Raw genomic sequence first — 113047 nt, forward strand, 5'->3', positions numbered from 1 at the left:
AACATTAGCAGAGATTCATTACTCAGACCATCTGGAAGTGCCAAAACTAGTAACAGCACTGCTCAGTCATTTTTTAAGGGACCAAAAGCTCTCCGCTGAACTCCACTGTTTTAATTCTTCCAGGCATTGCACAAATGCGGCCCATGGGGCATGACAGATAAAACTCTGAGGATATCCAGAAATTGGTGATAGCAGCAGGGTTTGCTTGGACACCATCTGTTGTGTATAGGACCATTGGCATGGGTAGACATCAAAACATAATCACCATATCTGTCAAGTGTCCCTTATTTGAAGGGACAGTCCCTTATTCCAGTGCCATGTCCCGCTGCTGTCCCTTATTGATGATGTCCCTTAAATTTCAAAGGAAGCAGCTCCTCTCGCTCCCTCCCTGCCGGCCAGGGAGGAGGGAGGCTCCAACTGTGTTGCTTGGCTGTGTTGCTCACCCAATAAGAAGGGGGGTGGAGCTTGCATGCCTTGTGTGTGGCTAGTTAATGCAAGCTGAGGAGGTTTTTGAATGCTGGACGCCATTTTGTTGCACGTGCTGCTGCAAACTTTGCAGTGCAAAGCCAGGCCGGGGAGCCATCTTAAGTTGAGGCTGCATAGGCCTTGTGGTGCATGTGATTCAGATTCTATTCAGTTGAACCTCTGGTTACCAAGTTGGTTGGACAGTGTTCTCGACGCTACCAGCATGAGTTTGACCAGACTGCAGGAGGACAGGAAGACTGGAGTGCCTGGAACAGGTGAGGCTGTAGGTCCCTTATTTGGGCTGCTGGTCCTTTATTTTCAAGGCTGCTGGTCCCTTATTTTCAAATCTGTAAGTTGACAGCTATGATAATCACCGAAGTTTGCTGAGCGAGCAAGACAGAGGAATGAAGAATTGTGAGAGTGAGCTCCTGCTTTATGGCATTGCATGAGCGGTTTCTGTCTAGTTAACAGTTCTGATACTGAAAGCACCACCGTTAACGGGAGGCATTTCTGCTGTGTCAAGACTTTGTCGTACATATGTCACTAGCTCTATTGTCAGTTCCTGGAACAGAATCACCCGTTCGTTTCCAACAGACGCATGGAACAATAGCTGAAATATTGGAAGATGCTGCATATTTGTCTTCCTGTGGGGGATCAGAAGAAAGAAGCCAGGGCATCTTCCAAACATAACAATCCATGGGAAATGCAAAGGCTGTATCCTATACTGCAGACTGAAGCTGGTTTCATGACAATTTCCATCAGCTGCAGCTAGGAAGTTGTCGTCCAAAGCATCTCCTCCAGTATAACTGAAGGAATGTCTCCACCTCCATCACTCAGAATGTGGTCCACCTCCGAGGGTCTTCTGCAGGTTACCTCACTCCGAGAAGCAGAATCAGGTAGAGGGCCTTCTCGGCAGCTGAACGCCCTCCCATCAGACGTCAGAGAGATAAAGAACTACACAACTTTTAGAAGACACCTGAAGGCAGCCCTGTATTGGAAAGTTATTAATGTTTGATGTTAAGTTTTTGTATGTGCTGGAAGCCGCTCAGAGTGGGTGGGGCAACCCGGCCAGATGGGCGGGGTATAAATAATAAAATTATTATTAAATCATTATTATCTGGTGGGCACCAGCTTGGGGAAGGCTGACTTAAGGTCAGTTCGTCTGCCTAGGGACATATTTTCACCACCTCATGCTGCAGCTGGTAACATTCTGCACACTGACAGGAAGAGCACATCCGCACCACCAACAACAAAGAGGCAAAGACAGCCCTGCCTGAGGGCGACGCAACTCAAGTTAGAAAAGGCACAAAATAACTACTTTGTTGTTTTTCAAGGTCTCTGTCAGGTTTCGACAGTGGATGCATGGAGAAGTATTAATGATTCATGTGGGATTTAGCCTTCTTTACAAATCCTGCATTCGGCCCAGTTCAAATCTTGTGAGAGTGACACCCTGCTCTGCTCTTGACTGCTGCGAAGTGGTTTCTGTGCACAAAGCCAAGTGCCTAAAGGATAAAAAACGAAGCAGGAACTGTTCTGTGCTTCCTTAGATTAAGGTTCAGATATATTACAGTGGTACCTCGGGTTAAGAACTCAATTCGTTCCGGAGGTCCGTTCTTAACCTGAAACTGTTCTTAACCTGAAGCACCACTTTAGCTAATGGGGCCTCCTGCTGCCGCTGCACAATTTCTGTTCTCACCCTGAAGCAAAGTTCTTAACCTGAGGTACTATTTCTGGGTTAGCAGAGTTTGTAACCTGAAGCGTCTGTAACCTGAAGCGTCTGTAACCTGAGGTACGACTGTATACCATTTCTGTCCTGCACAGCATTTGTGATTCTGTGTGTACAACCCACCTACCCACAGCTGCATTTGCATGCCAAGGCACCTGAGCCACAAAGTTCCCAGGAAAACAATAAATCACACTGACACGGAGTATTTTGGTTTATGGGTTCAAATAGGCCACAACTTTATTGGTTACAGATATGAGCAGTTTGGCTTAGGCATTGGGGTGAAGCCAGGCTATATCCAGACTCCTGCCCATCTGCAGGGAGTCTACAGAAGCGTAAACCACCCATAGGGGGTGCCCTGTAACTCACATCAGATAGTGGCACCCCGTGGGGTCCCAATAGGGGCTGTGACATGGCCCTAGCCCACGCACAGACAATATTCACACCCCAAATCCCTTTAATGGGATACCCTTACTGAGGAGGGGCAGGCGAAGGCAACAACCTCCTCTCCAACCAAACAAAGGCTTACCCAATGCCTAACCTCACAAAAGTTGTGATGATTGTTACTAGGTAGGTGAAAGCCAAATGGCTGATGCCAATTTGCCAAGAGGAAAAAAATTCTACCCGGTTCCAACAACATGGCGACCGACAATTGCCACAGCAAGGTCATATCAGAGCAAAGCATGAAAAGAGGGTAGGTGTGTAGGGTGATCTGATGGAGAGGCAAGGAAGAGGGAGCTGGCCAGCTCTGCGGTGATTAAATTACTCACGGCCACTCCCACCTTGCTGGCTGATTGGCTGGAGCTGTTGCCCAACACAGATGACGCGGCTGGCTATGATGTAGGAGGAAGGAAATAGCATACCTCCCCCCTAAGTTGGAAAACCAGGGGTCAGCAAACTTTTTCAGCAGGGGGCTGATCCACTCTCCCTCAGACCTTGAGGGACTATTTTTTTTTTTTTGGGGGGGGGGGTGAATTAATTCCTATGCCCCACAAATAACCCAGAGATGCATTTTAAATAAAAGCACACATTCTACTCATGTAAAAACACCAGTGAGGCCCCACAAATAACCCAGAGGTGCATTTTAAATAAAAGGACGCATTCTACTCATTACATGACTGATTCCCGGACTGTCCGTGGGCCAGATTGAGATGGCAATTGGGCCAGATCCGGCCCCCGGGTCTTAGTTTGCCTACCCATGTGGAAAACTATTGAGGCCTGGCTGCCTGGCTACAATGCCGCCCACCGGTAAAAAGGGGAGCAGACTTAAAAGATAGTGTCTGGGTGAGGACATTTTGTGTGTGTGTCCATTCTGTGGTCCTGTTCTGGATCTTTCCCCCAACGAGCCTGCATTTGCCTCAGAAGAAAAGATGTCCATTTTCTTCACAGGGAAAAGATCAACTGTGGGTTGCATCCAAAGTAGCACTAAGTAACACGTCTCTCTTGCACACTGGGACTTCTCCTGCCCCTAAATATGTTCCCTGGAGATTTAGGGTGGGCTGAGGGCACATGCAGGGGGAGGAAAATCCCAATGCAGAAGTGGAAATTATTGCACTGATAAGGATGCATCACCATATTCTTCGCTCTATAGGACACACCCGACCATAAGACGCACCTAGTTTTAGAGGAGGAGAACAAGAAAAAAAATATTCTCTCCCTCTCTGCTCAGCGCCTCTCCAGCAAAGCGGGAGGAGAAACGGAAGGGGCTGCTTCGCTGAAGGGGTGCTGAGCAGCTTTCCCTCTCTGTTCTGCGCATCTTCAGCACAGGGGCAGGAGAAGCGGAGCCTCTTCCATTTCTCCTCCCGCTTCGCTGAAGGGGCGTTGTGCAGAGAGGGAAAACTGTGCATCACCTCTCCAGCGAAGCGAAGCCAGGAGAGCAAGAGGGATCAGTGCTCGCCGATCCCTCTTGCTCTCCTGGCTTCAACGAAAGCTGCACAGCCTGCATTCGCTCCATAAGACGCACACACATTTCCCCTTCCTTTTTAGGAGGGGAAAAGTGCGTCTTATAGAGCGAATAATACGGTAGTTCATGGGTAGGCAAACTAAGATCCGGAGGCCGGATCTGGCCCAATTGCCTTCTAAATCCCACCCATGAACTGTCTGGTAATCAGTGTGTTTTTACTTGAGTAGAATGTGCCCTTTTATTTAAAATGCATCTCTGGGTTATTTGTGGGGCATAGGAATTCTTTCCCCCCCCCTAAATATAGTCCGCCCCCCCCACAAGGTCTGAGGAACAGTGGACCGGCCCCCTGCTGAAAAAGTTTGCTGACCCCTGGATTAGTTGGAGACTGCTTTGAGTATGTGCAACTGATGGGGCACTATGGCAGGGGAAAAGTTTAATTCCCATCTTACCTTGCACTGTGGCTGAGGCCAAATTAAGATGGGTGAGGGTTATGTGCAGTTCTCCAAATAGGACCCAGCTTTCCCAAAAGGGAAATAAAATAAAATAAAATAAAATAAAATAAAATAAAATAAAATAAAATAAAATAAAATAAAATAAAATAAAATAAAATAAAATAAAATAAAATAAGGTTTTTTGGATGTTAAAGACTAACACATTTATTATGGAATAAGCTTCCATGGACCAGAAAATAAGTATTCTGAGCATGTGCAGTTTCACAACTCTTAGCAAAACACATGCACAACCACCACCACCCCTTTCAGCATTTGTCAACCTCGGTGAACGAAAAGGAAATTCCCTGAGTGTATAAAGTTTCACATTTTAAAATCACTTCCATGGAAATAAACAGTAAGCCCTTAATGGAAGGGAGGAGACGCCTTTCATACAATTACTGGAATTGAACGATGTCTCAGTGTCCATACGAAAGTAATAATTGTTTTGTGAGAGATTTTCAAGTCTTTTTTATTCATATTTATTAATAAATATATGTAATAGTTATTACCACATTTGCAATATATTTTTTCTCCTGTGTGTTCTTATTTATTATCCCCTCCAGGATATATTGTATCCCGCCCCCCCCCCCCCCGCCCGCCCGCCCGCTGCTGGAATTTTTGGGATAAAACTTTCTGTATTACTACACATGGAAAAAAATGATTAAAGAAAGGAGAAAAATTAATTTGTTTCCATTTCCAATAAAAAGAATGAAAAACTGAATATTTGAGGATGTTAGCTTGTTCAACTTACTTTCTCAACATTCATTTGTTGTATGAGAGACAAGGCATTGAATCGACTAACATTTTCTCTTTGCAGAAATTGTAAAACAGAACTGTAATGTTCACCAGTTTTTATCTGGACTGTTGTTTTGAAGGAAACAACAAATAATTTCCTCATGCCAAAACAGCACATCCCTGTGACCTGCCAAAAAGACTGGGTTATCCAAGCTCTCTTATGTATACGTGTTTGATTTTTTGTTGTTGTATTATTATTGTTGCTTGGCTGTTTATCAGAAAGTGACTTCAGTAAGGGAATGGAACAAGTCTCCATCAGATTTTCCTTATTTTAACTGTCAAGAAAAGCTTGAGCCCAGGTCACCAGAGAAGGTAAGGTTTGACAATGCAAATGTATCAATAGTAACTAACAGGCAAAAGCAATCCATATTGCTCCCTTTTTTGAGGCTGGCTGGCATATCGAACTCATATGGTTTTCTAGTAACCAGGGAGGAGTAGGGGGTGGTTAGGGCTACCGTATGTCTGGATTTTCCCTGACATTACAGGGATTTCAAAGGCAGAACTGACGTCTGGGGGGAAATTCTGAAAGGCGGCACTTAGTCCTGGATCTTAGCCAAGTCAATCACATTTTTTTTGTGTGTATAAAAATTGCTCAATAACTTTTGGATCCACCCCCCCCCAAACTGAACAACTTTCAGGGTGTCCTGGATTTTACTTTTTGAAGTATGGCAACCCTAGGGGTTGTAGAAGCTTGTTTTATTGTGGCAGCTTTAGCAGCTGGGGGAGGGGGAAAAAACTCATGAGAAGCAGTTTTTTTGGCTTTATATCCTCAGAGCCTGTTAACTTTCACATCTGGGAGTGATGTTATTTTGGAGCAGACACTGCCTGTTCTTGTAGGACGCAACCCTATAAATCTCTTATCTGGAGCATCTGTAAATAAACCAGGCTTTTATGAAGACACAACAAAGCATTTTAAATTTCTCTGCATTGCAGGCTTTGCTTATTTTCTATTTTCCGCTTATTAAGGGCTAAAATTTGAACAATCACACCTACATTTATTAGAACACCCCAAAGTAATTTGCAGACAATTAATTAATGAACGCGGGTGGCGCTGTGGGTTAAACCACAGAGCCTAGGACTTGCCGATCAGAAGGTTGGCAGTTTGAATCCCCGCAATGGGGTCCCTGCTCCTGCCAACCTAGCAGTTTGAAAGCACACCAGTGCAAGTAGATAAATAGGTACCGCTCCGGTGGGAAGGTAAACGGTGTTTTCGTGTGCTGCTCTGGTTCTCCAGAAGCGGCTTAGTCATGCTGGCCACATGACCCGGAAGCTGTACATCGGCTCCCTCGGCCACTAAAGTGAGATGAGCACCGCAACCCCAGAGTCGGTCGCAACCCCAGAGTCGGCCCCACAACTGTGGGTGCCCAGGGTTGTGGGTGCCATGCGGCGTGACTGGCCCTGGCACCAAAATTTGTGGGTGCCCAGCCCCTTCATGGGGAATTTTGTGGGCCCCAGGGAGTTGGCCGCTATGAGTGGTCCTATCCTGTGATGTTCTTCAATGAGTTATTATATCCCCGGATAACGCTGGCGCACTTTGCCAAAGGAGGAGAAGGCAGGAGGACTCTTCAGGATGGGCCGTGAAGTATCCAAGATATGGAACGATGAAGCAGCGCTGTTTAATTTCTCAAAGAAATGGCCGTGCAGAAATTATCCGGGCGTCTAGATGAATGAGCGCAAGGGTATAAATCTGGGGACCGGCAGCACTATTAGAAATGTGAGTGAAGCACCCAGTGGGTCTTAGAGAGCCAGTGTGGTGTAGTGGTTAAGAGCAGTAGACTTGTAATCTGGTGAACCGGGTTTGCGTCTCCGCTCCTCCACATGCAGCTGCTGGGTGACCTTGGGCCAGTCACACTTCTCTGAAGTCTCTCAGCCCCACTCACCCCACAGAGTGTTTGTTGTGTAGGAGGAAGGGAAAGGAGAATGTTAGCCGCTTTGAGACTCCTTCGGGGTAGTGATAAAGCGGGATATCAAATCCAAACTCTTCTTCTTAGAGGGAAGGAAGGTGGAGATATTGGGCAAGAGTTGCAGAAGGAGGAAAAAGGAAGGGAGGGAGGAAGGAGTCAGAAGGGAAAGCCGTGAGTGGAGGGAGGAAGGCAGGCAAGCAGGCAGATGGACCGACAGAGGAGGGAACAGAGCACACCCAACCCCAGTGGCCACGGAGGAGGTCACTGGCAGAGTGTGAAAGGTGACAAAAAGCAACCTTTTAGAGTTTCTGGTCCATGGTTTCTCCCTGCTTCAGAGGCACTGATGCAGGTCCTCTATCCTAAATCTGGGGCTAACCCTGCCCTTGTAAATTATCTATTAACATGACTCAGTCTTGGATGTTGCTGATTGACCATGCATTGGAAAAAATGTGCAAACTCCAAGAGCCCAGAAATGCAATGAAAGTCCCTGAAGGGCAGGGAGAGATTGAAGTGTGTGTTAACCTTGGTGTTGAAGGAGAGCAACTAAGAATCTTTTAAGGATCACACGCAAATAGTAGTTTCTGACATTTTATTAACTGAATGCGTCAGCAGCAGAAGGAAAAAAATAAAACAGATATTCATTCATTTGAAGAAATATCTAGTAACACTAAAATTTAGACATTCGTTGTTATTAGATACCAGATGTAAGGTGAAATACTTTTTAAAAAAAATCCCTTTCTTGACTTCTTAGTTACTAAAATGATGACTGTCAAAGAATGTTGAACCACCTTCAAAAAGTGTCATTATTCCAAGATGCTAGTTTACTAACCACATTTATAAGAGGATACACCATCTATGCAAGAACGCCCTGCAGGTGAGGAATAACCCTGGGTTCAAGCCACTAAGGGCTGGCTCATACAGGCATGGTTGTCCCATGGCTGGAACATCAAATGACAATCTGCATGTCTCAATGAACTATCACCGATTAATCGCCACAGAGAGAACTTTCTTATCACCCAATATCTACTCAGTTGCAATATATTTCCATACAGAGAGCTCATATACAGTCGTACCTTGGATCCCGAACATCCTGAAACTCGGATGTTTTGGCTCCCGAACGCCGAAAAACCCAGAAGTGATTGTTCCGGTTTGCGAACATTCTTTTGGAACGCGAATGTCCGACGGGGCTTCCGCAGCTTCTGATTGGCTGCAGGAGCTTCCTTCAGCCAACCAGAAGCCATGTTTTGGTTTCTGAATGTTTTGGAAGTCGAACGGACTTCCGGAACAGATTCCATTTGACTTCCAAGGTACGACTGTAGCCACCTGAGAATCCACAAGTGATGGCTGGATCACGTAATGTCCATGCAGGTTTGAAAAAGGCCTCAGCCGACAGCGTCGTAGCACTCAAGTTACAATGACCTAACATCCAGGCCAGTGTACGGAAATGATATGTGGGTCTCAAAGAAATTTAGAATTCTCTTTTAGGGGGGAGGGGAGCAGAGGTGGAGTTACTTAGAAATAAAGAAAGGAATGGCTGTTGTTGAGGTGCATCATGACAAGCATGGCCACAATCCAAAGTTCTGTGTTTCCAGGGCTTTCCATTGTCTTTTTTGGAAGAAATATTCCTGATTCCACACTGTATATGCATAGCCTTCTCACCCTGCTTCCAAAAGAGCCTTCTCACCCTTTTCCCAAAAGAAAATCACAGCATGTCCCGAGACCCACAGCTTGGCCTTGGATGCAATGAAACAATTCTGGCTTTTCCTCAGATTTGGGCCAACGCAGCAGCCTGCTAGATTAAAATCTACAGACAAAATGACATTTCAAAGCTCTCCTTGTATGGCTTTTGAAAAGGAAGGGATGGACCCTGAGGTACCACACCCATGAGCAAGCTCCACAGAAAAGAAAATTGTAAAATAAACATCTGTCCTTCAGTGACACCGTGGGTAGGGCAAATCTGTGTGTCATCTCTCCAAGAAAGATGTGTCTAATAGAATTAAAACATGTTTATTGTGCAACTTGAGGCCCAGATGTGTTTCCAGATGACACACTGTAAGTACAGCACTGTCAGCTAATTAGATTTAAAAACTCCTTTACACCCAAAATCTGAATGCTGTGACCTATATAAAACAGAATATATTTGCATAATTTAGTCAAGGAGAGGAGGAGGTACCCAAAGGGACCGGAAGGATCTTTCTGTGGAAGATTTCCCTCCGACCCCTGGATTCTGAGACCGGACCACACATTTTCAACCATTTTTTTTATAACTCTAAAAAGAAGAAGAACATGAATCCTGTAGACCAGAGGTTCTCAACCTGTGGGTCCCCATATGTTGTTGGACTACAACTCCCATCATTCCTGAGCTCTGGCCTTGCTAGCTAGGGGTGATGGGAGTTGTAGTCCAACAACATCTGGGGACCTACAGGTTGAGAAAGGCTGCTGTAGACTTTACTGCCGTGGAATCACAGGCAACACACAACCCTGAATAAATCCATGCTTTTTCAAATGACAGGAATGGCTCCAAGAACCCAACGACTTTAATTTTGTAACACCACACAGCCGCTTCAATACATTTCATTACTCCATCAAATGCCATCCTAAATAACAAAATAACAAGAATTCACCGAGCTTTCCCTAAAGCATCTGAATATGATTATGCGACCCTGACGACAACCATTCAAAGCTTTTTCAAGCCTCAAAAGCATTGTAACGGCTCACAAAATTAGCTGCCTACTGAAGCCTGTTAAATGACAATTAATGTGCAGTCTTGAAAAAAAAAATGAGGAAATTGAACACTTCACATTGCACCGTGGCATTTATAGGCAGATGTTGTTCTGAGAAAGACGAAGGGGCTTCATTTTGCTCCTTGCCAGTCCTTTCATAAGAAGTCAGAACCACATTGGTATGAGACTGTTCCATCACCAGTAGCAGTGACTAGACAGTTCTCATTTTTTCTCCACATTAAATACGCTGCATATTATTTATTTATTTTAAAGAAACTGCCCCCCCCCCGCATGCCCATTTTCTTTGTTCCTAAGTCTTTTGGGGAATTTATTTCACCTAGGTCCATGTGCTCTTGTCACTTTTTCCTGCTACTCAATATACATGATTTAAAATAAAAATAAAAATACCTCATCATTTAAAAATGCATCAGTGGTGTTATCCACAGAGTAAAGCCCTTCTCAGTGTAAGTGGAGACAGCAGAATAAAGTTTGGGAAAGGCATGAGAAACAAGAATATCACACTTACATGCAGACCTCAAGAGGCTAAGTCTCCCAGAAGGTTTTCCTGCATGCAACTAAGCTACATTGCACCCCACTGACTTCTGCTGGATTTAAGTACTTTAGGGGGTATACGTGGAATGAGAGGAGTTGCAGTCCAGCAACATCTGAGGGGGCGCAGGTTCCTCATCCCCAGGGCTTTTTTCCCAGCCGGAACTCACCGGAACTCGATTCCGGCACCTCTCAGGTGGGTGCCATTGCCATTATAAGAGAACAAGAGAGGCTTCCCAGCACCTCATTTTCTAGAAAACTATCCCTGCTCATCCCTATTAGGGCTGGGCAATATAGCGATTTGAAGTCCAGTTCAAAGTCCATATCACGAGATCGTCTTCATAGTTTTTGACCTGGCAATACATTGCAAATCATGATGTGTACACGCTATGCAAAAAATCACAATGTGGGGAGAACCGTGAGGCCGGTCAATGCCTTTGCATACCTAGACATCGTGATAGATCAGTATATCGTGACGTTTCGCTGGTGATACATTGGCAAGTTTAAAAACAGCTCCGTCTTGATTTCAGACATTGTGATAGATCAGTTTATCACAATGTTTAGCAGGTGATGTATCACGAAGCTGAAAACCAAATACTGCCCAGCCCTATAGTTCACCTCTATATACCGTATTTTTTGCTCTATAGGGCGCACCCGACCATAGGACACACCTTGTTTTAGAGGGGGAGAACAAGAAAAAAATAATCCCCCCCCCCTCTGCTCAGCGCCCCTTCAGCGAAGCGGCAGGAGAAACGGAGCCCCTTCCATTTCTCCTCCCGCTTGGCTGAAGGGGCACTGTGCAGCTCTCCCTCTCTGCTGAAGCCAGGAGAGTCTTGCTCTCCTGGCTTCAGCAAAAGGAACCTGAAGCCTGCAGAGCGCAGAGGGAGCGCTCCCTCTGGTCTTTGGAGGCTTCGCATTGCTAACTCTGAAGCCAAGGAGCCTGCATTCACTCCATACACTCCACACACAGTTCCCCTTAATTTTTGGAGGGGAAAAAGTGCGTCCTATAGAGCAAAAAATACGGGATACGGGTAGTTCCATCGTTATTTCAAACATTGTGATAGATTGGTCTATCACGACGTTTGGCTGGCAATATACCATGATGTTGAAAAACAGATATTGCCCAGCCCTAATCCCTGTCCTATGCCTTCTATACCAAATTACTGTCAGCGCTACTGCCAATGCAGACTCCTGGGTCCATAAGCCTTAGAAAAGATGATACCTGAGTCAACTCATGAATGGGTCAGGGCTCCTGTACCCATCTCCACTATCGTGTTCTGTAGAGCCAACTTAGCTATGGCCAACTCATTCTCCAATCACTGCCTTTCCCATCAGTATATAGTCAGCCGGGTTTCTGTACCACAAGAAGAGTGAGCAGCTGCAGTACACCCAAATCTCCTTTGGCTAAAACATCTAGGACCCAGGAGACAAACCAGCTGGAAACGATTCGTTGTATTGTGTTGCGTTGCATTGCGTTGCATTGCATTGCATTGTGCATCACAGGATGTTAGTTTTAAGTGCCTGATTTTCTTCTTCTTACGAAATACAAACCTGCTACTGTCTCTAGTGCAAACTTCAGGTATACCATTCGACAATGTGCACCAAGGAGCACACAGAACTATGGTCCAAGCATTCGCTTCACTTTGTGCACATTCAAAAACAGATCCTTCTGCAAAAAGGAAAGGGAAGCTCCATGGAGAGAGAGGAGCTGAATGAAAAGATGAAGAAGCATAGCATAGCATTCAGGCTCAAAGATTCGCCATGGCTTTGCGACACCCTCCATTCAAAATAGTGATCAATACAAGCTAAATCATTGGGTCAGAGAAAGCAAGTTGTGACTAATGGCCCAATTCTGTTCATCTATACCCAGGAGCTGTGCACATCTAATTCCATGGGTCTCAATCTCAAGTAAGGGTACACTGTATTCTAGCATGTCCCATTGAAGCCAATGGAGCAGGTTAGTCACTGATTAACACCAATCAAATCAGAGCCATTGTCTATACTGCAGATTTATATCTATCTTTGTCAGAGTTAAATGTTGCACAGTCAACACATAGAATACTTTACAATCATCGCATCCTTTCCAATACTTAATTAGGTTGCTCTGTTGGCTGCACTTAAGACAAAATGACATGATAAATACAGCATTTACAAGTTCTTCTGAGCAAACAGAACGACCTCTTGGACAACCCCCAGTCATGATACAAAACCGTTGAAAATAAACCAAAACTTCCCTTGATTCCCGTCATACAAAAGAATTGCCCACTTTGTCTACACGGTAGAAGCTGAAGAGGCAACATCTATCTATCCCGACACATATCTATATGTACAAAACACATATGTAGATCTAGAGCTTGATTGATCCCCATGAAAACTTCAGCCCGTATTTCTCCGAAGGTTGGGCATCCCAGAGGTCAGAGCATGAAACTTCAGTTGGTGGGCAAGACCAGCTCCAGTGTACAAACAAAGAGCAAGCACTCACATGCTGAGATATGCCAAGGCATGAGCACATGTGAGGAAGAAATTAAAATCCGTTGCATCCTTCAAGAGTAACTGAGTTCAAAGACTGACCAAAAAAGTGTGGGTGGGTGGGTGGGACTGTCTTGTTGGCTCCTGGAGTCATCCACTCAAAATATCGTGAGGGTGGGAAGAAAGAGTCCTTGCTAATCAGCCGTACAGCTTTTCGGCTTTAAAAACAACGTTTTCCGTGTCGTAAATGCTTTTCCCGTTCGTATGTTCCCAGTTGCACTCGCTATTGTAGCTTTGACTATTGACCATTGTGGAGGCTGTGTAGGAAGGCGGGTTGTGTAGGAAGCACTCACGATTGTAGCTGAAGCTTTGACCATCGACGATCGAGGAGGCTGTGTAGGAAGCTGAGCGAAGGGCGTCTGAGTGGGAAAAGCTGTGCCCAAGCTGGATCCTGTGCTGCTTCCAGTGTCTCCTCAGAACAGACTGGACCTATTTCAGGGAAGAAGAGGATAGAGAACAGGTTGACAAAGATGGCTGCCTCAGGTGCCATATCAGAAATAAGATACGATAATCTTTATTGTCATTGTCCCATACAGAACAACGAAATTGAAAATCTACATCAGACATTCAGAAACCAACAAGCCTGCTATCCCAGCTATCCCAGCCTGGTTAGCCCCCTAAAAACTCTGATGCCCCATAATTAAATACAATATACTCTCATAGAGACTACCTTACACTGCATTTAAAACCAAAATTGCATTTGAATAGAAACTGTTTCTCAGGCGGCTAGTCCTAGTCTTTATAACCCTGTACCTTCTTCCAGAAGGCAGAAGCTGAAAGAGATCATTTCTGGGGTGCGCACTGTCCTGCACTATCTCTGCAGCTTTCTTGTGACATCTGGAAGCATAGATTTGATCCAAGGTGGGATGATTGCACCCAATTATTCTCTCTGCAGTCTTTACAACCCTGGACAACATTGTTTTTCTCCTGACCATGCAGCTCCCAAACCACACACACAGACCATAAATTAATACACTCTCCACAGTACAATGGTAAAATGCCATCAACAGGTCCTTTGAGAGATTATTTTTCTGGAGGATTCTCAGAAAATACAACCTCTGCTGTGCTCTCTTCATCAGGTCTTTGCTGGTTTCTCCCCAGGTTAGGTCATCTCTCAACTCCATTCCCAGAAATCGAAACATAGAAAATGGCACACATTTGCTTTCTTCGTCTAGTGCCAGATTAAACCCCATGGAGCCCCCTCACCCAGCAAATTATCTTCTAATATGTTGGTGGTTTGTTTTTTTTAAAAAAAGAAAAAAACAGAATTTAAATAAACCAATTTCAAGATCAAATTAATATTATTTTGATTGGCTGTCATAGGACCCATAGGCTGGTGCCTACTCTGCTTATTTGATAATCTGGCACTGTCTTCACTTTATGCTCCTAATTTCGAATAGGTTATATATTTGAATTACGCAGGGGCTCAAGGACCGGAGGCACTGATTCCATGGACTGGCTGTCCCTCCTCCTCAATTCAGGTAGGTAACCGTGTTGGTCTGACGCAGTCAAAATAAATAAAAATTTGTCCAGTAGGACCTTAAATTGGTCTCTAAGGTGCTACTGGACAATTTTTTATTTATTCCTCCTCCTCAGTGTGAACAGCAACAGACACAATGGTGGAATCCTTCCTCATGAATTGACTCAAGGGGAGCCACACAAAGAATGCTGTTGATCAAGGGAGCCGTGGACTCGAAAAGGTTGAAACCCTCTGGTTTAGTTTCTGAAATTAAGTAGGCCTGGACCTGGTGACCCCTGGGTGGGAGATTGCCTGGTGACCTCTGTACAAATGGAAACAATAAATATCCCCCAAACACGTTGACCAATGTGAGATGTTCAGCATGGTTTAAAGCACCGTAGCATCCTAAACGTTATGCATCTGCACAATCTGGCAAGAGTTTTCAATCAGCAAACGTGATTCACATTTTTGTGGTGTTGATGGAAACGCCGCTTCCTGAATAGAGCTCTGCCTGCTTTCCTACCTTGTTTAAAAATACATGGGATAAAACAGATGAAGGCACACGAGGCCTGCGTTTGTTTGTAGAAGGACTATGGAAGGATGTTCGGTTTTACAATAGTTTCCGTTTATACAATATGGGAGGCCACCTGTGCAACAGGAAGTGGAGTTTACCAGCAGCCTTGGCAAAAGGTATGCAGAACCCATCCCCTCAAAGAACCGTTGACATCGGGAGTGGAAGGTTACTGAATCTGCTTTGTCAAATACTGGACGCGATAGCAGCTAGGATACCTTATGCTCGGAAATGGAAAGATGAAGAAGTTCCCACTAAATAAGAACGGATAAGGAAAGTAAAGGGCTATGTTGAATCAGCAAAGCTAAAATAAGATAATTTAATGATGGCTGGGGTTTTTGGGAGGTGTTTGTGTGTGGGGAGAATGGAATCCCTTTTCGGATTATTTGAGGAAATATTACAATATGAAGAACCTGCGACCAGGCTTCGAGCTACGAGCAACAGAAAGAATGTGAGATTATTGTGTCATGATAATGATGAAAAAAAAAGGGAAGATGAGGTGCAGCAAAGAGGGGATAAGAATAGCATCACAGAAAATGGGTTGGGAAGTTAAAAAGAAAAAATAATTTTTATTATAATGTGTATTGGAATTTTATGTGCAATTTTTTGGAAAACTCATTAACCATAAATAAATACCCACTAAAAAAAGAGAAAGATTGAATGTCATCATGTTGTGCTATGTGTGCAGAATGATGCTAAAAAGTAATCAGCTCCCGAACAATGCCATAAGTCTGGATTTCCCCAGACATTACTGGGATTTCAAAGGTGGCGCTTCGTCCTGGTTTTAGGCAAGTTGATCGAAAAATTGTGGGGTTTTTTGGCATTTTTATTAAAAAAAAGAAAAAACCCAACAGCTTTCGGGGTGCCCTGAAATATGGCAACCCTACCCTAGTATTATAATACCATCCCCATTTAGAGTGGCCTTGTACCCCACTTCATAGAGGGCCACCATCTATTTGAAAGGCTGTCAGTCTTCTGTTTAGAGTTGCCCTCTGTTTGAAGGGTTTTCCTGTCTGAGTTGGGTTTAAAGATAAACAACCATAGTAAGGAGGAGCAGGAAGAAGAAGAAGAAGAGTTTGGATTTGATATCGCACTTTATCACTACCCGAAGGAGTCTCAAAGCGGCTAACATTCTCCTTTCCCTTCCTCCCCCACAACAAACACTCTGTGAGGTGAGTGGGGCTGAGAGACTTCACAGAAGTGTGACTGGCCCAAGGTCACCCAGCAGCTGCATGTGGAGGAGCGGAGACGCGAACCCCATTCACCAGATTACGAGTCTACTGCTCTTAACCACTACACCACAAAGGAGGGAGCCTGAAGCTGCTGTGAGAAGCAGATTCAGTTCTCACACCAGTCAACTTTCTCATGGTCTTCCTTACTATGGTGGGATGTACTGGAATTCTGTTTAAAAGATCGTTGTGATGTCTAAATTTGCCCATCATGCAAATTGCATGTGCAAATTGTACGCACAACCGTGTCCTCTTTTGGCTTCTCTTTTTATGGGGAGATGCTTCAGTTGCTATCCTGCCCCCCCCTCCCTCGGTGAGGCAGAAGCGGTGCATTGCTGCACATTCATCATACTGGAGGAAACAGAAATATCCCTGTGTTTCCACAGCCGCTTATATAAACTGGAGTTTCAATATAATTTAAGGAAGTCCATGGGAGGAAAGTTTCCCATCACTTTCCCACCCCTTCCGTTCCCTGCATCCCTTCCCAAATGGGCCCCTGACATCCCCCCCCCACTAGAAAGGGGTTTTTTGGGGTGTGTGTAAGTAGCTGCTGGTCTCAGAGGAAGGGAAACTTTCCTTCCACAAACGTCCTTAAATTAACTTAGCATTTGAGCCACATAATTCCAGGAATCCATTTATTGGTAACAGATTCTCAGTGGTATTACCACTCCTCTGTGAATCCAGTACTGAATGGTACGGAAGTGTATTTCCTTCTTCAAGAGGGATTTTCCATCTCATCCCAACATCCGTTTTCTGTAGCAAATGACTAAAGGAGACGGATAACCCTAGCTTGCACAGGAGGACCAAGTAGTTTGTGAGGTACATGAAGAAATGGCCACTGTGGGAGCTGATCAAAACCCAGCTATGTGGAAGCTGTCCCACATTTTGAGTCTTTTGTGCATAGCAGCTCACTATGTACACAGAGTGTGTTTTTTTAAAATGTATTTTTATAAAGATTTTCTTAGTTTACAAGAAGTATGTGCAATGTCTCTATTTCTCTTTTTTCCTCCCAGTAACATTTTTTACAGATCCGTTTCATTTGTTGAGACATTAGGAAGAAGAAGGGGATGGGGGGGGGAGAGATGGGTGGGGTTGGGTGGCGGTGTTTCTATTACAGTGGTACCTTGGGTTACATACGCTTCAGGTTACACACTCCGCTAACCCAGAAATAGTGCCTCAGGTTAAGAACTTTGCCTCAGGATAAGAACAGAAATCGGGCTCAGTGGCGCAGCAGCAGCAGGAGGCCCCATTAGCTAAAGTGGTGCTTCAGGTTAAGAACAGACCTTCGGAACGAATTAAGCACTTAACCCGAGGTACCACTGTATACTTAATATATGTAGGGTTTTGTGTCAGCGTTGCTTGTGTAGGTTCTGTGCTATTCACTTGTGTTCCTTTGGTGGTGAGAGAGGTTGGGGTTGGCTTAGGGTGTGGCTGTTCATTTGTGGTTGGCTGTGGTGGTCTTTGTTTTAATGTGTGAGTGGGGTGGGTGGGTGTTTTGGATCAGGTTAGCCATATTGATTTGTATGCTGTAGGTGGATTTTTGTCATTGTCTTGTTTGGCTGTGTATGTGATAAAAGGAAGTCATACTGGGCTGAAGGCATCTTCTTCTATTTGTCCCCGTGTCAGTTTCAGTTTATTGGTTACAAGTATTAGAAATCACCCCATTATCACAATAATGCCCATTTACACCACAAATAACTCACAACCCACCTCCTTTCAGCAGCCAGAAACACCATAACCAGACACTGGAGAGACCTGTCAGGAGTAAGCAGGGACCAATGGTACCAAATAGTACGGCAAACAACCATGTACACAGAGTTCACAGGGCTACAAGAAATGTTTCTCCTCAGCTTTGTGGTGGAAAATGGAAGCAAGGGCCAACGAGCATTTCACACAAATGTATCATGATATGTAGGAACCTTCATTTGTAAAAGTAAAGAAATCAGTTACTGTACCTCGCCATTAAAAAAGCAGAAAATGGTTGCCACCAACAAGCCCTGTGGAACAAAACAATAAGCTGTAAATCTAATGAGACAAATGCACTTAATAAAATTCAGATGCAAGTAAGGGTGATTCAGAAACTCAGAGGGACACATTTTCTCGCACTGGTTCTTGGCTGCTTTGAGCTCTGATTTTCTGCAACGTTGGTGCCATTCTCTTTTATTGAAGAACAGGATATTTTAATGCCACCAGAGGTGTCTGTGCGGGGAATATATTAAGTGGAAACATCTAGCAAACCAGATTGGTAGTTGGGTTCCTACTGAGGGTATTCAGTGAGCCAACATGACAGTGACGAGGGATTAAAGTTTGGAGCGATCATTCTGTGATATTATGACAGTGGAAAAAGCTGTATTGTAACTTTTGAATAAATGTGTATTAATTTTTTTTTTAAAGGGGGGGTTGCCCTTTTTTTTCTAGTGAGGCCCTCACTCTGAATATTTTTCTCTTGCCATCACCAGCCTTTGCTAACTTCATTCTAACTTGGGCTGAGTGGAGTTGCAGTCCTAAACATCTGGAGCTCAACCAATTGGCGAATGCTGGAAACACCATCAAACAGACAAATCTGGTTATCAGGAGGAAGGTCCTTAAAAAAAAAAAAGGTGCCAAAGCAGTAACTGGTAAAGAGTTGAAAAGAGCTAATTTTCAGGAACGTCAGGGCCTAAATGCAGGGTAGAGGGAAGTATGTTTTGAGGCTATGGTCCAACTATACAAACACAGCTGCTCAATTTCTTCTGCCTTGCAAAATTGTGCAAAGTGGAGGGCACTTTATTCTTAGAGGAAGGAAATGTTGAAACAACTGTCTGCTCCCCTCCCCAATCCTTGTGAATCAGCTTTGTATAAAGTAAAGGTTAAAAATGTAAAGGACCCCTGGACGGTTAAGTCCAGTCAAAGGTGACTATGGGGTTCTGGCACTTTGATGTGCTTTTGAACTGCTAGGTTGGCAGGAGCTGGGGCCGAGCAATGGGAGCTCACCCCCATTGCAGGGATTCGAACCACCAACCTTCAGATCAGCAAGCCCAAGGCTCAGTGGTTTACACCACAGTGCCACCCTATCATGAGTGCTTAAACAAAACCAAAAATTGGAATGCATCTGACAAGGCTCGCAAGGGGCATTTGGATCAGTTATTGATCATCACGAGCACATCACTCCTTTTTTATTTTCTTTTTTGACATTCCTGTACCCCCAAGTGCAAACTCCACATGCAGATTTGATACCTGATAGTGTATAAGGATATGCATCACATAGTCATAAATCTCTTCGGCAATAGGGCCCACGGGCCGCCAGGGAAACAGTACAAATTCGATGCCCAGAAGTGGCACTAAAATGAGGGTGGCTCTGACGGCCTTCATGTAGAGATTGGATTCTGCTTGGTGGGTGACCTTTAGCTTGGTGATCAGCACTCGCACAATGTTCAAGAGGAAAAAAAGATTCACCTACAAGGGAAGCAGAAGGACAGTGTTAACATGGATAAATTTTGTCATACGGTATCGACACACTTGTTTTGGGTGAGGCTCCATAACTCACTGTGAAAATCCTATTGGATTGCGGGCAATTCCATGGCAGAACAATCGCAGCATGCACAGCTCTGCCAGTTTATGGAAGCCAGGGCAGGATTGTGGCAGTAGTGGTAGGGAATTTTCCAATTTTGGGGGGCATTTCAGGGGAAATGGAAGATTATTGGCTACTTTAGTAGACACACACACAAGCTGTTGGTGGAACACAGCGAGCAGAACATCTATGTTGATGGAGATTTCTGGGTACACATAGGCCTCTGGTGGCGTAAGTATAATTCTGCCTGAGGATGATAGAATCATAGGCCTGTAGAGCTGGAAGGGACCCCAAGGGTCATCTAGTCCAACCCCCTGAAATGCAGGACTCTGAGCGAAAGCATCCATGACAGATGGCCATCCAACCTCTGCTTAAGAACCTCCATGGAAGGAGAGTCCACCACTTCCCAAGGGTGCCTCTGTTCCACTGTTGATCTTCCCCTCTTGCACCTGTGCTGACAGCCAGCCTCAAAGCAGCTGCAGAATTGCAGTCTAATAAGTATTTTTTTAAAAAATAAAAACTATTTGGCAATTAAAATTGCAGTGAATATCAAAATAAATTATTTGATGAAATATAAAAGCAGGCCATTTTGCACCCACTGTCCAGAACAATGAAACTTTTCAGCAAGTATTCTTCTTAGAGAGAATCTAGTTAGCAGAAATATAATAACTAACAACACACACACACACACACACACACACACACAAACACACGGTGCGTGTGGATCATCACTACCAAAAACCCCAAACTCAGGCAAGAAGTTGGACTGTAAACCTATGGGGAGAAGGAATATTGTCTCCATCTATCTAAACATGTTCATCTTGCCAGATTTATGTGTCCCAAGGGACAGATGAAGAAGGGCAAATTCAGCACCCGGGACTCAGGCTGCCAACCCCTGCTTTAAGGCCTACTCCCTTTTAAGTAGGAAATCATGCTGGTCCTCATGAAAGCCAAGACATAAAACCAGGATTATTAAAAAAATAAAATACAATATTTTAAAAATTCATACCAACAGAGCAGCGCAAATAGGACCATGGACGATGTACAATAGATTAGTCTCTGAACTGATCCAGCAGCTGCAAGGGAGAAGAAGAAATCAGAATTAGGGAAGAAGAAGAAGAATCTGTCTTCTCACTCAAAAGAGGCACTCTTGAGATTTGTTCCAAAGATAGAAGGCTGAATTGCGTTTTGACTTACTTGTCGTTGTAATATAGGATCCTTGCTACAGCATGGATGCAGGCCGGAATGAGCGGGAATCCTGCAAAGAGAAAATGGGATCTTCGTTACTAAGAAAAAGAAGCAGCAAGGATTCCTCTGCTGCCACAGGAATAAGGGCCGCTGGGAGGTCACCATCTCCCCTGAAGAAGGTTGTGGTCAACGGAAGTCCAGGCTGGCCCAAGCCATTGGCCAGAGAATGAGATCATCCTCATTTCCCTTCTTGTCAAAAAGACCTCAGGTTTAACTGCCAGACAGCAAAACTGAGAGGAAGCAGACGTTCGCCAGAGGAAAGACAACAGGAACAAGAGCGGCTGGGTTAGTATAGAACTTCCATCCAAACCAAGTGCACATAAAAGGGGAAATCATCCCAGTGCTATTTGCCTGGAAAAAGAGGTGCTGGAACTTGCCATGAACACCTCCCTCATCCTCTTAGAATGAACACCTGAGAGGTGCCAGAACCAAGATCCGGCTGAAAAAAAGCCCTGCATCACCCTAGCATAGCTGTCAACTTACAGATTTGAAAATAAGGGACCAGCAGCCTTGAAAATAAGGGATCAGCAGCCAAAATAAGGGATTTTCATAGCACAGGTAGGTTCAACTTCTGAGCCCTCCGAGCCAAAGGCAGAAAGCAAAGCCAGCAGCCAAACGAAGCCTCAAGTGGTGGTTCCCACAGTGCAGCAACCCGGCAAAGGGGATGCAGCAAGGTAAACCACCCTCTGCTGGGAAGCGCTGCACAAAGGCGAGTCCCCAGGCAACACGGCACAAGGCATGCAAGCTCCACCCCCCAGTCGTTCTTAGACTCCTTATTGGGTGAGCAACACAGTTGGAGCCTCCCTCCTCCCTGGCCGGCAGGGAGGGAGGGAGATCTGCTGCTTCCTTTGAAACCCGGGAAATTTAAGGGACAGCAGCGGGACACGGTGCTGGGATAAGGGAGTTTCCCACCAAATAAGGGACGGTTGACAGCTATGCACCCTAGCTCTGCATGAAAATGAATGACTTCTTAGCAACTGGGGATCGAGGATTCTGTTCACATTTAAAGGTGAGCCTACCAAATCTGAACTCTCCGAAGCCATACACAAACAGAAACACTGGAGGGAGCACCAAACTCTGTGTGGGCAAACTACCTGTCCCTATTTTGAATTCCAGCTCAACTAGGGGCTCTGGCTATAACCTGAAGACTACCTGATCTTCCGTTCCCAGATCTTTACCATGAGGATAATAGTGTATTATTCCTCAAAACAAGACAGAAGTTTGTTTGGCAGATAGGAGCACGCGCCCGAGTCAAGTGATGTCACGCCGTAATTCACCTTGATGTTCTTCCGTGCCAGCGGAATCAACATTAAAAAAATTAAAATAATCATGTACAAACTTGAACTTCCTTGAACAAAATGTCCCGAAACACCCTAAAAACAAATTTATTGTGAGACAAGATTCCGTAGATTAGTGCCCACTTGATCAGATGCAGGAAGAAGTCTAGATATGTGACCATCTGGCAAAAGCAGCCTCTATCCCATGAAAACACATCCCCCAATAAATCTGTTAATCTTTAAGGTGTCACAGGACTCTTTGTTGTTTTTGCTCCGCAGTTGCCCGTCTGGAATTCTTCAAGAGAACCGCAAAGCAATTTCTGTTTGGGAAATGAAAAGATGTTGTTTGTTCAAGCTCCAGTTTTGGCACAACCGATTCTTTTATTTAATAAACCTCACTTGATTGAATAAGCCTGTTTAAGTTACTTGGTAACTCAAATGTGATCTTAGCCTGAATATGGCCAGAAGGGTAGATTGAAAATTCAATTGCTAAGCCCATGAATTTCCCCAGATTTCACATGCAGTTAGGCAAACTTTTAAGTGCTTTGCTGGAGTGGAGCCCATGAAAGAAAAGCACGGACAAACTTTCTTCCTCAGTGTTTATGGATTTGTTTTGTTTTGTTTACCCAAAACAAAAGAAAACTAATTACAAATGGGCTGGCACCAAGTTTTGCTACCCCTGCAATGATGGAAAGGGTGAATTGTAAGCGCTGCATCAATGAAGCCTCCTTAAAGGTAAAGGTAAAGGTAAAGGGACCCCTGACGATTAGGTCTGGTTGTGGCCAACTCTGAGGTTGCGGTGCTCATCTCGCTTTATTGGCCGAGGGAGCTAGCGTACAGCTTCCGGGTCATGTGGCCAGCATGACTAAGCCACTTCTGGCGAACCAGAGCAGCGCACAGAAACGCCATTTACCTTCCTGCTGGAGCGGTACCTATTTATCTACTTGCACTTTGACGTGCTTTCAAACTGCTAGGTGGGCAGGAGCAGGGACCGAGCAACGGGAGCTCACTCTGTCGCGGGGATTCGAACCGCCAACCTTCTGATTGGCAAGTCCTAGGCTCCGTGGTTTAACCCACAGCACCACCCGCGTCCCTTGAAGCATCCTTACACAGATATAAAAACCACCTGTGAAAATGCTTTAAAAAAAATGTTTTTAAAAATACATTGAATTTCCATAGCTCACTTTCGCCATCTAGTGTCACTTTTGTATATTGCACTTTACAACACACTTAAAACCTTTTATTTGCAGCTGTGCAGCTGAGTCCCCAAATTCTGAACTAGCTATTTAGACTTAGCTTGCAGTTCCCTTCTAATCAGTAAAACGAATCTATAATGCCAATGTAAGGTGAGAGACATGTTTATAAATGAAGAATGATTTAAAATTAAACCATTTATGTTAACACTGACACCTTCTCGACGATAAATCAAACTCCGGTTGATCCCTGTGGAGTCTAATTAAAAGTGACTCATTATAATGTCTGTGTATCTGAGCCTGCCTCAATCAAAACTGTCAGGGATGTCTATGTTAAATAGTTATTAAAAGCTTTAAAATTAAAATAAGGCACATGGTTCTGAAAAACACAAAAATAGATTTTTGGAAGCTACCCACCATGCTGTGCCACGTACTTTAAAAGAGATGCTCCAAACCATTATTTATCATATTCAGATTATCTTTAGCATTTGGCCTGGGGTAGGACCTTGAGTTTGTTCCTTTGACCAAGGTGACATTTTTGTCCATGGGAAAAAGGCTCACAGCAGGATTGTATGATAATCTCAGAGGATACTCTGATACTCTTTCTGAAGGGCTGTGATGGTACATAATGGAACCCTCATCCGATTCCTCGCAGCCTCGGGCCTTAAAGGTGCAGAAAGTCATTTAAGAATGAAGACCAAAAGATCCAGCTTAGAGCAAGCCACGTTCTCACTCTGGGGCAGGAGTGAGGGTGTCAGATGGCTCTGCTCAACCTACAGATAACCCAGCCGTCACTGCTATTAAATCTCATGATCTGGAAATGGCTTCCGAAGGAGCCGTGTTTTTATTAACTCACAAACTTATAATTAAAAAATATATAGCAAGGTAGAGTACAGCATGTAAGGGTGGAATCAACAAACGATCCATAGAAACATATATAAATATCAATAAATACCGAATAGTTAAAAGGGAGAAAAGCATGTCATAAAGCAGAACTTTCCAAACCACACATTAGTGTGTTGGCTCTGTTGTAAACAAAATTTTTCCCCTTTTCCCCTTATGGGGTATCCAAAAGCCCATATAGAGTCCTTACGTAGGTTCCCTATTGGTAGGAGAAAATAACAGAGGCCAGCCAGAGAATATTGAGGAGCAAAGCAGCTAGTAAGCCTGATCTTTATTGATCTGTTGCAACAGGGTGCTCCCCTCACACTCAGGAATGGAGGAGGAACTCAGAACAAGTGTGCGCCTGCCCTTATATAGACAATTTAAATCCTCTCCCTGGAGTCAAAGACCACCCCCAGAAACATCATACCTACATCACAGAAAGGGCGGTCTACAGCGGAAATCTGAGTGCTTTGTTTACCTCCTGTCTGCCAGGTTACCTGTTTAATGGTCACTTGCTTGGATTGCCTGGGGAGCCTGGCCAGTCTTTTGTAATGATAAATACTTAGTTCCTGGGCCAGGTCACAGGCTCACACCCTATTCATATCTTAAATGTGCCCTTAAGACAGGATTTGTGAGGAAAGAGACAATGGGGAGGTTTCCCACTTTGACCTTGCAGAGAAATAATTGAGGTCAATTTGTTCAATACTTTTTTCTGTGGGGGTTTCAGACATGTGGTTTATATATTTATGTACATGTTTGCTCGGTACATTAATGAACATTTATTACATATCTAAGACCTTAAAATTCTTAACACAGCTCTACTGGGAAGGTGCATTGCATGAACACTCCCCGTGCTCCCCCTGAGGCTGGAAAGGGGTTAGTTTAACCTCCGGTATGCTAGTCAAATTGAATTGCTGTGTCGTGAAAAGCGTGTAGCCAACATGAAAAGTTTGGAAAGCTCTGTCGTAAAGGCTTGTCTAAACACCCCCCCCCCCAGCGGAAAGATGGGGGGATAGTTCCTGTTGAATCTCTCCAGAGGCAGGAAGTTCCACAGGTCAGAGTCTGACACACTAAAAGCCAGATCCCAAGTGAAGAATAACCAAACCTGCTAGAGTGCAGCAATGATGCAGTTTTGAGCAAGAGGTGTTTGCTTAGTTTGTCTGTGTGAACAGCAGATAAAAGGTGGAACACCCTGGGAGATTAAAAAGCAATGGAAGCTGTTGTGGTCCATAAGAAAAATAAAAATAAACTAAAATTCAAAGAAGGAGGGGCATAAGCAATTAGTACACTACGGGCCACTGAGTCACCGAAAGAGCTCATGTGATAGGACCAGGAGCCATCTTAAATCCAAGTTGAATTTGGCTCTTTTTGTGGATCAAGTTCCCCAGTGTTTATGCTCACAGGGATAAGGCAGTTCACATGGGTCTAATTTTTCTTTAAACAGAAAAGTCCAAAAAGCTAACTGGATTAACTTCAGAAATTTCAGCCTACAGTCTTCAATACTGTTCTCCGCATCAGGTTTTTCATCTCAATATTTTTTTATTTTTTTTTTTGCTTTCCTCTGAGAACAAAGCAGGTCAAGAGGAACTGCTGGAAAAATAGAAGTTGGTTCGACCTCCTACCATAGGAATGGCGAGACTTCTTTGAAAACAAACACTCATTCCTGTATAAACACCTCGGAGATCAGAAACAATGAATAATTACCCCTGAATGCCTTTTCACAATAGAAGACTATTTTTTCTCCACAAAAGAGGAGCTGTTTCCTGATTAGGCTAAATGTGCATTGTCTTTTTTAGCCAAGATAAAGATGGCTGCCTAAATGCCACGGCAAAGGTTTCTTTGCCAAACTAAAACAAAGGGGCAAAGAAGACTGACATTCTAAGTTGACTCTGGTTTTATTTCTTAGCTATGAGAGCAAAGCAGAAAGGCCACCAACTTCCTCTCTTTGAACACAGAGCTGGTGCGCAGATTGCCATATTTCAAAAAGTAAAAACCAGGACACCCCGAAAGTTTGACTCGCCTAAGATCCAGGACAAAGCGCCACCTTTCGGAAATTCCCCCTGGACCTCAATTCCACGTTTGAAATCCCAGCCATGTCCTGGATGAGAGACTTGTTGCCACTGTCCCTTCCTCTGCCAAACACTTCTTCCCGATCCATTACTGATATTTCTCCCATAATAATAATAATTTATTATTTATACTCCGCCCATCTGGCTGAGTTTCCCCAGCCACTCTGGGCGGCTCCCAATCAAGTGTTACAAACAGTACAGCATTAAATATTAAAAACTTCCCTGAACAGGGCTGCCTTCAGATGTCTTTTAAAGATGGGATAGCTGCATATTTCCTTCACATCTGAAGGGAGGGCGTTCCACAGGGCGGGCGCCACTACCGAGAAGGCCCTCTGTCTGGTTCCCTGTAACCTCACTTCTTGCAATGAGGGAACTGCCAGAAGGCCTTCGGCGCTGGATCTCAGTGTGTGGGCTGAACGATGGAGGTGGAGACTCTCCTTCAGGTATACTGGGCTGAGGCCGTTTAGGGCTTTAAAGGTCAGCACCAACACTTTGAATTGTGCTCGGAAACATACTGGGAGCCAATGCAGATCTCTCAGGACCGGTGTTATGTGGTCCCGGCGGCCACTCCCAGTCACCAGTCTAGCTGCCGCATTCTGGATTAATTGCAGTTTCCGGGTCACCCTCAAAGGTAGCCCCACGTAGAGCGCATTGCAGTAGTCCAAGCGGGAGATAACTAGAGCATGCAGCACTCTGGCGAGACAGTCTGCTGGCAGGTAGGGTCTCAGCCTGCGTACCAGGTGGAGCTGGTAGACAGCCGCCCTGGACACAGAATTAACCTGCGCCTCCATGGACAGCTGTGAGTCCAAAATGACTCCCAGGCTTCACACCTCTTCCAACTCCTGCTCCCATTCTCCCCCACCCACTGTGCACTCCATGCAAACCCTCTGAATTAGAGATCCCTCCTCAGAGAGAGGAATTATGTACAAGTTTACCCTTAGGGAACCTCCACTGCTTTGCTACGACACCCGCAAATTACAATGTAAAGTGACAAAACTGTTCAAAGGTGAATGGCAACAGCATTGGGACTGAGTCCCTTATGTGGTTATATAATTTGTATTTAATAAATCCCTCCCCTGGGGGATTTCCTCTGGGTTTGTTTGTTTTTTACATTGCTTTTAGGATTCGTTCCTTACTGATTTATTGTGGCCTCCAATGGACCACACATTTATTTTTATTATGACTAGCCATTTTAAAATGAGGAATATATGAGGAAAAAAGATGTCAAAATTAAACTAAAATTTGCAGGAGCCACTGAGTGGTTGTGGTGCAGGCTCTCCTAAGGTGACCTCAATTCACTTAGAGCAGAGCTTTTCCAAACTTTTTAGACAGGCATAATTTTGTGACACAGCGATTCAGTTTTGTTAGCAAACCAGAGGTTAAACTATCCCCTTTATGACTCCTGTTATGTTTGTAATTGTGTAAATCTTGTCATGTTGTGAGCCACATGAGCATAATTGCAACTATGGAAAGGCAGCATATTGCCCAGTCCCTGACAGTTAGGGAGTTGGGAGGAACTGGAACAGATGGCATTAGATGGGCCAACCAAATAGTAGATAGCAGGAGCAGCAAAAGGCCAGCCAGCCAGCCATTTGGAGGTGGCCTCGTCAGGGCCGTCTTACCAATAGAGGCTAGTGGTGCGGGGCGCCAGGGCGCCAAGTTCTGGAGGGCACCAGGCGAGCGTCCGGGGAACACGGAACGAGCGCGCTGAGTGAGCGAGGGTGCGTGCATCGCTCCCACCAAGCGTCAGCTCAGTTTCCCCCCCTTTAGCCTGTAGGCGCTGAATTCTGCGGGGTGCCAGAAGGCTAAAAGGGAAAAAACCCGAGCTGTCGCTCAGTGGGAGTGACGTACGCGCCCTCGCTCGCTTGGCACAGGCCTGCTTGCTCTGTGTGCTGCCTGCCGTGGCCACCATGGCATGAAGCAGCCAGCTGCCACGTTCAGCCTCCGCCTCTTCCCCGCCGGAGGAGCCACCCTCCAGCTGCTGCCTGCCTCCTCCAGCCCTAAAAAAAGGTCGACAACTGTGGGAAAGGGGGAAGGGGGTGGGGCGCCGGAGGGACCTTTGCACCACAGCACCGGATATGCTTACGACTACCCTGGGCCTCATGTTTGGTGGATGGGAGGGTGTTGGGCACACAATCTGTCATCTGTCTCAATCCGTGGCCTGAACCATGTGCTTCAGGACAGGCTTGCTTCAACCATGGCATTGCAAATCTCTTAAATGAAAGCACCATTACGCTTGCGCTCTCCAGCAGATATTGGCACCTCTTTGGGATTTAAGAAGAAAAAGAAGGAGGAAAATAGCATACCCCATCCGAGAAGGTAATACCACAGTAAGTGCTGCTTTTCTGCAAATACAGCCACCACAATGAGCGTGTGCAGGTAAATGCCTTCGCAGAGCATCCAGAAGTAATTGCAGATCATTAAATAAAGGTGGAAGAACTGAGCCACTTTGCATGTGATCTACAGGGAAAAAACACCACCAGAATGATGTCAAATCATTTGGAAAGTAGAAACAACCAAATAAGAATTGTTTTGGGCATTGATTTTAATGTGAAGAAAAAGATTTTAATTCTCCGAACTGCCATGTTTTGAAATAGATACATTTGTAACTTCCAAGTGTCAATGCTATAGGCCTGGGTGCTAAAATAGCTAAAATAAACTTGCAAAAGGAACGTTTCCTATTGTGTCCTGTTGCCAAGCAGCCATCTATGCTCTCCAACGATTTGAAAGGTCAGGAGGCCCCAGGAAGGATAGGGGCAGGGACGAGGTGGCAATGAGGTTGGCATGGTGGAAACGCGCTGGCATGAGCACCGGATTGATTCTGCTGGTACTTTAGCACTGCACCAACCTGGCCATTTCTAGTCTCCATCCTGGTATGCAGCAGTGACCCAGTTGGAGCGAGGTCAGGTATAATAATAATAATAATAATAATAATAATAATAATAACAATAATTTAATTTAATTTATTATTTATACCCTACCCATCTGGCTGGGTCCCCCCAGCCACTCTGGGTGGCTTCCAACAAAAGACAATAACCTATTAAACATTAAAAGCTTCCCTAAACAGGGCTGCCTTCAGATGTCTTCTAAAAGTCTGGTAGTTGTTTTTCTCTTTGACATCTGGTGGGAGGGCATTCCACAGGGCGGGCGCCACTACCAAGAAGGCCCTCTGCCTGGTTCCCTGTAACTTGGCTTCTCGCAGCAAGGGAACCACCAGAAGGCCCTCGGCACTGGACCTCAGTGTCCGGGCAGAACAACAGAATAAAAAGGTAAAGCAGAATAGCCCTTCCTTGCCCTCCATCTAATCTGTAGGTATCAAATTTGCCATCTAATTACTTCTGATGGAAAAAGACTCACTTGCAGTGCCTATCAGACTTTTGAGACTGGAAGGCTGCTACTTATGAAACAGTAAAACAACCAAAGGCCTGCCCACTTACTGGATTAGCTTTAACCAGCTGTTGGTTGTTGGCAACTCCTGTGAGAGAAATGACTGTAACGATGGAGTTGAAAACAAAAGAGAAGAAGAGATTTTTATGCAAAGTGATCCTCTGGCAACTCAGGCTCCTGAAAGGAAACATAGACAAGAGGAAATTAATGTGGATGGTCAAGAGATTTGCAACAGTAGCTGGAATACAGTAAACCAAGAAAGGAGCAAGCATTTTGCCTGTGCAAAATGTAGTACAAGCAACCAAACTAGGAAGCTTCCAGTTAACCACCGTTTCCTGTTTCATCCAAGTCGGGAAACTATGGCTACTGCACTTCACCACAAGCCATGGCATTAAAACAATTTCAGACCATGGTTTAAGTTCCTGGTTTGTTTTGATACGGATAACCATAGTTTCCTGGCTAGGCTAAAATACGAAACTATGGCTTCCTGGTTTCGTTGCTTAGGCTATGAAGGGAGGAGCAATCAAGCTGTATGGGCAGGGAAGAGATTCATTCATATTTTGGCTTACTGAGCTGAGAAATGAATGTTCAAACATGGTCGATGTAAATTACCGTTAAATGTGAATGCATCAGTAAAAATTAAAAAATGACAGTCGTCATTGCCAATAGTTGTTCAAAATAATTTTAGATGTGAGAAATGGAATGATTTATATGTCATGGAGATTTATTAGTGTTTGTTTCCATAATAATAAAACTATACAAAGTCAGGGAAGAGCAAAATATAAACAGAATCATACTTACTTAAAATAGGCGAATATGCCAAGGGAAATCAAAAGTGAAACTATTGAAAGGCTATGACCAATGATAGTGAGATAATACAAATTCAGAGCTGTCTGCAATAAAACACAGAGAAGAAGTTGAAACCACAAAGCCCATGAACTAAATAGGTACAAAGCATTCCAAGGTAACACGACTAGTACAAAATAGGATATTAGCAATAGTTCATCTCACTACTGTGACTGTCTACACCAGGGACAGGGAATCTGTGGTCTCTCAGGAGTTGTAGGATACAATTCCCATCATCCCCGACCAGACTGGCTGGTTTCCAGCAATATCCAGAGGCCACAGTTTTCCCATTCCTGGCCTACACGTTTAGAGTCCTAAAACCAGCTTCCATGGTTGGGCTATCTGAATCACCATTAGGCAGGGAAGGTTCAGTGGTGGCCTCGCGTCTTTAGATATCCCCCTCCAAGCACCTCATTTGCCTCCCTCATTTCAGGGAGGAACCCTACACATGCCTATTCAGAAGGTCCATTGAATTCTGTGCTGCTTACTCACAAATAAGAATGGTAGCTGTTATGTACTGAGTTGAATAGGATCCAAAATGCAGCTGTCTGATTGGTCCTAGAACAATAGGATTCAGAATGCAGCAGTCTGATTGGTCCTAGAACAATAGGATCCAGAATGCAGCAGTCTGATTGGTCCTAGAACAATAGGATCCAGAATGCAGCAGTCTTATTGGTCCATAGGAGCCACCCAATCCAGCTCCAGGTGGAAGTGAATCCGCAACCTGATTGGCCTACAGGAGAATCCCGGAATTAGCCAATCATGTGGGGCCCATTGTGTAAATAATGTATATAAAGCAGACATTCTGGGGGAACTTCCATTCCTCCTCACTACTATGAGCTTAATAAAGAGCATGAAATCCACTCTTGGCTCCGAGTATATTTCAGTAGCCTTAAGCCCAGTGGTGTACCGTGGTGGGAAATGACCCGGGGTGCAAATTTCTGAGAGGGTGCAACAGGTGCCCTCACAACAGGCTTCCTCATCAAGGCCGGGGCCATTGGCCAGGACTTTGGGGCTGGGCGCAGCAGAGCCTGGCTTCTCTTCATGGCTGGAGAAGGGATGCCTGCCTGCGCCCCCCCCCCCCCTGGGCCGAGAGGGAGGGAGGAAGAGCAAGGCAAGAAAGCACTGCCAGAGACATATGCATTGCCTAGAGCGCCTCACCGCAAGCACAGAAAGGTGAGCACTCCTAGCGGCACTCCTAGCTTTGTGTTTCTCTGCCTTATCTCTGCTGCCAGGTTGGGGCTAGTTTTAGAGCTAAGACTCCGTGGATTAGACACTGGCCAGCGAAGGGACTGACCGCTGCCCCACCCCGGGTGCCAGCAACCCAAGCTATGCCTCAGCTCAAGCCCGTGATAGTTTTCCATTTCGCTGAGCTTCTTGTTGATTTGCCAGGTGTTTGTTTTTTTAATGTTTTCTTCCGCTACCGCTTTCAGTAGTTTATTATGTGGTTTTGCTATATTGTTATTTTTTTTTTTTTGCTGTCAGGCACATTGAACACCGAGCTATAGGGCTAAATGATAAGCTCCTTCAGATCCAGAGATCCCTGAGGCCCCCATCCCCTCCCACCTCCACGCCAATAAAAGCTGTAACAGGAATCATGTTTAGCTTTGTTCAACTTTGCTTATTTGCAGAGCAGCTTCTTTGAAACGCGGGGGGGGGGGGGCACACTGCATTTTGAGAACAGCAGCCATTATTTCATACTGCAATCTTTTTTTAAAAAAATACTCATCTGCTGTTGCATAACTTGAGTTTACTTTATTGAGTACAGCTATGCATTAAACTTGATCCATCTCATATTGAGCCCATTACAAATGTTCTGCAAATGAACGTGCTTCTAAAGTGCTTCGATGAAATCCATGTGTACCGCAAGAGGATTTTAAAACGGCAAATGAAAGACACCTAAATAAACTGTGATTGACATACTGAACTAAAACTTTTCCATCAGTGTTTTTTTTTTTTAAAAAAAAAAAATAAGAGAGAAGGAGAAATAAATGGAAGCTGGTGCAAATGCAGATGAGATAATCTGATACTCATGGTAACTGGCGGAATATATATTTCTGAATTAATAACATCTGTATCAAACTTGGAGTGGCGTCTCTTGCATCTGTTTGCCGGCATTCACCGATTGGCAAATAGCGGTTAAGGGACTACACTGTGGTTCTCAGCATAAACCACTTAGGACATTGACTGGGAGATCCCATATCTCTTCTCGGTCCCTATAACTTTCTTTGGGAGATTCCCAGGTTCTGTGCTGGTGAGGCATTCTAGGACTAGTCCAGTTCTGCTGATGGCTGCTTCTGCCCCTCATGCCAGAAAGCAGAGCTGGCCTCCTTGATCAACACAAGTCCAAAAAATGTATTCACTTTGAAATCTGGCCTGAGTAGCTTGTGAGCCATTACGATGAACTGGAGCCCGCCTCCGGTTATTGTTGCTTGCTGGGACTTCTAAGCACAAAGGGAATCATCATCAAAGACTTTGCAGGTTGCACAAACATGGGTTAGGGCATGGGTAGGCAAACTAAGGCTCGGGGGCCGGCTCCAGACCAATCGCCTTCTAAATCCGGCCCGTGGACGGTCCAGGAATCAGCGTGTTTTTACATTAGTAGAATGTGTCCTTTTATTTAAAATGCATCTCTGGGTTATTTGTGGGGCACAGGAATTCATTCATCTCCCCCCCTATGTAGTCTGGCCCCCCACAAGGTCTGAGGGACAGTGGAGCGGCCCCCTGCTGAAAAAGTTTGTTGACCCCTGGGTTAGGGTATGTGAGGCTATGCTCAATTCTGAGGACTACAAAAGGTGCTGGCTTGTTCTAAACAGAGATTGCTGCATGCCTGCTTCTCCATCCTTAATTTTACAAGAGGTTCTCATGCAACTTTGAGATCATCAGCACTTAGCAGGTTAAATCACACACACACACACACACACACACACACACACACACACACGCCGGCTTGCAAGGAAGCCACAGGGTGATCAAGGCCTATATTAATAGACCTTGCAAAATCCATGAGACCAACTGCACTGTAACCCAATAGGAACTTCATGGGTCTCAAGCTGTCATTAAATGAAATGTGCTTCCCAAACATCAGACACCTTTTATAGTTGGCTATGCTCCATTCAACAGAACAGCTTGAAGATTAGGGTGCCGGGGCAGGGTGAGGGGAGCTTCAGTCTTAAATGCTCATTGGTAGGATTTGTCGTCTTGCTTATTCCATGGAACCAGTGGGCTGAATGGCCCAGCACTCTTTCATAATCACTGCCCCTAGGCTGTTGGTCCAGTATAGTGAATGGGGCACTGGTTTACCAAGCTCAGTAGGTAGAAGGTAAAAGTAAAGGACCCCTGGATGGTTAAGACCAGTCAAAGGCGACTATGGGGTTGCGGCGCTCATCTCGCTTTCAGGCCAAGGGAGCTGGCGTTTGTCCACAGATAGCTTTCCAGGTCATGTGGCCAGCATGACTAAACCGCTTCTGGCACAATGGAACATCATGACGGAAGCCAGAATGCATGGAAATGCCATTTACCTTCCTGCTGCAGCGGTACCTATTTATCTACTTGCACTGGTGTGCTTAGGAACTGCTAGGTTGGCAGGAGCTAGGACAGGGCAACGGGAGCTCACTCCATCGCAGGGATTCGAACTGCCGACCTTCTGATTGGCAAGCCCAAGAGGCTCATTGGTTTAGACCACAGCGCCACCTGTGTCCCTAGCTCAGTAAACCATCAGCTAGCCACCTTCCTGCCTTCCTTCCTGTGGGTGGCATCACCTGCCATCCCTAGGCTATGTATACATTACTGGCTTAAAACCAGCAAAGTTGTCCCCCCCCCCCATTGTGTTTCAAGTTGCATTTGCACGACATGGTAAGGTCCAATGTGCTTCTAAGCCACCCATTGCCTGTCCACACCAGTGGGTAGAGACTGGGTCAGGCTAGGCACCCCCCTACTAACTCCCGATTGCGAAGCTGTCATTGGCATATATGCTGTCATCTGCGTGTGTGCAATGGCTGTCTCAACCGTAAACACTTTGCCTTAACTGCACAGTGAACATGCCTTTTACGTTTTCCATTTGGATGGAAGCTGGTTTGAGGGGAAACATATCGAGAAATTTCTCAAGAAACTTCAGGATAGATACGGATTGTGGTTAATGTTGTGCATTCATGGCTTCAAAAACCAATGGTGCGTTATTTATGTATGCCACTACAGTGGCCTGTGTTTTGTTAGCCCAAAAATGAAAAACGAGCGAGATCCCAACCAAAGAAGAATGGCAACTTAAACTGATGGAATATATGCAGCTTGCAGATCTAACTAACTTATAGTGGTACCTTGGGTTAAGTACATAATTCGTTCTGGAGGTCTGTTCTTAACCTGAAACTGTTCTTAACCTGAAGCAGCACTTTAGCTAATGGGGCCTCCCGCTGCTACTGTGCCGCCAGAGCATGATTTCTGTTCTCATCCTGAAGCAAAGTTCTTAATCCAAGGTACTATTTCTGGGTTAGCGGAGTCTGTAACCTGAAGTGTCTGTAACCTGAAGCGTCTGTAACCCGAGGTACCACTGTATTTTGGTAAATAATTCATTGCTGCTGAGGTGAACCCTCACCCGCAGTAAAAATATAACAAAAAAGAGACTGCTTCAAGGATTGGTAAATTTCTGTAACGTTTCTAATGTACCTTTATCAAATAAAAACTCATGGAAACTGCTAATGTCTCCCATCCAACATGCAGCAGTTCCTTAAAAACAACAACAACAACCGTTTATGATCCTGCCCTCACTAATTTGTGAGCCCCTCTCTCTAAAGCATGCAATACTATCTGCCCAATTGGAGGGGGTAATAAAAGAGCCAGGGCTCAGCAAACTTCTTCAGCAGGGGGCTGGTCCACTGTCCCTCAAACCTTGTGGGGGGCCAGACTATATAGGGGGGGGGGGAGATGAACGAATTCCTGTGCCCCACAAATAACCCAGAGATGCATTTTAAATAAAAGGACACATTCTACTCATTTAAAAACACACTGATTCCTGGACCATCCATGGGCTGGATTTAGAAGGCAGTTGGGCCGGATCTGGCCCCTGGGTCTTAGTTTGCCTACCCATGAGTAAAACCAATAGTAACCATTTGGTAAAATACTACATGCATTTCAAACTTCCCTGAAATACAACGGCAGTGAAAAACAAAGGTTGCATATCAAAAGGCGCATGATGCCATAATAACATCAGTTCCATGTGCTTTTGAAATGGATCCCATCCCCCGATAATATTCATTTTTCAGCCTACCTGCACTTTATCATTTACTCCTAAACTACAGCGTGTGTAGTTTGTCCATGTTCTGTTGCTTTCGGGATGTACAAACCACAGCCCATTTTCTTCACAGGTCTTAAAAACTTTTTCTTGTTACGGAAAATTAAGGAGGGGAAAAACACACACATAGTCATTACTCTTGTTTCTGTATTTAACAAGTAGATGTAGAAAAATAAAAGAAGATGTCAAAATTTCAGAGAAATTGAAAAACAAACAAACCCGATCTATCTCATTATTTGACTTGGGAAATAAATGCGAATATATCACTTAAAGTTGCATTAACGCAATAACACAGCACAAAGGTTCTGTGCACTCACATTGAAATAGAGAAACATGCATAATTGCATCCTGGATTATAATCATGACACCTTTTCACATAAATGAAACACTCACTGCCCTATATTACAAATTCCCAGGTAAGATCCTCCCTCTATTGTGTGGGCAGGTAGTCCCTCCCCTACCTGGCCTGGTCTCCTTGGCAACACTTCCCCCAGGCGGGATTGGACAACTGACTAAGGTAGGCGGAGGCCTCCAGGTATCCCACCTGGGGGAAGGCAAAGCCAAGCCTGTGCTGATGGAGCCACGCCAGGTCCAGGGGCTGTGCGCGTCCATGCAAAGGTCGCCCCCCGTTTTATGCGGGGAGCAGTCATTACAAATTAAATGGCATAAATGTCCAATAACTGTTGAATTGAAGCACAAAGTTCAAATGACATTATTTAGGCACAAGATGGTCTTGTGGGACCCACTCTCACCCTTGGGCTCCAGTGCAGTTTAGGAGGCTTCAAACAAACCGCTTGGCTGTCCTAACCTTGGTTGTCTCAACCCTGGGTGAATGACAGTTCCGCCCTGGTTTGGCATTTCAGCATCAAGAGAAAAAGTGCACAATATATTCCGGCCTACAGAACTGAAATCCTTTCATGCTAAAGACAGTTCGGTAGCCAAGCAAGGCACTTTAAAAAATCTTTTTTAAAAATGCAAAGTGATGTGGGAATGCAAAGAACCAGACCTAAGACTCAAAAAATGAGAAACTGGGGGAAACTGAAATTGACCCATTTGCCCATCTGTAAGGTAAAGGTACCCCTGCCTGTACGGGCCAGTCTTGACAGACTCTGGGGTTGTGCGCCCATCTCACTCAAGAGACCAGGGGCCAGTGTTGTTCGGAGACACTTCCGGGTCACGTGGCCAGCGTGACATTGCTGCTCTGGCCAGAGCCAGAGCCAGAGCCGCACACGGAAACGCCGTTTACCTTCCCGCTGGTAAGCGGTCCCTATTTATCTACTTGCACCCGGAGGTGCTTTCGAACTGCTAGGTTGGCAGGCGCTGGGACCGAGCAGCGGGAGCGCACCCCGCCGCAGGGATTCGAACCGCCGACCTTTCGATCGGCAAGCCCTAGGCGCTGAGGCTTTAACCCACAGCGCCACCTGCGTCCCTTTGCCCATCTGTAGTTAGGTATAATTAATAATAATAATAATAATAATAATAATAATAATAATAATAATTTATTATTTATACTCCACCCATCTGGCTGGGTTTTCCCAACCACTCTGGTTGGTTCCCAATAGAATATTAAAAACACGATAAAACATCAAACTTTAAAAACTTCCCTAAACAGGGCTGCCTTCAGATGTATTCTCAAAGTCAGGCAGTTGTTTATTTCCTTGACATCTGATGGCAGGGCGTTCCACAGGACGGGCACCACTACCAAGAAGGCCCTCTGCCTGGTACAATGTGAAGGAACCAATGTTGGTCTAAGGCTGGTCTTAAATGGGCCAAAGAGTGGCTTTTAGAAAGGCATAAGAGCAGCACCACAAGCAGCATCTTCCGCGTGGTATTGGTGAGACTCGTTCACATTTTAATACATTTCCTCACTGGCAGAGATTTACCTGAGGGGTCAAAGTCCTGATAGTAATCAGGGCAGTTCTGGACGACTGTTTTCCCCAAAGCAGTATCATCCCAGCACAACCAGCCATCCCATGTCCTATTGCAATGAGGGCCTAAGCAAAAGACGAGAGAAGAAGTTATGAAGTGTTTGATCCTAAGTCACCATGAAGAATGTCCTCCTGCGGAAGGAGACTTCCTTTGTTTATGATTTATGATTATTTATGAACAAAGGAAGTCTCCTTCCGCAGGAGGACATCATAAATAATTGCCTACCATTGAATTAGATCTGATTTTGACGATAAGTGAGATTAAGGAAAATATAATTTTTTTGGAGAATTGCTAGATTTTACTTAAACGAGTGGAGATAAGATTGTAAACAAGAGGGTAATTTGCCTGAAAAATTTCTTTTTTGTAATGATGTAAGTGGGAGCGGGAGATGTGAGGGAGTCCAAAGATGCAACAAAATTATGTTACGATATAAGTAATGTTGTTTAATATGTACGTATTTGTATTTAAAAAACCTTAATAAATTTGCATTAAAAAAAAAAAAAAAGGAAGGAGACTTCCTTTGACAGAAGGACTCCTTCCGTTCCAGGAAGGTGACCTTTGGATCAAGTCCAGTGGATTTGCAATGGCTACATATCTGCTTTCGAGGTAAACAAAAAACCTTCCCCCATGACCACTACATCTGTTTCATCTGGGCTTTCAAACATCACTACCATATCCTCTTGAGTATCTATAGATTATTGGGAGCTCTTGAGGCTCTGTCACCCTACGATACGATACGATACGATACGATATGATAATCCTTATTGTCATTGTCCCATACAGAACAACGAAATTGAAAAATCTACATAAGACATCCAAAAACCAACCAGCCTGCTATCACAACCTGGTTAGCCCCCTAAAAACTCTGATACCCCATTTTTAAATACAATATACTTCCATAAAGGTAAAGGTAAAGGGACCCCTGACCATTAGGTCCAGTCGTGACAGACTCTATGGTTGCGCTGCTCCTCTCACTTTATTGACCGAGGGAGTTGGCGTACAGCTTCTGGGTCATGTGGCCAGCATGACTAAGCCGCTTCTGGCGAACCAGAGCAGTGCACAGAAACACCGTTTGCCTTCCCGCTGGAGCAGTACCTATTTATCTACTTGCACTTTGGCGTGCTTTCGAACTGCTAGGTTGGCAGGAGCAGGGACCGAACAATGGGAGCTCACCCCATCACGGGGATTCGAACCGTGACCTTCTGATTGGCACGTCCTAGGCTTTGTGGTTTAACCCACAGTGTCACCTTACATTGCATTTAAAACCAAAATCGCTTTTGGATAGAAACTGTTTCTCAGGGAGCTAGTCCTAGTCTTTATAACCCTGTACCTTCTTCCAGAAGGCAGAAGCTTGACACTAGCATTAGCTCCAAGAAGTGTTTTTTCCTGGGGGATACGTGGGGGTACGCATACCCCCTAAACATTTTGTGAATCTCATTGGGGCAGTATTTCAATATGAGTAGGATAATGAGAGTACCTCTAAACATTTTTTTAAAGAAAAAAAGCACTGGCCCCAAAATGGAAAACAAGCAAGGTCCCAACTAAAGAAAAATGGCAACTTAATTTGACAGAAAATGCACAATTCGCACACAGCATAAGAGAACAAGAAGAACATGCATTTAAAGAAGACTGGAAATCGTTGGTTGAATACATTGGGAAATAACTGTATACAGTGGGAAACGCTGGGAGCATTAAGATAAATTCAACGGCATAAACAAGTTTTGATGGGTACAATAATGGAATACTGAGTTGGTATAGTTTTTTGTAAAATATGCAGGGATTTGTGATAGGTAAAATGAACCATGGAAAGAGAAGAAGGGAAGTCATTGCTATCTTAAGGATGTAAAATGAGTATTTTGAATTGTAAAACGGAAAATTTAAATACTGTATTTTTTGCTCTATAAGACTCACTTTTTCCCTCCTAAAAAGTAAGGGGAAATGTGTGTGCGTCTTATGGAGCGAATGCAGGCTGCACAGCTATCACAGAAGCCAGAACAGCAAGAGGGATTGCTGCTTTCACTGCACAGCGATCCCTCTTGCTGTTCTGGCTTCTGAGATTCAGAATATTTTTTTTCTTGTTCTCCTCCTCCAAAAACTAGGTGCGTCTTGTGGTCTGGTGCATCTTATAGAGCGAAAAATACGGTATATACATGAAGCAGAATGCTAGAGTGAAGCTGCGTGACAAACTGGTTTGTTCTGCCAGGGCCTCCGATGCAGCTGGTCAAAATTAGGGGTGGAAGGTCTGCATGGTCCCATTTCTTTGAGGTCTCATTGATTTGCTGAGACCCACAGTCCACAATTTCAAAACCCTGATTTAATTAGGATAATTTCTAAAAATATGTAATTCCATGTACTGTGTACTGCACCTTTCAACTCCCTGAGTTTGTTTGCTTCATGTTCTTTCCCTCCTCCTCTGAACTGTTTGCGACGGATCCTTAATACAGTGGTGCCTCGCAAGATGAAATGAATCCGTTCCGCGAGTCTCTTCGTCTAGCGGTTTTTTCGTCTTCGAAGCAAGCCCATTGACGGCTTAGCGGATTAGCGCTATTAGCGGCTTAGCGGCTTTTAGCGGCTTAGCGGATCAGCTGATAAGCGGCTTAGCGGCTTAGAAAAAGGGAGGGGGGAGGGGAAAAAACCCCACAGGAACTCGCAAGACATTTTCGTCTTGCAAAGCAAGCCCATAGGGAAATTCGTTTTGCGAAGCGCCTCCAAAACGGAGGCGAGATGACTTCACAAATTTGTGGTCAGGAAAAATCCTTGCCAAATTGCAGTACTATGAGATCTCACCCACTGAATTGCTCAAACTGGATCTAAATGTGGCAAAAAGGTGTATAAATCAAAGGCTGGATGATGCGGAGCTATACCAAAATTTTGTAGCTGGTGGTGGAGCCTGTTCGCCATTAAATTTCGGCATAACCCCTATCTACCGCACTCTGTCCTACTTAACATCGCTTATGGCCGCGTCTCACCGATATGCCTTCATTAGAGCTAGGTTTAATGTCTTTCCAACAAACGTGCTGAGACATAGATTCACTAAGGGCCAAGTCCCTTCAACGTGTGCTTGTGAAATGAAAACATCTGAATCTCTATATCATGTTATGTTTATTTGCCCTTTGTACAGTTCAGCCCGTGCTAGCATACTAAACTCCATAATCCAGCCAATGGCTGACAAACCAGTAGACCTACTGCTTGCCTGGGTTCTTCAAGATGTGGATCCTTATATTACCCTAAAAAAAGGTAAAGGTACCCCTGCCCGTACGGGCCAGTCTTGACAGACTCTGGGGTTGTGCGCCCATCTCACTTAAGAGGCCAGGGGCCAGCGCTGTCCGGAGACACTTCCGGGTCACGTGGCCAGCGTGACATCGCTGCTCTGGCGAGCCAGAGCCGCACACGGAAACGCCGTTTACCTTCCCGCTGGTAAGCGGTCCCTATTTATCTACTTGCACCCAGAGGTGCTTTCGAACTGCTAGGTTAGCAGGCGCTGGGACCGAGCAGCGGGAGCGCACCCCGCTGCAGGGATTCGAACCGCCGACCTTTCGATCGGCAAGCCCTAGGCGCTGAGGCTTTAACCCACAGCGCCACCTGCATCCCCTTACCCTACAGGTTATATTACCCTACAGGTTGCTAAATTCCTAACAGCCGTCCTCTCGTACAAGAGACGGAATGGAATGTTAGCTGATTATTGATAGTTATAAGAATTTTTTATAACGACATCAGATACTGATTTTAGTGTAGTGCAATTTTTTTTAAATTTTAATCTTAATCTTAAACTTTTCCTATGAATGGCTGATATTTGTCTTTGTGAGTTGTAAACTGTGCTATACTACTTGTGGCTTGTACGAGTCCGCTGTTTTATTTGATTTGTTTTGTTGTGTTGTGTTTCATGATGGGCGTAAAGCCGAATAAACATTTTGAATTTGAAAACCCTTTCGTCTAGCGGGTTTTCCGTCTTGCGAGGCGTTCGTCTTGCGGGGCACCACTGTACCATATTTTTCCGTGTATAAGACGCCCTTATGTATTTTGGGGGACTCCAATTTTGGGGAGGGTTGCCCATAGTTGTTGAGCTTTTTTTTGGGGGGGGGGGAATGCGAAAAATCACTCACCAGAGTGACAAACACTGCCGATTGCACACGTCACGAAAGCACAGAGCGTCTGCCCGCTCGCCACCAGCATCTGGCAAGCGCACCTACAATTGCCGCAGCGGAAGCCAATCCACAGCAGCCCTCGCTGCAGCCACCAATCGCCAACCCAATGGACACAGCAGCAGCCAATCGAAAGCAGCCCTTGCCGCAGGGACCAATCACCCACCCAATCGCCGCTGGCAACCAAACGCCAGTCCCCCTTCCGCACTAGCCCCGATTTTGAACATTGTTTTACAGTAGAAAAACCTCGTCTTATACACGGAAAAGTACGGTACATAAGGCATCAAGAGTGCTTTTTAAGCGAAGGCTGGATGGCATCCTGCTTCTTGGGAGAAGGGCAATGACAGGCCTAGACAGCATCTTGAGAAGTAGAGACATAACCTTGCCAACAAAGGTCCGTATAGTTAAAGCTATGGTTTTCCCAGTAGTGATGTATGGAAGTGAGAGCTGGACCATAAAGAAGGCTGATCGCCGAAGAATTGATGCTTTTGAATTATGGTGCTGGAGGAGACTCTTGAGAGTCCCATGGACTGCAAGAAGATCAAACCTCTCCATTCTGAAGGAAATCAGCCCTGAGTGCTCACTGGAAGGACAGATTGTGAAGCTGAGGCTCCAATACTTTGGCCACCTCATGAGAAGAGAAGACTCCCTGGAGAAGACCCTGATGTTGGGAAAGATGGAGGGCACAAGGAGAAGGGGGCGACAGAGGATGAGATGGTTGGATAGTGTTTTCGAGGTTACCAGCATGAGTCTGACCAAGCTGCGGGGGGCAGTGGAGGACAGGAGTGCCTGGCGTTCTCTGGTCCATGGGGTCACGAAGAGTCGGACACGACTAAACGACTAAACAACAACAACAAAGGATGGCATCCTACCAGGAAGACTGTACGAGTCGGTTTCCTGCAGTGGTCTGAATGAGATATTATGCTTCCATGGGGATTGCCTTTGTTTTTCAGAATGTAATTTTAAGTAACAACAGATACAATGCTTTCATTCAGAATATATGGGTTTGTTCAGGTTTTGTTTTTGTTTTTTAAAAAATAACATTTCAGGTTTCTTTTTTTCTTACCTTCATTCTTTTGAGAGGGTGTTTGCATAATTTTCTGGTAACATTCAAACTGTGCTGTCATGATTTTATTCACAGTTACGCTTAATCCATAGATATCTTCGGTTGCGTTCGTATCCCCTTTTATATAGCCTTCTTTGGTTGCATTCTCGTCCGGAACCGCCGTGACAAAAATCTGAATAGAATGGGAGAAAGAAATTGCCACCGTTCTCAGGAGGGATGCAGTATTTCATCGATTAATTAGTTAGAATAAGTGGGGCGAAATATTCCAAGCGATTAAAGAGGCCTCTTCCAAGAAACCATGCGGGAGATTTTTAAAAAGAGGTTTATACGTGTACCTGTAAAAACCATTGGTCACAACTTACAAGGCTCTACCCTTCCACCATTTTTATTGCACAGCAGGCATGACTCTTTAAATGTAGTCATATGCCTGTGCCAGTTTAAAATAAGCAGGTGGTGGAAACACTTTTTGTTCATATGCAAATTTATGCAAATGAGATCTATTCATTGATCAAATTCCCACAATTAACTAAGACTTAACAAGACCGATTTTCTTGTGAGATAATGACTTTCCGCTGCAGTTTGCAACTGGGAATTCACTTTTTAAGGGACAGAAAGAATAGTAGGTTCTCTGAAATGGGGCTGTTCCACTGCCACCATAGATCTTGTGCATGCACAGAGCTTCCTCTTCCTCTCCTGCTTCATACATCCTCAAAATCAGCTCCAGAGGGTTGGGGGGGCACACAGGGGGAGGAAATAAAAATCAATCCCATTACAGTGGAACCAGGCATGTGGCGCATTAGGCACAACACATTGTTTCATTGCAGAAATGTTGAAAGCTTGCAGAAATGAATAAATTCATTGACTTGATCCACATGAGCAATGTCAGTTTTCAGATTATTATTATTATTATTATTATTATTATTATTATTTTGAGGGAGGGATATGCTATCGGAGTGAAAAGCATGAAAATCTGAGGCTTGACCTGATTTTGATGGTGTCGGTAACGTAATATGCGTGCTTTGCATATGCATATTGAAAAAGAAGAAGAAAAACACCTTTATTATACTGTATGAGTAACTTCAGGGAAAGAAAGCAACTCACCAAGCTCTGAGCTAAGAGGAACACCATCTGCATGATCCAATTTGTCTCCATCACTCAATATAGCTAGTGTAGTTGTTGCACCGTAGTTCAGAAAAAAAGTGTGGCTGAAATTAAGACAAACACATTTTTAAAAATAAAATAAAAAAGCAACCTTAAACCGAATAGACACTCATAATATTTCACCGGAAGAACAATAACCAGCCAAAGTTAAGCACTTTCATTTCCATTTTTTTTCACTGAAAGGGAGAAATTAAAATATATGGTTAATTACTCCCTTTGTAGTCAACTTAAAAGTGACAAATGGTTTAACTGTGTACTAAATATTTAGGAAGGGATGCGGGTGGTGCTGTGGGTTAAACCACAGAGCCTAGGACTTGCCGATCAGAAGGTCAGCAGTTTGACTCCCTGTGACAGGGTGAGCTCCCGTTGCTTGGTCCCTGCTCCTGCCAACCTAGCAGTTCAAAAGCATGTCAAAATGCAAGTAGATAAATAGGTACTGCTCCGGCGGGAGGGTAAACGGCGTTTCCGTGCACTGCTCTGGTTCGCCAGAAGCGGCTTATTCATGCTGGCCACATGACCTGGAAGCTGTACGCTGGCTCCCTCGGCCAATAAAGCGAGATGAGCGCCTCAACCCCAGAGTCGGCCACGACTGGACCTAACGGTCAGGGGTCCCTTTACCTATGCACAACAGACTTTTGTTTCCACAAGTGGAAATTACCCTTCTTCCCCTCCACCTTCCTATTTGCCCCTGCCATGGACTCTAGTACCAATCTGGGGGCAAGGGAAGAGCCTGCAAGATGAAAGATGGAACGGTACACAAGCCAGGATTGAAATTGTGCAATTTTTAAAAAAGCAACAACCCCAAACCCAAAGCTTTTCTCTTGGTAATGATGGGATCAGTGTTACCTAAACAATATAGATATTCATTTATGTGTGCAATCACTGCTGCAAGAATGATATTTGCCCCAAAACGGGAAGAAGAAGAAGTTCCGACAAAAGAAGAATGGTTACAGAAATTCATGGACTTTGCAGAAATGGTGAAACTTACCAGAAGGCAAGACAACAGACTTTTTATCAAGGAATGGATATCGTTTATTGGAGATTTACAAACAAATCGTAAACAAACTAAAACATTAGCAGGATTACTGTAAAAACTTGCAGTTTCTAAAACATGTATGAAATGGATAAGGAAAAGAATTGATAGTGTTTATTGGGATATGCAGAAGGGTGTAAAAAAAGAGGGTAAATTCATGGAACCGCTGAAAGAGGGGGAGGGAAGTCAAAGTTCGATATGTGAGAATTGTTTTAATTTCTTTCTTGAGATATTTATTTGTTATAAATGAAAATCATAAATAAACTTCATTTTTTAAAAAGGACCAAAATGGTGTTGAATAAGATTGCTTCCCTTTCCACATCAACTCTCACCAATCCTATTTTTCTCCTTGGCCCTGCTTACCCTTCTGAAACCATTCTTCCTGCTTCCCTTCCCAAACTCTGCATTCCATAATGGCACAAGCAAAGTCATTACACATGTTGTGCTGAGTCTAGCAGACATTGCATGGACCAGGTTCTTTGGCTTATTCTTTGTGAAGAAATATTGAATTATTTGATGATGGCCTGAGGCTGTTCTGGAAGGAGATCAGACAATTTCAGAGGACAAGTCTCTACCAACCACAATTAACCATAGTAGCTACATGCAATTTCCAGGATGTCAGTGAGTACTAACTGTGTGATGTAAAGGTGAAGGAAAACAAAACAAAACAAAACTTTTTTGAAAAACAAAAATGCCTTCGTTTTAATCAGCTTCATTTTACTTTAACTGCTCGCTCACTGGTTTCAGCAGAGACTCCACTGCATTCCAATGCCCATAACTTTGGTGTTTTCTGTTCAAACGGCTCCAAATGTGCAGAATTCTACGATTCTCTCAGGGCACCAAACTTGAAAATTTCAGATAGACTGGGCAAAAGGTCCTTGGGATTTGATATCTCGCTTTATCACTACCCTAAGGAGTCTCAAAGCGGCTAACAATCTCCTTTCCCTCCCCCCACCACAACAAACACTCTGTGAGGTGAGTGGGGCTGAGACACTTCAGAGAAATGTGACTAGCCCAAGGTCACCCAGCAGCTGCATGTGGAGGAGCGGGGACGCGAACCCGGTTCACCAGATTACGAGTCCACTGCTCTTAACCACTACACCACACTGGCTCTCCTTGTTTTAGAGGTGATGAAAAAGGACAGGACACCCGATAAACTTCCTTTTAGAGAAGACCCATCCTCTTCTCCAGATTGTACCTTTGGCGTTTTCCAGACAAAAGGCATGAAATATTCACACGTTGAACTGCTACCTCTGCACATTGTGCATGTCAATTTTCAGGAAGTTTGCATGCTCACAAATACAAGTGAAAATGAAAATGAACGGGGGAGCATTCATTTGCCCTTTGCCTTTGTTTTTTGAAATAAATGCATACCCCTACTGACTGTCAGCTGTTAGACTGAAGAAGAAACAGGAGAGGCATTTTGCCCACATGCCCAGCTTGTTTGCATCCCAAAAACATCTGGGTCACCACTGATAGAAATAGATTTTCTGGGAAAGACGGATCTCTGATCCGGAAGCCCCTATCATATGTTCTTAATTTGATCATCAAAAGGAAGAAGAAATATGCTCAACAACATTGAGCACTGCTCATCCATCCTCCATTGCTTTTGTGGCCAATGGGTGATAGCCATGCAGTGTTACCTTGTTTCTCAAACTTAATCTCTGTTCCAAAACAAAAGCGTTCCAAAACCAAGGCGCGCTTTCCCATAGAAAATGGATTAATCCATTTCAGACTTTTAATAACAATCCCCAAAACAGCAATTTAACATGAATTTTACTATCTAATGAGACCATTGATCCATAAAATGAAAGCAATAAAAAATGTTCAGTGGTACCTCGGGTTAAGAATGTAATTCGTTCTGGAGGTCCATTCTTAACCTGAAACTGTTCTTAACCTGAGATACCACTTTAGCTAATGGGGCCTCCTGCTGCCGCCGCCGGAGCCCGATTTCTGTTCTTATTCTGAAGCAAAGTTCTTAACCTGAGGTACTATTTCTGTGTTAGTGGAGTGTGTAACCTGAAGAGTATGTAACCTGAAGCGTATGTAACCTGAGGTACCACTGTAATTGACCGCCTTAGTGTTCTTTGTAGATCCCCCCCAAAATAGCTTAACAACTTTGGCCAACCCTCCCCTAAAAAAAACTAAACAACTCTTTGCAATGACAATGGGTAGATCACAGCCAGTCTTTTTATACTGTGAGTAGATCACAGTTTCTTCGGAGTTGGATGTGCCTGGTGTACAGTGGTACCTCAGGTTAAGTACTTAATTTGTTCCGGAGGTCCATTCTTAACCTGAAACTGTTCTTAACCTGAAGCACCACTTTAGCTAATGGAGCCTCCCGCTGCTGCCGCGCTGCTGGAGCACGATTTCTGTTCTCATCCTGAAGCAAAGTTCTTAACCCGGGTTACTATTTCTGGATTAGCGGAGTCTGTAACCTGAAGCGTATGTAACCTGAAGCGTCTGTAACCCAAGGTACCACTGTACTGCAGTCACACAATCAATCAGTAGCTGAACTGGGTTCCACACAGTCACACACACAAAAAAGAGCCACAAAAATGCAAAATAAGTAGGAAAAAACAGACAGACTTCAGTGTAACACTCCAAACAGAAGTGTGGCACTAAACTTGGAAGCATAAGTCTCAAAACGGAGCACGTTCAGCTTCCAAAAAAAGTTCACAAACCGGAACACTTACTTCCAGGTTTGCAGTGTTTGGATTCCAAGTTGTTTGAGAACGAAGGTGTTTGAGAACCAAGGTACCACTGTATTAAGCGAAAACCCACAGAAATCAATGGCCTTGAGTGGGTTTTATGCCAATAGCTAGATCTCGCTCCATGGCTTTGCATTGTTTAAGCAACTCTGTTTTGTACTATGGAAATTTAAATTCCTACATGCACAGCTCTGTCTAGACTCAAGCGGCATTTTCCCATACACTCCTCTCTCTCTAATCTTCAGACTTATTTTCTCCAACAGTCATGACCTACAAGATAGATTTATGACAGTAAACAAACAGTTGACTCCATGGATACTATTTTGGACAAATACAACTCTTTTAAATAGGTATGATAAAATTCTTCTCAAGCTAGGACTGGGATATGAAGCATATTTACTCAGTTCTAGGCATGTTTATTAGACATATGTGGCATTAATCTGAATGGGTTTTACTTCCAAGTAAGTGCATAGCATGATTTCACAACCTGATGTGGTGTCTTTCACAAAAACCTACATATAATGTACGTCATTTTTTTTTATTTAAAATCCTGATTTAACTTAATTGTGGTGGCATCCTCTACCAAAAAAACAAGTGTATATTGGTTAACAAAGATGTAAGAAATCTGTCAAATGCAGGCAAATGTAAGAAATCTGCCAAATGCTTAACACTTACTGAAAAAACGATCATGTAAAATGTGTGGACTCTCAGCCTAACCATGCCACCTGGATATAAATGTAATAAGAAAATGAAAAAAAAAAAAAAACTGCAAAAGCTCAATTACCCTCATTCAATTTCTTCACTGCACAGTGACACTAATGGCAAGAGGTAAGAAGGGAGTGAAGGCGTAACAAAAATATTGAGTATAAGGGAATAAAAGCATGCTTCTAGGATAGATTTGACATATGATAAATGCATTTTTGACATACGATTTCACTGAAGCATGGAAGACTCTGTGAACCAGCTTCTGTTGCTTCATTACTATTGCAAAAGCTAGGCAGACAATATGACTTTATTTTTATTTTTATATACAGTGGTACCTTGGGTTAAGTACTTAATTCGTTCCGGATGTCCGCTCTTAACCTGAAACTGCTCTTAACCTGAAGCACCACTTTAGCTAATGGGGCCTCCCACTGCCGCCATGCCGCCGGAGCACGATTTCTGTTCTGTGACAGATGGCCATCCGAGCTCTGTTTAAAAACCTCCAACATAAAGGTAAAGGACCCTTTGACTCTGCGGTTCTGGCGCTCATCTCGCTTTACTGGCCGAGGGAGCCGATGTTTGTCCGCAGACAGTTTTTCTGGGTCATGTGGCCAGCATGACTAAGCCGCTTCTGGCGAAACCAAAGCAGCGCATGGAAACGCCATTTACCTTCCCGCTGGAGCAGTACCTATTTGTCTACTTGCACTTCGTGCTTTCGAACAGCTAGGTTGGCAGGAGCAGGGACCAAGCAAAGGGAGCTCACCCCGTTGCGGGGATTCAAACTGCCGACCTTCTGATTGGCAAGCCCTAGGCTCTGTGGTTTAACCCACAGCACCACCTGTGTCCCTTTAGGTAAAAGGTAAAGGGACCCCTGACCATTAGGTCCAGTCGTGACCGACTCTGGGGTTGTGGCGCTCATCTCGCTTTATTGGCTGAGGGAGCCAGCGTACAGCTTCCGGGTCATGTGGCCAGTATGACTAAGCTGCTTCTGGTGAACCAGAGCAGCGCATGGAAACGCCGTTTACCTTCCCGCTGGAGCGGTACCTATTTATCTACTTGCACTTTGACATACTTTTGAACTGGTAGGTTGCCGGAGCAGGGACCGAGCAACGGGAGTTCACCCCGTCGTGGGGATTCAAACTGTCAACCTTCTGAACAGCAAGCCCTAGGCTCTGTGGTTTAACCCACAGCGCCACCCGTGTCCCTTTACTTTTAGATTTATTTCACACCGGTAGAATATGAACAAAGATGTGCTTTAAAACAGGTCCAGAATTCCACAAAGAAGCCCTCTACTTTCCTGCGCTGTGTGGCTCTGAACTGAGAACTGGCTTAGAACATCATGTTCCATCTCCTAGTGATGGCAAACCCATTTAAACTGGGTTAACCTTTTGCGGCAAACTATTATCAACTCAGCGCCGTGTTTTTTCCTGTTTTAAAAACATGTCCTCAATGGACATTTAAAATAACTTTCTTTCCTGAGCAACCTGGTGCCAAAAAAGAAGAAGAAAGAAAGCAACACCCTATTTCAAACAAAGCCCTGCTAGGAAAGAAATGCATTGTCATGCTTGAAAGAACACATTTTGAAAACACTTGCTCTTCCTAAAGGCAACACATGTTTATTACTGGGCAAAATAATCTGGGAAACGAAAGAAGCTCGTTTCTGAAGAGATAGCATCTCATCATCACATCATCTGACCAAAAAGTTCTCTTTGGGCATTTTACTTGTGTGCAAAGTCAAGATGCAAGCGGGGAGCGGGGAGAAGAGGACATGAGTCCAAACACAAACACCCATCTCTGCCTCCTCCATGCGTTGGGGGTCAATGCGGGGGGAGAAAGAGCAAGGGGGTGGAGCTCATCACAGTTTCCCTGCACCCATGTTGGCTTCTGCATTCAAGCAGAATGGCCGAAAACACCTGAAGACGGCAAGCCTTTCTTGCTGGTGAACCAATATTGCGGAATTTTAGCACTTCCTATCGTAGTCCCATGGACTGCAAGAAAATCAGACCTAACCATTCTGAAGGAAATCAGCCCTGGATGCTCACTGGAAGGACAGATCGTGAAGCTGAGGCTCCAATACTTTGGCCACCTCATGAGAAGAGAAGACTCCCTGGAAAAGACCCTGATGTTGGGAAAGATGGAGGGCAGAAGGAGAAGGGGGCGATGGAGGATGAGATGGTTGGACAGTGTTCTCGAACCTACCAGCATGAATTTGACCAAACTGAGGGAGGCAGTGGAAGACAGGAGTGCCTGGCATGCTCTGGTCCATGGGGTCACAAAGAGTCGGACACGACTGAACAACAACAACAATTGGTATTAACACTCCAGCTCTTGTAGATCCACCTGCTTAGAAGCAAGAATTCCCCCGAACTTGTGCCCTACTTGTTTTTATTAATTGTTAGGCAACCCTGTATTGGTAAATTTATCATCTTCCAAAGCAACTACTCTATTCTGAACTTAAAAATAGAAAGTGTAATGCTGGTGGTCAACAAAAGGGGTTTAAAGACTCTCTCAAGGCAAATCTAAAAAAATGTAGTATAAACACCAACAATTGGGAAACACTGGCCTGCGAACGCTCCAATTGGAGAACAGCCTTTACCAAAGGTGTCATGGGCTTTGAAGACGCTCGAACGCAGGACGAAGGGGAGAAACATGCTAATAGGAAGGCACACCTAGCAAATCCACACCGTGATCAACTCCTTCCCAGAAACCTGTGTCCCCACTGTGGAAGGACATGTGGATTCACAATTGGCCTCCACAGTCACTTGCGGACTCACTGTTAAAACCGTGTTTATGGAAGACAATCTTACTCAGCTACGAATGAAGAAGAAGAAGAAGAAGAATGTCTAATGCTTTACAATTTTTAATGTGTTGTAAATAGTACTATTATTGTTGTTGTCATCATTAAATTGATTTGCTTTATTGCATTTTTCAATTGCAGATGGAATTCTTTTATTGTATTTTAATTATGCACTTATGCATTTACTTATGCATTTTAGTTACGTCGTATTTTATACTTGTAAACTCCTTAGAAGCTATTTTACCATGCAAGTGCATAACCTCCAACAATTCACCGATGAAATGAGGGACGGCTTCCAACATATATAAAAACATAATAAAACAAAAAACTCCCCTATACAGGGCTGCCTTCAGATGTCTTCTAAAAGTTGCATAGTTACTTATCTCTTTGGATCAGGGGTCCAATAACCAGTGGCGTAGCGTGGGTTGTCAGCACCTGGGGCAAGGCAAGTAATTTGCGCCCCCTAACCCATGGATTTGCGCACCCTAACCCTAACCCCCAGATGTTGCGCCCGGTGCGGCCGCCCCCCCCTGCACCCCCCACGCTACGCCACTGCCAATAACTCCATACCTTTCAACATTTCCCCAATGAAAATAGGGACGTCCTAAGGAAAAGTCGGACATTCCAGGATCAACTCAGAAACCAGGATGGTTCCTGTAAATCTAGGACTGTCCCTGGAAAACAGGCACACTTGGAGGGTCTGCAAGTGTTATATACACCATTAAATTAATAAACAAGAACTCTGGAACCACCACAATTTTATTTTTTAAAAAAAGTGTCACGAGGAGGCAGAAAAAAATAAGCCTCTTTCTTAAGAGAAGACAACTTTCTAGAAAATGGAGTACACAGCACTAGCCTAGATTCTGCAAAGCTTGCTTTATGCTCGATAATCAAGCTTGCTGCATCAAAGGAAATGTGCCTTGCAAAGTGCACTTAGCAAAGCAGAAATGCGCTCGCTCTGTAGTAAAATGCTTTGCATTGATGCCAAAACCTGGACAGCCTTAATAAGAAATGAGAGAACTTCGCTAAGGTTGAAACTGATCACAACACAAGCACAGTTAAAAGCAGGACCAAGGAAAGAGGAATAAGCAAACATCCGTACAGAAAGAAATGTGATGGGTTTTTCGATTCAGACATGCATCTGCAAATATCAAAGGGGAATCAGATGTCTGTATAAAGTCAAGGGATGCTCTCTGCAAGGGCTGACATCAAAAGTGGGGAAATGCCATTCCAGCTTGACTGGAAAGGACCCTTATTCAATTCAGTGCTTTTTCTTTTTTCTTTTTTCCTCAATTAAATGCATTTTTATAAGGAATAGATATCCCTATGGGTACATCTTCATACGTAAAAAAATAAAAATAAAGATAAAGGACCACTGGACGGTTAAGTCCAGTCAAAGGCGACTATGGGGTTGCAGCGCTCATCTCGCTTTCAGGCCAAGGGAGCCGGTTTGTCCACAGACAGCTTTCCGGGTCATATGGCCAGCAGGACTAAACCACTTCTGGCGCAACGGGACACCGTAACGGAAACCAGAGCACATGGAAACAAGTTTACCTTTCCGCCGCAGCGCTACCTATTTATCTACTCACACTGGCGAGCTTTCGAACTGCTAGGTCAGCAGGAGCTGGGACAGAGCAATGGGAAGTCACTCTGTACCACGGATTTGAACCGCTGACCTTCTGATCGGCAAGCCCAAGAGGATCAGTGGTTTAGACCACAGCGCCACCTGCGTCCCTCTTCAAATGTCACTAGTTTAGGAACATAGCAATCTGCCTAATATAATGGTACCTCGTGCTAGAAACAGGATCCGTTCTGGAGGCCCGTCCGTAACGTGAAATGCCCGCAACTCGGAGCGGTGAGTATGCGCAGGCATGTGGCGTGATTTGGTGCTTCTGCGCATGCGCAAAGCGTGATTTAGCGCTTCTGTGCATGTGAGAGTGGTGAAACCCAGAAGTAACCCATTCTGGTACTTCCGGGTTGCCGCGGGATGTACCGCGAAAAGATGCAACATGAAGCGGATGCAACACGAGGTATGACCGTACAGTGGTACCTTGGTTTACGAACTTAATCAGTTCCGAAAGTCCGTTCTTAAACCAAAGCATTCTTAAACCAAGGTGTGCATTCCCATAGCAGCGGGGGACTCAATTTACAAATGGAACACACTCAACAGGAAGCGGAACATGTTCTGCTTCCAAGGCAAAGTTCACAAACCAAAACACCTACTTCTGGGTTTGCAGCAGGTGGCGCTGTGGGTTAAAGCCTCAGCGCCTAGGACTTGCCGATCGAAAGGTCGGCGGTTCGAATCCCTGCGGTGGGGTGCGCTCCCGCTGCTCGGTCCCAGCGCCTGTCAACCTAGCAGTTCGAAAGCACCTCCGGGTGCAAGTAGATAAATAGGGACCGCTTACCAGCGGGAAGGTAAACGGCGTTTCTGTGTGCGGCTCTGGCTCGCCAGAGCAGCGATGTCACGCTGGCCACGTGACCCGGAAGTGTCTCCGGACAGCGCTGGCCCCTGGCCTCTTAAGTGAGATGGGCGCACAACCCCAGAGTCTGTCAAGACTGGCCCGTACGGGCAGGGGTACCTTTACCTTTACCTTTAATCCAAGTTGTTCATAAACTACCGTATTTTTCACTCCATAAGACACACTTTTTCCCTCCTAAAAAGTAAGGGGAAATGTCAGTGCGTCTTATGGAGCGAATGTGTGGTCGACCACTGGCTCCCTTTCTGGCCCCGCCCCCTTGCCCAGGCCTCCATTGTTGAATGTTCTGCAGATGGAGGCTGTTTGTTTCCCCAGCGACATGTGACTGGCTGATGAGATTATCTGTCTGGAAACTGTAGAAATGGCTCCCTTTTCTTTCCTAAAGGAGCTGCAGAACTGTGAGTTGAACCCCATAAAAACAGGATTTTTTTCCTTTGCAAAGTAAGCTCAGCAACTTTAAGCTGACCCCCTCAAAAAACGGGGCTTTTCCCCTTTGCAAAAGAAGCTGCACAACTGTGAGCTGATTCCAAAAAAACAGGGCTTTCCCCCTTTCCTCCTCTAAAAACTAGGCGCATCTTATGGTCAGGTGCGTCTTATGGAGTGAAAAATACGGTAAGCTGTTCTTAAACCAAGGCACCACTGTACAGAGTCTGACAAAGGGTACATTTGCACTGTCTGTACAGACTTGCAGTGGCTCTCCGGGGGTTCAGCCCAGAGTCTTTTGCAGCACTGCCTGGAGTTGCCATTAGCTCTACCACTTTCCCCAACTTTGCTTGCTTGTCTGTTGTAACTAACTCTGTAATTAGAAAGCGAAAGGGCGATACATGGCTACACTCGTTTCTGTTTGAGATGTGCTCCCTCAATAATTTGATGGAAGAGCTGATCTGCTGTCTTTAGGATTTCAGAGCCAAAATGAAACTGAGTGGTACTGACTACAATGGTAGCTCAGGTTACAGACACTTCAGGTTACAGACTCCGCTGACCCAGAAATAGTACCTCTGGTTAAGAACTTTGCTTCAGGATGAGAACAGAAATCGTGTGCTGGCAGCAGTGGGAGGCCCCATTAGCTAAAGTGGTACCTCAGGTTAAGAACAGTTTCAGGTTAAGAACGGACCTCCAGAACGAATTAAGTTCTTAACCGAGGTACCACTGTACATGCTTATTAGGAACACTCTCAGGGCCCTTGAAAGTGCAAGAAATTAGATTTTCTTATTCTTAAGATAAAGAAATCATGGGTGAGCAGGGCCAGGACTCGCTAGCACCTCTCAGGTGGGCGCCATTGCCATTCTAAGAGAATGATGGGAGCATTCATGGTGAGTTTCGACACCTCTTTTTCTGGAAAAATAGCACTGCGTGTTTGAGAAACAGTGAAATATCATAAATTCCGAATTCACTGAAATTGATGGCTTTTATATGGCTTTTATATGTTATTTTTCTGCTGCGCCAGTCATATCAAAATAGTGTTCTTTGCCACCCATAATGCCAGTGATACTAATCCAATCAGATAGCAAATGGTTGAATGTGACTAAGGGAGCAGTAGAGCTCAGACTGAATTATGGAAACATACTGTCATATCTGCTGATCATGATTTAACTGCCCTGCTCTCAAATAAACCTAAGCAAGGATAAAAGCATTGTTGTGTTGTTTGGTTTGCCCTGAAAGTACTCAAGCGTAATGTGCGGTGCAATGAAATTAATGTGGTGTCCTCATAAACCATAGATTAGAGCCGCCACTCTGCAAACAAACACACCGCAAGTGGGGAAAAAGGCAGCAAATGTACTGGTTTTCCAGACTTTCACCAAATGGCCCCTGTAGACAAGAATGTTTCAAGGTTCAATCGCGGGATTCATGCCCAATGAAATAATACAAGTGACCTGATGGCTTGCACTATGTTGTGAGAGCTTATGAATCCACTACAAAAGAGTGTATGAATATGACAGGCTATTGGAGACATTTGATCTCTTAACAACTCATGGACAACTCATTTATTTATCACTTGATGCTCTAGTAAACTAGCTCTTAGTGAAAGCAGAGGCAGTTCCGGCGGGGGGGGGGAACTCCTCTCATTCCTTCCAACATTCCAGTTCTAGTTCATGCAATACAACGTTTGTATTTATTATTATAATCTCTGTACTTGTGAGATCCCCCAGTTACCGTATTTTTTGTTCCATAAGGCGCACCGGACCATAGGGCGCACCTAGTTTTTAGAGGGGGAAATCAAGAAAAAAAATCTTATTTCCCCCCAGCCCCAAAGAGCAGCGTACAGGCTGCGTACAACCTCTCCCTGCCAGAGGGGCTGCGCGCGGCTATCCCTGAAGCCTTCCGAGCGCAGCGCAAGTTCCCGCTGTGCTCCTCAGGCTTCGGGTTCCTTTTGCTGAAGTCGGGAGAGCAAGACTCTCCTGGCTTCATCAAAAGGAACCTGAAGCCTCCAGAACGCAGTGGAAACTCACGCTGTGGTCCAAAGGCTTTAGGCGGCTATCCCTGAAGCCTGGAGAGTGAGAGGGGTCGGTGCACACTGACGCTTCTCGCTTTCCAGGCTTCAGCGAAAGCAATGCGAAGCCTCCGGAGTGTGGAGGGAGCGCTCCCTCTGCGCTTCGGAGGCTTCGCGTTGCTTTCGCTGAAGCCAAGGAGCCTGCATTCGCTCCATAGGACGCACACACATTTCCCCTTAATTTTTGGAGGGAAAAAGTGCTTCCTACAGAGCGAAAAATATGGTAATAACTGGTCCACAGTGACTGAGTGAGACTGTTGGTCCATCTAGCTCAGAAAGCATTCTCTAAAGTTTCACGGCATGTCTGGTTCCCTGTAACCTTACTTCTCGCAATGAGGGAACCGCCAGAAGGCCCTCGGCACTGGTTCTCAGTGTCCGGGCACAATGATGGGGGTGGAGACACTCCTTCAGGTATACAGGACTGAGGCCGTTTAGGGCTTTAAAGGTCAGCACCAACACTTTGAATTGTGCTCGGAAACGTACTGGGAGCCAATGCAGATCTCTCAGAACCGGTGTTATGTGGTCCCGGCGGCCGCTCCCAGTCACCAGTCTAGCTGCCGCATTCTGAATTAATTGCAGTTTCCGGGTCACCTTCAAAGGTAGCCCCACATAGAGCGCGTTGCAGTAGTCCAAGCGGGAGATAACTAGAGCATGCACCACTCTGGCAAGACAGTCCGCGGGCAGGTAGGGTCTTAGCCTGCGTACCAGGTGGAGCTGGTAGACAGCCGCCCTGGACACAGAATTAACCTGTGCCTCCATGGACAGCTGTGAGTCCAAAATGACTCCAAGGCTGCGCACCTGGTCCTTCAGGGGCACAGTTATCCCATTCAGGACCAGGGAATCCCCCACACCTGCCCGCCCCCTGTCCCCCAAAAACAGTACTTCTGTCTTGTCAGGATTCAACCTCAATCTGTTAGCCACCATCCATCCTCCAACCGCCTCCAGGCACTCACACAGGACCTTCACCGCCTTCACTGGTTCTGATTTAAAGGAGAGGTAGAGCTGGATGTCATCTGCATACTGATGAACACCCAGCCCAAACCCCCTGATGATCTCTCCCAGCGGCTTCATATAGATTTTAAAAAGCATGGGAACCCTGAGGCACCCCACAAGTGAGAGCCCAGGGGTCTGAACACTCATCCCCCCCCCACCACTTTCTGGACACGGCCCAGGAGAAAGGAGCGGATCCACCGTATAACAGTGCCCCCAGCTCCCAGCCCCTCTAGATGGTCCAGAAGGATGTTATGGTCGATGGTGTCAAAGGCCGCTGAGAGATCCAGCAGAACTAGGAAACAGCTCTCACCTTTGTCCCTAGCCTGCGGGAGATCATCAACCAGCGCGACCAAGGCAGTTTCAGTCCCTTGAGGTGACTTCCATAAACATGTAAGTACAAGGAATGCAACTAGCTCCCTTTTATCTCCTGTCACTCTTCCCATGTTAAAGGAAAGCCTCTCCACTTAACTCAAAGCAACAGCAAATGTTACCAAGGATTAACAACCTTAAGTGAGGGATTAAAGGATTAAGTTACCTGCAGGTATCTGCCTTTTATTTGCGAGAGGAACTAAACAATCTGGTCATTCTCCCGGAGAAATGCCAGCTTTTCTTCATTCCTACTATCTGGTGACTGACATTGCAACATGACATGTCTGTTTGTCTCCAGAACTGCTTCTGGACCCCATTGCTACCTCCTATGCCGTGGAAGCAAATTCCATGCCATCATAACAGAACAAAGCCACAATACGAGGTTCCTGGCAGTCATGTTGCTGCCGCTGAACAGAGGTGGCACTCAGCTGAGGTGGCAGAATGGCTGGAGACGTGTGGGTTCCTTGGTGGAACCCATAGCTGTCAAGCTTCCCTTATTTGGAGGGACAGTCCCTTATTCCAGCGCCATGTCCCGCTGCTGTCCCTTATTGATGGATGTCCCTTAAATGATGTCCCTTAAATTTCATAGGAAGCAGCTCCTCTCCCTCTGTGATTCCGATTCAGAGGCTGAACCAGAGGAATCCCAGCCTGCACAGGAGTCCCCGCCCCCAGGGCCGGCTGAACTGGGGCAGGGCCTTGATTCTGAAGCGCCTGCACCTGTGCCGGATCCTCAGGAGCAGGCACCAGGTGATCCCACTCTGGCTCCAGAGGTGGTTGAGGACTCAGTGCCTGCAGGTGAGTCTCCCCCTGGGCCCAGTAACCCTTTAGCCTCTCCTGAACTGCAGAGACTCAGGGCAGAGAGGCGAAGGGAACTGGTTGCTCCCAGGAGGAGTGCTCACCTTAAGGCCAAGAGAGGTGGGTCTCCTGGGGGCCGGGACCGCCCCTAGCCTCAGAACAGATAAAGGCCAGTCGGCCCGGTCCCAGGTTGTGGGAGCAACGTCGTTGTTGAGTTCCTGTTTATGCCCGGACCCAGACCTGACTCTTCAGTGCTCCTGTCCCCGCCCGGCTTCCTGTTTCGGACCTCGCCCCGCTCCTTGTGGACTGATTCCAGGCTAGTGACCCAGGACCGGACTTTGACTACGCCTACGGTAACCTCCCCCCTGGGATCAGCACACCCTCCCTCCCTGCCGACCAGGGAGGAGGGAGGCTCCACCTGTGTTGCTTGGCTGTGTTGCTCACCCAATAAGAAGTCTAAGAACAACTGGGGGTGGAGCTTGCATGCCTTGTGCTGATCAAATCGGCTGTGTTGCCTGGGGACTCGCCTTTGCTCAGCGCTTCCCAGCGGAGAGGTGACGGTGGTTTTCCTTGAGGCTTCGTTTGGCTGCTGGCTGGGCTTTCTGCCTTTGGCTCAGAGGGGCTCAGAAGTTGAACATACCTGTGCTGGGTGGTCGGATCAGAATCAGATAGATACGTCATCGACGGCCCACTCACCCTTGCCGGCAAAAAGGTCTGTCTGGAGCGGGGGCACATGGTGGGGGGAAAGGAAAGGAGATCTTGTGGGAGGGGGGGAGGCTGTGTGTGTGTGGCTAGTTAATGCAAGCTGAGGGGTTTTTTGAATGCTGGATGCCATTTTGTTGCAAGTGCTGCTGCAAACTTTGCAGTGCAAAGCCGGGCCGGGGAGCCATCTTAAGTTGAGGCTGCATAGGCCTTGTAGTGCATGTGATTCAGATTCTATTCAGTTGAACCTCTGGTTACAAAGTTGGTTGGACAGTGTTCTCGAAGCTACCAGCATGAATTTGACCAGACTGAAGGACAGGAAGACTGGAGTGCCTGGAACAGGTGAGGCTGCAGGTCCCTTATTTTGGCTGCTGATCCCTTATTTTCAAGGCTGCTGGTCCCTTATTTTCAAATCTGTAAGTTGACAGCTATGATGGAACCAATTTGGTGTTCCTGCTTGGGCATCCACATAGCCCCGACCAAACTATTCTCATTTCCTCTTCCCAGCAAGCAGTAACAACACGACCGCTTGGAAGTTAGAACTTCACTTTGTCCCACCAGGCAAGCTGCTTCAGAGGCGTGGCCAGCATTGGCTAATGGTCAGGTAAGGTAAAGATAAGGCAAAGGACCTCTGGACGGTTAAGTCCAGTCAAAGGCGACTATGGGGTTGCGGTGCTCATCTCGCTTTTCAGGCTGAGGGAGCCGGCGTTTGTCCACAGACAGCTTTCTGGGTCATGTGGCCAGCAGGACTAAACCGCTTCTGGCGCAACAGGACACCATGATGGAAACCAGAGTGCACGGAAACACCCTTTACCTTCCCGCCACAGCGGCCCCTATCTTTCAAACTGGCGTGCTTTCGAACTGCTAGGTTGGCAGGAGCTGGGACAGAGCAATGGGAGCTCACTCCGTCGCGGGGATTCGAACCAGCCACCTTCTGATCAGCAAGCCCAAGAGTCTCAGTGGTTTAGACCAGGGATGTCCAACAGGTCTATCGCTGTTTGTTTCCCCTGCGATCTGCTGGTGATGTTCCTCTTTTTCTCCCCAAACCAATAAAAATGGGAGTTGGGAGTTGGCCACCTGTGTCCCAATCAGTCAGGGAAGATTGGAGTTGCAGTCTGACAACACCTAGCAGGCCACAGGTTCCCCATTTAAGGAAAAAGATGTTACAGAAAAAGGACATTTTGCGGCGCTAATTGCAGAATAATTACAGGACAAATGCCCAGATGGTCTCAGCTGTACTTTGGCTGCTTGCACTCTGGTGAATTATGGAGGACACTGTTTGCACTGTCTTTCTGCATTGGGTCCCATTTCTGCAACATGCAGGATCAAGCAGCCCCCAGACTGTACTAACTGCAGGTGGAAGGCTGCATATTTGAATGCTCCCAGACTACAAACGCAACAAGGAAGACTCGGTTAAAACACACCCCACGATGTGCTGCTGTTCCACAGGCCCAGTGGAAGAGTCAATTCAAACATACTTTCTTCATCCTGCAGTCTAAATTGGTACAGTCCGGGGAGGGGGGGGGAATAGCAAACTGGCCAATGAATACAGGCATGTGTGCACGGCACACAGAGTATTTTCTTCACTACACGACATTTGATGAAGAATGCCAGCATCAGTCTCTGAAAAGCAGGCACAGCGCTGGGGTGAATTTGAGCTGGGCTCAGATGCTTAAGGCGTGGTCGTGAGAAAGTCTGCTGCTACTTAGACTTGGCCCCTGAAGTCCAATTAGCATTCTTCTTAAGTACAAGCAGATTTCTACACACACACACACATCCTTTAGCGTTACTCCACCCTGTCGCTCTACCTGACAACGCAAAGTAACAACATTTCTCCTGAATATTGAAGCGCATGAAGCCGAAAATCAGCAACGGACACATATTTCATCCAAGAAATCTATGCGAGTTGCCAATCCCTCCTGAGATTTAGGCGGAGCACTCCATCTGTGGGAAAGTCGAAGCGGAGCAAACGAGACATTGGATGGGACGTTGGCGCAGCAACAATATGGATGGAATCAACTGACTGGAGACTGAGCTCAAGATCCCGCAATCTAGGAGGCTCCACATAAGGTAAAGGTAAAGGGACCCCTGACCATTAGGTCTAGTCGTGACCGACTCTGGGGCTGCGGCACTCATCTCACTTTATTGGCCGAGGGAGCCGGCGTACAGCTTCCGGGTCATGTGGCCAGCATGACTAAGCCGCTTCTGGCAAACCAGAGCAGTGCACGGAAATGCCATTTACCTTCCTACCGGAGTAGTACCTATTTATCTACTTGCACTTTGACGTGCTTTCGAACTGCTAGGTTGGCAGGAGCTGGGACCGAGCAACGGGAGCTCACCCCTTCGCGGGGATTCGAACTGCCGACCTTCTGATCAGCAAATCCTAGGCTCTGTGGTTTAACCCACAGCACCGCATGTGTTATATTCAGTGGGTGTATACATATTTTGAGCGGTGAGCCCTCAGGCACCATTTTTGGGCTGAATGCACAACCTTCCTCAGAGAACTGAGCTCAGGGGAAGTAGGTTCTTCCTCTTTCCATCTAAAGCTAGCTGCGCAGAGCGCCGACTGCCACATGGGTCAGTCAGCCACAATACAGGGGCACCAAGTATAGGGGGCTCTGGGTGCCTGAGCACCCACAAAAAATTCATTGTGAGTGCTCAGCACCTGCACTGCAGCCCCCCCAACTTGCGAGGTCTTGCAAGGCCTCGGATAGCATCTCTGAGGCCCTGGAGATGCTTTCTGAGGTCTTCCTAGACCTTGGAACCTGACTTCCGGTGCCACTGAAAGTCAGGTTCCGAGGTCTTGGCAGGGGGCGCAGCATCATGACATCATGTTATGACATCATGCCATGACATCATGCACACTGGGCACCCATAACCTGGGGCACAAGTTGGATCTCCTGCCACACCTCTCCTTTCTAGTAAGGTATGCAAACAATCACATAGTTATTCCTCCACCCTGAAGCAGCATTTCCAGTATGCTTACTGGGCAGGCAGGGGAGATGGGATTGACTGGCTTGCAAAAAGAGGTGCTGAAAAACATTTGAATGCCTAAGCATGCTGGGTGTCTGATTAATTATTTTAAAAGCTGGAAGCTTGTATGGGTCAGCACCGGACTCAGAGAAAGATATGCTAGTGACTACTGGAGCAAAGGTGAGGAAAGCCAGGGTTTGAATTATGGAGAGGACTTCATTAAATGCACCACCCCAAACCCATGACATCCCTCATTATTATATATTTTTTTAACCCATACCCTCTGATTATCTAAAAATAGTAGCCAAGTGGATGTAACACAGAACACACCCTCAGCAGGAGAAAAAGAATTTACTGTTAAAGGTTGGATCAGTCTGTGTTCACCTTTACAATAGAATTAGCATTGTTTTCCTACATTTCATGACTATGCTATGAGGAATAAGGAGATTTTACCTTTGGGTTAGACTAGCTGGTGGTAAACAAAACTAGGAAATAAAACCCAGATTCTGGCCTCGTTTGTGTGCAATACTGAGCTATGGTGAAGGTTAAGTAATGTTATAAACCAACAACAAACCAGTCTTGGCTTATGAGCGTGATTTGTTTGTGGTTAATAAATCATAGTTAAGTCACTGGGCAGGGTTTGAGATGATCAGCTGAAACTATGATTTACTCAACTATGTGCCCCAGTTTCAAAGGCAGAATTGACGTCCAGTGGGAATTTCCGAAAGGCAGCGCTTAGTCCTGGATCTTAGGCAAGTCAATAGAAAAATTGTGGTTTTTTGGCGTTTTTGTAAAAAAAAGAAAAACACAACTCAACAATTTGGGGGTCTTCCTAAAAAAAGGTTCCGGTGTGTCCTGGTTTTTACTTTTTGAAATACGGCAACCTTACAAGCTCTGAATTGGCCCACCTCAGCCTCACTTCTGCTAAGAGCTGCATTTGTGCTTCCTGTTATCCAACAGCAACATAAAATTCCACTTGCCAGCACATTTGCTTGCAGCTGCTAACTTGGCAGCCTTCTGAAATTGAGAAAATTTTCCAGACTGTGGTGGAAACATTACAACAAAGCTTTCATCATCAGCGGCCTTGATGGCCTTGAAAAAGAAATATCACCCAACGTTCTTCCCATGTGACGAGAACACTAAAAGCTCTCCTACATTGACTTCCTCCGGGATACTGTGAGCCAATCTTTTTTTTATTTAAAGGTAACGGCCTATCGTTTATCCTCAGCTTCCTCTCAGTGCTGATGGAGTGGGATATTCACAGATGCAGCCGGCAGTCCGAGTGCTTCTGGATCCATCAGCACAGAAATTGAGACGGTATTCTGCGTCAAGCTGCCATGTGATGAAAGAGCTATTCTAAAACTCACTGGGAGATGTATCTTTCCAATAATGGAAGACCGATTTACCTGCGGCTACAACCATCCCTGTTTCATGACACACATGAAACTGAAGGAGGGCTTGGGACCATGTCAGGGACCGTGCTGAGGAGGGCTGCACTGAGGAAGAATGGTGGGAGCCACCCCTCCCCCTGATCACGATCCTGAATCTTCCCAGGAGCAGTAGGACAGTATAGATTTGGAACAGTGGTTTGCAGAAGGGCATAGTTCCGAAGGCAGAAGCTGGGAAATACTGGATGGGGAACAACTAGCAGAAGAAAAACTAAGAGAGAAAGAGTTAACAGGTTCACAGTCTCTGGACAGCATTCACCCCCCCCCTTCCCCAAAGACACAGAGAGCTCAGAAAGTGTTAGTGCAGAGGGTACAAGCTCAGATTACAAGATGTAGGAGTGATGTAGTTTAATAGGGACGGAGGGGGTGTAAGCCTTAATTGGGAGCACCGCCATTTCTAGGAGATGTGTTCTCTGTTCTCTCTCTGCAATTATAAAAGTTTCTAACTGGTAAGACGTTCCTTTCTTTGATCTTCTTATCTGCCACGGGGGGAGGAAGGCAATTCCCCAAAGCCTAACACCAGAAGGGGCTACACAGCACATCCAGAAGTGCATACCCATTAAAATTCCTCAGATGAAAATAGGCACATTTCTCACTCCTTGCAACTGACCCTCCTTGATCCCACCCCTATTTTTTGTGTCCCCCCACCCCACAGAGCATTTCCTACCAGAAGGGTGAGTGTCACCAGCACAACGCCATTGGGGCACAGCTCACACGCCCTCCTGAGAAAACTCCTTAATCCTGATTTGATTTAATTCTTTGGTAGATTTACAAAACACACACACACACACACACCAATAAATCAAGTTGAGAAAGGGAAAGGTTGGAAGCGGACACACAAAGCATTTATAGATGATCGATAGATAGATGATAGAAATGATTGATAGATCAATAGTTTGATAGATGATAGATAGAGAGATGATGACAAATAGATGATAGATGATGATCTATAGATGATAGATAGATAGATAGACTCTGCTAACCCAGAAATACTACCTCGGGTTAAGAACTTTGCTTCAGGATGAGAACAGAAATCGTGCTCCGGCGGTACAGCAGCAGCAGAAGGCCCCATTAGCTAAAGTGGAACAGTTTCAGGTTAAGAACGGACCTCCAGAACGAATTAAGTTCTTAACTCGAGGTACCACTGTATTGTGCAGAACAGTCTTCCCATTACAACATCTTTCCATGGAGTATGTTCGTGTTCTCTTTACAGACTAGACCAGGGTGGGGGACTTGTTGCTGGACAAAGATAAAGGACTAGGGCTGATGGGACTTGGAGTCAAACAACATCTGGAGGAATCAAACAACATCTGGAGGGCAATAGGCTCCCCACCCCTGATCTAGAACTAAGAAAAAGATCTCTGCGGTTCCCAAAAGCACACTGGGATTTGGCAGGTCCACTTAGCTCTGACTGCATGTTAGCAATGTGATGTTCTGATCAAGCAAAAGAAGAGCCAGATGTGGACAGTGGGAGCCAATGATGCTGAACAACCAATGCCAGATGCAGTTAAACATCTGTGTTTCCATTTGCGTCCACATTGCCATACTCATATGGGCCCCATTGGTCATGAAGAACCTGGATGTGTCTCTTGATATGGATGGGAATGTATATCCCCATCCAAAGTTGACTAATATGTAAGACAATACGCTTGTAACTGGACGTGGATCAGGGCCATAGCATTTTAAGAATGTAAAGCTGCCAATCTGTACTGATTATGCATATCTGACTATGTTCACATACTGCAGCACAGAATACTTCAGTGTTTAAAAAATGATCCAGATCATAAGAGGCAAATTGTTACATAAATAGGGCTGCCATACATCTGGATTTTCATGGACATTATCAGGATTTCAAAGGTGGAACTGATGTCCGGGGGGAATTTCCGAAAAGTGGCAGATCTTAGGCAAGTCAATCGGAAAATTGTGTTTTTGTTCAAAAGAAGCTCAACAACTTTCAGGGTGTCCTGGTTTTTACTTTTTGAAATATGGCAAACCTATACGTAAAGGTTATCCCATACCCTGGTGTTTTTAAGAAATGAAAACCTCTTTCTCCTTTACGGGCCGATAAATGGTGGCACACTTGACAGACAAGAACACACACACAAAAACCACACACAAAAACATTTAATCTCTGAAAGGCTGTCAAAAGTTTCAGAGCAATAATTCAGAAAATTCGGAAGAACAGTCTGCAACCCAAATTCAGTATTACATATTTAAGGACAGCAGAGTCATTGTTGACTACAGCTGCAATCTGAAATGCACATACTAATGAGTGAACTTAGTGTGATTTACTTCCATGTAAATGTGCTACTTTTTAGCATGTTATATAGAGTGCAAAGGCCAACTAAGGACTGACTGAGAGAATTCTGCTGGAATTCTAAGGCAAGCCGACTGGAGACACAATAAACAATACCAATATTACTCACAAACCTACGTTCATCTACACCCTAAGTAACTTGTTCGGTTCCTACATTCCAGCTCCAATTGAATAGTCACTATCTGCCCATTTTGTATTTCATTTCCCTCTGACTTCATTGCTTACAGTCCACTCCCCACAATTCTATATATGTTTCCTGTGTGTGTTTGTGAACATACAAGGACACACCCCTGAAACTGAAGGTTGCTCTCCATGCATGTGATGGAGTGGGCTCTTAATTATTACTACAATCAATTTATTGATCACATTCTAAACCACTATCTCAAGGTGATTTGTGCATAAAACAATTGAAAAACAATTGAAAACACAAAGACAGCAATAATTTAAAACAAGACTCAAACCCTAACAAGTGGACACTCATGGTAAAGATTATTTTTAAGTTGTTGTTGTTGATGATGATTAGAATTATTAGAATTTATATACTGCCCTATACCTGGAGGTCTCAGGGCGGTTCACAAAAAAGATCAACATAAAAACCACAATATATATACAGTGATATCTCGGGTTAAGAACTTAATTCGTTCTGGAGGTCCGTTCTTAACCTGAAACTGTCCTTAACCTGAGGTACCGCTTTAGCTAATGGGGCCTCCCGCTGCCACCGTGCCACCACCGCATGATTTCTGTTCTCATCCTGAAGCAAAGTTCTTAACCCGAGGTACTATTTCTGGGTTAGCGGAGTCTGTAACCTGAAGCGTCTGTAACCCGAGGTACCACTGTAATCAAAATAAAAGCAACCCAATAACACCCCCTCAGAAAAGAGCCACATTTTAAAAGGGCATAGGATGCCAATCAGATCAACCTGGTTGAAAAGGAATGTTTTTGCCTGGCACCTAAAGGTGTATAATGAAGGTGCCAGGCAAACTTCCTTGGGGAGAGCATTCCACAGATGGGGAGCCACTGCAGAGAAAGCTCCGTTCTCGTGTTGCCACCCTCCAGACCTCCTGAGGAGGATCCACAACAAATTAAAGTCCACAACACAGTTGAGGATAGACAACCGAGTAAAAACAGCAAAACAGTAAAAGAAAGCACTTTGTTCCGCTGCACGTTCAAGCCTCATTAAATTCCTTAAAAGTGTAGAAAGAAGAAAGGGGCATGTCAAAACTAAAGACAGACAAATTACAATACCCCTGGGGGCGTGTAGATGGGGGCTACTGAATGACAGGCATTGAAAAGCAGCAGAAGTATACTGTGAACAGCGATAGCCATTACGTGAGCAACGCTCGCGACCTTGTCAGGAGAATCGATAAGAATAATGTTCTTTTTGCAAAGCACCAGAGCATAGAACGTTAAAGAAACGCAAACTGCAACTGACTGAATTTGAGTTCAGATAATGGGCTGAAAAGGCAAACAGCTTCAGAACAGTGAGACTCATCCTTATCAGGGACTGTTGTGCTGTAAAAAAAATGGGGGTAGGTCTAAAACAAGGGTAGGCAAACTAAGGCCCAGGGGCCGGATCCGGCACAATCGCCTTCTAAATCCGGCCTGCAGACAGTCCGGGAATCAGCATGTTTTTACATGAGTAGAATGTGACCTTTTATTTAAAATGCATCTCTGGGTTATTTGTGGGACATAGGAATTCGTTCATTCCCCCCCCCATCAAGTCCGGTCCCCCACAAGGTCTGAGGGACAGTGCACCAGCCCCCCGCTGAAAAAGTTTGCTGACCCCTGGTCTAAAGGAAGGGAATGCCATAGCTGTGAGGCTACCATAGAGAAGAGCGGGTGGTGCTGTGGACTAAACCCCTGAGCCTCTTGGGGCTGATGATCAGAAGGTTTGCGGTTCGAATCCGCGTGACAGGGTGAGCTCCCGTTGCTCTGTCCCAGCTCCTGCCAACTTAGCAGTTCGAAAGCACACCAGTGTGAGTAGATAAATAGGTACCGCTGCGGCAGAAAGGTAAACGGCGTTTCCGTGCACTCTGGCTTCCATCACGGTGTCCCATTGCACCAGAAGCAGTTTAGTCCTGCTGGCCACATGACCCAGAAAGCAGTCTGTGGACAAACGCCCTCGGCCTGAAAGCGAGATGAGCACCGCAACCCCATATTCCCCTTTGAGTGGGCTTAACCATCCAGGGTGTGACGTTAACATATGAGAGTGCTGGAGGGGAAATAGTTAAACAAGTTACCCAATCAGAACCCGGGGGGTGGAGTCAGAGGGACTATAAAACCAGCTCTGGGAGGGGCTTTGGAGGAGGAGTTTGTTGGGAGTTTGGTGGTTGGAGTGGGGGGGAATTGGGATAGAGTCTGTGTGTAGGTTGAGTTAGTGTAGTGAAATAAGCTGAGTCAGGAACAGTTAGGAGCTAGGAAGACAAGTAAATATCTGAGAGGTAGTTTAGTGAGTAAGAGCAGGTAGTGGAAGTTATAGGTCTGGATAGGCACCCCATGATTGTAATTGACTGAGACTGTTTATGAAACCACACCCTTGTTAAACTGCAATAAACAAACAGAAGTTTATGTTCCAATTTAACCCTGACTGGACTCAGTATTGTACCAGGTAGGGCCTGAGTGGTGTCCACGAGAAATAAAGTGGTGGCACAGGAATCAATAGACGGTGAAACGTCCAGGGACCTTGTGTGATCGCCACACAGGGGTCCTTTACCTTTTTACCATTTTAAGAGAAGAGCTTCTCCCCCATGACCTTAGGTGACTTAGATGATGGGCACACCAGAAGAGGCTCCGCCACAGATCTCAAAGTTCAGGCACGATGCCACTAGTGGAAGTGAAAACTTGAATAAATAAGACCCCGTGCTTCTGTTTCTGCGAGCTTTGCTCAATGGAAGCACTCTGCATGCTATCCGCATTAAACACAACTCTTCCGTTTTCAAATATAAAAAGGACAGAAGCATCCATCTGTGTCCATCTACGCTGAAGTGTAAACATGGACGGTGGACAGGGGTGGGGTGGGGAGGAGAACAAAAGAAACTATAATAAAAATAAAAATAAAAGAAATCCCTGAAAGGGGTCAATGTACACAAAGAATTGCAAAATGTAAGCAAAGCAGACAAGAATAGACAGAAATAGTATTATGAAAGTTTTCGGCTGGAGTTACATGACTGGGAGGGATGTCAGAACTCAGAAGACATCTGGAGACGAATTGGCAACCGAACCTAAGCTATTAAAACAATTGTTAGGGCAGAGGAGTACTGCCAAGTGCGCTCAGTTGCGTCCTATCTAGATAGTGTCTCTTTGTAGCAACACATCAACAAAGCCAGTTTGCAGCCAAAAGAAGGAAATTGAGGATATTCCTCTGTCAGCTGTGCTGCATCCAGGATCTGAGATGCCCTGGGGAAAGCTGGTCTCAGCGGGGGTCTCTTTCTTCAGCAGGCCTCCGCCTTGCTGGCATCGCCCGCTGCTTCTCCTGGCTACTGTTGCCAACTGACTTATGAGAGAGAGAAAGAGACAAAAAGACGAGACAGACAGACAGAGATGCTAGACAGACATACAGTGGTACCTCAGGTTACATACGCTTCAGGTTACATATGCTTCAGGTTACAGACTCCGCTAACCCAGAAATAATACCTTGGGATAAGAACTTTGCTTCAGGATGAGAACAGAAATCGTGCTCCAGTGGTGCGGCAGCAGCAGGAGGCCCCATTAGCTAAAGTGGTGCTTCAGGTTAAGAACAGTTTCAGGTAAAGTACGGACCTCCGGAACGAATTAAGTACTTAACCTGAGGTACCACTGTAGAGGGAGAAGGGAAGACAAGACAGGAAAGCAGAATTTCGATCACCACCGTCCACAGCTTTTTAACATGGTTGCTCTTTAACTTGCCTGAATGGGCAGGAGGGATTCCATTTCAAAATGTATGAATCTGGAGCGTGTTCTGGAGCCACCAGGACTGGGTGGTGCACCCTCCCAAACCATTGCATTGGCATCATAAATAGAAGGGCTGTGAGCGGGCAATGTAATTGTTGGGTTGGGGTTTTTTGCATATACAGTGGTACCTCGGATTAAGAACTTAATTCGTTCTGGAAGTCCATTCTTAACCTGAAATAGTTCTTAACCTGAAGCACCACAGTTCCTCCATCCCTGATATAAGGCAACCACCTGCAAAGTGGTCTGTCTATTTAACTGTAGGAGGATTTGGAAGCTAAAGACATGGAATTATTTTAGTGGGAAATGCTGGAGGTGATATGTTTGATATATTTCGTTATCTGTAATAATATTTGTTTGCTGCCTCTCGTTGCTAACACGATATCCTAGAAGGAGAACGTTGGTTAAAACAATCAGCAAACAGCAAAACAACCATCCTATGAGGACCATGTGTGGTGAGGATCAAAGTAACACCACAACTAATAAGCAGCACAGAAAACCTGAAGAGGATCCAAAAGAAAATCTAAGCAGCAGAAAAATCAAAAGCTCAATGGAACAAAAACAAAACAACTTTTCAAAGGTAGTTCATGATAAAACAAAATCTCAGCATATTTCTTCTGTGTTAAGGCTTGAGAACAAGGAGAAACTCATCAGACATAAACACATTTATGTCTGGTGAATTTAAATGTACTACCTTTGGGTAACATACTGTACAATCAATGTGTCAATGCAGACAATCAGGAATATGGTTTTCCCACTCTTTCACACATAGATTTCCTTCTCCATTTCCAGTTTGCTCTTACTGTAGCCTACTGGTCTTTGACTGGTTAGATACTGATCTAATCTTGGTTGTAACAGGAGCAAAACCACCCTATAAATATATGGCAAAAGATTAAGAAATGGATCCTCAAATGCGTCCTTGGGTTATTTATTTATTAAATTTATATCCCACCTTTCACCCAAGGATCACAGGGTGGTTTATGGTGTAAAAACACAAAAATACACAGCACTTTAACAAAAAACAACCCCCCCCCCCCAAAAAAAAATGGTTTAGAAGGCCGTAGATGGTTTAATTAGCCAAAGGCCTGGGAAAAGAGGAAGGTTTTTGTCTGGCTGGCGCTTAAAGAGATGTATGAAAAAGGGCCTCAGATGAAGATTGCAGGGTCCAGTTCGGTTCATATGGGGAGAGACGGCCCTTGAGGTATTGCGGTCCTGAGCCATTTAAGGCTTTATAGGTCAAAACCAGCACTTTGAATTGGGCCCGGAATCTAACTGACAGCCAGTGCAGTTGGGCCACGATTGGTGTAATATGCTCAAAGCATCTTCCCCACCAGTGAGCACTCTGGCTGTCGAATTCTGCACCAGCTGATGTTCCTGAACCGTCTTCAGAGGTATAATATGTTGCCATAATCTAACAATAAAAGTGGGTCTTGACTCTTAAAAATCCTAGTGCAGTAGTCTGCTATGCAATATCCACACTGAACAACTAATGTTGAGACTAAATTCCAAGCTTGCAAGTTAGCGCTAATTCGGATTCTACAATTTGAATGTCTGGTTATCGCAATCTAAGAAAAGTTGGGGCAAGGAGCCTGTGAGTCTGAGGAGGAAGAAGAGGAAGGAGGAGCACAAAGCCCATGATGAGGAAGACTAGAATTCTACATCTGAACTGAGCTATTCTCTGTAGCTTGCTGCAACAGGCACAGAAGTAGTGCTAATTAATATCGTTGCTATTAATGGCATTTGTAGCTATGCAGGTCATAATAAGGGGAACCAAATATAAGACTTTTGGGAAGCGAAAGTACTTGAAAATGTCAAGTTCCCGACTATATGCAACTGGCCGAGATGACTGGCAGAATTCGAGACCTGGGAGAAGAGAGGGTTGAAGAAGATTGGAAGAAATTCAAGATCTATCTACAAAAGTATTGTAATTTGGTTGAATGCTAAGAAGGATGCTAGATCATAAATAATTGCCTACCATTGAATTAGATTTGAATTTGACGATAAGTGAGATTGAGGGAAACACAAAATTTTTGGAGATTAGATTAAATTAACTGAACAAGATTTAAGAATATAAATAAGATGCTAAATTGCTGGAAAAAATTTATAATGATGTAAGTGGGAGTGGGAGACGTGAGGGAGTCCAAAGAAGTTCTGAAAAATGTGTTATGATCCATGTTATATTGTTTATTATTTTTGCATTTGGTATTTAAAAAAATCTCAATAAATATTTATGAAAATGTCAAGTTCCCCCCTCTCTCCCTTGCTTAAAAACGTAAGAGAACTCAGTATCATGAATCAGTGGAATGAGCATACTTACGTGGGGGTGTGCTTATACTCTAAGCCTAATTTAGACATTTGTCCTGGCTTTCACCCTGCGTTGCTATAATTCTACGTACAATATTATCATTACTATTTTATGGGGAAGCATTCAAAATATACAGTTCCCAACCTACAGTCTGGAGAGGCCATGTCCAGGAAAGTGGTCTTGTCTGGGCTTTGCCACCTGATTCTATTTTCTGTACAAACTGCTCCTTATTTGCACCAGGTTGCCAGCAGAACATTCAGGACTGGGTCTAATGGACAGCTTATATTGGAGGGGGCTGGGCAAGAAGCCAATTATAGCCAGGGAAAACCCTCTAAGTAACATGGAGAGATGGAAATGCTCCAGAACTTCCTTCGGTTCTGACCACTTAGGTGGGAGTTACATTCCTGGCCATCACGCGTATAAGCCAAATCATGTAAAACCACAATAACAACAACAACAATATTGTTTGTTTGTTTATACATACATACATACATACCCCACCCATCTGGGGGTGGAGACACTCCTTCAGGTATACTGGGCCAAGGTCATTTAGGGCTTTAAAGGTCAGCACCAACACTTTGAATTGTGCTCGGAAATGTACTGGGAGCCAATGTAGGTCTTTCAGGACCAGTGTTATGTGGTCTTGGCGGCCACTCCCAGTCATCAGTCTACCTGCCGCGTTCTGCATTAGTTGTAGTTTCCAGGTCAACCTTCAAAGGTAGTCCCACGTAGAGTGCATGGCAGTAGCCCAAGCAGGAGATAACCAGAGCATGCACCACTCTGGGGAGACAGTCTGCGGGCAGGTAGGGTCTCAGCTGGCGTACCAAATGGAGCTGGAAGACAGCTGTCCTGGGCACAGAATTGACCTGCACCTCCATGGACAGCTGTGAGTCCAAAATGACTCCCAGGCTGTGCACCAAAATGACTCCCAGGCTGTGCACTTGGTCCTTTAGGGGCACAGTTACCTCATTTAGGACCAGGGAGTCCCCCGACCTGCCCGACCTTGTTTCCCCAAAACAGTAATTCTGTCTTATCAGGATTCAACCTCAATCTGTTAGCCGCCCTCCATCCTCCAGCCACCTCCAGCCACTCACACAGGACATTCACCGCCTTCATAACAACCCCTAGAAGACCGCAAAAAAGGCACAAATCCACTGATGACTCTCCAACCTCCTCCACAACTTTCTCCGGCCTCCTCTGATCTCTCTCCAACTGCTTTCAAAAATCTCTGCTCTTAACTCACACGCCACTTCCCAACCACACACAAATACTCTCCCAATGCCCGATGGGATTGCTGGCCATCCCCGCTGTCTGCCTATTGTTTATTTTTTTGGGATCCACGTAAGACTGTGATCATATGTGGGAAATCCACAGAAGAAGAGAACTACCTGCATCTTCAAATGGACACATAGCTGTCAAACTCTTGTCCCTCAGGAGCTGGCAATGGCCACTAATTATACCTAGAGCACCTACATGGAAACACAAGTTGAAATTAAGAATGTGGCATGGCTGTTAGTTGCCCTTACGTGATGTGCTGAAGAAATGCTTTCTAGAATACACAAAAGGACCTCTGCTTTGTCATATATATTGGGCCGTCGGTATGGTTTGTGATTGTAGAGCAACGGTGGCTAAGCTTTGAATTGTTTCATTAGAAACCTTTGCCATCGCATTTTCAGGCTGATCTCTCTAACAGCCACAAAATGGAGCACGAGAATGGAATTCAGTAGCAGAAGATGTGGTGTCGGGCTCTAACTCAGATTGCTGTCAAAGGAGATGGGTCAAATTCATAGAGTTAACTAGCAGGGCCGGCCCACCCATGAGACAAAGTGAGGCAACCACCTTGAGCTTTGGGATCCATAGGGGCAGCTGATCTGCACCACCCGCTGCTGCCGTGCTTCCTTGGCAGCCGCCACCTTCAATGCCACCTCTACAGTTGACCCCTTGGTGAACAGAAGGCAGCGCTGGTTTCCTCCCACCCTTGTTCCCACTGTAGATATTTATTCCCCGCTTGGTCCTGATGTAGATCTTCACACATCCCTTCATCCCTGGTGGTGATGGGAAGCATCATTTGTGGTTCATCTTAGGTGCCAAAATTTCTTGGGCCGGCCCTGAGCATGGTGGCTATATGCTGCCTCCAGGATCAGAGGCAGTATGCTGGGGAGCAGCCATGGTGAGGAAAGTTATCCCCATGTCCCACATGGCCTCTGGTTTGCCCCTATGTGATGGCCCTTTGGTCTGACTCTGCAGGGTCTCTTCTTGTGCTGGTGTGGTGTAGTGGTTAAGAGCGGTAGACTCGTAATCTGGTGAACTGGGTTCGCTTCCCTGCTCCTCCACATGCAGCTGCTGGGTGACCTTGGGCTAGTCACACTTCTCTGAAGTCTTTCAGCGCTACTCACCTCACAGAGTGTTTGTTGTGGGGGAGGAAGGGAAAGGAGAATGTTAGCCGCTTTGAGACTCCTTCGGGTAGTGATAAAGTGGGATATCAAATCCAAACTCTTCCTCCTCCTCCTCCTCCTCTTCTTCTTCTTCTCCTTCTCCTTCTCCTTCTCCTTCTGCTCTGAGCAATTCACTATCCCTCAACCTAATTAACTCCAAGTGCAAAGCAATCTGAAGAGCTTGACAGAAATAGGATATTTTATCAGATCAGATTCTATCCATAAGACGGGGTGCTGTCGGAAGCTGGAGCCCATGTTGGCAGTGTCGTTTTTGACGAACTTCCTGCCCCCCCCCCGAAAAACAACTTTCAGATTTTCACTGTTTGAAATATGTCAACCCTACTGTAAAACAGTGTCCATTTGAAGGCTGGAGAACAGCATTTGGAAGAAGGTAAATCTTCATGCTTCCCTCACAATTAGAAGTTGGTCCCTACCAAACAGATGTAAACCCTACAACCTAATTGTCCCTGCTTCATTTTTCCTTTTACTTTATGGAAAATATTAGTCATCTAATGACACCGGGGTCTGGGAACGGAAAAGGAAACCGACGTACACAGCTGTTTTGTTGATGGGCAAAAGCTCGAGAGCTAAGGAAATGCAAAGATGTTTCCTCTCAAATGCGCAGAAAATGAAGACGAAGGTTGGGAATGGAGGGAGGGGAGCAGGTAGCAATTAAGAGTAATTCAGTGGTCTGATCCTATTCAGATATAAGAAGAGGCCATGTTGTTTAAGAAACTATTCCAGATTTCTTTGGCCAGAAATCCAGGATGGGAACCTCATTAAATCGGGTTTTCTGGTAAGACCGTAGATACTTTATATGTTATAATCATCATCAAGCTATAAATAACGCAGCAGAGAGGGGGCATTTGCCTTCCCCACCCGAGGCATTTTAGTACTTCCGTTTCCATTTGCGGCCCGGGAGTAGGAAGTACACAGGAAAGGGAACATTTGATATATAAGCAACTCAAAACTTGCATTTTTCCAGTTCTCTGTTTATCAGCAGACGGGGGCAGCTTTAATTCCAGTTTCATCTCCACCCAATAAAAAAACCATGAAATGAGTCCCGCTCCAAACACCCCCCCCCCACAAAACCAGCAGACATCAGGAACCTTCCAAATGGTTGCCTAATCTGGGAGTCGTGCCTTTGCAGACGTTGACCCAAGAAAGGGAAGAGAACAGCTAAATCCTCACAGGTTCAAGGAGTGCAGAATCATTTATTTTTTTAAGACACTGGCAAAAGTGCTCAAAAATGACAAGCAGGAAAGAAGGCCTGCGCATTGCAGTAACCACTGTCAGAACAAGAATAGCCCGTGTGTGTGTGTTGGTTCCCCTTCTTCCCAAATAGGACTCAGTCTGTGGCCAATGTCACATGGGCCACAGAATTCAGCAGCACCACTGGGAACTGAAGCCCAATGTCGCCTCAGTCGCTGGAGCATGAGACTTAATCTCAGGTGCATAGGTTTGAGCCCCACACGGGGAGAAAGATTCTTGGGCTAGCCTTGCCTTCCCTTTCAACTCTACAGTATTATGATACTATGTCCTAGTCAGATGTGCAACCCTTGGCTTTGCAAGACCAGGGCTTCCCTTTCTTGTTATGATCCCTTTACCTGTGAAGTTTTGCTAGTGGGTCAGCACAAGAGATCCTGCTGTTTCATTTACCCTCAACGTTGGGTCTGATTCCAGGACTGATAATGCAGCATTATCCCAGAAAATCCTGCCTGTATCTGAAAAAGCTCCCTGTAACAAAGCAGTTTTAGGATTGTGGTTATCACCTTCCTTTCTACCCACACCTCCCATGTTGGGCTTTCCTGGCCCAGTACTGTTTCTCCACATTATGGACAACCTGGCCGAGAGTGCTTTAACCAAGAGACAGCTCCGGGTGTTCAATTAGACTACTTTCAGCCACCCGTTTAGCGCTAGAAAGTAATTAGGAATAAAGTGTGTGCTTGTGTCTGAAAGGAAGCATCTGAAGTGTAACTAGAAGGGGGCAATATGCAACCAAATTAAAAAGATAAAGAATGGAGGGAACGTTCTTTTATATGCGGTGGACTTGTAAAAGGGTAAAAGAGTATTAGGACATTATCCATAATGAATTGGAAAAAAATGTTTAAAAGTACTTTCCCAAAAAACCCAGAGTCTTTTTGTTGGGGATAATTCAAACTGAAATTCCCAAAAATGTTTATTTATGTATGGTACTACTGCGGCCTGTGTTTTGTTAGCCCCCAAATGGAAAAAGAGCAAGGTCCCAACCAAAGAAGAATGGCAACTTAAGTTGACAGAATATGCACAACTTGCAGACTTAACATATAGAATAAGAGAGCAGGAAGAACATGCTTTTAAAGAAGATTGGAAAACGTTTATTGAATATATGGGAAATTACTGTGCACAGCTGAAAAATGCTTGAAGCATTAAGATAAATTCAACAGTAAATAAGTTGATGGATGCAATAATGGAATACAGATTGGTATAGTTTTTGTAAAATATGCAGGGGTTTTTGATATGTAAAATGAAGCATGGAAAGAGAAGAAGCGAAGTCTTCTCTCAAGGATGGAAAATAAGTATTTAACAATATATATATATATATATATATATATATATATATATATATATATAATCCCAAACTTAAGCCGATCCGTGCATTTTTAAAAAGAAGAAGAAGAAAAGATTGACTTTTAATATTTGAATATTAGCATGTGGGAGTCCTTGATAAGTATTAACCGTTTGAGTGAGCTGTCAGCTGTACTATATAAATTAATACCTGACAAGCTGTCCAAAAGAAATTTACTAAGCAGAGGAGCTCCAGGTGTTCGATTTCTATAACTGCATTTGCCCATCACGTCCTTAGAAGTCATTAGGCTCCTTTTCCTTTCAGAAAGGAAGCTTTCAAGGTACTTCCATGTGCTGCTAAGTGCAGCTGACTCAGGAGGAGCCCAGCAGGAGACAGGCTTTTCAAAGATTGATTCCCGTGACTGAATTTAAAGATTCGCTTGCTCCTGTCTACCTTCGCCTCCGGCAAACTGCCCCCTGAATGCTAGTTCCTGAACAAACAGCAACAGAGGAAAAGGAAAACAAGGCTGTCTGTAGCCTGGATAGTGGCAGAACCAGTGTGTCTAGAGAGCCAGTGTGGTTTAGTGGTTAAGAGCAGTAGACTCGTAATCTGGTGAATCGGGTTCGCATCTCCGCTCCTCCACATGCAGCTGCTGGGTGACCTTGGGCCAGTCACACTTCTCTGAAGTCTCTCAGCCCCACTCACCTCACAGAGTGTTTGTTTGTGGGGGAGGAAGGGAAAGGAGAATGTTAGCCGCTTTGAGACTCCTTCGGGTAGTGATAAAGCGGGATATCAAATCCAAACTCTTCTTCTTCTTCAGGATGAGAACAGAAATTGTGCTCCGGCAGCACGGCAGCGACAGGAGGCCCCATAGGCTAAAGTGGTGCTTCAGGTTAAGAACAGTTTCAGGTTAAGTACGGACCTCCAGAACGAATTAAGTACTTAACCCGAGGTACCACTGTATTTTGTGTGTTGTGATTTTGCTAAGATTGAGAGAAGTTGGGGTGGTGCCCTTATATATGATTCCTTAATTCAAGCACTGTTTTTTGAAGATTTGTAATGTTAGGGTGGCCATAAGCCCTATTTTACAGAGGGCAGTCTTCTATTTAAAGGGCTGTCCAGTTTAAACAGGCCACCTATTCAGTCTTCTCCCGTACAGAGATACATGTTGAACTTCCATTTCAGTTATACTTATTGTATCCAAGTGATCTCTTTGTGTTCTTTTTCAGAGATGTGCTTCCTTTTTCCCTTTTCCTTTTGGGAAATGTGTTAAGTGGCCATGTTACCTGTGGCGATTTATTATTTCTCACATTTATATTCTTCTCTTCCTCCAAGGAGCTCCGGGCAGCACCCATGGGGATTGTCCCATAGTTCCTCTGAAACCTTGAAAAGTGGTTTTAGACAGAGAGAGAGCAATTGACAAAAGATCACCCAGTGAACTTCACGTCTGAGTTGACATTCAAACCCAGATTCCCCTGGTCCAATCACTGTCTTTAGCTCTTTAATTAGCTCTTTAATTAAACTGTTTCTGAAATAGGTTGTGGATGCATGACCTTTTTTCTTCTTCTTTTAACAGCAGGAAGAATAATGATTTTTGTTAAAAAAAGGTTGTCTAAGGAATAGGCAGAGCCTCCACAAACTGTGAAACGCAGAAATTAAAACATTACGAAAGTCATCCTATTAGATCAAGGGAGGAACTGAGTGAAGAATATAAAGCATTTCTCTCAATAAAAATAGCTGTATTTTAAAAAGAGGACCTGCAGTGAGGTTTTCAGTCTGGTTTCCCCTGGCTTTGCAGTGTGCATGTTAGACACACATGCAAACAAACTGAACATTGGTTCAAGTCATCAGTCTTGCACCCCTATATTTTTAAGTGAATTGCCTGCCGTATGTATATAAAAAAATCATATAGCCGTCTGTTAACATTGATTTTTAAGTGTGGGTGGGTGTTGTTTTTTAAGTTGCAAAACTACTCCAGGTATTTGAGGCCAGAGACAAGTGTATTTATGATGCCATGGGCTTCTGTCAACCAGTGTTACCCGTGTGAGGTTCTGCAGAATAATTGTGGGGTTGTTTGTCTTACATCTCTAGCAAGGAGAGAAAAAGGCACATTTTGAACATGTCAGAGATGTTTCGAAACTGACTCCAACCCTCTACAAATGAAACATATCTGTCTTTTAAGATCCAGTCTTCTTTGTCTTCCTCTGAGGCCTGGCCATAACTGGAGAAGCAATATTGGGGGAGGTTAGGTTCTTGTTCCCTGTGAACTGTTTGATGGATTGGATTGGCTTTGATGCTCAAGTACAAGGTTGAGTTTTAGCATGGCATGTATCATCAGGTAAAATCTCTCTGTCATTCTCCCATGGATGCTTGTTATAAATGCTTGCCCTTTCCCAAGATAGATAAATGATTAATTTCCAGCTAACGCCTCTCCTTTAGTCATATACAAACTCTGTTGATCTATGGAAGATATATCTCTATACTGATTGCATTCTTTCAGACATTGTGTAAAGGTGAAACTCATTCTGCACCTGCAGAGCTGCACTTGGCCTGTTTTATTTAGAGGCGGAAAGATAAGGCCAGGAATCTGCTGACACACTGAGCTTCTCCTGGAGTCGCATTACAGCACGTTGACAGACACGGATGTAGCGAGATGGACTCAGTTATATGAGGAGTAAAATATCTGTATAGCACATTCTTTACCTTTGGCAAGCAACTGGTGTGCGTGCCTGTGGCAGGGGACCTGACTCTGGGAATAGCTGGTGCTTCTAAACCGATTCTGGAATTTCAGAAGCTGTAAGAAGACCCTGGTTTTAGGCCCCACTGGCCATTATTTCCTTGGCTGAAGAAACAAGTTATTACTAACGACCACAAGCAAAGGATGCTACACAGCAAGATGGAAAAGTGTGAAAAGCACCTTGTTGGTGGATTAGCTTTTCTTTCATATTTTTGCTTCCTCGGGACAAATCATCCAAGTTAACAGAATCAGTTCAGGCCGCTGAAAGACCAAACTGATGCAGATATGGCTATTATCTTTGTTTGCTTAAGAAAGCTCTGTGGGGGGAACACACACATCTGTGGGTGTGAGCCTGCCTGCCTGAGAATAGCAGCTACCGTATTTTTCGCTCTATAAGACGCACCAGACCACAAGACGCACCTAGTTTTTGGAGTAGGAAAACAAGAAAAAAAAATATTCTGAATCTCAGAAGCCAGAATAGCAAGAGGAATCGCAGCGCAGTGAAAGCAGCAATCCCTCTTGCTGTTCTGGCTTCTGGGATAGCTGCGCAGCCTGCATTCGCTCCATAAGATGCACACACATTTCCCATTACTTTTTGGGAGGGAAAAAGTGAGTCTTATAGAGCAAAAAATACGGTAAGTTGGAGCACCGTGGGTGAACCCCATAGTGGCTCATTGCTGCAGTCATATAGGCCAGTGTGGGGCCAGCATTCTGTAGCTGATGTCAAAGAGCAGACCAAGGAACAAAAGAAAAGATATCTGAGGATGACCTGTTTCTTCATCCTGATTAATTTGCAGGGAGATTAGATAAATAACAATCATTTATTCTATGTGAGGGGACGGGACACATCCCCATCACATTTCCCCATCACTTTCCTTCCTGCAAGAAGTCCAGTCCTTCAAAGGAATGGGCTTGCTGAGTTCCTTACCAGCTATAATTGTGTGGCCTGAAATTGCTGATATGCGATTGGATCCCTCCAAGAAATAGAGACAGTCTGGATAAGGCCTGAGAGACAAGGCCAATGTGATCTAGGGAATGTTTGTACAGTGGTACCTCAGGTTACATACGCTTCAGGTTACATATGCTTCAGGTTACAGACTCCGCTGACCCGGAAATAGTGCTGCAGGTTAAGAACTTTGCTTCAGGATGAGAACAGAAATTGTCCAGCAGCGGTGCAGCGGCAGTGGAGGCCCCATTAGCTAAAATGGTGCTTCAGGTTAAGAACAGTTTCAGGTTAAGAATGGACCTCCGGAACGAATTAAGTACTTAACCTGAGGTTCCACTGTACTACTCTTCACCCAACCAGATGAATGGGCTGGAAGCTTGGCAGGACTTAAGAAATCCTTGAGGTAACAAGGGCGACCACAATCGTTCTGAAGAAGAAGAAGAAGAGGAGTTTGGATTTGATATCCCACTTTATCGCTACCCGAAGGAGCCTCAAAGCGGCTAACATTCGCTCAGATCTGCTTTGGTCTTTTAGGCTGCGTAGGTCACCCTCACGGAAGCTAGTGGGATTTAGTTCCTAGTACAGTGGTATCTCGGGTTACAAACGCTTCAGGTTACAAACGCTTCAGGTTACAGACTATGCTAACCCAGAAATAGTGCTTCAGGTTAAGAAATTTGCTTCAGGATGAGAACAGAAATCCTGCTCCGGCAGCGCGGTGGCAGCAGGAGGCCCCATTAGCTAAAGTGGTGCTTCAGGTTAAGAACAGTTTCACGTTAAGTACAGACCTCCAGAATGAATTAAGTACTTAACCCTAGGTACCACTGTACAGTGGTACCTCAGGTTACAAACGCTTTGGGTTACAAATGCTTCAGGTTACAGATTTCACTAACCTGGAAGCAGTACCTCGGGTTAAAAAATTTACCTCAGGATGAGAACATAAATCGCGCACTGGCGACGCAGTGGCAGCGGGAGACCCCATTAGCTAAAGTGGTACCTCAGGTTAAGAACAGTTTCAGGTTAAGAACGGACCTCCGGAATGAATTAAGTTCTTAACCAGAGGTACTAATGTACTCGAAACCAGTAGTGATACAGATTTTGGAAAAACGTGGCCGGTTTTTATGGCTTGCCAAAGCATCTCACTCAACACCATCGCTGGAGAGGAAATAGGACAAAATAAGAAAGGAACAGGATGGATCTAGAGAGGAAAGAAAGGAAACAGAAATGCTTTATGTGGTCTGAGGTTGCACACGCATGTGATTAACTGTATTTACTGTTACTCTCTAGCTCAGTGACAAAGTGGTTAGAAATTCTAATAATATCTTAGATTCATAGGCAGAGGTTCAGAGATAAGCTAGCTGTGGTTCTAGCGGTGGTTGTATTCAATGTAACAACTTGATTGTAATCATACATTGTAGAAGTTTTTGCTTAACTCTTGGCACATTTCGTTCCATGGAAGACAAGGAGCATAAACTGCTCTTAATGCCAGATAGCATGCGTGTATTCAGTGCTGGATTAACGTATAAGCTAAACAAGCTATAGCTTAGGGCCCCACTCTCTTGGGGGCCCCCATAAATTTTAAAGGGGAAAAAACCTGGATGTTTATTTCCAAAATATAAGATAAAAAACAAATAAAATAAAACCTACATACAGCAACAGTGTTGTGTAGGCTCCTATGATATAAATAATGGGCCCTGCCTGCTAGCCTGCTCCCTAAAATATCACTGGTTTACTCATTTCTATATAGAGGGAAGCTAGCCGACCTGACCGGAAGAGTCCACGACCAGAAGGAGGAGGAGCACCAGGAGGAATGGATGAAATTCAAAGACTATTTAGTTAAATATGCTAAGATAACTTAAATAGAAATACTTGCAAATAACAGATAGGCTTAGGATTTAAATATGTGAAATTATAGAATAATATGTTTAAAGTAAAGATGAAAAGAAAGAAAGGTGTTAAGTGATTAAGTAAATTTTATGAGAAACTTGCTTTGGAAAACTGTTACAATGATATATACTGAAATTCAGCCAGGGGGATTTGAGGTTAAGTCACTTAACAATGTTACTAAGATTGGATTAAGTACAGTTAAGATGTACGTATGTCTGTTTGTTTAAAATTTTTGGAAAATCAATAAAAAAAAATGGAAAAATATATAGAGAGAGGGTGCCTACATTTTGCATGGACTGGTTGCATGGCAACATATGCAAATGGCTTTAGATACCTATTAGGTCCATAAATTACCATATAGCATATATTCAACACAAAAAGCGACAATTTGTTGTTGACAAAGGACAGCTGGACATATAAAGGGACCCATTACCTTCAGTAGCTTTGGGCCTCATCAAACCTTAATCCGGCCCTGCATGTACCCTTGGAAATGCTTGTCACTGGAGTTCAATGGAATGTGCAGCCAATTCTAGGGGCTGCATGCATGACTAAGGCTTGCCCATTATTAAGCCAAGTTTTCCAAGAAGTTTTCCAGTAGTTTTCCAAGAATAACCTATGATAACGGGCTTGGTGCTTTTAGATAGCTTCAGATTAGTGTCCTCAAGAAACAGGGCCGTTTTAGCAGTGATTCCACAGCAATGGAACTCCCTTCCAACTGATTTACACCCCACCACTTCATTTCAGGGGCTTAAACAAGGCTTGAATATTTTTCTCTCTACCTCTGCCGAAAATCACAAACAGTCATAAAAAACTTACGGAACAAGTTGTACTACGATAAAACCTACGGAACAAGCTGTACTACCAAAATGATTGAGGTTTTAAATGACAATTTTAGGTTATATTTTAGTGATCAAGATTTAATATACAGTAGTACCTCTGGTTATGTATTTAATTCATTCTGGAGGTCCGTTCTTAACTTGAAACTGTTCTTAACCTGAAGCACCATTGCCGTGCGATTTCTGTTCTCATCCTGAAGCAAAGTTCTTAACCCGAGGTACTATTTCTGGGTTAGCGGAGTCTGTAACCTGAAGCGTATGTAACCTGAAGCGTATGTAACCTGAAGTACCACTGTGTATTTTTAACTACCGCTATATCTGAATTGGGGACGCAGGTGGCGCTGTGGGTTAAAGCCTCAGCGCCTAGGGCTTGCCGATCGAAAGGTTGGCGGTTCGAATCCCTGCGGCGGGGTGCGCTCCCGCTGCTCGGTCCCAGCGCCTGCCAACCTAGCAGTTCGAAAGCACCTCCGGGTGCAAGTAGATAAATAGGGACCGCTTACCAGCGGGAAGGTAAACGGCGTTTCCGTGTGCGGCTCTGGCTCGCCAGAGCAGCGATGTCACGCTGGCCACGTGACCCGGAAGTGTCTCCGGACAGCGCTGGCCCCTGGCCTCTTAAGTGAGATGGGCGCACAACCCCAGAGTCTGTCAAGACTGGCCCGTACGGGCAGGGGTACCTTTACCTTTACCTTTATATCTGAATTGTCTCTGTTATACCCAATTGCAATTCAATGTTTTCCTGTTGTGTTTTATGATTTTCCTGATACTGTAAGTGAGCCGGAACTGGTCTGTGACCATAATAATAAAATTCAATTCAATTCACAAACAGTCTGTATGTTTCAGTTTGAGCTTTCTTACATATAATGCACACATCATTCTGATGTCTTCTATCTCATAGCTCCCCCTTTTTTGTAGATTGTTTTGCGAGGGCAATGTACTTATAAATAATATTGACTTATTAATATTTGGAATGAATGAATGAATGAATCAAGTAGCCAAGACCAACAATTCACAGCACTTACAAACAAACCATTTGTCTCAACTAAACATCCAGCTTCCCAACAGGAACAACACAGCAAATCAGTTCCCCGCTGAGCCCAAAGATAATTTCAAGACATATTTCTACAAAGAGGGACCCACACCCTTTCATAAAACACACACCCGCTCTAACCTTTTTTCATAAACGCATGACCTTTTTGTTGACAAACCAATAAAGTTGCCTATGTTATTGCTATCAGACATGGAAAATGTTCTGGCTTCCTCAACTCTGTACACTTCTTTGTGGATTTAGCATCTCAGAACATACGCACTCCTCTTACCGTGGGAATATTCCGCGGCAATATCATTTGCCTAGTGAGACAGACCATAGGCTCAAGCTGTAGCCATAATCAGTGTTAGAAACTGAGATATGACAGCTAAGAGTTAAATGGCACCTTAAACCAAAGTCATGGGTGCCACAGTGGAGTGCCTAGGCGTGCATTTTTTATAACAAGAATACAAAGCTGAAAATGAATGAAACCAAAATAACAGGTTCCTTTTTCACATGGTCTAGCCCTTCCCCTGCCCACCTCCTGATAGTCTTAAGAGGGTCCCTTCTCCAGTCTTCAGAGAGCAGCTGGAAGTGGGGAGGCAGAAAAAGGTCCTCCTTTCCTTCCACTCTACAGTTTTAATTTGAAATCTCAGGTGCAGCACTGCGCCCAGAGCTCAGAAGCTGCTCGCGCTAATGGAATTCTCTGTCGCAAAATGCGCCTGGAACAAGGGGAGTTTCAAACACTGGTCAAAATCACAGTTATCTGCAGCAACCCATTGTGTATATTTGCTTAGCTGAAGCAGCTGATTATAGTCAATGAATGCAAGCACCATATCGAGGGCCATGTGCGTGTCATTCTTAAAGTAGATCGCACATCAAAGTTACAACAGAGGAGGAGGAAGTTCTTGAGAAGCAGCTTAATGCCAGCTTAAAAGAGAGTGAGATAGAACTGCAGTAAAAAGGATTTCTTATGGGTTATGAAGAAAATATCTTTCTGCAGCACATCCTATCTTCTGAAAAAAAAGTCATTCTAACATCTCCTTCATGTTTAGTCCCCAGAGTGACACCTGCTGGACTCCATTGACAAAACCCACCACAAAAGTTAAGATATTCCCATAATAAACTCACAAGTACGGTACATTTCCATTCGGAAGATCTCAGTGTCTTATGATAAAGGCTGTTTGCTCAGGGCTATTTTCCCTGCATATCAAGAACTGAACTACTGCTCTCGGGAGAATGCCTTCTTTTTAAAAAGTTTATTTTACTTTTGCGGGGTCCAAGCTAACTCAACGGGACTTACACCCTTGTGCAAATTAATTGAAACAAAGCACATTTTCTATCTTACTCATAATCCTGTACTCAGAACAAACACGAAAAGTCAGTTGATCATTATGGTGTCGGAAGCCTGCAGCCAATAGAAGGAGTGATGCGCTCGCTACAATATATTGAGGTTCTACGAAAGAGGGTTATTCCAGAGCTGGAAAAGAGGTATCCTGGAAGTACTGGGATATTGCCCCTTGTCACACATCGAAAGTGGTGAAGAAATTCATGACACAGCAGCAAATACAGGTACTTGATTGGCCAGGGAATTCCCCGGACGTAAATCCCATTGAGAATTTGTGGGCTTTATGCAAAAGTCGTCTCCGTGCTGTAGACTGTAAGGCTATGGAGAAGCTCATTCAGGCACTGATTCAAGTGGTACAGGGATCCAAAAATCAACAGTGACTGTTCAAAACTAGCAGATTCCATGCCAAACCGTGTTCAAATGCTGCTTAAAAATAAGAGGTGGTCATATCCATCACTAATGTACATATATGTGAGTTTTGTACATATATATGTGAGTTTTGTACAATAAACTATATTGTTTGTTTCAATTAATTTGCACAAGGGTGTAAGTCAGGACTAACATGTCCCATCGGTTTCAGAGGGACCCCGAGGTTTGCGCATGTAATGACGAGACAGTGCTCCTGTTAAGTTGTGGGTGAACATATCAGACGACACAGCTATTCTTCAAACAGCTCTTGTTTATTCACAGGCCAGAACAGAACTGAACTGAAGGATTCAGCCAGTCTGCTTATATAGAGCTTCACTACAACGCAACTGTAACAACTTTCTGTAACTATCCAATCACTGAACGTCACTTTCAATCCCTTATTTGCATATGTGGACCTGAGTGAAAACAATCTACAGTATCCCCCTGATGGCCCAGGGTGAGAACTTCAGTACATAACAGCTCCAAAACAAAGACACTCTAAAAACGCAATTCTGAATTTTTAAAATGGCAGCTGCCGGGTCAATGGCAGGTAAGTTGAAGTGGGAAGCAATTGCTTTTGTGGCTGGCAAAGAGGGCATGGTGTGAGAGTTAGACTCCTTTAAGAGCAGAAACGGAAGGAATAAGGCATGAAAGGGAGTTACATCATGAAGAAGGTCCTTTGTGTTAAAGTTAAATTTGTTGGTAGCATTCAGAGGTTTTCAGCTTTTATTTATTTATTCCACTTGACTGTATCCCCCGCCCCCGGCAGCCCACCTCAGAGCAGTACACAAGGAACAATACATGTTGTTGACTGAGCCACTACAAGCACTTTGCCTGTTTCCTCAGACCTGGAAAGCTGTCGTTGATCCCATAAAATCGCATTACATCCTGGCACATCAGACCTTTATTAGCCATGGCATCTGAGTTGTGGCGATGAGCAATTTTGTCCTCAAAGAACCTAGCACATCTATTTGCATCCTCGCCATTGTTGGGCCTGCTTCATTCCCAACAATGGCTTAAGAATCAGCCCCTCTTCCCAGGGAACTCTGGGAATTGTAGTTCTGTGAGGGCAACAGGGTACTCCTAACAAATCTCAGCACCCTTAACAAATGACAGTTGGGGAGCCATGGCAGTTTAAATCCCAACGATAGTGCTTTAAATGTAGAGTTGCCATATAACAAGTTGTTGAGCTTTTATTTGACAAGATAAAAAAAAAAGCGCACAGTAATTTGGACCACTTTACGTAGTGCTATTATTAAAACCTACCCAACACTCTGTGTTTAGTAAACAAGAAACTGTCTTACTGTCACTAACCTTCAGGCAGACAAGAAACACAGCTGCTTTAAACCAAAGACTTCGTTTTAGATATAGAGGAAACGAGCGTTCTTTTTTCTGGTGTTACTAATTATACAACAACCCGCTCTATTTACTATTTGCATAACTACTTAACTTCTTTCCCACGCTGCCCAATAAACAACCAATTTACTTCAAAGAAGTACTCCAGCTAGGGTTGCCATATTTCAAAAAGTGAAAACCCAGACAGAAAAGTTGTTGAGCTTTTTCTCTGGCAAAGTCGCAAGGAGACTGGACATTTTTGAGCTGTTTCTGAGGCAAACAACACTACCAACATAGGCTTTCGTACGTCCGAATTTTCCCAGACATTCAGCCGAGTTCTATCCAGACACTATTTGCAGCTGCAGTATTCCGGATATGTCCAGGAAATTCCGGACGTTTGGCAACCCTAACTCCAGCTGAATGGCTGAATGGCTTCAAAGAAAATGTTTCAGGACCATATTTGCTGCAGTCAACAGACACACTACATATGTAGATACTGTCACGGAATTCTACTCAATATTGATCCAGAACAGAACTACAATATATAGTTTGTTGTTGTTTAGTCGTTTAGTTGTGTCCGACTCTTCGTGACCCCATGGACCATAGCACGCCAGGCACTCCTGTCTTCCACTGCCTCCCACAGTTTGGTCAAACTCATACTGGCAGCTGCGAGAACACTGTCCAACCATCTCGTCCTCTGTCATCCCATTCTCCTTGTGCCTTCAATCTTTCTCAACATCAGGGTCTTTTCCAGGGAGTCTTCTCTTCTCATGAGGTGGCCAAAGTATTGGAGTCTCAGCTTCATGATCTGTCCTTCCAGTGAGCACTCAGGGCTGATTTCCACAAGAATGGATCAGTTTGATCTTGTTGCAGTCTATGGGACTCTCAAGAGTCTCCTCCAGCACCATAATTCAAAAGCATAAATTCTTCGGCAATCAGCCTTCTTTATGGTCCAGCTCTCACTTCCATACATCACTACTGGGAAAACCATAGCTTTAACTATACGGGCCTTTGTTGGCAAGGTGATGTCTCTGCAGGCGTCTTTTAATTTCATGGCTGCTGTCACCATCTGCAGTGATCATGGAGCCCAAGAAAGAGTTAGCAGAGAAAAAACTTAAATCTTGTTGCAGGATTCCCAAAAAATAGACCAGAGGCAATTAATATTACATCCAGCAGAGCTTTATTGCTATTGAAGGCAAATGAGCATAATGGCTACAAATCCAATGCCTACATATGTAGGCAGAAACGGATCATCTGAATTTTAAAAACTATGCTCAGTGGAGGAATTATTATTAAATGTTCTTAACAGCTATGTGATTGTACTTTCCTTTGCTCAAAACCCTTGCATTTAAAATTCAGTAAGCTCTGCCACTTGAATTTAAAGTAATCAAAATTATGTTTTCCGAGTGGATTACGCAGAACGATTTTGGCCTCTTTCTTTGCCCGGAAACGTTAATAATCTGAATCTGGGCTGCAAGATTTGAAGTCTTTATCACACACACATAATAAATTCATACCCTGAGGAAAAGTTGCTTCCCCTTGATCCAAAACGCCTATATTGCTCAGTATATTTAAGTGAGGGTGGTAAGGAACTGCTGTTGAGGTGGGGGACATCTCATGAGACATTTTGCACTTGGTTTGAACACCAGGAAACAAAATTAATGTCCCCATACAATTAAAATGGTTAAATTGCCAGTTTTCTTTGGAAAACCCACAGAGATAGAGGCCTGAGCTGTTCCTGATTGCTACTTCTGTGTGTTTTCCCAAGAGAAGGTTTTACTTGGTTCACAAGAGCCACCCACAATGGATGCACCCTTTGTTTTTACACTGCTTTTCACACCCCTCACAATCCTCCAGTCAGACAAAAAAAGTGACATTAGCAGAGTTTAAGGCATGGGTAAGCAAACTAAGGCCCAGGGCCGGATCCGGCCCAATCGCCTTCTAAATCTGACCCGCGGATGGTCCAGGAATCAGCGTGTTTTTACATGAGTAGAATGTGTGCTTTTATTTAAAATGCATCTCTGGGTTATTTGTGGGGCCTGCCTGGTGTTTTTACATGAGTAGAATGTGTGCTTTTATTTAAAATGCATCTCTGGGTTATTTGTGGGGCCTGCCTGGTGTTTTTACATGAGTAGAATGTGTGCTTTTATTTAAAATGCATCTCTGGGTTATTTGTGGGGCATAGGAATTCGTTCATCCCACCCCCACCCCCCCCCAAAAAATATAGTCCGCCCCCCCCCCTAAGGTCTGAGGGACAGTGGACCGCTTCCCCTGCTGAAAATGTTTGCTGGCCCCTGGTTTAAGGAGTTCTGGCCAGGTAAATCACTCAAGGAGAAGGTGAAGCAGGGCCAGTCAGGAGTGCAAAGAGAGTTCCCCAGGACCAGAGTGAGAGTGCTGGAATATTTGGCTCCCAGGTCTGAGGTCCACCCCCCTCCCACTTCACGACAGAGGAAAACCACTTTGTTTTGCCATGCCACAATGCTGTGTGTTGCCTACACAGAGATAAGATACAGAGTGGGCTGGTTCTGGGCTTCCTTCCAGAAAGTTTATGTAATGTACACATATGCAGCTGACTGCAGAATAATAAAGCTCAGCGAATGTTGTGGTTACCAGGTTAAAAATTATATATATATATATATGTATATAGAAGGGGAATTGCACCTTATGTAAAGAGGCCGAGCTGCAAAGCAGGAAGTCCTTACTTTTAAATGTCACATCTGCTGTGAACGCGGTGAGGAGCTTTGAACAAGCTGCTTTCAAATTCTTGGACAGAAGTGCTTCCTGGGTTCTTCAAACTTTTCAAGACACAAGGCGTGCCAAACAGCAAGCCCCGTCTTTTCCTCCTTTATCGGCACGAACGCAGTTTCAAAGCCATCAATAAAACCACAAATTGACTTAAGTCACATTGCAGGTTTGCTCTATAGAAGCGCCAGAAACAGGGCAGAAGCTTTCAAACGCCAGGGCCCTTTTGGTAAATCTGTGCAAAAGCCATAGAAGCAAAGGGAAAGGGGATAGGTAATTGAAAGACATGGGGCACAGGCTCACGACACAAGCTTGCACCTGCTAATTTATATGTAGATGCACACTGAGGCTGGCTTTTAGGGGGGTAACTCTGTTGTCGGGGGCGGTGGGGGGGAAGCTCTGGGTGTCATAGGGCAAAACAACCTCTGCATGTCAGGACTTAAGCTGAGTGATGAGGTGCTTAAAGATCCACAACATTGTACATGTGCACTGGTAAAGGGATGCGGGCGGCGCTGTGGTCTAAACCACTAATCCTCTTGGGCTTGCTGATCAGAAGGTCGGCGGTTCAAATCCGCACAATGGGGTGAGTGCCTGTTGCTCTGCTCCAGCTCCTGCCTACCTAGCAGTTCGAAAGCACACCAGTGCAAGTAGATAAATAGGTACCACTGTTGCAGAAAGGTTAACAGCATTTCCGTGCACTCTGGTTTCCGTCATGGTGTTCCATTGTGCCAGAAGTGGTTTAGTCATGCTGGCCACATGACCCAGAAAGCTTTCTGTGGACAAACACTGGCTCCCTCGGCCTGAAAGCAAGATGAGCGCCACAACCCAATAGTCACCTTTGACAGGACTTAACTGTCCAGGGGTGCTTTACATTTTTTTAATGTGTGTGCTGGGTCCTCTACCCTGCTCAGGTTGCAATTTGTACATCAGCACTCACTGTGCTACTGTATGGACTATTTCAATAACTTTTGTCTCTGTGTGCAAGAATTGTGCGTATGTACTTGAACATTTAAAAAAGTCCTCTGGGTAAATTAAAACAGCAAGTGGCTGGGGTCTCCTTTTGGGTACTCCAACATGTAGCACACCAGTCACCCTGATTTTTATTTTTATTTAATTAAGTTTTCAAAAGGAGGAATGGGTCAGAAGATTTGCACCCTGGCACAAATATCTCCTAAAAATCCCCCTTCATGCAAGCAATAATATCCACATCCATTCAATCTAATCTTCCCAAGGCCTGTAAATGTGAACGTATTTCTGCACGATTCACTCAGAAACTACAAACACGGGCAGAAGGTGAATAGAAGGAAGGAGCTTACGTTTGCAAAAGTGTGACTGCAAGGTACAAGTTTACTTCGCGTTGAAACAATAATGCTGCCCTGAAGCGGCGACAAAACTTTTTAAAACACCGTTTGACAAAACTGCATTGGGAATTTAGAGTTTGTTGCCCCCCCCCCCCAAAAAAAAAGACTTCCACTCAGTGAGAATAAAAGTGGTTGTGATGCAATGGCTTGTTGGTTGGGTGTGGATGTGCAAAAGTTGACATTCCTGCTTCCCCTTCCTGATCAACATGGGATATTTGAACAATACAGCTAGAGGTAAAAGGATGCTTAATTATTATTTTTTTAACCCTAGCATTTGGCCAATTTTGCCATGCCAGGATGAACCAGCCAGCCTCTATCGCTCACCACACCTCCACAACCGTGTGGTGACGGTTCAGCTGGCTTCACTGAAAAGGACTGAAATATTTCGGTGAGCTTCTGTTCAACACATTTGCAGATCTTCAAAAAGAGTAAGTATAGACCTGCCACTTAGAGGGAGACGCAGAGATCAATGGCCTGTCAGAAATTACGAAAGAAGTGAAAACTGCTTCACCTTGTGAATCTTACTTGTTCCAAAATATTGTGCACATACCATTTTAAAACCACCTCAGCTTTGGCAACTCGTGTGTAACACAGTTAAAGTTATCCCCCTAACTTTCCACTTGCCCGCGTCCTCAGATTCTATTAAACATAAAACCAAAGACATCAGAAGATTTGCTCTACATTTTGACTTATGAAAGATCAGGCTGAGGTTTCAAACAATTGTTTTACTGACTTCTAAAGTAACCAAAATTAGCCAGCATCACCACCATTGAAACATAAGTTTTGTAGGCTTAATAACTAACCACTGAAGAGCTACAAAATGTCCTCTTGCACGTCCTTCTCAAAGTGGATGAGCCAATGGCTTGAATCGAATGCTGGTGGTACTCTCTTTCATTTTCCTAGCTACAGGAGCACAACTGCCTATACCACGTCAGTACTGAGAGTGTTAACAAGCAACATAAATATAATATAAAAAATACAAAGTGGAGACATTAAGGAAATCCAAAGGGAAAATATGAAGAACAGAGGTTCTGACGAACGGATTATTAAAAACGCGTGAGGTAAACGGTGGAAGTCTTTTTTTAAAAAAAACCAAAACACTTTATTTAAGGTAGATAAGGACAAGATGAAATTATACAAATGAATATAAATATAGATGGGAAACGGCTATGTATTGTGAGTACTTATCTACTTTAAAAAATTTTCACCTATGATCCTTTTCTTTTACTTCTTTAGTCTTTCTTTGTTCTTTTTTCTCTTTTCTGATATATTATCTTTCATTTCACTGCTTTTTTGTGAATAGCATTTTATAGAGGTATAAATAACTGTAAATATGAAAAGAGACAAAATATTCTCTATTTTTTTCCCCTTGGTTAGATGTATTTTCTTTTGTTGTGAATATGTATGTTTTCTAATTTGTACTTAATAAAAATTAAAAACAAAACAAAACAAAAAAAACAAGCAACATATCCATAAACAACGGAACAATCCATCTTCTTATATATACCATTTTAAGCAAACTAAAATAAAATGTTTATATCCCAGAAAGCAAAAACGTTTGCATTTGAACCCACCATTGCTTTCAGTTTATACTTTCTTTCCTTCCGGGATTCAACTGCAAAAAATATAGGCTGAGAAACCCCTTTCAGCCTTTTCTGTGCCATGTGTGAATTATAGATGGATCTTTGGTTTGATCCAGAAGAAGTCTTCTTACATTCCCAAAGCGGTTAATGCCAGACCAAACGCAGGGGGGAAAATTGAATGTAGATTTTTTTTATTAATGAAGTTTCCTATTCACATTTTAGAGGATGTTCAATGCAAAGGGTGATTTAAGCCTTAGACATGAAAACTACTGTGGATTTCAGTTCGCAAACAAACTTGTTTGACAAATTTATGATGTTAGATTTGGATTTTACAGGCTGCCTAACCACCATACATTCAAAGCACACACAGAGAGTCACAAAAGGTGTTTGCTGTAGCTCTAATCTGGATAGTTTATTCACTGACTGTGATAGGATTTGGTTTTGCGGATGAAGTGGCTTTCTAAGCACCTTGGGCCAAAATTAAATGATGCTGCAGGTGCCGGGTGGCCACTGAAAATAGGAGCTCTGTGTCTTATTCTCTCTCCTGCTCTTCTTCCATGGTGCAAAATGTGCTGCATTGTGGTGTCGTGGTCAGAATTCCCCTGCCTCAAAATGCTACATAGAGTGACATGAGGTGAGAAAACCTTGAGGATGAGGCCCCTGGAAACTGCACACAGCTACCGTTCCCAGCACCCATAACAAACTACAGCTCCCAGGGTTCTTCCTGCCCCCCCCCCAGTGGTTTTTTAAATGCATGGTGTATGTGAATCCCTTTGCGACACAGGGAGAATCATATTTGCCTGCCTTACAGGACTGTGGTAATGATTCTTGAGTGGTGAGGAACCTGTGGACCTCCGATGGATTTCATGCAGTTGGGGGGAGCTGGAAGGAAGAGAAGGAGTGCAGGGAAGCAAAACACACACAAAGCCAAAATGGGTGGAGCAAGGAGGAGGATGGATGGATGGATGGAAATCCCTCTGGGAACAATCAGTTGAGACCTCTGGCAACAGCAATCTGTCCTTTCCTGGCAGTTCTCTGGGCAGGGAGGAAGAGAAAGAGGGAGGGAGGGAAGGAAGGAAGGAGAGAGAGAAGTGGGGAAGCAGGTGGCAGAAAGAGAGAGAAAAAACACAGGCCATGACCATCTTTGCTTCTAGCCTCACTGTTATATAGCCCTCACCACCATGTTTCCAAGGGATTGTGGCCTTGGAGTGGAGGAGGTTAACCGCTGCGGTGTTCATGGCTGCACTGTGAGTGCTGGAAGGAATACTATTTCAAGGCCCATTTTCACCTGTCCTAGGGGATGGAGCCCAGACTCACCTTGAGCAGCTAAAAGAGGCTCCTGGGAGGCCATTGAGACATTGCTGGAACAACTCTTGGGTTGGGGCAACTGGCTAAATAGTTTCACAATGCTTTAACCAGTTCCAATTTTGGTTCCTCTGTTTTGTTTTTGTCAGGTTGGTGTTAGTTAAATGTTTAGTTGGGGTTGGTGGTTATTTTAATTTGAACAAACTGTAAACTGCTTGTTATTGTTGTTGGTTTCTATTGCAGTGGTTAAGAGCGGTAGTCTTGTAATCTGGGGAACTGGGTTCGATTCCCTGCTCCTCCACATGCAGCTGCTGGGTGACCTTGGGCCAGTCACACTTCTCTGAAGTCTCTCAGCTCCACTCACCTCACAGAGTGTTTGTTGTGGGGGAGGAAGGGAAAGGAGAATGTTAGCCGCTTTGAGACTCCTTTGGGTAGTGATAAAGCGGGATATGTTTATATATGTTGTAAGCTGCCCAGAATGGCTGGGGAAACCCAGCCAGATGGGCGGGATGTAAAATAAATAAAAATTAAATAAATTCAAACTCCCCTTTACAGTGCATTCACTGCATTTCCGGGGACACAGGTGGCGCTGTGGGTTAAAGCCTCAGCGCCTAGGACTTGCCGATTGAAAGGTCGGCGGTTCGAATCCCTGCGGCGGGGTGCGCTCCCGCTGCTCGGTCCCAGCGCCTGCCAACCTAGCAGTTTGAAAGCACCTCCAGGTGCAAGTAGATAAATAGGGACCGCTTACCAGCGGGAAGGTAAACGGCGTTTCCGTGTGCGGCTCTGGCTCTGGCTCTGGCTCTGGCCAAAGCAGCGATGTCACGCTGGCCACGTGACCCGGAAGTGTCTCCGGACAGCGCTGGCCCCTGGCCTCTTAAGTGAGATGGGCGCACAACCCCAGAGTCTGTCAAGACTGGCCCGTACGGGCAGGGGTACCTTTACCTTTACCTTTACACTGCATTTCCAGTGCTGGGTTTTGAACCTGTGTTCACACAGCTCAACGTCATCCAAAATATAGTTGTATCCTGTACTACTGTCATAAGAAACTATTCACACAGGCGAGAGTCCTTTGGCTAATCCTAGCAAAGGTGTTAGGATCCCTGCCCATCAATGTCCCCTGTATACAAATAGACACAAACATGACACTAATGAAGCCATGTTGATTTGAACATCTGAGGAACACACAGAAAAGAAACACACACACAACTTCACCATCCTCTAAGATGGTAATGTGAACTATAGTAAAGGTAAAAGGTAAAGGCAAAGGACCCCTGGAGGGTTAAGTCCAGTCAAAGGTGACTATGGGTTTGTGGCGCTCATTTCGCTTTCAGGCTGAGGGAGCCGACGTTTGTTGACAGACAGCTTTCTGGGTCATCTGGCCAGCATGACGAAACCACTTCTGGTGCAACGGGACACCGTGATAGAAGCCAGAGTGCACAGAAATGCTGCTTACCTTCCCACAGCAGTGGTACCTATTTACCTACTTACTGGTGTGCTTTTGAACTGCTAGGTTGGCAGGAGCTGGGACAGAGCAACAGGAGCTCACTCCATCATGGGGATTCAAACCAACAACCTTCTGATTGGCAAGCCCAAGAGACTTAGTGGTTTAGACCACAGCACCACCTGTGTCCTGAACTCTAGTTTTGCATCACAGCTAAGCACTACTCAATGGCCGGTTTCTTTATAATCCAAATAAAGATATTCTGGTCTGATGCTTTAGATCTGTGAATGTTTTTGAGAACAGGTCCCAAATCCCCTAGTCCACCCTCTGAATGAACTGGCAGAAATACACCGGTCAGCACTTATCTGGATCATGGCAACAAAGAGCAGGATTTTATTTGACCATTTGCAAAGCGTCTCATTCCTTTTTCTTTTTTTACAAAAGGTCAAAAGTAGTAATACAAGCAGACAACTGGTATCCAGCAGACAAAAGGAAATGCTGAAATGTAGAGCAATAGCCCTTTATGGGTTACAAGCAGCAAGGGACACAACAAATGACACAATTTCTAACCATTGCAATGGACAGACCTTTGTAGGCGCAGTCAAGAAACGTGAGACATGTGAAGCAATTCATGCACTTCTGAGCTACAGGGATTTCTCCTCCTGGGGAAATGGAGGCAAGGTACCAGCCTGAATTACCTCATAGGTTTCACAGAGGAAAGTTAACCCCGTGCCATTTGAGTTCCGAACGAACAACAGCAGAACTTAAAAATATGATGAAACCAGGTGTAACTCTTAACTTCAGAAGAACAACTCCAATCCTTTAGCAGCTACTCTTGTATGAAGGGGGTTTACTTGCACTTATCTCCGGCAAAAGAAAACCCCCAAACAAGTCTATCTGAAGCGTTTCAGCACTCTTTGTGCCCCAGATATTTCTATCGGGGGTTTCCTCAACGACCCCTTGACCTTCCAGGTAAGTGGAGTCCTGCTCCCCAGTGCTAAGAAGGGTTAATTTCAAATGGCCAGTGGAGCCCTGGACTGCACATCCATTCTGCACTCACAAATTCTCCATAGAGTTTAAATGTAGGGCTGCCAACCTCCCTGGGCGACCCAAAGGCATTTCTTTCGCTCTATACACCTCAGTAGGATTTTTGTCATTGACAACTCTTCACACAGGAGCCAATCCTCCTTAAACTATCTCTTCCTTACACACAGAAAGTCAATCCCCAAAGCTGAACCTCATGGAAACAACAACAACAACAATTTTATTTATAGGCTGGCCATCTGACTGGGTTGCCCCCAATTCTGGGCACTTCCTAGTCGAATATTAAAAACACAATAAAACACCAAACATGAAAACCTCCCCTATATTCATATGCTGCTGCCTCTTTGCTACATCCGAATCAAGAGAAGTCTAACCACACGAGGATGCGGAGAAAATGTAACCCTACAAGTCCACACGCTTCCACATTTTCACGGCTCCAATGGTTTTGGGGCTGAAGGAGAAAAAGTGGCAGTGTTTGTGGTGAACACATGACCCGCTAATACCCCAGTCCTAACCAGGTTTACTCAGAAGTTCTCTCACTCAGTGTGGGATTGCCAATTGCTTGGGATTGCGACCAGGCAGTCCGATTCAAACAATGTATGCCTACTCAGAAGAGTGACCAAATTGAATCTGGCTTGTTCCCAGGTAAGTGTGCGCAGAATTGCAGCCCTGGGCAGAAATTCTAGGCACATTGGCACCTAAAGGACTGGTAGCAGCAAACAAGGCTATGGATCTTAAAGCATATTTCCTGGAAATAGCAAAGCCGGCTGGATTCGGGACCTAGGCTATTCATACATAAAATCAGAAATAGCAACATCTGGATGCAAATGTGATTAGTACCAGGTATTGAACTTTATCTACAGGTGTAGGGTGATATACAAACAACAGCAACAATTTATAAATATGATGCCCTTCTGACTGTGTTGCCCCAGCCACTCTGGGCAGCTCTGATCTGATCTGACACGAACAGCAAAGGGCTACCGGGGGTGCCTTTTCGCGCGCTCGTCTCTCTCCACGCCTCCCTACAAGCGAAGGAGCTCGCAGTGCGCGCAAACCCTCGCGCCGATTCAGCCACCGAAACGGCACCGAGGCGAGCGCGGCTGCAGCGCCGGCATCGCCCTCGTCCTCTTCTTCCGTTCGCCCCTGCTTTGCCCAAAGCCGCCTGCTTTCCACGCCGGGCTTTGCTCCAGAGGGATTCTGAAAACTCCGAAGGCGCCCGGAGGATTTCCTGCACTTCCCCAAGGCGAAACCGGGTGCGCCCCGGTGTCGCTTGCTGCCAACTTGGGGTCTGTCTCTTTACGCGCAGCCGGCGAAGCCCCGAGTTGCGTGTGGTCCCACCTCTCTCACCCCTACACGGAGGCGCGCTTTCGAACAAAGGGGTTTCCCCTCTCCCTCCCCTCCAAATAAAGTTCCTCTCCACGGCTTGTGCAAACCACACGCGCGCGGGGAGCCCCCAACTTCGCCAGCGGGAGCGATTGCCTCTCGCGCGCGTGGATCAAGAGTGATCTGTATTGGGATCGATGCTCACCCAAAAGCTCTTCCTGCCAGCGGCACCGTAGGCAAGGCGATCGGATGTGCGTCCAACTCTCGGTGGGTTCTTCGTTTCGGAGACAGCTTTGCCCCCTTCCACACACACACAAACACACTCTCCAAAAAGACAAATGCGAAGCGGAGTCGAAGCGCACAACAAAGGAGTCGATCAGGAGAGGCAGGTACAATCCAAGTTGGGAGATGGGGCGAAGGGAGGCGGCTCTGCTGCGCTCTGCCCTCCGGAGCAGGCGGCTGGGTCTGAGGAGGGACTGGCGAGCGTGGTCCGGTTGTAAGCGATCCGCAGCGCAAAGGAAACATCCCCGTTTCCTGTTACATCAGTCCCAGACCCCGCCCGCCGGGAGGATTGGGTTACTTTCTTGGCAAGCCAAGCGCTGCTCTTTTTCTCTTCCCGGAGACGCGCTCTCGGTAGGAGCGCAGGGCTGCTGCTTGTTGCTGCTTTTTCCACCTTTTTTAGCCGACCGTCCTGAAATTGCCTGCGCGCACCCAGGAGCTGAAGTGAGGCGCGGGACAGCGAGATCCCTCCACCTAGGAGGCATAGAAAACGGGAGTGGTGCAGCAAGAAAGCCGCTGGAACGTTTGCAAAGCTAAGCAGGGTCCGGTGTGGTTTCAGATTGGATGGGAAACCTTGTGTGGAGCTGGGGTTGGGCTAGATGACCCTCAGGATCCCTCCCGACCCTCTTAACGGTTAGATCACGCAGGCTCTCAAGGCAACGAAGGTGGAAAGCTGTCATAAATCCCCTTGCAGCCTCCCTTTCTCCATTGCATCCTGCCTTTCTTCCGTGGAGCTCACGGACCCTCACAACCACCCCAGGAGGTAGGCTGCTTAGGCACAGTGATTGTGCATGACCCAAGGTCATCCAGCAAACTTCAGGGGAGAATTGGAACCTGGAGACTTCCTGGCTCTTGCTTGATGCTCAGTCTAAGCCACTGCATTACTCTGGTTTAAGTGGGGCATGGAGGTGCAACAGAGGAGAGGCAGTGTGGTGTAGTGGTTAGAGTGTTGGATTACTGCTGGGGTTCAGAATATGATGTGGAGAGGCCTCTGATTGAATTGCATGTGATTCCCCACCCTGCCTCAAAAGTCAAAGCAGATGCTTGAAGTCTGTACTGGGCAGGTTACTCGTTCCTTTACAGTGGTACCTCAGGTTACATATGCTTCAGCTTACATAGGCTTCAGGTTACAGACTCCGCTAACCCAGAAATAGTGCTTCAGGTTAAGAACTTTGCTTCAGGATGAGAACAGAAATTGTGCTCCGGTGGCGCGGCGGCAGCAGGAGGCCCCATTAACTAAAGTGGTGCTTCAGGTTAAGAACAGTTTCAGGTTAAGAACAGACCTGCGGAACGAATTAAGTACTTAACCCGAGGTACCACTGTACAGTGTTTTCCCAGCCACATCGCACATTTACAGCACATAGATTCCCTCCACCAAGAATCACAGGAGCTGCAATTTGCCTCTCACAGCCAGAACTACAATTCCCAGTTCCCTTAACCAACTATGGTTGCCAGGAAGTCTTAAAATGCCTGGTGTGGATGTGGCTATGCCCAAGCTACCATTTGTGTATACATGCCATGAAACTCACGGAGTGACTTGAGGCACTCAGCATAACCTCTCTTGCAGGGGTAATGTGAAGACAAAGTCATCATGAGGGTCTAGATTGGGTATATGCTTGAATGGCTATGCTTGTGCGTGCTATGATGGAGTAAACGCATCATTAAGCAGCACTTCCTTTTATCCAATTCCTGGATAAAGCAACACTTAGTACTCTTGAGTGATTGAGACCAAACACTCAAAGCCCCATTATCTTGAAATTCTGCCCTCACAACAATACAGGGCCTTTCTAGAACTAAGGTTTCAACAGATGCCCTCGGAGATAGAGGGGAGATACCAGAGAATGCCCCCTATGCAGGGCCGGATTTAGGTTTGATGAGGCCCTAAGCCAGGCACAGGCAAACTCAGCGCTCCAGATGTTTTGGGACTACAACTTCCATGATCCCTAGCTAACAGGACCAGTGGTCAGGGATGATGGGAGTTGTAGTCTCAAAACATCTGGAGGACTGAGTTTGCCTGTGTCTGCCCTAAGCTACAGAAGGTAATGGGGCCCTTTATATGTCCAGCTGTCCTTTGCCAACAACAATTTGTCACTGTTTTTTGGGTTGAAAAGCTTGGGGGGGGGGAGGATCCCAGGATCGACCAGGGGCACCCTGCGATCGACCTGTTGGACAGCCCTACTACATGGTAATTTATGGCCGTAATAGGTATCTAAAGCCATTTGCACATAACAAAATATGTATTTTATCAAAGCAATTGTTGTAATTGTTGAACTGAAATACAATTAAGAAGAAGTATATTAATAGCCAACAAAGGTCCGTATAGTTAAAGGTATGGTTTTCCCAGTAGTGATGTATGGAAGTGAGAGCTGGACCATAAAGAAGGCTGATCGCCAAAGAATTGATGCTTTTGAATTCTGGTGCTGGAGGAGACTCTTGAGAGTCCCATGGACTGCAAGAAGATCAAAGCTATCCATTCTGAAGGAAATCAGCCCTGAGTGCTCACTGGAAGGACAGATCCTGAAGCTGAGGCTCCAATACTTTGGCCACCTCATGAGAAGAGAAGACTCCCTGGAAAAGACCCTGGTGCTGGGAAAGATGGAGGGCACAAGGAGAAAGGGACGACAAAGGACGGGATGGCTGGACAGTGTTCTTGAAGCTACCAGCATGAGTTTGACCAAACTGCGGGAGGCAGTGGAAGACAGGAGTGCCTGGCATGCTCTGGTCCATGGAGTCACAAAGAGTCGGACACAACTAAACGACTAAACAACAACAACAACAACAATTATTAAGCTCTAACTGTATGTAGATTATATTTTATTTGTGTTTTTATCTTATATTTTGGAAATGTACATCCAGTTGTTGTTTTTCCCTTTAAATTTTTTGGGGGCACCAAGAGAGTGGGGCCCTAAGCTATAGCTTGTTCAGCTTATACGTAAATCTGGCACTGCCCATATGGATCGCAAATGTATATATGGATGCAATCAGGTAGAGGACATCACAAACTATCTGCGGATTTTCCCCCTGTATGCATCGCCCAAAGGAAAATCTATATTGCCAATTCTTCATTGGTTTCTAGGTCAATTGACACTGGAAGTGAGAGTTCAACTCCTAGCAGACAAACATCTATATACTATACACCAGGTAGCCAAATTTGCGCTGACAGCCAAGAAGCCCCGTTCCAGCTATGTGAATGCATGCCAATCTTAAGTTTTAATGTTGTAAATTTCTTTTTATGTTATCTGCTACAGGTCACGTTGTAGGGTTTTAGATTAAAGTTTCCTTTAATTCTCTGCCATCCATTGTAAAGGCCTTTGGCGATATATGATAAAATTGATTGAGCCTAACTGACCTGTCTCTCTCTAAAGAGAAAATTTAATCCCTCAGACCCCTAAATACTCACACACATGCTTTGCCGAAATGGTTGAAAATTTACAAGGAACTGAGCAGCAAAGAAAGATGTGACCGTCCTCAGATCTGCATTGGTCTTTTAGGCTGCGTAAATCACCCTCACGGAAGCTAGTGGGATTTAGTTCCTAGTACAGTGGTACCTCGGGTTACATACGCTTCAGGTTACATACACTTCAGGTTACAGACTCTGCTAACCCAGAAATAATACCTTGGGTTAAGAATTTTGCTTCAGGATGAGAACAGAAATCGTGCTCCGGTGGTGCGGCGGCAGCAGGAGTCCCCATTAGCTAAAGTGGTGCTTCAGGTTAAGAACATTTTCAGGCTAAGAACGGACCTCCGGAACGAATTAAGTACTTAACCCAGCATGGTGTAGTGGTTAAGAGCGGTGGACTTGTAATTTGGGGAACTGGGTTCGCTTCCCCGCTCCTCCACATGCAGCTGCTGGGTGACCTTGGGCCAGTCACACTTCTCTGAAGTCTCTCAGCCCCACTCACCTCACAGAATGTTTGTTATGGGGGAGGAAGGGAAAGGAGAATGTTAGCCGCTTTGAGACTCCTTCGGGTAGTGATAAAGCGGGATATCAAATCCAAACTCTTCTAACCCGAGGTACCACTGTATACCTATTTGGGATCCTGCCCCCCATAAACACACATAGGATTGGTCTGCCATTGTGTCAAATGCACATAAGCCCTCGCAAGCCCAGGTTGGATCTCAGCCTGCCTGCAGATTTGCCTCACGCAGAAGATGTCTCAGCCGTGCAGGGAATCCCCATACCATATCACACCTATTTTTAGCACGCACGGAAAGACCTTTCGGTGGGAGCATCCCCCATGGTTCAGTTGCAGCCCTGAAGCACCTCTCTGGAAATGTGCAAAATTCTTGGCTAAGGAGGCAGACCCATGGCATCTGAGAATGCCGGAGCAATCCAATCTGTGCAAATCTCTTGGCAACCTCCAGCCTTCTGCAACTAGTTGCTGCAGAGGCACAGCTTCAATGCTGCTGTCACTCTACCTAACCTCTCCCCTGTTTCCCTCCCTGTCATGTCTTTGTCCTCTTTGTCTAGAAACCTGGTGGTGGTGACCCCAACGTTCTGGAACTCAGAGGTGCTTAAAGCTAGACAGAGGCCAGCAAATATCAGCAGATTCCTTCAGGATGAGCTTAAAGAGACCCAGTGCTCTGATGGATAAGCCCTGCCTCTCTTCACAGGACTATCAGCTCTGCAAAGCAATGGACTGGGAAATTTGAACAGTTATTTTATGCCACATTTCTTTTTTTTTTAAAAAAGGAAGATGTTCACAATAATATACAGGGCTGGATATACCGCAGGTTTGATAAAGCCCTAAACTACTGAAGGTAATGGGGCCCTTTATATGCCCAGCTGTCGTTGGTTAACAACAAATTGCCGCTGTTTTTTGGGTTGAATGTATGCTATATGGTAATTTATGGACCTAATAGGTATCTAAAGCCATTTGCACATAACAAAATATGTATTCTATCATAAAATACATATTTTATGTAGGCATCCTGTATATAGAAATGAGCAAATTTTAGGGAGCAGGCTAGCAGGCGGGGCCCATGACTTACATCTTAGGAGCCTACACAACACAAAACACTGTTGCTGTATGTAGATTTTATTTTATTTGTTTTTTTTAATCTTATATTTTAGAAATGTACATCCAGGTTTTTCCCTTTAAATTTTTTTTGGGGGGCCTCTTGGGGCCCTAAGCTATAGCTTCTTTAGCTTATACGTAAACCCAGCACTGATAAGATAGAAGAAAATGATCAGACAACAGCATTGCAAATCCAATTGTTAAAACCAGTTACAAATCAGAGAGTTGCGACCAGAATTAGCTGAAAAATGAAAATGAGGTAAAATAAAAATAATATGCACCCTATAAGACTTGGATTTTTCATATCATGAAACCAGGAATAAAGGGATCAGAGAAGGGGCTTGAAGGTATGGTTTGGTTTGGATCAAGGTAAAAGCAAGGCAGAAAAAGAATTGGTCTGTTGTATGATGCTGACCTCTAGTGTTTAAGCACCAACCAGCCACCTTTCGATACACAGCGCTGCTATACATCCAGATTTCCCTAGACATTACCAGGATTTCAAAGGTAGAATTGACGTCTGAGGGGAATTTCCTAAAGGCTGCTCTTTGTCCTGGATCTTAGATAAGTCAATCAGAAAGCTCAACAATTTGGAGGGTGGGAGGAGCGGAATTGCTGCCGTAATATTTTTTTTAAAAAAGGTAAAGGACCCCTGACAGTTAAGTCCAGTCGCAAAAGACTCTGTGGTTGCGGTGCTCATCTCGCTTTACAGGCCGAGGGAGCCAGCGCTTGTTCGCTCCGCAGACAGTTTTTTCGAGTCATGTGGCCAGCATGACTAAACCGCTTCTGGCGCAACCGAACACCGTTGATGGAAACCAGAGCAGCACACGGAAACGCTGTTTACCTTCCTGGTGCAGCACTGCCTATTTATCTATGTGCTTTTGAACTGCTAGGTTGGCAGGAGCTGGGACCGAGCAACCGGAGCTCATTCTGTTGCAGGGATTTGAACCGCCAACCTCCTGATTGGCCAGCCCAAGAGGCTCAGTGGTTTAGACCACAGCGCCACCCGTGTCCCCGCCGTAATATTAACCAAGCGTAATTTCCAGTGGTGCTCCTCTCAGATCTGTTTGAAAAAACTGTATTGGGAACTGCACTTCTTAGTTCCAGTTACAGATAGGTAGCCGTGTTGGTCTGCCATAGTCAAAACAAAATAAAAAAATTCCTTCCAGTAGCACCTTAAAGACCAACTAAGTTAGTTCTTGGTATGAGCTTTCGTGTGCATGCACATGTGTATCTGAAGAAGTGTGCATGCACACGAAAGCTCATACCAAGAACTAACTTAGTTGGTCTTTAAGGTGCTACTGGAAGGAATTTTTTTTTGTTTTGCACTTCTTAGTGTTATAGAGGTGGTGTTTAAAAAGATGAAAAGATAAATAGCCCTCCAAGGAGTTCATTTTATCGTATGATTGCAAGGACACTTTTCATGCTGAAGTCCACCCTCAAAATGTTTCCTCCTCTTCATCTTTGGGATGAATTCTGCTCCTTTCCACTTGGGGCCTTGTCCTGGGGCCTTGTCCACTTGGGACTTCTGCCCTGGTTACTGGGTTTGCCAGCTTCCAGTTCTAAGAAGAAAATGTCTTTGCTGCTTCTGCTACATTTCCATATATGCTCCCCGACAGCTGAAAATGTTCATTTTCTCCTCCAGCCAAATCGCTGCCTTTCTTGCCTCCCTTTTTGTGCCAACCCCTACTCTACTAAAACTTTTTTTTTTTTAAGTCCCCATCAATTCTGGTTAAAGTTCCAGCTCTGTCTTTAAAGTTGTTAGAGTATATTGAACTGGCTAGATCACACTAGACAAGAGTTTCAAAAAGCATGAGGAAAATGCAGAGAATACTCCACAAAACAGTGCCCTAAAATACATACCTGGACTTGTTTCAAATTAATGTCTGCAGGAGACTTTGTGGCTATTTAAGTTATAATTAGAATCATAGAATCATAGAATCATAGAGTTGGAAGAGACCACAAGGGCCATCGAGTCCAACCCCCTGCCAAGCAGGAAACACCATCAGAGCACTCCTGACATATGGCTGTCAAGCCTCTGCTTAAAGACCTCCAAAGAAGGAGACTCCACCACACTCCTTGGCAGCAAATTCCACTGTCGAACAGCTCTTACTGTCAGGAAGTTCTTCCTAATGTTTAGGTGGAATCTTCTTTCTTGTAGTTTGGATCCACTGCTCCGTGTCCGCTTCTCTGGAGCAGCAGAAAACAACCTTTCTCCCTCCTCTATGTGACATCCTTTTATATATTTGAACATGGCTATCATATCACCCCTTAACCTCCTCTTCTCCAGGCTAAACATGCCCAGCTCCCTTAGCCGTTCCTCATAAGGCATCGTTTCCAGGCCTTTGACCATTTTGGTTGCCCTCCTCTGGACACGTTCCAGTTTGTCAGTGTCCTTCTTGAACTGTGGTGCCCAGAACTGGACACAGTACTCCAGGTGAGGTCTGACCAGAGCAGAATACAGTGGCACTATTACTTCCCTTGATCTAGATGCTATACTTCTATTGATGCAGCCCAGAATTGCATTGGCTTTTTTAGCTGCCGCGTCACACTGTTGGCTCATGTCAAGTTTGTGGTCAACCAAGACTCCTAGATCCTTTTCACATGTACTGCTCTCAAGCCAGGTGTCACCCATCTTGTATTTGTGCCTCTCATTTTTTTTGCCCAAGTGCAATACTTTACATTTCTCCCTGTTAAAATTCATCTTGTTTGTTTTGGCGCAGTTCTCTAATCTGTCAAGGTCGTTTTGAAGTGTGATCCTGTCCTCTGGGGTGTTAGCCACCCCTCCCAGTTTGGTATTAGAAAAATCTTAATAATTATTCATAAAGGAAACAGTTTATAAGAAGTAAATAAGGAGGCCAGATACAGGATAAAGGAAGTCTTTAAAAGGAAGGAAGGAAGGAAGGGAGGGAGGGAGGAAGAAAGTTGTTTATTACAGGGTAGTGGATCGGGTTCCCATATTTCAAAATGACAAACCCCACAGTTGTTGAGCTCCCCCCCCCCCAAAAAAATACCAATTTGCCACATTTTCCCGTGAACATCAATCCTGCCGCTGAAATCCTGGACATATGGCAGCCCTAGTAATGGATAGAGTGACAAGACGAAGACCAGGGAGATCTGAGTTTAAGTTCCCACTCAGCTGTGGCATGAAGTGACCTTGAACATGGGCTTTCTCTCTCTAAGCTTTGCCTAACCACACAATTTTGTTATGAGACTAGAGGTAGAGGAAAGCTCCATTAAGGAAGGGTAGGATAAAAAATATATTACAAAATCAGTGAATAATAAACCAGTTTGCTGCCAGGCTTGTGCCACCATCCTGTTTTTAAATCCACATTCATGCCATACTGTGATATCACTTTAAACAGTCATTATTATAATTGTTATAATATACAATGGTACCTTGGTTGTTGAATTTAATCCGTTCTGGGAGTCTGTTCGAAAACCAGAACTCGGCTTCCGATTGGCTGCAGGAGCTTCCTGCACACAATCGGAAGCTGCATCAGATGTTCGGCTTCCAAAAATACTTCGTAAATGGGAACACTTACTTCCAGGTTTGTGGCATTCGGGAGCTGATTTGTTCGGGAGTCAAGCCATTCAACCACCAAGGTACTACTGTATTTATTTATAACCTGCTTTGTTCTCAATGCAGCTTGCAGATGAAAATAAGAACCTCTAAAAACATAGGAATAAACCAATTAAAAATTAATAATATCAATAAAAACATTGAAATAATTAGAACTATATACAGTCCCAAAATCTATTAAAACCATGCCAATAATCACAGGACAAATAGCACATAAGCGGCACACAAAACACTACCAAACCATTCTACGTTCTAAAACTTCTATTAATAATCCAAAACTTGAGAAAACAATGTACAAGATCTACTACAGAAGCCACAAACAGAAAACTCATTCAAATTGTGTCTAAAAGTAAGATTCAGTCTTTAAGGTTCCTTTAGCTGGGCTCCTGTAGATATCAACAAGGGTAAGTTTGATCAAACGAAGTGTCTACGATGTTGCACTCAAGGGTTAGATATCAACGAAGATAAGTTTGATCAAACGAAGTGTCCGTGATGTTATGCACGACATTTAGACAGGGTGCCAGCGTTTGTCACCTGTTTCACCCATGAAGAGTCTCGGGCTTTTTCAGTAAATTCTCTCTCACGATTTTGATATATTTATAAACATTCACTGGTGGTATAAACCCAAACTTATTAGTGTTTAAACAAGATTTCTAAATAATATCTGAACAGACAAGTGCAAAAGTCTATACTTACAGTCTATATGTTATATTTCTTCTTGGCTTAAGCTACAATATTTAATTTCTTTCTTCAGGAAATTCTCCCTCAAGATTTTGGTGTATTTACATACATTCACTGGTGATATAAACCAAAACCTGATTAACCTTTAAACATTCATTATATAATTTCTGAGAATATAGAATTGGCAGCATAGGTTTATTTCTTCAATAATCACAAGACAAGCAGACTTGGCTCCTCTCAAAGAATTCTGGGAAGTGTCATTTGTTAAGGGTGCTGAAAGTTGCTTGGAAACCTCTATTCTCCTTGTGGAACTACCATTCCCAGAGTGGTTTAACAATCAATTGCTCTTTACAGGGAACCCTGGGCATTGTAGCTCTGTGACAGGACTAGGAATCTCCTCACAACTTTCAGCCCCCAACTTTCAGTTGGGCATGAAAATAGGCAGAGCAGAATTTGACAGAATGAGACCAAGAATGATGGGGAATAACTGGACGACGACCAAGACAAGTTGCAGCACCAAAATGTGCTCACAGTGGATTGTGCCTGGCTAGAGATTTGCTGCAGACTTTTCTTTTCAAATCCCACGAGCTAATTGCTAGGAAGCAAGCACAGTTTGCCCGCCTGCGCTCCTTTTATTTCCTTGGTCCGCAAAGGCATCCTAAACCAAAGGAAGCCCCACATGTTTTCATATACGTCAAGCTAAAAGCTAGGCAGAAGAACATTCTTAAGACACCACCACAAACGGGGGGCGGGAATGGGACTTTTTCTTTTCTTTACAGCCCACCATTCTTTTGTATTGCATGTTATAGAAATAGAGCGTTTCTGTCACACAACAGCTTTAAAAGCATGTGTCATCGTCGCTCATGTCACCAAGTGCGAGCTTGAGACAGTCGATTCTTAGCAAAAAAAGCTTTCAAAGTAAACCCCATCTTACAGCAATTATTCACCAGGCTAAGGAATATTCTGTCATCATCTATTTCCAGCATATTGGCTGATGGAACTGAAAGGAAATAAATGATGTTCACAGCCTTTCATTACAAAAAAGAAAGATGGAGAGAAAGCAGTGATTGACATATAATTAACGGTGGAACCCCAGTTGCACTATACCATTTCAACAAAATGTGTTATTTTCCATATATCACCTCCTACATTTGCAGCTGTTGATCTGCCCTTCATATCCAGCAGGCTGTTTCGCAGCTTCTATATCTTTCACGCAGCTTCTTGAATGAGGGGTTAATGGCTGTTGTTGCCCCGTGTTTTGCCAGCTGTACCCTGAGGAGCTTACCTGAGCATTAGGATCAGCATCTGAAACTGCTCTCTGGCCTGACTTAGGAGTCAGCTATTTACCTTTGCCTTTATACAGCTGCGCGAAACAGCCAATAAAGTGAGATGAGCGCCCCAACCCCAGAGTCGGTCATGACTGGACCTAATGGTCAGGGGTCCCTTTACCTTTAGCTTTACCTCCTGTCACACTGCACTTGTCCAAAGAACAGTTCACACAGAAAATGTCCTTGCATGTGTGTGTGTGTGTGTGTGTGTGTGAGAGAGAGAGAGAGAGAGAGAGCAGCTTTAAAAAGCCCTTTAAAACATATTTTGTTATAGCAGCGTACTTCTTTTGTCATTTGTATGATCACCATAATAGCGAGGAGAAATAAACATTACACTGGAAACCGTAGGGGGACAGACTCCATTTCTTGTTTAGTCAAGAATTCTTAGCATGTAGGGCCGGCTGGTGTTCTGTAAACTTCAGCTGGCCTCTGGATTCAGGTTTCAGCTGAAATACCAAATCCTCCTCTCCCTGCTCATTCACTCCTCTTCTCAAAGTAGGCTCAAAGGGCCTGGTTAAATTGCAGCTGTTGGCACATCATATGAGCGCTTTGCCTTAAACCCGATCAGATGTGAACTCTGGAAGAATTAAGACAAACATTTCAAAGAGGATGCTTGCATACAGAGAAGCAAATATTTGTCCTAGGTGTGGTTGGGGGAATTTGACTGAATCCTTTGTGAAATGATGGCTTTCAATGCTATACATGTTTCCCTGGGAGCAGGGATGGGTGATTCTGCTCATTTCAGTTTCTCCCTGTTTCTCATTTTTGCAGTCTTCATTTCCCCCCATTTCCACATCCTTTTGCGATTAAATGTCATCTTGAAAATCCCCCCAGCATTTTTGTGTGAATTTCTCCTAATATAATATGATTTCTGTTTGCAGTTTCCCCTATTGGGGATTTTATTTTCATCAACATATTACTTGGCTAGAGAACTGTGAAATTCAGAGAACTGTGAATTTTGAAGGATGGGTGTATTTTGGTTCACATGTTTCAGAAAGTGTGAACAAGGTATGTTTGCCTTTAAATGAAAACTCAACTGAATTTCTCCCCCATTGCTACCTGGGGGCAAGTCCCACTGAACTCAATCGTCTATTATTATTATTATTATTATTATTATTATTATTATTATTAGTCACTCCCTCTTGCCCCTTGGTCAACTCAAAGTGGCTTTCAACCAAACCACATAACTTCTGAGAAGACATTTATAAGATAACACTGTGAATTATTTTTTAAAAACCAATCTGGATATCTTAATTGGGAAGTGAAAATGTGGACTATGTGGATGTACACAAGGTTTGGCTGCATGCTAAAGCATTTGTGTGGCTGCATCAGCGGCGTTGAATGAGCAGAAGATTGCAGAACACCACAGGTTTCTCACCCCTCTTCTAATGTCTCTTGACCCTGGACAGCTCTTGAGAAAGTGCCGACTGCTGTGTATGTTAAGGTTCAGATTTGTTTGATTCCACAGGGAAAGGTTAGGCAGAAACTGTTGGACTCCCAACATCTGGAAGCCACGAACCACGTTGGCTACCCTTGTATTAGACTAACATGTCCTTATAATTTATCTTCAGCAACTGGAAGAAAAAAAAACAACAACATGAAAAAGCCAGCCTGCATTTTGAATAGGAATAGACTCAACCTCTCAATGGGTTATCCCTGGTCAGTATCCCACAGAAATCTCATCGGCTCATTTTCCACAGATGTTGCACCTGTTTGATGGTCTTCCTGTGGAGGCCTGACCTTCTGCTCCTTGGTTTCCGTGATGGTAATGCCAGTCGCTCTGCTAAGCTCAGCTGTTATGCCTAATCACCCAAGTGTGCAATGTTTGCTAGTTTTAGAATAGCAGAGATGTGAATATTGCCTCTCCAGAGCAAGAGTAACCCTATGGACTGTAAGCTCATTTGCTCAAAGCCACCATGACTTCAGGCTGCCCAGGTTCAAATGTAGACAATAGATAGAATTGGCACAAGGCAAGTTTCTGTGTTCCATGTGAGTTGCCGGGGATTTGACCCTTGGGGTTTCTTTGAACTCTACAATTCTATGATTCTAAGGTGGAATCTACACACATATTAAAAAAACGCTGTGAAATGCTTTAAAAAAAAGTTTCGAAAAATACATTTAATTTGGCATAGCTCACTATTGCCATCTAGTGTCACATTTGTATATTGCGCTTTGCAACACATTGAAAACGTTTTGTTTGCAGCTGTATAACGGTAAAGGTAAATAGGTAAAGGTAAAGGGATCCCTGACCATTAGGTCCAGTCATGACCGACTCTGGGGTTGGGGCACTCATCTCACTTTATTGGCCGAGGGAGCCGGCGTACAGCTTCCGGGTCATGTGGCCAGCATGACTGAGCCGCTTCTGGCGAACCAGAGCAGCACATGGAGACGCCGTTTACCTTCCCGCCAGAGCGGTACCTATTTATCTACTTGCACTTTGACGTGCTTTCGAAATGCTAGGTTGGCAGGAGCAGGGACCAAGCAACAGGAGCTCACCCCGTCGCAGGGATTCGAACCGCCGACCTTCTGATCGGCAAGTCCTAGGCTCTGTGGTTTAACCCACAGCGCCACCCGCGTCCCGTGACAGGAAGTACTGATAAACAATGGTTCTGTGTGACTTGTTGTAACTTGTTCTGAGTCTCTTCCTTGCATATTACAGTGAGAGAAGCAGAGAGAGTGTCTTGGACTCTTGTTGGACTCTAAGCATGCCTTGACCATGGCAGTGGTGAACATCTGAATATATTTGCTACCAATATGCTTTTATGCCTGTCAAATAAACCTCTACACTCGACCGAATCTTTTTGGGGCCCTGAGTGTTTATTGTCTACTGTGTGTACCCCAAAGACGCTTCCAAGGAAGGAGATGCGTTGAGATGTAACTCTGCTGAATACGGATACTGGCACACACGCAGCAAAAGTAATAATAATAATAATAATAATAATAATAATAATAATAATAATGTATTATTTATACCCCGCCCATCTGGCTGGGTTTCCCCAGCCACTCTGGACGGCTTCCAACAGAATATTAAAATACAATAATCTAGTAAACATTAAAAGCTTCCCTAAACAGGGCTGCCTTCAGATGTCTTCTGAAAGTCTGGTAGTTGTTTTTCTCTTTGACATCTGGTGGGAGGGCGTTCCACAGGGCAGGCGCCACTACCGAGAAGGCCCTCTGCCTGGTTCCCTGTAGCTTTGCTTCTCATAGTGAGGGAACCACCAGAAGGCCCTCGGCACTGGACCTCAGTGTCCGTGCAGAATGATGGGGGTGGAGATGCTCCTTCAGGTATACTGGACCGAGGCCGTTCTAAATCTGGACTAAATCATCCATCAGAGGTTGATGGATTGATCCAACAGTTTCGTTGTCTGGAGAGGTCACTTTCTGGTTTGCATGATGGAGAAGCTGTTTTCAACAGAGCACAGTGACGGAAGGATGCAGCT

The 113047-nt window shown here is 44.8% G+C and overlaps 1 protein-coding gene across 3 annotated transcripts; it reads right to left on the reverse strand.

Moving 5' to 3' along the window:
* Positions 1-7856: 7856 nt before the first annotated feature.
* On the reverse strand, positions 7857-99272 carry CALCRL (calcitonin receptor like receptor). 3 transcript variants are annotated; one of them, XR_013839656.1, is made up of 14 exons: positions 98927-99272; positions 44322-44425; positions 43221-43392; positions 37967-38077; positions 36060-36172; positions 30752-30843; positions 30001-30127; positions 28870-29023; positions 21089-21149; positions 20901-20967; positions 19558-19776; positions 18297-18338; positions 11415-13511; positions 7857-11369 (listed from the first exon to the last, which is right to left on the reverse strand). XR_013839656.1 is itself a non-coding variant. In XM_079980119.1 (14 exons), the coding sequence occupies exons 3-14, from the start codon at positions 44370-44372 to the stop codon at positions 13221-13223; spliced, it is 1500 nt and encodes a 499-aa protein (XP_079836245.1). In that variant the 5' UTR covers positions 44373-44425; positions 45040-45111; positions 98927-99272; the 3' UTR covers positions 7857-13220. The 3 variants fall into 3 exon arrangements, 2 of the variants coding, with proteins under 2 accessions (XP_079836245.1, XP_079836244.1); XM_079980119.1 differs by adding an exon at positions 45040-45111 and having other exon boundaries at positions 7857-13511; XM_079980118.1 differs by having other exon boundaries at positions 7857-13511.
* Between the last annotated feature and the right edge of the window lie 13775 nt (positions 99273-113047).

The sequence above is a fragment of the Podarcis cretensis genome, assembly GCF_951804945.1.
Source record: "Podarcis cretensis genome assembly, chromosome: 1".
In the NCBI taxonomy this organism is placed as follows: Eukaryota; Metazoa; Chordata; class Lepidosauria; order Squamata; family Lacertidae; genus Podarcis; species Podarcis cretensis.

What these genes read in the sequence shown, in the direction of transcription:
- CALCRL (XM_079980118.1), bottom strand. Translation starts at nt 44,372, where the DNA reads ATGGAGACAAATTGGATCATGCAGATGGTGTTCCTCTTAGCTCAGAGC. An exon ending in GAGTAAATGATAAAGTGCAG is followed by an intron (nt 30,844 to 36,059) that starts GTAGGCTGAAAA and finishes GTTTTATTGCAG; the next exon opens with ACAGCTCTGAATTTGTATTA. An exon ending in GGCATATTCGCCTATTTTAA is followed by an intron (nt 30,128 to 30,751) that starts GTAAGTATGATT and finishes GTTTCCTTTCAG; the next exon opens with GAGCCTGAGTTGCCAGAGGA.